The sequence below is a fragment of the Rhinolophus sinicus genome, linkage group LG05 (genome assembly GCF_036562045.2).
Source record: "Rhinolophus sinicus isolate RSC01 linkage group LG05, ASM3656204v1, whole genome shotgun sequence".
Taxonomy (NCBI): Eukaryota; Metazoa; Chordata; class Mammalia; order Chiroptera; family Rhinolophidae; genus Rhinolophus; species Rhinolophus sinicus.
The window spans coordinates 30,768,680-30,906,003 of record NC_133755.1 but is presented as its reverse complement, the minus strand read 5'-3'; the positions used below and the strand labels follow the sequence as shown (position 1 = coordinate 30,906,003).

At 43.6% G+C, this 137,324-nt stretch overlaps 3 long non-coding RNA genes across 6 annotated transcripts; 2 read left to right on the top strand and 1 right to left on the bottom strand.

Moving 5' to 3' along the window:
* Positions 1-20,072: 20,072 nt before the first annotated feature.
* Positions 20,073-27,279, top strand: LOC141571537 (uncharacterized). The gene is made up of 3 exons (XR_012496337.1): positions 20,073-20,947; positions 24,098-25,369; positions 26,095-27,279. It is a non-coding gene; the product is annotated as an uncharacterized LOC141571537 (long non-coding RNA).
* Positions 27,280-28,721: 1,442 nt separating this feature from the next.
* On the top strand, positions 28,722-118,525 carry LOC109456350 (uncharacterized). 4 transcript variants are annotated; one of them, XR_012496335.1, is made up of 11 exons: positions 28,722-29,269; positions 30,057-30,204; positions 42,278-42,333; positions 43,603-43,838; positions 43,996-44,126; positions 71,679-71,752; positions 72,835-73,322; positions 77,633-77,670; positions 79,649-79,813; positions 115,166-115,289; positions 117,446-118,525. It is a non-coding gene; the product is annotated as an uncharacterized LOC109456350 (long non-coding RNA). The 4 variants fall into 4 exon arrangements; XR_012496332.1 differs by lacking the exons at positions 28,722-29,269; positions 30,057-30,204 and adding an exon at positions 37,814-39,873; XR_012496333.1 differs by lacking the exons at positions 28,722-29,269; positions 30,057-30,204; positions 117,446-118,525 and adding exons at positions 37,814-39,873; positions 116,148-117,429.
* Positions 44,027-46,203, bottom strand: LOC141571536 (uncharacterized). Its single transcript, XR_012496336.1, has 3 exons — positions 45,701-46,203; positions 44,742-44,822; positions 44,027-44,157 (listed from the first exon to the last, which is right to left on the bottom strand). It is a non-coding gene; the product is annotated as an uncharacterized LOC141571536 (long non-coding RNA).
* Positions 118,526-137,324: the final 18,799 nt, after the last annotated feature.

Genomic DNA, 137,324 nt, shown 5'->3' with positions numbered 1-137,324 from the left:
TCCATCTCCCAGAGAATGATAACGTTGGTCCAGGGATAGACCTGTGACCCAGTCACAGCCAAGGAACAGATGCAACATCTGCAAGGGCTAGTAGGACAGAGGCAAATTCTCTGTCTCACGGGACTTGAACCGGGGCTTCATTTTGCAATGCAAACCTCGTGCCACAGGAAGTATAGCGTCTGTCTGAGAGTGGCACCGACATGGAAGAAGCAAGGCCAAGAGATGATACCAGGTCCCAAAGACTTCAAGCAAGGCTCTGACTCAAGCCATGCCTGAAGGCCTATCCCTTAGACTTTTCAACTACGTAGTCAGTATATTTTCTTTCTTGCTATATGGGTTAGTTTTCTCGAAACAGAAAACATTTTGTTACAATGGGACCCTGGAACTAGATCTGAGTGGATGGAGGTGAATGAAGAGGGCAATCCAGGCAGACAGTGCTGTATGAACGAGGGTGTGCTGACAGGGTAAGGCTGTGTGGAACCTGACTCAGAGAGAGGGTCTTGATGGAAAGCATACCAGCAAAGTACCCTGCACGAGAACACGTCTTTTCATGTCATTTGGACAAATCTCAGTGGGATTGCTGGGAAGCGGCGTGTAAATGGAAGGACAAAGGGAGAGAGACAGGGAGCTCTGAAACTAAGAGAAAAATGCAGCAAATGTTTCCTGAACACTTACTACATGCCGTGCATGTTTCCCACTTAATCCTTTCCATTACCGTTTCTCCATTTTACAGATGAGGACACTGAGGCACAAAGAATTTGCCCACAGCGACCCCATTAATAAGCACAGAGCTAGGATTTTAACCCGCAAACCACAGCTGTCTGACTCGAGCTTGCATTCTTAACCTGCCTTCTCCTGCTCCTGCAGATGTGGCCGCTGCCTGGGGGCAGCCGAGGGCCAGCACGGTGATGGGGGAGGAAAAAGAGGCAGCAGCTGATGAAAGGGGCCACAGCAGAACACGGAATTCAAGTTATTTTCCCAAAGCTGGCCCTGATTTGACCATGTGTTCATTTTCACTCTTTTTTTTTTTTTTTTTAAGTTGGCTATTGAACAAATACTGAATCTGGCTCCCCTGCCCTCCGTTAGCAACAGTCCTTGCACCCAGCAGATAACTCTCAGTGCCTCTCCTGGTCAGGTCGGACAACCTCCTGGGCTGGCAGAACACACTCAGAGGGGAGCAAGACCCTCTGAACCAAACCCCCTGCTGGCACCGGCTTGCTCCTTCTTCCTCTCCATCTCTTTCCGGCCCTGTATCTCCTTCCTTCAGATTGCCTCAGGAAAAGGAAAGAAATGTTTTTTAAAAAGAAGTTTAATGAAACCAAATACTTGTATTTCAAACTATTGACATTGGATTTGTGCTTCTCCAGCCCAGCCATTTGGGACAAGTCTTTAACTGCCTCTCTTTGCCCAACGGTCTAATGCAAACAGACCATAAAAAAATAAACTTTCCCCCCAAATATTATCTTAGGCCTCATATTATCATGCTTCCTTGTGTTGTCTCTGTAAAAGGGAAGAAAAAAAGAATGTGGCTTTTCGTTTGTGCAGGGCTGGAGAGGGTCCCATCACCCATTCTGCTTGGTCTGCTTCCCAGAGCACTCACTGTCCACCCCATTTCCATGGAGGTCTCACCCAGGCTCCTCTCCTCAATTCTCCTATTTTTGTTAATTCACCTATAAAAAACCACTATTAACCCCTGTCTACAAGGTTGCTGTAGGACAGGTGTGGCAAACACAAGTACCTTTGGGAGTGAGAAAACAGGGCAGGGATAATACAAGAGGGGGTGGTGGGCTTTGATCAAACCAGAGAGAAAATGCCCCCTGCGCAAATGTAGTCTTATTCAGCTTAAAACAAACAAAACAAGGGAAAACATTCTTGCCGGCTAAAACAAAATGTAATCGCAAGCTGGGTTTGGGCTTGGGGCTACCTGTTTTCAACCCCACAAGGATTGTGACAATATTTGAGAGAGGTGGCTTAAAATCCATATAGCTCGAGGATGGGTGATGTTCACAATTTATCTCTTAAGCGGGGAGGAAATGAGGACCTTCCCTTCTGGAAGGTTGGCTCTGATGGGAAGGAAGATGGAGAGAAGAATGGAGGACACACAGGCCTGGGGTGAGCTCTTAGGGGGTCAGAGGCATAGTGGGAGAAGGCAGGGCCAATCAAGGCCATTTTAGCCTTTTTGACAGCTTTGCCCATTTCAGACTTGAGCAACTTACCTGGATTTGACAGAGCTTTGAGCTCCTGGAAACAACAACAAAAATCAAGCATTTGCCCTGATTCTTCTATTTGAACTAAAACACGAGTAACCAAATGATAGAAGAAGGGAAGTTCTGAACTTGGATTTCACCATTCTGAAGCCCCACATAAATTAATGGATCTAGGCTGAATCTTGCAATTGAACACCAGTGGCTGTTCAGAATACGTAAAAAAGAAACGGATTTTATAGGTGAGTACGTATCTTTTGGTAAACAAGTGCACCACCACCCACAGCCATCTTGCCAAAAATAATCAAACCCAAATTTGAGCCACCTATAACTCTGACTAGCAATTTAGAGGAATTGCAGGGTCAGAGGAACACACACACACCACACCACTGGGATGCAAGCCATGAAATCCGTACCATGAGAAACTACAAATGACCCCCTTTTTTTTCACCCTCAAGTTGTATTTTATTTCAAAACAACACAAATTTAGCATTTTATTATTTAAAGATTGTGGTACTGTAGCAGACATGTAAATATTACAATATACATTTAGAAATCAAATATAATAAAATCATCACGACACTATCTAAAAACTCATATGTACACACTCCATGTAAGTCCGAGGTCTAGGCATGTGTACCCATCTGATTTTCCCCTGGAAACGGGTGAATCTTGCTGGGAGATTGTCCACGGGGTACATGACGGAACTGCTTTTCATTATGGGAGGTCCATATAGAAGTCGTCAGTCCCAAGGCCTAGCCAGCTCCAAATGTTTTCAGAAGAATTTCCCAACACAGATCCTAAGGCCTCCCTCAGAGGAAATGAAGGTGAACCTGGATGCATCCTCTGGATGAGGATGCATCACCGTGCATTGGTCAGGATTAAATTCCTCCTCGTTGGTGAAGATGTCTGACACATCGTGAGTATCATAGGTACTGTGGGTAAATAAATTCTTCAGCAAATAAAGTCACAAGGAGAAAGAAGTGGATGGGAAATCTGTCCATTAAAAGAGACTTAAACATATTTTAAAAGTAAAACCAAGCCACAATGTGGAGGGATGTGCGCAGAGGTGATAATGCTCTAAAGAAAGGAAGGGGGTCACTCTGATGAAAGCAGAGTGGGGTCTGTGGTGGAACAGGACACAGGCAGCTTCTGGGCTGCTTGACTGAGTTTTAGCTTTTGATTTGGGTGAAGGTTATAAAAGTGTTTGCCTTTTAATAATGTATTAAACTAGACACCTATTTTCTGTATGTGTGCTTTTTTTTTTTTTTTTTTTTAACCATATAAAGATTTTTTGTTTGTTTTCAGTACCTGCCCCTGATTCTTTCTCTACCCCTTCCCCAACCAGCTTGGAGCCCTTTTGACTATGAGCTGCCAATTTCTAGGTTCTGAATTCTGCCCAGTTCCCTATCCTCCTTTTCCTCGATTCTCTCCTCCGTGTCTATCATCCCAGTCAGAATGGACTGTTGTGCTGCAGAAACAAACAACGCTAAGATCTGGCTTTAAAGCAAAGGTTTACTTCTTGCTTCTGCTACCTGTCTGTGACATCTTAGCAGGGGCCTGTGCTTATCTTAGTTGCTCAGGGACCCAGGCTAACAGGGCAGCCACCTTCTCAGATATCCTCAGGGGCTGTGCCAGTGCTGACTTGCAGTCAAATGCTTTGGCATGGAAGTGATACATGTAACTTCTGCTCACAATTCATTGGCCGGAATTAATCAGATGCAACCACCCAACCACAAGGTGGGTGAAGTACAGTGCTATAAATGTGCTCAGAAATATTTGATAAGTAACATTGATAAACAGTCCTTGCTTTGGGTGGTTCCAATATGCACAAGTTTCAGTTGCCATGATTTAGTTACATAATACCAGTCCCCAACAAAATGATTCAAATTTCAGTCACCACAGTATATGATTGTAATTGCATAAAGTACAAATTTCACTGTCTGCTCTTCAGACCACAGATCACTACATATAAACAACAGAGGCACATCTTGATATGACCAATCACATCACTTCTTTCAAAGTCTGTCTGTGATTGGTCACCGTGCATCTGCTACTCAGTTCGCAAACAGACAGCAAAGTGTGTAGTTGTGTTGCCTCCTCGTCTCCCAGTGATAAACCCATGTGACATGCTACAAAAATGGATAATCTATAGAGGATTATCTAACAAAAATAAAGGTACAACAAAGAAAAAAATGTTGTAATGCTGGAAGAGAAATTGGATATGATTAGAAGATTTGAAAATGGCAATAGCAAAGCAAAGACAGGATGACACATGGAGCCTCTGGAAGCTATGGTGCTCACCATATTGGGAAAGTCCAATGAGTATAAAAAGCAAGGTAAAGTCACTCATCACCTTTCAGTTTAAATGGCACTAAAAAAACAGAAAGCCACTTATGGTTGAAATGGAGTATTTTCTACTTGCGGTTGAAGACTGTAATATTTTCAAATCCCAATTAGTCTGGCTAGCATTCAGGCCAAAGCATTGACGTTAGCTGCTGCACTGGGGGGGAAAGGTAATTACAAGGAGACTGAGGAAGAACCTTTTTCTGCCAATGAAGGCTGGTTTCATCATTTCAGAATTCAGCATGAGTTAATTGGTGTTAAGCTACTATTGACGCTGCTAGCACAGATACGGATGCTGCTATGAAATTGACACCCAGATTCCTAGAAAATGAAGATGTCCCAGAGGAAGTGACACCAGAGAAAAGCTTCACCATAAAGGAATGCTCATAGATATTTCATGGCACTGCAAGAGCAAAGGACAAAATATTGCATGCGGATCCAAACTTAGGAAGAAGTATGACAGTGGTCCGAGGGCTAGAAAAGATGCTCGCTCCGTATCGTGACACAGTGAGAGGAAGGAGGCAAGAACTGTGCAAATTCCTTTTGGTACGATTTTTTACAGAAAAATAAAACACTTTGATTCTCAATGTTTCTAATGTTTTGAATTACAGTGTAATAATAAGTAAATATTAGTTTTACTAATTTTTCACTTCCCAATGCTTTTCTAACCCACAGAAAGAGAGTTTTAAATGTTTTGACAAACATTTGTAAAGGTCAAAGAACAGTTGTAATTTTCCCCATTGATTATCAAGATCACTTTGCAGGGTTTCACCTTACACAGTCATTTTTATGGTCCTGCGCTATCATGCAAAGCGAGGACTGCCTGTATACATGTGTGGTTTGTGTGGAGTTAGATTACAATTCCTGCACATCTGTTTGCGCCAACTCAATTATGTGGAATGTGAGCAAACTTCTGGAAAAAGAACTTGCACCACTACAAGTAGGTAGGTATAGGGGTTCCAGGTATAGTTTGGAGGCCATTATTCAACTCCAACCTGATCCAGCCACCTTGATGGCCTGTGTGTGACCGAGTGGGAAAGAGCTCGTATGAGATGAACTGCACCCATTCAGGGTCCAGGCCACTCCGCTGTGGGATCCAGCTAAGAACAAATGTGGACAAGGCAAAGGGAATGTGTCTCTTCATTCACTTCATGGGAGGGTAGAAGTCTCAAGCTACCACCAAGACAGACTCAAACCCTGGTCAGGGCTCAGCATCCGAGGGGCCTCCTCAGGCCCTCTGGGCCTCCTGGCAATGATGGAACACCCAGGCGTTGTCTGATGCCCAAGAGCAGCAGTGCCAAAGGGAACCACCACTCCCGGGGAGAGTGGAGTGGGCTGTCAGCATGGCGGTGCAAGCAGCATGCTCAGGAGAGGGTTGAGAACAGTCGTGGAGCAACAGTTTGAGCTGATGAGAGCGTGTGGGCTACAGGAGTGTCTCAGGTGTCCTGGGAGGAAGCCGGGAGAATGAATGGGAGGAGCCGTGCAAGGTTCCCAAGTTACCCGGAAGGGGAGCTCTAAGCTAGAGGAATTCAGGCTGTGTGAACACGACCTTGTTTTTCCACACCGGCAGTGAGGCCTGGGGGCATTAGGGTTGTTTCCAAATAGGGTGGCCATATAATTTATCATTTAAACTGGGAGTATTTTTAAAGTGAAAGGGATTGCTATTAATAGTTAAACCTTTTACTAATTAAAGGCACAAACAAATTGTCTCAGGCAAACCACGCCGTACATTGACCTTACTTACAAATGAAATCCAGGTAATTGTAAATTAGAGGTCATATCAGAATTAATGACAATAAATGAATGTGCCCTAACTGGGTGTTGCAGGCTAGGTTCCCTGGAAGTGGACTCTGAAATGGAGATGAGTGTGTAGGACATTTATTAGTGAATGCTCCCCGATCCACACCTGTGAAAGGGAAGGAAGGAAGTAGGATTGGAAAGAGGGGAAACTGGGACTGCAAAGCAGTCTCATCAAAGACCTCAGTTGACCCCACGGGGAGCCCTGGGGCTGGAATGACCTTCAGAGTTGTTGCAAGTTGGGGTGACAGGGACGAACCTCTATTCTCCACACCAACCAGCCCTTGGATGTGGCTGTCCCAGAGGGCTCTATCCAGCGGAGGGCAGATTTCTAGAGAGGCTGAGAGCTGACTGTGCTCCCAGCAGCCCTGAAAAGGGGTCAGGGCAGCAAATCACAGTATCCACTGCCCAAAGGGAGAGGAGTGTTTGAATAAAGATATTATAACAAGATACAGGCTTTAAGTTCAATCATTGGTCAGGTCCTGCCAAGGAACAATCCTGTTACATTTGCTATGAAGAAGAGTTGAGACTCAATTAGCATACCAATTACTTATCTGCAAATGACATTTCTAGAAAGGGGAACTTACTCTCTCAAATTAATAAACTAGCACCAATCTTCTTGGTATTGCTTAGAAAACTTTTTCTCTAAGGTAAATTTCTGCCCAACTCGATTTGGTAATGTTTGTACTTAAGATACTTGCATAGGGCTTCCTGTGTTCCAGGCACCATGTGATGCTCTACTGAAATACTAATGCATTTAATTCTCATAACAAACCTTTAAAGTAGGCACCACCAAAAAGGGAAACAGAGACCCTGAGGTGAAGTAATCGGACTCAAGTGGTGGTGCCAGAATTTAGACCCAAGGATCATGTCTCCAGAGGCTGTACATTGTAAACCATTATGCTATGCTGGCTCTCAAACCCACCACTTAATTTAGTAGATATTATGTCACTGCAAAGAAATTTAACAGGTATTTATTGAGCTCCTGTTGGTTGCCCATGTCTAATTTTTGAAGAAAATAAAAATCTCTGGGGTGATGCCAAGAAGTAACATAATAATAACAACAAGAGCAGCAATATCTAACACGGAGTTGGCTTTCACTATGGGCCTGACACTATCCTAACAGCCTTCTGTGCGTCACGTCCTTCAACTACGGAGGAGACTTAGTGCCTCGTCAGAAGGAGATTCTGATTAATTGGGAAGCGAGACAGGAAATAATTACATAATCACATGCAAGACATGAATAATTAGTAGCCCTGATGTGCAGGACAGACCGTCACTGGGTGACAGGACCAGAGAGGGACAGGCTGAGTTCAGATCTAGGGGACTTAAACCCTGGAAAAATGACAGTGTGCCCCCCCCACCCCAGGTAATTTTAAAAATAAGCAATACCACAAAGAGCAAAAGAAGAGTAAAGAAATACTATAAGAAAATTCATATTTTTCCATTATGATTTTATTTCAATACTTTTAAAAGAAATTTTCTGGTAACAAATTCATTCTGAACAAAGCTTTTCGTGGCCCATGTTTTGCTGGTGCTAAATTTGGTGTGTTCTGCAGTTTGGGTAATCAGTTTTCGAGGAGGAAGGGCTGATGGTGGACCTGTAGAGTCAGCCAGCTTCATGGATCTCAAAGGATGGATAGGAATAAGGAAGGGGAGAGAAGGAGAAAAGATGTGCTTGGATGGAGCAACAGTGAAGAACCGAGAACACTGGCCTTGCTGGAGCAGGTAGATTGGTGCATTGGTATTTTGAAGACCTTGAATTCCTGGTCAAGGGGTTTGTAATATATCCCATAAGCAATGGGGCTCTATGGGAAATAGAAGCAATATTGTTGCTGTCATTGACCCTCCTCCCCTAAGTGGGAATGCCAAGGTACTCAAAGCCCCTTTGAGCAGAAGCCCCAAACAGCGGGAGGGCAGGATCCCTGGTCACCCCAGGGACAGCTTGCCTAGGCTGTGGCTCTGACTCGGAAGTTGCTCTGAACACCCAGGGCCTTCCTTATTGCACAGCTGTCCTTCCAAAGGGACCTGACCAGCTCAAGCTTCTGGGTGGCTGCTTGGAGTGGGGGCTGAGAGTAGGTAGGGGGCCCTGGGCCTCCCTCTGCCCACTACTCAATAGTTCTCTGCTCTTGCACAGAGCGGCCCATCAGGTATAAATGCTCCAGCCATCTTGGTTTCATCTTTCCCTCCTTCTGCCAAACTGTTAAAACACTTTATTCTACAAACAAATCCAATCTTGCAACTGCTCTGGCCTGAAGCCTGCCGCAGGGCAGAAGAATGGCAAGAATGCACAGGGATGGTGTTACTGTGGTACTTTTGGAGAAAGGGCCCAGGGCTTGGCGGTAGCATCAGATAATGGAGGCAGCCTCGGGTTTTTAAAGACCCAAGACAGCAAAGCCCTGTCACCAGCTCTCCTTCTCCTAGTAACAGTGGGATCATAATTGCAGTTCGGGGAAGATGCCTCACTCGGTTTTGCACTCTGTCAAGTAGTTTCAGCAGCTGTCCTGAATTGCTGCCCTATTAAGAATTTCCAGATTATTGGTGGTTGTTTCCTTTTTCTGAGGAAAAATTCAAACATTGTTTTTCCACCTTCATTTTATGCATTCAGGTCAAAGTCTTTGGCTCCTCTCTTTGGCAGAATGAAATATCCCAACCCGGTTGAATTCGGGATGGAAATATTTGTGGAACTTTTGACCCGGCGCTGGTAAGAAGAGCATGTAGTTAGAGCCGCTCTGAAAACCCAGAGGAACTGGGTGCCTACCACCTGCAGGCACAGTTGTGTGTGCCTGTGGCCAGGCTGCAAGTTTTCTTCTTCCGCGGCCTTGATTTACACTCGCTGAATTCACATTATCTTCCTGTCCCTCAAGCCCTGCCCAGCACTTTCCCAAAGCCATCCAGAAGCCCCACCCGGCCAATGTGACCTGTCCCTGCTCGCACAGCAGTCAGGATTGGGTCCGGCACGACCCAGGATTCAGCTATATGCTCTTACTGCTTAGCTGTGAGCTTTTCCTTAAGATGGAAAGCAGGCAGAAGATAAAGACTATGTTTTCTCAGCTCTGAGCTGAGTATAAAAGTGTAAATGAATGAAATACAATTGCACCGATTAAAAGATGGATTGGCCGGGACCTTTCCCAACGATGTGCTCTATTGTAAATAACAAGATGACAACTTACACTCACTGCATTCTTCTCAGAGAGGGAGTGAAAGGCACACAACACATATTTTGTGTCTCACGGGAAAAGCCAAGCAAAGTGTGTCTGGGAGAAATTCTTGGGGACATTCAATAGGTAATTGCAAGTTTGCATAGCGCCAAACTGGTCACGAAGACAGAAGGGAGACTGGGATACTTCTCCCCCCTCATCAGCAAAGCTAGCATGGCCTCCAAATACATGTGCCTAAATGTGTTTTGAAGGGCACCATTCCGCGAGTCTGCCCTAGCCTAACTCACAGTTCACCATCTGGCCTGGTAGCTATGCTACAAACAGTATATTTTTCATCCATTCTTTAAAAAAAAAAATGAATGCATAGAGGGAATTGAAATGAACAAGTCAAGCTTTTCCTCCCTGCAGGACTGTGATATGAAGGCATTGTTCATATTGAACTCTTTCTCTCTTGGTTGAAAGGGAGGAGAGACTGCTTCTGGAGTTCATGTTCTCTAGCGTGGCTGGCCACAGTGGGGGCCATGGACATGTCAGTATCACCTGGAAACTTGTTAGAAATGCAGACTATCAGACCTACTGAATTCAAGTTTGAATTGTAAAGAGATTTGTATGTGGTGCTCTATAGAACGTAGAGAAAATGATCTAATGGTCTCGGTCTCGAGTTTGAAACTATAAGTAAATCCCTAATGTCAATAATGGCATCTACAAACCATCTCTCAAGCATTGAGCCTTCATGGAAATCTACTATGTGCCCAGTCCTGCAGGTACATAGGCTCTGCAGGAAAGAAAGAGGCAGGGGCAGGTCCAGAATGTAAGGGCTTGCACTGGGGGATTTCAACCCCAAACCCTGCCCACCCCTTCCTGTACAAGCTCCTACTAAGGGGCGGGCTCCTGCTGCACTGAATTTTCTACAGCACAGCCCCTGGGGTGACACTAGTCACGTGATCGGCCCTTGTTTTCAGCAGTAACAAGTCATTAAGATTGAGCTAGCAAATCTTCAGAGAAGACAGCCCAGTCCTAACCTCCGTCATAACATTTTTCTTTTGCGATGAAGCATTGCCGGGTTTGTTGAAAGCTCATTCAGTGGGGCTAAATCTCAAGTATTCAGGCCTTCAAGAGGTTTGGGGGATTGAGACTTGTGGGGGTGCGGCCTGGCCTACTGGCCCAGAGGCACAGTTGCACTGAGAAGCCTATACTCCCTGCATTGTGTCTCGCAAACGGAGTTGTTTTAGAATACTGTGCATAAAATTGTAGATTCCGGAGTCAGACTGCCCTGAGTTCATTTCCATGTTCTGCCATTTGCTGGCTGTGTGACCTAGTGCAAGCATCAATTTTCTAGCTCTTAATAAAGTGATACTTTATTTCCTGCTTAATTTGGATGAAATCCAATTTATCCTTTTTTTCTCTTATGGATTGTGTTTTGGATATTGTATCTAAGAAATTTGTCAAGGTCATAAAATTTTTCTCCTATGTTTCCTTCTAGGTGTTTTATAATCTAAGTTTTTATCTTTAGGTCTAAGATCCATTGTTAGTTTTGAATATGCTACAAGATAGGGAAAGTAAAGAGAGGTTCTTTCTTCTCTTTTTTTTTCTTTCTTTGTTTCTTCTCTTCCTTTTTTTTAAATTTCTTGACATTAAATTAAATGGATAGGTAATTGTTCCAGTACCATTTATTGAAAAGACCATTCTTTCGACCTTGAATTGCCCTTGCACTTTTGTAAAAAATCACCAACAATACATTTGTGGTTCTATCTTTGAACCCTCTATTCTGTTTCATTGACCTATATGTCTCTGTTGGCCAATACTTCACTGTCTTGATTTTACTAGCTTTATGGCAAGCCTTGAACCCAGGAAGTAGAAGACTACCAACTTTGTTTTTCTTCATAAAAATACCTTGGCAATCCTAGGTAGGCTGTATTTCCACATAAATTTTATGGTTGCCTTGTTAATTGCTACAAAAATCCTGTTGGAATTTTGCATTGAATCTCCAAATAAATTTGGAGAGAACTAACATCTTAAAACATGGATTCTTCTAATCCATGAACACAGTATATTTTGCCATATATTTATTTCTTTAACTTCTCTAAGCAATATTCTATAGTTTTTAGTGTATAGGTCTTGTATATCTTCTTTTAAATTTATTCCTAAGTATTTTTTGTTACTGTTTTCAATTTCGATTTCTAATTGTTCACTGCAAGTCTATAAAAATTAAGTTTTATATATTAACTTTGTAACATGAAACCTTGATAAATTAACCTATTAATCCCAATAATAGTTTTGTAGATTCTTTAGAACTTTCTACATAAGAAATCATGTCATCTGCAAATAGAGACAGTTTTAATTCTTGCTTTCTGATCTTCAAAACCTTTATTTATTTATTTATTTATTTATTTATTTATTTATTTAGGCTTATTGTAAGACCACAAGTACAATGTTGAATAGAAGTAGTAAAAGAGGACATCCTTGCCATGATTCCAAACTTACTGGTAAAGTGTCCGGTACTTCATCATCAAGAACACCCTTTATCAGATTGACGAAGTTCCTTTCTGTTCCTAGATTGCTGAGAGTTTTTATCATAAATGCATGTTAAATTTTATCAACTGCTTTCTCTGCATCTATAGAAATGATCGTATGGTTTTCTTCCATATTGTTCATGTGGTGAATTACATTGATTTTTAAATATTAAGTCAACCTTGCATTCCTGGGATAAACCTTCAGTCATGATGTATTATTCGTTTTCATATATTGTTGGGCTTAATCTGCTAATATTTTTAAAGAATTTTTACATCTATGTTCATGAGGGATATTGGCCTCTTTTTTTGTATATGTGTTTGTTGGGTTTTGGTATTCGTGTTTTGCTGGTACCATAGATCAAGTCGGGAGGTGTGCCACATCCTCCTCTATTTTTTGAAAGAGTTTGTGCAAGTTTGGTGTTATTTCTGCTTTGAACGTTTGATAGAATTTATCAGTGAAATTACCTGTGCCTAGAATTCAGCTTTTCTGTTTTATCTTGTGTAAATATTTGTGATTTATATTTTTAAAGAATTTTTCCGTTTCACCTATTTTATAGAAATTATTGGTATAAAGTTTTTCACAATATTCTCATATTCTCCTTTTATTATTTTAATGTCTGTAAGATCTGTGGTGATCAACTCTCTCTCATTCCTGATATTGGTAATTCATGTTCTCTATTTTTCTTGAGCAGTCTAACTAACAAAATTTATCAATTTTTGTTGTTGTTTTTGTTCTTTATAAACAACTTTGGGGTTTGCCAAATTTCTTTATTGCTTACCGGTTTTTTAAATTATATTCATTTCTGCTCTTATATTTATTGTGTTATTTGTTCTATTTGGGTTTACTTTGGGATCAAGGTGAAATCTTAAGTCACTGATTTTAGATCTTCTTTTCTAATACAATAATTTTAAGGCATAGAATTTCCTCTAAGTGCTACTTTAGCTGCATCTCACAGATTTTGTTGTATTTTAATTATCATTACGTTTTACATATTTTCAAGTATCTCTGTGATTTCTTCTTTCAATCATGGGTTATTTAGAAATGTGTGTTTAATTTCCTAATATTTGGGGGTTTTGTAGGTATCTTATTGTCATTGATTCCCAATTTAATTGCATTGTAAATAGAGGATACATACTATTATTTCAATCCTTTTTATTTTGTTAGGACTTGTTTTATAGCCGAGAATATGATCTCTCTTGATGAATGTGTGTAGTTGAAAAGGATGTGTGTCCTTCAGTTATTGGGTGTAGTGTTCTATAAATACCAATTAGGTTAAGGGGTTGATAAAGTTGTTTGGAACTTCTATGCCTTTACTGCATTTTTCCTCTGGTGGATCTAACAATTGCAGAGAGGGTGTTAAAATATCCTACCACAGCTGTAAAATTTTTCTGTTTCTTCTTTTATTCTGTCAGTTTTTGCTTCATGTATCTTGAGGCTATAGTCTTCGGCACATGCACATTTATGTTTATTATTATGTCTTCCTTATTAATTGACCCTTTATACTTAAATTTATCTTTTTTTTAATTTATTTTTAATTGTATTGAGGAATAATCAAAAAATATAATTGAATATCATTTAAAGTGTACAATGTGATTATTTGATATACTCGTACATATATACTGTGGAATGATTACTAAGATCAAGAAAATTAACACATCCATTACTTCACATAGTTAGCAAAATTAACTTTGTGTGTTTGTGTGTTGAGAATATTTAAGATCTACTCTTAGCAACTTTCCAGTATATAATACTGTATTATTAACTATAGTCACCATGCTGTCCATTAGATCCTCTGAACTGACTCTTTTTATAACAAAATGTGTACCCTTTGACCCCATTTCCCCCTCTCCCCAGCTGCAGCTCCCTCCATCGATTCTATTCTCTGTTTCTATGAAATCAACTTTTTCCCCCTTATTTTTAGATTCAACATGTGAATGATAACATACTCTATTTGTCTTTCTCTGTCTGGCTTAATGCCCTCCACATTCATCCATGTTATAGCAAATGGCAGAATTTCCTTTTTTATGGCTGAATAGTATTCCATTGTATCTCTAGGCCACATTTTCTTTATCCATTTTTCTGTTGAAGGATATTTAGGTTGTCTCTATATCTTGGTTATTGTGAATAATGCTACAATGCACATAGGTATGAAAGTTTACCTCTTCTAGTCAGCATATAATTGAGTCTTGCTTTTTTTTAAAAAAATAATCTATTCTGGTAAACTATGCCTTTAAACTGAGGTATTTAGTTTATTAACATTTAATGTGGTTTTTGAAATGAGTGTATCTAGGTCTACCATTTCATATTTCTTTTGTGTTGTCTACTTCACTCTGTCCCCCTTCCTGCCTTCTGTTGGATTGTTTGACTATATTTTATAATTTTTATTAGATTTTTAGCTATACCATTTTGCATTATTTCTTTAATTGTTGATCTAGGGATTATAAAAAGCATCCTTAGACTTTCACAGTATACCTGGAGTTAATATTATACTTCTTTACATAAAAATATAAGAAACTTTGAAACAGTCTAAGTCCATTTACCACCCCCACCATCATAAGTCCATAGTCATTCAAACATTGGTCTCTTGTATGAAATATGTCATTTTTCTTTGCCTACTTACAAGATTTCCTCTTTATCTTTAGTTTTCAGCAGCTTAATTATGATATACCCAAATGTGATTTTATTCATAATTATCTTGTTTGGATTTCCCTATACTTTGGATCTGCAGTTTATGTCTTTCAACAAACTTAGGGGGTTTTTTTAGCCAGTTTTTTCTCAAATATATTTTCTTCCCCACTGTGTTTTTTCTCTCCTTCTGGGACTCCAATTAACTGCATACTAACCCATTGGATATTGTCCCATATGTCCCTGAATATTACTCAGTTTTTTTCAATCTTTTTTCTTTGTTTCCTTCTGATTGCATCATTTCTTCTGATTTATCTTCCTGGTCCCTCACTCTCTCTTTTATTAGAAGAGTGGCTTCCTAACCAGGCCTGCTTAATATTTAAACTTGAGACCTCAGCTCGGGTTTTAAAGTATAATAAAAGTCTACAATGCTAAGATTTATTAATATTAACCATGCAACACCATGATTGCATACGCAATGTGGTTCAAATCCTGTCCTCAGGTTTGACAACTTTCTAAAGAAAAGGTTTGAGATTTTGTGCTGAGTTCATAACTTGACTAGGAGCTAGGGGTCTGGTTAGGAGATAGAAACTAAGCAGAGAGTTTACAACATAGTGTGACCAGGTGCTAAAACCCTGATGTGAACAAAGTGCCACGAGAGCACAGAGTTGTACCTGGCTGTCCCTGCCCCAGGGAGTTGGGAAAGACCTTCAGAGAGTTGGTATTTAATTAGGCGTATTAGTTAGAGGAAGAGTCAGGCTTTGTCAAAAAGCTAGAAGAACAGTCTAGTCAGAAGATTCTGAGAAAGGCCTGCTATGGTTTGGGAGGAGAAGGGAAGAGGAAATGGAGTATAATGTCCCCAAGGAGGCCCATAAGAGTAGTCTGTGTCAGGCTGCCTTGAAGATCAAGCTGACGAGTAGTATGTTCTTGTTGCATCATGTAAAGGTGCTACTGGGAAGGACGGAGGGGCTCATCCTTTATCCTACGAAGACTAAAGCAAGCGCTCTGCCCTCAAGGAGCTCTCAGACTGATTGAGAAGCTAAATGAACCCATGTTACACAACAAGAAAGAGAACACCCATGGCCATCATTCTAATCCAGCCACCATCTTCTCTGATCTAGACTGCTGTACCCTCCCAACGAGTTTCTTTCATTTGCACACTTTCAATCCATTTTCCACACTTACAATCATCTTTTAAAAACATAGATTAGAACATATTAATCCATTGCTTAAAACCATTAAATACCTTCCCACAGCACTTAGAATGTTCATACCAATTCCCGTGGCCCAACCTCGCTCTCTTCACTCATCACGCTGTCACAGTGGTCTTCTGGCTGGTCCTTGTCAAGCCAAGCCCTTGTGGGCATCAGGGCTTTCTGTTGCCTGTTGCCTCAGTAACTGTTGCCACTTTCCTCCCAGCTCTCCTGTTAGCTATCTCCTTCTTAGCTTTTAGTTCTAGCATAACTCTCAACTCCTTAGAAAGACCCTGCCAACCTCAAATATCTCTCCGATTCAAACCTCTCACAATGTCCAATTTATCCCATTTAAAGCAATAATAACAATGTATGGCCTTTGGACTTGTTTTCCTGACTTATAACCACCTTCCCCGCTGGGATATGAAGCATGATGCTAAGGATCTTAGTGTCTCGTTGTTCATGAAATCCCCAGCACCCAGTGTGGTGCCCAGCATATGGAAGATACTCAAAAATCTGCGTGGATAAAGGGCTGTAAGTAAATGCTAAGTGTTGCGTTATCAACTCTGTGTCACAATGGGAAGACGAGTGGGGGGTAGAAGATCAGAGGAGGGGAGAGAAAGCTCTATTTGAATGGCGTAGACCCAGTTGCCACTAGCCTATCTGAAAGGAGAGCCCCTCATGATCTTGCTATGGGTTCTACTCCTTAGGGCTCTAGAAGGAGAAGCTTTGCCTGTGAAAATGAAGCTTTGGGTAAGATCCAGTTCTCCTGTTCTCTGGGTCCACTCCACCATGCACACTTCAGGGCTGGGATTTCCACACTCCCCAGAAGGCTATTGTGGAGGTGAGCTCATTTCATTTTTCTCTAATTCTTGCTTCTAAGCCGCAGGATGATATTGATGAGATTGACTGCTCCATCTGCTTTGCCAAGCCAACTTCTAGGAGAGGAAACCTATCCTGTTTCTTAGAAGTTTACTTCTTATTCCTGGAGACGGCAAGAATAAGAGAAAAGAAATCAATGTTGAATAACTTGAGTTGCTTTCTTTTAAAATACCATTGCTGTTTCTAAAACTGGGATATATTTTTGGAACTGCCCTGCCTGAGACCCGAGCATCACGTAATTAGAAATGCACACTGAACAAGAGTTGGAAGCCTACAGGAGCGCCTTCATCCATCCCAAGCACTGGCCAGGGAGAGACATAGCAGAAGCACGTGCTGTTGGCCTGAGCTTTTATTGAGTGAGATGTGATGTTCAGAAAGTCTACAGCACGTATCCCAAGTGGAAATTCTTTCAGGAACAGTGCATTAGTCAATTCAACCCTCTCTTCCCTCCACCCCCACCCCCCTTGCCCCTTGTTCTTTCTTATACACAGTCATGGAATAAGAGCATATCGCCTTGGCTGGGTCAGACGGTGTCACCTTCTTGACCCCCTCGGAGAATATTTGTAGTGTTTTTGCTATTTTCTCTGCTGGGTGCCCTTGTGATAACAGGATGGAGGCCCAAATTGCCCTGGGGCTTCCTTGGTTTACAGGACTCAGTTTAGACCCCAGTTCTCTTAGAAAATTAAAATAGGACACAAACATCCACCCCTCACCTCCAACTTCCTTATCCTGTTTCCGTCTGCCCTCCTTCCTTCTCCCCAAACAAGTGGTTATCTAAAATCTGTTGGTAAAGAGTTTGCTACCAAGAGTCTTAAGTTTTTCCGTTTCAGAATCTTTTTCCTGCCTCAGGCAACCTGGGTGTTTGGCCTGGAGAGCATGTCAAGAACAAAGCAGAGCATCTGGGTCAGAGACAAAGGTACTCTCCAGCCCAGGGAGCAGGTGCAATTTCCAAGTCTGCTGGGCAGCATGGCTGCTCAGGCTTTCCTCCTGGCAGGCCTCAGAGCAGTTTGGACAATGAAGGGCATGCCCCTCCCTGGAAAGCACAGGCAGGGTCCTGCAGGAGGCAACAGGCGTTCGGAGGCCCTTGTGAAACAAGCCAGGACGCCCTCCTTAGGCCTCACCCTGGGAAATAATGACACAGGCAAAATCATCAGTGTGTCAATGTCGCAAGGGTCTGCTACTGTGCGTAAGTTTCGTTAGAAGAGCTAAAACTGAACTTTCAGGAGAAGAGCTCCCTCCGTGTCTATCTGCCTCGTGCTCTCTTGCTCCACCAGACAAATGATACTTCCTTGAAATTTTAGAGATTCATATTCTCACTAAGGAAATTAAAAAAAAAAAAAAAAGACCTTCCTTTTCCAGACTCCTCCTCTGAGTGGACTGCATGAGGAGATGTCTATAAGAAATTGTGGGTAGATATCTCAGACGGCAATTTTTTTTAAAAGCACTTTAAATTGACAAATCAGTCCAAACCACTAAGGTTATAACTCTTTTTTTCCTTTTCCAGCAGAATAGTAAAACAGACGTGTTATTGGCAGCTCATTAGTGCTAAGGAGAGGCTGTCTCCAGCATGACATCAGCCCACCACTAGACCCAAATCTATTAGTATTTCACCAGAGAGCCTTACACGGCTGGCTTTCCAACCATACAGAAGACGCTCATGGGGGAGACGGGGAGAAGGCATAAATAAGACACAGATTGGAGACTTTTTGATGTGTTTAGCACATTTTTGTGACTTCCTTTAATACCACAGACCTTGTATTTCCTCCCCCCCACCCATTCGAACAAAAGACAAGACTGAAATGGGGGTGGAGGGGAGGGAGATCCATTCAATAAAAAGTTCTGTTTGCCTAATTAGCATTTTTAACGCAAACACTGAAAAGGGGAGGTAAAAAAAAAAAAAACTGGGAAGAGAAGAATGAATACCACAGCTGAGTAACTTCAGATATAAAAAGTCCCTTCATTAAATCAGTTGTTTTTAAATTCATAATTGAACTTAAATAAGGAGCGACCTATAGGCAGCTGTTTCTAATATCGAGTCCCCACCACACATGAAAGACGCATTTATTCCTGCAGCCGCCTCCCTACCCTTGGGTGTTATCAGCTGAACATGTTTTGAACCTACCTAATGCATTTGAGGTAGCTTGGGTTTATTTTTCTTTCAATAAAATAAATGGTTTTGTAATTAAATTTCTGCACTGCCTGTGCTTAATGGTTACATTGACAAGTGCTAATGTATGGCAAGAGAATGAGTTTGAAATGAAACATGCTGTTTTTGAATCTGCAAGCAATTTTGCAGTGGGGCAATCAAACCCCTCATGCCAGCGAAACATTTTCATTAATCTGCTCGCTGCACCCCTGCCCACTCGGCCAGCCAGGAGGACACTTCTAGCTCCCTCTTTGCCCACCCCCCACCCTTGCTTTTTGCTCAAACACACACACACATGCGCGCGTGCACACACACGCACAAAACTATCATGAAGCGAGCCGTTGTTTGAAACCATTTTGTGGTCTCTGGCAGGCGGGCCCGTGGAAATTCGCTGACTTTACACCGTGAAATGTTGCAGCTGCTTCTCCGAAGGGACTGGCTGCCTCAACGTTTCAATCCCTGGCAGCCAGTCAACAAGAAAATCTGTCCCTCTGTTTTCCTTTTTTTTTTTTTTTTTTTTTAACTTTTCCCCCTTAGCCAAATTTATTTTTGAATAAATCTTCTCATAGAAAATAGAGAACGGCTATTACATATCTGGACTCGGTCTGCGCAAACCACTTCAAGCCATGGCAAAGGCGGCTGCCTTCCAGCCTTGCGCTTGTCGAGCGTTCATGAATGGAAACCTGGACGGCCAGTTGTGGCCTTGGCTGGCTCCACTTCTGCCCGCTGCCTGGGGAGGGGAGCCTGCAGCTCTCTCTCAGGCCTGCAACAGGTACAGGCAGTGGGCCCTCGACCCCTGACCTGTCCCTTCCCCAAAGGCCTGTGTTTCCTCTGACCACTAGAGGGATGGCTTCCCAAGGCAGTGACTGCTCTGGAGCCTCCTAGACCCTTCATCAAAGGCCAAGGATGTACAAGGCCCACAAGCTGTCAGGCACATGGGGAAATAGAGAGCAATAGGGTCTCTGGCTCAGTGGCTGCCCACAAGGTATGCGACTCAGCATTTTCCCTCCAGGCGGTGGGAGAGGAGCCAGGGGCTGCCCACATGAGTGCTGACTCACCGGCAGGGCAGCCAGAATCACAAGCTGTCCTACCCCAGCACAGCTTTCTCTTCCTGTGTGCTCAGACAGTGTTTAGGGGAAGAGCTTCTGTGTGGTGCCGGCCTCCATGAGTTTGCTGCGGTAGAAGACAGAGGAGATGGCCGCTTGCAGGTTTTCAGGAGCCTGACCAAAGATCTTAACATCTCAGAACTCCCCTGCCCATTTCCTAAAGTCTGAAGAGCGTTTAATAGTGGATGAAGCCTCTCATTTCATAAGAGGCTTGACTGAGGAATTCCTTGGAAGGGAAACATAGGGACTTCTGTCTCCACTATGGAGTCTCTATGGGCAAAGCCCCCTCGTGAAAGGGTGAAAGAAAAAGCATGAGTTAACTAGTATCTGAACAGCAGGGAGAGGGGAACTCTTAGAAGCAGAGAGGGCAGGAAGTGGGGGGACTCATGTCATAGATAAGAGACACCTTCACAGTGGCCCTGTAAAGAAGTAGAAAGTTCCTTGATTAAACGACTGCGCGTAGACTTACAGAAGAAGTAGAGACTTAACCTGATCCAAGGTAAAGGGCAGAGGAGAGGCCCATGTCCCAGCAGGAAGAACGGAAGGATCGTGAGAAAATGAAGCGGGAGTGAGCATTGGCTGAGTCTGAGCTGGGATCCCGATGAAACTGAGATGAAACTGTTGTGAAAGCACAGTCATCTGCCACTCAGCCGCCCACTAAGGTGGTTGTCCTATTGCGCCCGTGCAGCAGGGGAACACATTAGTGATTCACTCACTCATGCACTCAGCGAAGAGTAAGTTCTCATTATGACCAAGTCATGTTGCTGGGGTTTTCAGGGCGCAGGCGTAACAGAGACGCGGGCTTCCCTCTCAAGGATGAAGTAAGTGCTATGATGGAGATACAAACAAAACGCTACGTGACTTCAGAGGAGGGAATGGTGAGCTGTGCCGGAAGGAGTAACAGAAAGCTTCATGGAAGAGACGAGCCTCCAAAGATGAGTAGGATTTCAAAAGAGGAGCGTGATGTTCCAAGGTAAGGAACCAGCATCACAGGGAGGTATGAAAGTAAGAGTTGTGTTTGGAGAATGATGAGTGATCCCAAATGAAAGGAGGATAAGGTAAGTGCCTGTGTAGGGTGTGTGTGTGCGTGTGTGAGTGTGTGTGTGTGTGTGTTGGTGGGGGTGGGAAAGGTGGTGGGAAATGGAACTGAAGTTAAAATGAGGCCATATTGAGATCCATGTATAGAAGCTGTGCTTATTTTGCAAACCACAGCCACCCCTTAAAGGTGTTGGATGGGGGTAAGTGAGGAAGTGGTGATGTAACCCTATGTGAGAGCCATTAAAAAAAAGGGGGAGTGGCCGAGGAGGGACGATAGTGGATACAAGCAGACCAGAGGCTATTTCATAGCCCAGGTCATAGAGGAGGAGGGCCGGCAAGGCACAGGTAGTGTTCCTGGAGAGAAAGGATGGATGCTGTGGGCCCTGCAGGGGCCCAGCGCAACCAGTTGGATGTGGTGGGAAGAAGGGAAGCACCAGCAAATAGTCTGCTGTTTTCAGGGTGCCTGGGAAGATGCTCATGGCCGTGATAGGGACCGGGAACTCTAAAAGAGAAGTCGTTTTGGGGGGTGGGGAGGAAAACACCAGTTCCAATGGGATATGTGGAGTTGGAGTTCCGGGTGGTGACTTTCATGAGACAATATCCAGGAGGAAGAAAGGGACCAGGATAGAAGAAAGGCAGAACTCTGAGGAACATTCATATCGAGAAGTGTCAATGCAGCAGACAAGAGGGAACAGCAGGGGAAGTAGGAGATGAGTCAAGAAGAAAAAGGACGTGAGTTTCAAGAAGAAGAAATGGAACACATTTCTGATGCTTCAAGGAGGCCCCAGAAAGGGAGATGGTGGTTGGGTTCAGCAATCAGACGCTGGTTGTCTCTGGGAGGACAATCCTACGTATAGGGAGGTTGAGTGGGAAGTGAAAAGTAGGGGCAGCAAGAGTGGATTTAAAGAAGTTTCGCAGTGATGAGTGAAAGGAAATTTTTCTTGGGTGATTGGCCCTTGAACAATATTCAACAAGGAACTGGTAAGGAGGGAGAGATTGAAAAGGCACCAGACAGGGGAGTCTCTGGTGAAGCACGACCATGGGAGATGCAGAAAGGGGTGGAGGGATTCGCCTGGGAATGCACCAGGAAGAAGAGGCCATGGGCCAGAGAATGCTGAGATAAAGGCAAGGGGGGGATGAGAGTATTGGCAGCCTCTTGGAGAAGGAACCAATAAAATCATGTGCGGAGAGTAGAGGGCGGGAATGGAAGTGATAGTAAGAGTGGGGTGTCTTGGAAATTTGAGGCAGCCACGAAATGGGATAGAAAGTCAAGCAGGAATGGACGCTAGGGCGTTGAGCAGCACTGAGACCTGAAGATGGAAAGCTGGCTGTGCAGCAGGCTGGTGCGCGTGGCTGTGACGTGTGCTCCAGCTGCTCTTGGCCGTCTGCACACAGGCACAGAAGCACAGAACATGCCGTGGGAATACTTGGGCTAGGGGTGGCATGGCAGCCGCAGTGGGAAGCAGGAGCAAGGACCATGGGGGCCAACCAGGGAGAATTTCACAATAGGACGCCTTTTAGTTGACATGCGAGAGCTTCACCTCCAGGACCAGCACAGCCCTGTCCTGGGCTGAAATTCCAAGACCAAATTTGAAAAGGAAGGATTTTTTGTTGTTTGTGGGGTTTTTTGTTTGTTTTTTGCATTACTTATATATTTGTTTTTATTTTTTATATATATTTGTTTTTATGCTTTGTATTGGAGTACAATATTATGTTAGTTTCAGGTATACAACAAATGATTTGACATTTATATACTTTACAATGTGACCACCATGCTAAGTCAAGTAACCATCTGTCCTTGTAGAAAGTTACTATGATATTATTGACTATATTCCCTGTGCTGTACCTTGCAGCCCTGTGATGTATTTATTTTATAACTGGAAGTTTGTACTTCTTATACCCCTTCGCCATTTATGCCCTCTCTGCCCTCCCCTCTGGCAACCATCGGTTTGTTCTCTGTATCTATGAGTCTGTTTCTGTTTTAAATGTAAAAATAACCACCACTGCCGGAGAGACTTGTAAGCTAGAGGTTTAGAAAACTAACTCCCATTGCAGCTTCTTCCCCTGCTCAGGCTGCCTGTGCTGTGTCATCGAGGCAGAAAACGTCAACGTTTTACATCTTTACTCCAATTCGCCTGCCTCTGGGACACCTTCTGTTGATTTACTAGCTTCCTGGAAGAAAAGGTGCTATTTCAATATAGGTATCCTTGCTCAGAAAGAGGTTTGTGCTACAAAATTCTGTAGTTCTTGCCCTCTGGTTGCAGCAGTAAAACAAACCAAAACAAACGAACAAGCAAAACCAGTTTAGCTGAAACCTCATTGGTCTTATGACTGGTTCTTGATGTTCAGTGGAGTTCTCAAAACCACACAGATACTGAACAAATCCTACCCAGTTCGGTTTTAGGAAGTTAACCCTGTCAGAGTTTGGTCAGGTCTTCACCCTCCAGGATGGAGAATCCTGGAGTCTGCTGGTTACAATCGCCTACAGTGCTGACTCTTCTGACCAAGGCAGCATCTCAGCCTTGACTGGAGTGAAGCAAGGATCAGAAGAGCTGAGGCTCACGGTCCAGGGTCAGGAAACCTTAAGCCGGGGGGACAAGGCAGAGGAGAGACCCTGATGCACCTCGGGTGCTGTGACCTGTCACTGCCCTGACTGGCAAGGGGGAGCGATTCCATGGGGTGTCTTCTTCCTGCACCCCCTTCAAGCATCTCCATGTCCTTCCCCAAAGCCCTAAGGAGACTTTTGAAGCCACTCATTCTCTCCTGTTAATGTTAAGCTCAGTCACTGTGTCGTTAGCAGGCCAGAGGGGGACAAAGCCCTCCCCAGTGTCAGCGCTGGGTTCTGTCCAGCCTAGAATCCCGTGACTGCTGGGACACCCAGACCCAGACTGGGGTGGGAATTACGAGGAGCCTTCTCCACAGCCCTGCAGAGCATGGACTCAGCAGCCAGGGCACAGCTTTCGCGATATGTCCCAATTCTCCTGTGAGCTCTCTGGATTTTTCCATCAGGGCCACACTGAGGCAGAGGGAAGTTCATTAGTTGACTTCCCACTGTCTAAAATGTACACATCTTTCTCTCCCAAAGGAGCCAATTTACCAGCTTGAATTTGATAACCTACCAAAGAGAGGAAGAAGGAACTGGTTACGCCTGGGACTGACAATGTAGCAGACCCTTTGCTAGGTGTTCGTGGCTGCTGAATTGTTTCACAGCACAGCTCCTATTTAGGCGGCATTATGTCCATTTTACAGGTGAGGCGCTGGGTTGGAATCACATCTGGATGAAAGCCTAAGCCTGTGCTCCAGGTTTCATCTTACTGCCACGTCCTCGGTGCCATGATGTGCTGCCTTATAGCTGCCTCTGTCTCTCCACATTACACAGTCCTCGTGTTCTGAAGCTCCATGTTGGTGTCTGTGTGAGAGAGGATTAGACATCTGAACATGTTGGCTGGGAACCAACATATCTTTCATCAAGTATTCATTGAGACCTACAATATGCTCAGCAAGCGAAGAGAGATTTCCCATCTGCAAGGACCCAGCTACCTGCTCTCGAACCCAGAAAACCATGTCCACTTGTCTCATGTTCCCTGCAGTCAGGCCCCAGTGGCATGAGTTGTCATTTCAAGATGCAGGACAAACATCATGAAATAACTCTAAGGACCGGGGAGCCCCAAGAAGCCCCTTACTATGGCATCATGCTGCACCAGTGAGTCCCAGAGCAGCCTTCAGTGGTGGTGAACGTGCCGGGGGGAGGCAAGCATGGTTTGTACCTTGCTTTGCTTCCTTCACGTCTCCACTTGAACCTGGAAGAAGTAACTGACACTGGAAGAGCAAAATGGCAGTGTTCTGGCGACAAGAAGCAAGTTAGCTCAGCATGCTGTAGCAGCTGAAGCTTTCTGTCGTGGAACCAATCCGAGCATCATGATTCCCCCTTCCCTTGGTCCTCAGCCCTGTTAACACTTCCAGGAAGGAAACTACACAAAGGAAGGAAGGGAAAAGGGAGGGAAGCAAGGACAATTCCCATCACGAGAAGACGCCTGGCCTGGGATGGGGGAGGGTGGAACCTAGAGGTGGGCTGCTGAGAGGGGCAGGGAAGGCTGGATGCTTTGGGGCCAACATGCTCGTTATGAGAAATTTCTTAATGACTGTCAGTCCTGAGGGAGGCGTGTGAGCAATGCCTGGCGCCAGCCATGCTTGCACGGGGCCTCCTGTCCAGATGGAAACTGTGTAGGGAGTGAGGGAGGAGAGTGCCAAGGGACCATGTGGCTGCTGAAGGTGACTGATGGCTTTGGGATGGCCAAACGGGCTCCTGGGCAATCAGGTTTTACTGGAAGGAGACACAAAGACAAGAGACTTTCAGGTAAGAAAGAACCCTAGTTCCTGGTTTCTAGAACAAAGTTTTGTGGTTCTTTGAGTTTCATTTGTGTTGTCCACCTGCAGACCTTTCTTCTTTCAGTCCACATGTCCAAACCTACCAGGCCTGCTCAGGCCTTCATGAAGCCGTCCCTGATCGTCTAACCTGGAGCCTCCCTCCCATGACCTGCCATAGGCACAAATGATATTGGTGTGATATGGGTTCAGGGTGAATGCTTGTCTCCTCAGAGCCTCAATGTTACACAGAGACTCTGAGAGAACACATTTATAAGATTCACCCCATTAAAACATTGTCTGGAGTAACCTACAACATTGGCAAGCTTTAAATTGAAGCTGAGACTTCAAAGAAATTTCGTGAAGGCGGAGGGCCACTGTGAGCCATACCCACCTGGATCCCGGCTTGCTCTCCTTTCCACTGGGGAACTTTGGCGGAAGAGTTGGCGAAGTAGCCGGTTTGATGTTAGGAGACATTGGAGGGCCCCCTTCTCTTTATAGAAGCTGGACGGTGATGAGGTGAAGCCTTGCTGACTAAAGGCAAATAGAAATGGTTCCATCACAGTGTGGTTAAAAAACAAACACACAAACAAAAAACAGCCAATGCCATTTATCACGCACTTCTACATGTCAGGCACTGTGCTAGTGGCATTACACATATCACTTCAATCAACCCTCACAGCAGCCAATGAGGTCAATATCACTTTTACTTTACAGCTGACGAGACCAAGCCACTGGAGATAAATTAACTTACCCCAAGTCAAACAGCTCGTAAGCTCCAGGTCCAGGATGTGATCTGAGTCTACGGGACTCTTCCTACTACGCCATGCCGCTTGGGTGCGCTGAGGAAGACACGTGTGGCACATGTCTCCACAATCATCATAGGCCCTCCTGAACATTTTGTGCTTCTTGTGTTGGCCCCACACGTTGACCTACGCTGTTGCAGGTACAGACTCTGGCTCCAGTGGGGCGCTCGGTTTGTTCTTTTGGTGTCTCCCCATCCTGGGGCTCCTGGGCCAGGCCTGTGGGGACCGTAGCCCCTGAACTAATATCTGAAAGGTGTCACAGAACCCCAGCTTGATGTAACTAACCAGCGATAACGTGGCTGATTTTGCCCATCCCTCCACAAGTTGGGGAACCATCTAGCCAGATCTCAGTATCCATAGCTAAGATAAGGAAGAGTTTACAGGACAGCTAGGGGGCTGGTTGTTAGTCCACTCTGCACATGGAGAACTCAGGGAGAAAAATCAAGGCTGGAGCCCCATTGCCCGGACAGCTTGTCTCCAAGAACTTTTCCATCCAGTAAGTGTCCTGCTTGATAGTTTTCATTGTGGTCACAGTGAGGGACCCAGGTTATTTTTAATAACACACACTACAGCCATTGCATTCATTCAATCCTATAGCATGTTATGAAGTGTCTGACCCAGGAATACGTGTGGCTGCTGGGGTGCGGGTCTTCATTTTCTCCCCTTTCAGGCTTCCGTTTCCTTGGCTCTTCCCTGAAGAGGGAGTGGATTTTGACATCCCATGAATACTTTTCCACCATTTGTTCAGATTTGCCCTGTCTCCCAAAAGGCCCTTCTAACTTTACATTGCACAAATTCATGTCCCGGGGACTTGCCAAATCTGTCAAGTCCAAACGTTTTCCTTGGCAAGGACCGCACCGCTCCACTGAAATGGGTCGGGTGATCCATTGGGCCTTGGTGCCGCTTTTCCAGGCGCCGAGCGCAGCCACTGGAGCTTCCTGACGCCCCTCCCAGGCTCCGTGGGCTCTGGCTCACCCTGTGTCCTGCCTGGTCTAAGCCCGCTGGCTCCCTGAAGCATCCGTTGGAGCATTCAGTAACTTCCAGGCTCAGGGCCTGCAGGAACATCGAGATTTAAGCTTTATCTTCCTTACCTCTGCCCAACTCACCCAGCGCCCCTTGCCTTCACTGTCCTCTCCCAGCTGCCTCTGCTGGTGGCTTCAATCTTTCAGGTCAGAGGGGGGGAAGTCCACTCATCCTCTCAGCCAGAATTTGTGCAGAGTATCTATACAGCTCTGTCCGTTGTCCTAAGCACTTAACATGAACAGAGCACTGAACAAAACAGACAAAAAGCCCAGCCTTCGTGGCGCTTACGTTCTAACTCACCTAATAAACTTTTTAAATGAAGCTGTTAGGAACTTAATATGCTCCTCCTTTCAGCATGACTGCTTCTTAAAAGGAAAGTCTGGAGAAGTATAATATAACCCCAAAAGGAATGAAATACCAAGGGAGGAACTTTGGGTATGTGTGGGGACAATATTTGGGATGAGAGACTTCTCTGGTCCTCTGGACAGGGCTTGGCAAGTTATGGCCCATGGGCAGCCCACTGCCTGTTTTATATGGCCCATGAGCTAAGAATGGTGTTTACATCTTTAAATAGTTTAAAAAAAAATCAAAAGAAGAATATTTTGTGACATATAAAGGTTATATGACATTCACATTTCAGTGTTCGAAAGTTTTACTGGCGTACAGCCACGCCCATCCACGTACACATTATCTATGGCTGCCTTTATGCCACAATGGCAGAGTCAAGTTGTTGTGAAGGAGAGTCCACGTCGCCCCCAAAGTCGAAAACATTTACTCTCTGGCCCTTAACAGAAAGTTCACCGACTGCTGCTCTAGAATCATGCGGTGGGGACAGCTATTTATTTCCCGTGTGCGTAGAGCTGGCTCAATCAGGCAAGCAGGAATCTCTTTCTCAATCTGCCTGTAGAAGAGAATCCATAAAGGGGACTTAGTTGGAGGCTGAGAACCTGTCCCTGACATCTGTTTTCTCTTCAGCACACGCGGAGGCAAGCACTTCTGGAGAGTGTCCGACAAATGTAAGATTCTTTCCTGGCAGAATCTTCAGTGTTCTTTGCCGAGTTCAGGAGCAAATTTTCACTGTGGGAGGTTCTGGATTCCTTGGTGGGGATGAGGGTAGGGGGATAGAGGAGACATTCATGCTCTCAAGTATTATTATTAAATCATAATACATGTCTGTGGAAAGAACACAGGGCTAACAGTCAGGGGAAACGGGTTCAAATCCCCACTCTGCCACTTAAATTAGTTGTGTGGTATCGGGTAAATTATTTAACCTGTAGAAGGAAGCCTCAGTTCTCTCATCTGTGAAATGGCCTGCCTTGCCTAATTCAAAAGGCTGTTAAGAGAAACAAATATGATCATACAGATGAAGGTGCTTTGTAAAGTAGACAGCTGCACGCAAACACATCATCTTTTCTCCTTTCATAGGTGGGGAGCAATATTAGCTGAATTCTCTTCCTTCATTCTTCTTTGTCTGTGGAGGCCCAGTCAGGTTGTCAAGATGAGAGAGACCTAGAATGGTGTTCTCCTTAACCTCAGTCAGAATCTCTACCTGTTCTGAGGCCCCACCTCCCACCCCTTCACCCCAGATTCCACCTATTCTCTGGCATCAGTTTTGGGGATTCTCAACCACGTAAAGGGGCGTAGGCCTCACACAACCAAATAAGAGCCATAGCAATACTCCTGTGGTTCTTCCCGTAGGATCGTGTCTCTTGGTTTGAAGGATTCCACAGCTGCCCTCCATCAAACTCCCCCAAACCCCATGCTATGTATGATGGAACTACCAGCTGCAGCCCCTGGACCTATTTGCATATTTCTCTCCCCAGCCTGGAGCCCTCTCAAATTCAGTGAGTTTATTTCCTGCTATGTACCCCTGATTTATCCTAATTTCGACAACTGTCTTTTTCAGGTCATTGGAGAAAGGGTGAAATGTACAGATGAATGATTATTAAAAATTAAAATCTTCCTCCTTCGCTGGACTATAAGTAGCATCTTAGGGGCAGATACTACTTCTGTCCTGCTGCTGTCCATTCTGTCAACAGTGCGAGCATGGAGCCTGGCGCATGGTGAGCACTCAGTAAACATTCTATGAATGAATGAATGAATGAATGAATGAATGAATGAATGAACGAATGAACGAGCGGTATTTTAGGATTTAGTGACAAGACCTTGGGTCCTTCTACTGATAACTTTTATGAGTTTATACATATCCCGTCTCTGAGAAACCCAGCATTCCACACACAGTGGTGCCGAATATATGTCAGTGGATGGTGACAACAAGGAACATGAAGATGCAAAGTCAGCCTCCCAAATCTCAAAGCCAAATGAGTAGCTCGAGTTAGTATCTTGTACTTCATGTTTTGTTCAAGGATTTAGCTGCCATAATGCTAACTTGGAACATTAACATGTGACCTGGGAAGTTTAGGGTGGCTCATTCATTGGTTGCATCTCCTGAGAAAATCCTCACACTAGGGAAAAAGACTCTGACAGTGACACACAGAGGCTGGTACTTATAACTACCATCTTCAGTATTTGGGGGAAGAAGTTTTAATTATGGGCTGAAGAACAAATCCCCAGCCATCCTTCTGCTGTTTGCTGTTTGTTCTGAGTCACCCAGGAGCCTCCATCCCGGCACCAGTTTTCATGAGAAGCATCAGCATGTGGCCAGAAGTTCGTGCCGATGGATGGACTCACCTGAGGTTAACTGGAAGACTGGGCCTCAGGTTTCCGTTGGCTCCAGTCTTCTTTGCTCCTTTGGTCCCTTTGTTCCCCTTCCCCTACATTCCTCCTCCATCACCTTCATCTTCCCCTCCCGAGCTGGATTTTCACAATAAATGTGGCCTCTTATTTCAGTTCTGGCAGCACTGGCTCTTCAGATGCAGAAATGAGGGCTGCAGAAACAGCTCTGCTCAGGATGTCTGTTTGTGTTGTCCATGCCACCTACGAGTGGCAGGAATTCTAAGAAGGGAGAGGACCATCTCCTGGACTGCAGTGGGAAGAGGTGAGTGGCTGCCTCGGTCTTTTCCCTTGGGGACTCAGGAGAGGACCCTTTACTCCAAAGGTCACTGATTTTGCCCACTCACTCCAAAGCTTCCTGGACTCTCCCCAGGTTTTTTTTTTTCTGGCTCAGCCATTTCCACCAGCGAAATGGATCTCTTGTTTCCCTTACTATTTTCAACTAAGCATGGACAATTCTCCCCCTTTAATTAAATCAAGATAACGCTGGGATTTTGCCTGCGAAACTTTACTAGAAACCTAAGGAAAACCCCAAACACTTGTAATAGGGATTCCTAAGCTGGCGGGCTTCATCAGCCAAGACCCCTGGTCTTTCTCATGTTCGTATCTAATTCAGTTCCTAGACCAGCCACACAGATCCCTAACCTGATAGGTACGTGGTTAGTAGACACAGCCGGTCTCCAAAATGGCTATCCCCTTTTTGCACTCCCATCGGTAGTGAATGAGTGTTCCATTGCTCAAGATGCTAGCCCACCTTTGTGACTGCAAGTGTTCTATATTACCTTCATTTTGGTGAGTGTGTATTAGTATCAAGTTGTGATTTTGTTTTCCCTGAAGAATAATGATGTTGAGCACCTTTCCGTGTATTCCTTAGCCATTTGGTTATCCTCTTTTGTAAAGTGCATTTCAAATCGTCTGCGCGTTTTTCACTGGATACAAGCCCTTTGTCAGATATACATCTATTGTCAAAATCTTCTGCCAGTCTATAGCTTACCTCGGAACTCTCTTCATCCTCATGTGGCCCAATGAAATCTTTTTGTAATATAAAACCACAGAGTTAGCAGGATTGTATAGCCGTCTGCTTTTACTTGATTACATTTCCAAATCACTTTTCAGAAAGTCAATAATATTTATAATTCAGCACCACAGAAGGTGCCCTTGTACTCCCTCTCAATCAATATCCCCCCCCCCGCAAAAGTAAATTCTATCTTGAGCTCTGTCACCATAGATTTGTTTTGCCTGTGCTTGTCCTTCTCATAAATGGAATCATACAGAGTGTACTCTTTTGTGTTTCACTTCCTTTGTTTTTCTTTATGCCTGTGAGATTCATCCACTTTGTGTGTAGCAATAGTTTGTTCTTTTTCATTGCTATATGATATTCCACTGTATAAACAAACTGCAATTTGGGTTGTTTCCAGGTTGGTGCTATAATGAATAAAGTTGATATATATTTATATAAATTCTATAATATTTATAAGCATGCAAAATACATAAAGCTTATTCTTGTACATCTTTTGATGGCCAAATGCAATTTTGGGCCTATACCTAGGAATGGAGTTGGTGGATCTTTGGGTTTGAATGGGTCTTTCAATGGATCTTAGGCTTTGTTTTAGTAGATACTGCAAGTTTTCCTAAGTGGTTGTACCAGTGCGCATTCCCACCCACCATGTGTGAGAATTTCAGTTGCTTCATGTCCTCTCCAATACTTGATATTGTCAATGTCTTTCTTTTTCCTTTCTTTTTTTTAAATTTTGGCCCTTCTGCAGTGTGTGTATCTCAGTGAAGTTTTAATTTCATTTTTCTGGTGACTAATGTCATTGAGCACCTTTTCATATGCTTGCTGGCTATTTTGTTTTGTTTTTTTGTTCATTTTGTTTGTTTTTCTTGCTGCCTATTTGGATACTCTCTTTGATGATGTGCCTGCCTATTGAGTCTTTTGTACATTCATAAATTTTGGTTTGTTTGTATTTTTCTTATTGATTTGCAAGAATTCTTTACATGTTCTAGAAATGAATCCTTTGTTGGATATGTGTGCTGTGACTATTTCTCTCACAGTCTGTGGTTTGCCTTTTCATCCTCTTAATGATGTCTTTTGATGAATAGAAGTTCTTAATTTGAATGGAGTTCAAATGATCGATTCTTTGCCTTCAGAAGGACGTTCTGCTTTAGGTTCTGTCTGCTCTGAGTTCCCAGGCTGCAGGCTCTTCTCTACTGATCTGCAGCACCCTCTCCTCCCTTCCTGCAGAGCCCTCTGCTCCGCTGGCTAGCTGTAGATTCCTGCATAGGGGCTGAAGCTGTTACTCCTCTTTGGATAAGCAGAACCCTTCTCTTTTACTGATTCATGCCGGGCCTTGTTTCCTCTGTGGCCACAGGTCTGGAAGGCTGGAACTATGTCTTCCTCCCCAGGGTCTCCCTGCCTGCCATCAGCAGCCAGTAGTCCTTCCCTAGGTCCCTCTGCATTTCACATTCCAGTCTGAGCCCCACCCCAGGCTCATTCACCAAGCAGAGGTGATTCATTCATCCTTATCAAGTCCTTCCTGGCTCTGGTTCTGCCCACTGCTACCTTGACAGGTGATCTTTGACACTTCCCTCAGTGCCCTCTCAGCAAGGGGACACTTCACAAGATCTCCACTCTATTGGATTACAATATAAAGTTACTTTTCACCTCAGGACCAAGACCTAATATCACAGGTTCAGTGCTTAAACTCCAAATGTAGGCCCAGCATAATCCAATCAGAATCAATTCAAATGGCTATAACCATCTCATTATATATCTGTCAAGTACCATAAGAACTGCCCGTCTTCCACCTTTTAAGGGATTCTTTACTGGGAAGTGAAATGATTTGGAAATGCAATCGTGTAAAAACTAAAGTCCATGAACTTGGATGTGAAAAATGCACATCTTCATTTCTACAAACTTCTATTTGAAAATTAGCTTTTCCTTTCATTATGAATGTAGGTAACAAACTACAGCATTGTAGTTTGTTACCAACAGAAATCATAGATGCCTTCATACATTATAGTTTTACACACTTATCACTATTCACTATTCACACTTATCACTATTTCAATACTACAGAAGTTATTAGACCCACCTCTGGATCTTATATTTAATAGGTTAATAAAGAAAGAAATATAAATAGTACTTATAAATTTGTTTCTTAAAAATATTCTGATAACTTATTTCAATATAATTTATGCATTTAAAATCATTATTGTGAGAAGCAGTCCATAGGGTTTACAAAACTGCCAAAAGTGTCCTGGGCATGAAAAAAATTAAACAACTCATGTTGACAAGAGACTCTCTTAAACTCATAGCAACTTTAAGTCACGGGGTGACCTATGCAAATGAATCAGCAGGTATGCTTCGGGTTGGGTGGTAAGGAAAATCTGCTGCATCTTTCTTAAGGGGTTGCTTTGGTGTGAGGGTGGGGACGGGTGTGGGAGTGTCTCAAGGAGCCCAGGCATGTGGCTCCAGTTTCCTCTGGATTCTGGCATTCCAGGGATTCTGAAAGAACAAGACATCTCTGCTTCAGGTCAGAGGAAATGGGTAGCTATCCAGCTAAATAGATTTCATGCTTGACTTCAGGGGAATCGCCCAAATGATGATCTGTTTGGGAGAGTAAATTAAAGAGGTAAGCAGGCATGCTGGTTTTATTTGGTTTAACTTTTGCTGGTTTAGTTGCTCCCCTAAGCATTTCCAAAGAAGAATACAGGTTGTCAGACCTCTTTTTCCAGCGTTACTATCACCCCCACCCCAATTCAAATTCTGGCTAGATCCTGCTTCTCAGACGACACTTGGATTAGCTTGAAGGGAAGGCCTTACCAGGATCTCTTCTCTCTCCAGGCCAATCAAAACGTGACTTTTTTTTTTTCTTACAACTCCAAATACTGAGTCTGATTTCACTCACTCCTCCCACCTCCATTTCTCCTAATCACTAGCTTTCCTTGAATTGCTTAAGGAAATTGCCATTCAGAATGCCTCCCTTTCTAGAAGCAATGCTTCAGTGTTCTTATTTGATGTTGAATACAGTATAAAATGGAAGAGGTTTGGTAACACATATGAGTCCAATACCTTGACTCGTGCCATGAAGAACTTGTGAGGTTCCCAGATCCTAAAATTTGGGGACATATGCTTCATATTCCTATCTAAATATCCTTAAACTGTGTATTTCTCTTTGACCCCACCTCCACCCCCATCTTTCACCCTCCAACTACCCGTGCATCCTAACTTTCCATTTCATCATACAAGCCACTGGGACAGTGAGTTGAGATGTTTATGAACTAGGTAATACACGTCCACTGACACCTTTGTCTTCTGTAAAGAATGGTGTCAGTGTGGCTACAACCACCTTCTCCTCCTTTCTCCCCATTAAAGTCACTTATTTTGAATGTTCGAATGTGTTATTTTCAAAGAAAAGAGACTGAAGCAGATTATGTGCATTCTTCCAAGGTGCTTCAAGTTCTCTATAAAAAGTTAAGCTGTCATTTGTTGTTATCAGGACCACTAGCCAAATTGGTGAAGTTGACAGAGTTTTATTAGTTCTGTTTTTGCAATAGCTTGTCTTACTATGGAGACAAACGGGGAAACTGTCTTCACGCTGGCTTTGTTTTATAGTTCTTAGATGTGTAACACAAATGAATGGTTTTGAGCTGTTTCCAACCTGTAGTGATGGGTGTCAGTTTCTTGGATACATCTCGGAAATCTGTGACTGAGCAGCGTTGTAATGATTCCCAGGCAAGCTGTCCTGGAACAAACATTGGACTCTGAGTCACACTGGGAACTCGGAGATTTTAGTTCTAACTCTTTCTAATGTGTGACCTTGGGTAGGTCCTTTATTGTTTTTCATCCCCAGTTTACTCATCTATAAAAGGAGAGAGGAGGCCTGGATGAGCTCTAGGTGTCTTCCAGCTCTGTCGTTTTATTATTCTAATAAATAAATCACATAAAAAGTCACGAAAACATCCCAATTATAACAATCAAGAAAAATAACTGTGATTCTGTTTTATATGGTGTTAAAGATTCCCTTTTGACTTTTGAGTCTCTTAACTCCATATGTATACCCCTGAAACTCTAAAAGATCCCTGTAAACTATTTTTTTAATTGATTTTGAGCCAGTATGAAATCTTGTGTCTTCTTATCTGAGTCTCAGATTCTGAGTTGTAAGAAGGTCTATTTAAAATGGTATGTTTCTCCTGCAGCAGTTGTTAAGTGCTCAGATTTTATGATGTTTTAACATTCATTGCCATTCATTATCTAAACACTCTTCTATAATGCAGTGAGTGTGTGAGATTAATAAGTAGAATGGAATTCATTCTGGATTTGATTTCATCTGCTGAATCTAATGGAAGGCCTCTCTTTTTATCTGTGCTTTCTTTCTCAACATGGTTAAGGCAAAGGAACTTGGAAAAACTCAGACTCTACTCATGACATTAAATCTCTGTGCCTTTGGGGAAGGAAAAAATGTTTCTCTGTGTCTTCATCCCCAAACTTAACAACTGTAAAATTGTGGTGACATTTCACGTGAAGAGAAATCTATTCATTGGTCACATTTTTTCTGAGTGATTAAAATATTCATCACGTTGATTTCTTTTCAAATTGAGACTTTCCCCACCTGTATAATGCTCATCAGTCCCAATTGTATTTTAATATTTTATTACATTTATTTGATGTTATAATGCTCCAAAAAGGAATAGTAGGGAAAGAGGGCTTCAGAGAGCACAATAACCTTTCACAGTCCGATTGCATCTCAGGCAAAAGGCAGCCCAATTCAAGCTGCTGCTGAATGCTACATTTTGCCTATGTCAGACTATGGGATGCCACAGACAGATTCTTGGAAGGCTGTGTCTTTTAAGTCAAGTCATTCTTCCATTGAATAAGGCTCTTCTCTCCTACCTTCCCATTTCTGGCTCCACAACTACCCTCCCTCCTAAGTACACACTAACACTTGTATTTGGACTGCATTTACCAAAACATATACTTAAGTGTTTCATTTACTGATTGCTTTGCTGCACTCCAAATGTCCCAGCATTTTGCCGATGAAAGAGTGTAAATCATGCCTTACGTGGGATACGGTAGGATGTGATGTTTAGAGGAAGGAAAATATGCTTCCTTATAGGCACTAAACCATCTGGACTGGAGAGAAAAGTTTCAGTCATTCATCCTGATGTTTTGTCTACGTAGTACCAAACATCTGGAACCTGGGTGACAGGCTGAATTTTTCAATTCACATCCAGATGTTTTTGCATTGTGCTGAAACAACTTAGAAGTCAGCTATATTTTTAAGAATTTAAAAAGTAAAAGCATAAAAGTTATATCAATTTAAGTTCTGAGATAGAAAAGATGAATGAAATAGAAGCAAACTTTTGGTTGGTTCTTTAAAAAAAAAAAAAAACATACATTTTGTTACTCAACTATAAGAATTAAAAGAAATACACCCAGAAATACTGTCAATGAAAATATAATGATTTAGACTGATGTTCAACAGTTGAAATGTTCAGATTCTACAAATTCAGGTAAGACTTAGAAAGTTAAAAGAAATCATTCTCAAAAATAGTTGCTTAACTGCTTGAGAAATGAGTTTCAATCCAAGCGACTCTCTGTGAATATATTTATTCCTTGCACACAAACGAGAACACATGATCAATAGATTATCAAGGCTCTAACAGGATTTGCAAGGAGAATTTTCAGACCTTTTTGAAAGATGCATTTTTGAGAAATACTTTTAGATGATTCAAAATGGAAAATATGATTCCATCTACTGGAGCCACCTTGATGCTCCAGAAAGGAATGTTTAAACATTCCGCAACACAACCATTTGAAAAAAAATTCATTGTGTTATTTTGAGAATTGTATTTCTCCTATTAAATGGAATTGGGTCTAACACTTGTGAGAAGGCATGTTCACAACATATTTCTTGTATTAGAAGACATAGCATTTAATCCGGCTCTTAACTGCCGACAGGCTTTGTGGGCATTTCTGTGCCATGAAAATTCCAATGTATTTTTCATTATTTCCACAAAGACATATAGAGTGTGTACATTACACATAGCAGTGTTATTGAACTGAACTGGCCTGGTGCAGTGTTTTTGCTGACTCAGCACATGGTTTCTCTTTTCCAGATTAGTAAAACAACTCTCCTTTAGGGTAAACGCTTCACAGAAAGCAAAGGGGGAACCGAAATACAGAGGGGCCTTATTTTCACCTTCAATTACACCAAGTCCACATAAAATCGGACCCAACTTTTCCAAGTTTATAGAATTGAAAATGTTCCCCCGTGTCTCTCTCCCATTCAAGCACTTGAGGGAGTCCCATTAAGTTGGAACACAGCTGTTCTTCACCCATGAATTTGTATACCAAGCCTCTTGGGGTGCGGTTCCAGTGCAGGTTGCCCATGCCTTCTTTGTGCTTTGTGTACAGTATTTTAAGCAAGGCAGGTCAATCTCATTTTTTACCGACTTGCACCAGCAAACATTTCTTTAAGGGTTGTGCATTAAGGAAGCTGCATATCCCCAACATTGCAAAGATACTTGTAGGGCCTGGGGTGACCTGGGGTCACAGCACTTGTCCACCTTCTTTGCTTGATTTAGCGCTAGAACCTTCAGAGATTTAGAGTTGTGTGTGCACGCTAACCACCACGTACATGCTAAATGGCATGGTGGTTCCTACCTACATAGAACGCTCTTGACGGTTCTCTGTCCCCTGACACACTCAGCAATCTGGTGCGGTAGGAATCGCTGGGCTGCAGGGTAGCTCCTGGAACGGGGTCAGGCAGAATATTGTGAACCTCCGGTCTCCCCAAAGCCTCCCAACTCCCCCGCCTTTGGCCTCCCCCATGACCTGCTCGCTAATCAATGCAAATGTCGTAGGAGGCCAGGCCCGCAATTGGCATTCCAGAGAGCACGGACCACCAGCCGAGCTTTAAATAAGTGCAGATGTGACAGGCAGGAGACCCAGGGAGGGCCGCCTTTCTGCCACGCACCTCCCTCCGGGAGCAGGCCGATGCACACTGCCGCGGGCCCTGGCTGTGTGAGCAGTGCACCCTCGGCGGCAGTGGGAACTATGTCCTGGAGAAATGGGTTGCGCACCGAATAACAGCAGAGGGAATGGAGGCCCCTAAGTTTGAGGGCAGCACGGGGATGGTGTGAGCCCAGTCGCCCATAACTTCCTTGGCCCCGCTGCTTCTTTCCTAAGTGGCCGGAGAATAAACCACCCTCGCCTCCCGCCCCAGCCTCCAGGGTAAATCCCGAACCTGGCTGGCCCGACCGCTAAGGAGGCTTCGCTCTTCCAGGGCAGCACCTGACCCGCCAGCGACATCCACGAGTCTGGAGCTTCTCCCCCACTGCTGCTTACCCCCACCCCACGCGGGAATACACCTCCCCGCCCCAACCCCGGCCTGGAGGCTCAGCACCGACACCAAAGAGCTGTGTTCGAGACATCCCGGCCTGCGGGCCGCAGTGTGCGGTCCTGAGAGTGCGGGCGGAAGTGGAGGGACAGGTCAACTGTGGGTCAGTCCCCAAGCCAGAGTGAAGGCTGAACGGCGCTGCCCCGAGGCGAGATGCGGCGTGGAAGCTTACGGCGAGGGGCAGCCGCATCTCCACAAATCGCCCGCGGCCCCGGCGACCCGCAGACCCCGCGGTAGCCTCGACTGCAAGCTCCAAGTCTGACGGGCTCAGGGAAAAGCAGAGCCTTGCCCATTCTTTGGTGTTTCGTCCGTCCTGAGCCCGATTCCGAATTTATTCACAACCATCCCCTCAACCCCACTATGTCGGGGCGGCTCCACTAACCTCGTCGGGTCTGGGGCTCCCAGCCCGCGCAGCCACCCTCGTCTACTCTCTCGCCCTCCGACCCGGGCCTTTTGGGTCCGAGCGAACCCCCTTTCGCCTACCCCGTCAATCTCCGCGGGTGCCACTCGCGTGGCCCAGAAGGGTTGCAGATGTCGGAGATGCAGGCCACTTGGCGGCGGCCCACCTCCGCCGCCCGACAAGGCGCCCAGGCCAGCCCCCCACCCCGCCCCGCCCTAGAGACCCCCCGGCCCCAAGCATTCCCGTCTTTCCGGGCCCCAACCGCGCCAGCCCCCGGGCCGCGCCGCCGCGGGAGAGGCTCGCTCGGAAACCTGCAGGCCGGAAGGGCCGGCCGCCGCGCCGGGTGCGGGGCCTTCTGTGCGGAACGGCCCTGCCGCCCAGTCCGGCTGCCCCGGGCCATCCCATCGGCCCCCAACGCGTCGGAGACACCCGTCTCGGTGCCTACTCTCCTCCCCACGCCCCAGCGCCTCTGGACACCCCCTGGGCCGCCGGGCATGCTCGGCAGGATCCCGCTCGGAGGCCGCCTGCCGGAGCCCCGGGGCTGCGAGCGTTATCCGCGTCGCCGGCCGGCCCCGGGCGTCCGTCCTTCCGTTCCTGCGGGGCGCGGCGCGAAGGGCAGGGGCCCCAGGCGGGGACCGTGGGTACCAGCGACACCCGACCCTCAGCTCCCCAGCCCCGTAGCGCCGAGAGCCACGTGCGCCGAGCAGGCGCCGCACCCGCCCGGGTCCCAGCTGCCCCCAACGCCGGAAGGAGACGCCGCGCCGCCGCCAGCACGCCGCGCCCGCTGCAGCCTCTGGCCCGCACCTGCACCCTCTCTTGCTTGCCTTTCCATCCGCACGCAGAAATGCCACGAACTTTTTAAAAACAATAATGTTTTCCCCCAGAGACACGCACGAAAGAGACGAGAGGGATACAACAATCCGAGCGCCGAGGCTCAGAAACGCGAACTGGCCCAGAGCGACCTTGCTTAGCGCAGAGACTCACATCGCCGGAGAGGCGGCAGCAATGGGTGTGCGGAAAGGGGAGAGACACTTAAAAGACAGAATGACATACAGCTTCAGATTATATCGAAACACCACCCCAACCCTAAATTCCTGTTTGTGGACCTGGCCTAATTGAAATGCCGATTGTAAGCAAAAACAAAAAACTTGAATTTATTGATGCAAGTCCTGTTAAAAGAGGTCAACGGGAGTAGGATATACATGGCAATTAAGCTAGGTGATGCGACGAATAGACTATATTTTTCAGAGACGTTCTAATGAGTGTTTCTATTATTTTTTAAAGTGCAAAATTTAGCTAAGCAACTTTCTCAACAGCAAACGATCCCAGATAATATGGTTACTTTCCTTATGTAAAAATTCTTGATGATGTATCACCTAAAACAGCATTCACAAGGTTTGTGATTGTGTAACATAAACAGCAGAACATAACCTGGCTAAAGAACTGTTAAGTCCCCTTATATAAATACCTAATTCCATCATTCAAAAATAGTTGTTGGTTTGTGGAGTAAATCTAAATCATAGGGCCAGGCTTGGCCGCCCTTTCATAAATAATATCTCAACTTTCATCCAACCCTGAAGAAGACAAACTGCAATGTCAGTATTTTGTTCTTCAGAGGGAATAAATTGTCCTTTTCAGCTGTCTGAGGTGCTCAGGAATGATATGTGCTAAGCATTCATATGAGGATATTTTGGAAGATGGTGCAGGTGTGGGCTGACTTAAATTACTTGCTTTTGTGTTTTCTTAAAAGGTCAAATGTAGGATTTGGTTTTAGGGAAGGCAGAGAGAATAAGATTTCCTGACATGAGTTAAAATGCCCATGTGCCCAGCCTCAGATGGAGGAGATAATACAAACCTGATAAGGCCTTTAGCTGCGGCGTCCTGAAAAATGATGTGCCTCTCAGCATGCAAGTCATCAATCAAAAATTATTTAATATTTGCATTCAATTAACTAAATGACTCCACCATTTGGAGAATTTTCACAAATAAGCAATTAGTAAAATGATCAGTAAAGTCTTCCACACTCGTTTAATGGTAAATTATTGAGCAATGCTTTAACTTGTAGGAATATTTAATAGCCTGGAAATTAGTGGTGCACTCAAAAATGGAGTGCAAGAATTTCACAGTTTAATTTTCTCAACTAGTAGAAAATACTAACAGCACAACTCAAGAGCTGTTTTAAAAAATCATTTTGGAACAAAGACTAAAGTTAGGAAACAAATCAGAGCAGCCTTAACATCTGAAGACATAATCGAGTTGAGTATATGGTTTCTTGAATGATTTTCCTTATAAAGTAGCTTAATGGCCTTAAAAAAAACTGTGCTTAATTAAACAAAAAAAAAATTGGCTATGTTCATGTATATTTTTTTTGTCTTATGTAACTAGAATTCCTTGCATACCAACATAAGAAACTAACAGCTATGTTGGCTATATTCCCTAAGTATCAGTAATTTAAATTCCCTGAATATAATTGACCTCATTAAGTTGAATCATAGGACATAAAAGCTACTGGGGAAACTCTTTATATACAATTATGCAGATCACTAGTACTTTTTAAGTCACTAATAACTAGACATATAAATTTTCTGGGTTGAAGGAGAGACTGTAAATCTATCTCGTATAATTTCCTAACCTGCTTTTAAAACGAGATAAATTATAGCATATAAACATCTTTGGGATCAGTTTTATTATAAGGAAATAATTTTCTTTGCTGTCAGGGATGCCCATGAGGACAAATTTTTTTTATGTAGTGAGAGCTGTTAAATTTGATGATTAAACACATAATTTCAAACCATTTCTCAGAAAAGTTCTCAGACAATAATATTTTACTTCTGAGAAGTACATTAAAAATGCAAAATTAATGGCATTGATATTGAATTTTCGTAATTAAGAATCTGTACATACAACAGGAAATATGTGCAAATAAAAACTAAAGACTGAGGTCCAGGTGAAGGAGGACATTAAAAATTATGGTTGGCAGAAAAATAATCTATTTTACTAATAATTTGTGCCGTATTTTCTCTCTCAAGATCTGCCCTTTACAGTGATGAAATTGCTCAAGGATCCTTTTACCAACCTCACACAATTGCAGCTGTGTGTATATGTTTGCGTGTGTGTGTGTGTGTGTGTGTGTGTGTGTGTGTGTGTGTGTGTAGTTCAATCTCCATTCGCCTTTGCAGGGCAAAGAAACAAAGGAAGAATGAAAATCTTGAGCTACTCTGACACACACAAGGACTTATAGTTTATTAATCGGAGAATTTAGCTTATCCCCTCTGCTATTCATCTGAAATTAATTAAGTGTGTAGAATTACAAGGTGGGTGTATCCGAGACAGCAGGCCCTGCTCGGACTAATCAAAAGGGCACATGTTGAATGAGCACAATTTAGTTAAGGTTAATCCAGTGAAGATGATACCTCCCTGGTCTTAATTACTCTAGGTGATAGATTGTGGAATGGGAAAGTAGGAAGGAAGAGAAATTTGGTCCTACTGAATACCAGGATTTTCTAATTTAATTTAGCTCTTTATTTTCACAGAAGCAAACAGTTTCCATTCAGAGAGCAGGACCACACTGTCTGGGTTCTTGTTTAAGGTACGTAAAACAACAACCAACGAAAAATAATTGCATGTGTATTTTTAAGAAAAATAAATAGAAAAAAATTATGAAGCTTTCAAAGGTGTTGGTGATAATATGCTTTTCATTACAGACATGTCAGTTCAGAATTTTATCACAGCCCAGTGACGTCTTTGTGATTTATATTGAGGGTGAGCTACTTTTTTGAACTTTCTTCTGAGTGCCGAGACTGATCAATGCGTTGAAATAAATAGACATTTCTGTACCTACAAAACTGCATTAATGAAATGAATGCATGTGTTATTCAAAACAATAGTTTAAAATATTAATAAGCACACAGCTAACCACCACGGATGAGTTGCACAATTTAAATAATGTTGAGCAAAAGAAGCAGACATAAGAATACACACTTTATGCCTCCATTTATATAAAGCTCAAACACAAACAACACAAATCTGTAGGGTTACAAGTCAGCACAGTGATCACCCTCTGAGGCAAAGCCTGCAAACTGGAGCAGTAGGACTGGGGACACTGAGAATGTTCTGTTTCTCAAGCTGGGTGCTGGTTCCACACGTGTGTCCATTTCATGAAAACTCATTGATCTTATGTAGTTGTGAACTTACGATTCGTGCCTTTTTCTGTGTATATTTTATTTCAGTAACGCATTTACTTTACGAAATGAAAATGAATAAGAGAAAAAAACACTAAGACGTAACGGAATGGGATTGTGGGACATTTTTAAAAGACAAGGGTGAGGGCTGAGGGCTGGGGATAGAATTCTGAAAGAGAGAAAATGCATTAAAATAGCTAGAAAAAATATTATTAACAAGTTCTCATGTGTTCACTTTGCCATCTTAATATCTGCACACTCACAAACACTTCGATTAGTCCTTAGTATCCAGACTTCACCAAATATCCGGATCTTTCTTGATTCTTTTGTGTGTTTTAAAGTCCAAGTCTGATTAAGGTGTTTAAGAATCTTATTTTTTGTGGCTGTTTTAAGGTGCAGCCATTCCCACCCACCCACCCCCCAAAAAAAGCTCATTTTCTCCTTGCACATGCATTAGAAAATCATCAGATGATTTCCTTGTTTTCAGTTTTGAGATATATTTTCTGTTCAAGAGGGGGTATCTGTTTCTGATTTATTAGCATTTGATCCCCTAGTTTCCTGCCATTGATCAAGCCTAATACTTGGCTCAGCTGATGAGTTTTATATGAAAACTGATATTTCAGGAAGACGGAAGGTTGAACCCATTTTTAATATTTTCCCCCCTTCATCTCTTTCAGAGTTTGACGTGCACAGGAGACACCTAGCAAAGCCCAAAACTTTATTATTTTTCACCACATCTCCCTGGTATAAAACGTTTTTTGGAAGTCAAACACATATTTATCAATAGAAGAGATGTTTGTCCAGTGTCATTCACATCCTGTCAACTGTATATACATTTACACCCTCTCGCCAAAACATGCCTTCACCCCGCTGCTGACCGGCTGTCCGCCGTTCAATCTCCAGTGAAGTCTTGGTGAGTAAGGTCAACTCCTTGGAAACATCTGTATTTGATCAGTTTGCACAAAACAGGGGCCTTCCTAATACTGGACTTCCCTGAAGTCCGCTGCGACAACAGTTGATTCACCACTGCTGCCCGAGCCTCCCTCAGGAAACCTTTTTTCCCCTCTCAGACGATGCCCAGACTCAATTCCAGTCTAATGAGCCCAAGCCGTTTGCAGTTCCACGCCTTCCGAGCTGGCAGCACACTGGGGGAGAATTTCCCTTCTTCGACTAGAAGAGATCGTTCTAGTTCCTGCTAAAGGTAGGACGATTTGTGGTTCTTTATTTAGGTCCTGGGAAAGAGTAACAAATGGAATCTGATCAGAAAGTCAGCAACATGTTGACAGTATCAACCATTCTAGACCCCGATAGGGTCAGTTCTCTGCTCCCAGGTGCATGTCCGTGGAGGATTAGCATTAGCCTCTGTGTTTTCTTTCCTCTCTCTCTTTTTTCCAACCAAGTTTTTAGCATTGTTCGTCCACACATTGTTCCATCAGAAAATCTAAAGGACAACTCTAGGGCTTCTCTTTCTTTAAAGCAAAAAATAACTTAGGACAGTCTGATAGTATTTTGATAGGCAGAATATATTTTTTTCACCTCAACAGAATGACAGGGGCTGAGGGCAATTTAATACTAAGGAAAATTTCACCAAAAGTCTAGTGTAAAATTTTAAATTAAACATCAACCTGAAGATAGCATGAAAGGAGTTCCATTAAAATTTGAAATATCGTTAAATTCATTCTACTAGTAGAACATTTAGAAAACCCCCATCAAGTGTTTACCAATTTTGTTTACTACATTTTAAAAATATACAAGTGTTACTATCCTTCATTTACAAAGATGGTGAAGCAAGAGGCTGAAAAGACTAATCCATTACCTTTTCGCTGATGGGCTTCTGTATGTAATAGGTGTCAAGTGAGAGGCAAGAGACACACAAGGTAGCCCTCTTCTTCAAGAGCTGTTGGTCCAGTTGAGGGAACAAGACAAAAATACATGAAAATGTAAATAACAGAAAAAAGCGAGAAGTCATAGGCAGTCATAAGTGGCACAGCCACTTACATACATCATCCATCCTTTCCCCCATGTTAAGCACATCAAAACTGGTTCCTGGTTTAAGGCTGATGCCTGTTTGTGGTCCCATCTCAGCTCTCAGTGCTGTTGCTTCCCCATCACCCCATCATCAGCTGTGCTGGGGTCAGACATACCTACATTATAATCCCGGCACTTCTGGGACCTGGGGCAAATTACGGAACCTCTCTGTGCATTAGGGGCCTCACCTGTAAATAATGGCAGTGCCTCATGGGGCAGGTTGGTAAATGAGACAGTGTATGAAACATTCTTAAGCAAGTGAATACAGCACGCTCAGCGCAGCCAGCTGGGACTCGTATTCAGATTCCTGCCGTTCCCCACCCTCCCACATCAGCCAGCCATGTTGTGTTTAATATCTACTGATGCAGTTTGGATAAAAAGGAATTGTCTTGAACTACTTCTGCACACTGCTTTTTTATTTTATTTATTTTTTTAGTAAACTGCTTTTTAAAATACTGCTGAAAAGTCTACTGGCTCTGCCAAGCAACCCAACTCAATAGTGATGGAAATTTAGGGTGACTCACATCACCATATTCTCCCCTAAGTGCAAAATTACACACTGCACAAATAAAGGAACAGATTTTTCTGCCACAAAAGGATTAACTTTTAAAGGTCTTACAATGGGTGTAGAAATCCTTGTTGGCACCAAGGCCAATGCTGGTCCCAAATGTTAATATTCTGGAAAACCCGATCACCTTGCATAATTTTAAATGGCTTTATGCAAGTGATTCAAATGCTTTTTCTTACCTCAGCCTAGTCTCATATGTCGGCAGTTGTTTTTTTTTGTTGGTTTTTTTTTCCACTCATTTATGCTGCTGAATTGCTTCATGGCTGTAGGACCCCATTCCTGTATCTTTTTGGGTCTGCCTCTGGCTCTTCAAGACACTGTGCATCTCTCCCACTGCCTCTGGCCACTTCACCTCAGCAGCTTTCTTCTCCAAGCGGCTCCCTTTTCTTCCCTCTTGGCCATCCAGGTCTCCTGCAGGATTAGTCTCAGTTCCTACTGTCTTTGGAATGAAACCCTGGTTGTCACCTTTAGGGTTGTGAACGTTGGTCCTCTTCAGAGCTCTTCTTTCAAAGTGAAACTTTCCCGAGTTTCTCTTTGCTTTGCTCCCCAAATTAAACTCACTGTACCCTTGACCTTGGCTCTGTCTCCCTTCTCTGGCTTTCCTCACGCATGATACTTGTCTCTCTTTGAGGGAAGGGGCGGTGGCTGCAGGGTGAGGAAGGAGATGCTGGAGTCATGACTCCTAGCCTTCCTTGGTTTATCATGTCTTCCTCCTTCTACTGACCCATGAAGACAGTTCTGGAGCCCGTCATAACCTCCTTCTTCAAAATTACTCTGGAAGATCTGCTTAACCCCACCTACCTGCTCGCTAGCACCATCTAAAAGCACAGTATGTTTCAAGTGAGTGTGTTGACACTGTCCCTTCTCTAGATATGGAAACCCCTTCACTCTTGTGTCCTGTCCTCAGGAATATTTCTTGACAACAGCTGTGCCTAATTCAGTTCTTTATAGAACCAGGCATGTTCCTGTCATTAGATTAAAAGTCCCATTCGATTCTGTTAAATCTAATTAATTTAAAATGTAAAGATGATTTGGGGTTGCCCTGAGCAGTGAAAACAAAAAAAGAATGGATGCCGCATCTCTGCCCCCATGATGGAAAATAAACACATATGAAAGAAATAGAGAGCAAGGCAATACCTGTGTGATTGAGGGAGGTGACCCAGCCTTGGAGGTAGGACTCCCCAGGGAGAAGTCAAGGTTTGTTTGTGTCCAAGGGGTTTTGGGGGGTGGTTAAAAAGTGTTCACAGTGATTCCTACTTAGTTTAGTGTCCAAATTACTAATTTTTAGGCAATTATCATTTTGAAAATACCCACACACTACTAAATAACTAATAACTCAAAAACATCAACTTAAGTAATTAGATTCCCCCTACCATTTGTGCACGCTTAAGCAATTGAAATCTTCACAATTCTAATATATCAGATTCTCCTAATTGCTTTAAACACATTTAAGAAAATAAATCAACAATGATTTGATTATGCAAAACTCGTAAGTTCGCTTACACTGAAGTCTGTTACAAAAGGGCTAACACCACACACTTAAATGTGGTTCTTCTCTTTTGTTTGTTTGTTTTTAGTCTAATTATTAACTTTTTAGTTCTTTGTTCTTCACCTTCGGGTATGATTCTTACTCAACAACACTTAAGAGTCAGACTTACTTTCTAAGCCAAGTTAACGTTGCAAATACAAGCGGATGATCCCGATTCAGGCCAGGGTACAAGTGAAGGACGTGCTTCCCAAGGGCTATGTCTGGCCAGTCAGGCACTTTATTACGTGGAGACTTTGGTTTGTTACATCAGAACTGCCCAAATTATAAGCTCTGACCACACAGATACATTTTTATTGTTTTGATCGTAATCTTCTCCCCCCAATGATGCTGGTTCTGAGTGTCTTACCTTGTCGATGGTACAGCTGCCTCCTCTAAGTATCTCCTCTTCATTTTATAGCAGATATGAGCCTATTTTGCAACTGCTGGTTTTCAGTGGTTCAGTTCCATTTTAACTCAAATGTTTGGTAAATTTAGGTAACCAAAATTATAGAGTTATAGTATTGCTGTTCCACATTCCACTAAACTAACTATAAGATGTTGGCATATCACTTTCCCTGAGCTCCGGGTCCCGGACTTCACCTCTGAAGTTCAGTCAGCCCTAACCATCTGTGATGCTTGGATTCTAAGTGGCAAAATGTACGTGACATACAACCAGTGCTGTGGGCCTTCATGGGAGGGTGTGACCAGTGTGAGCGGGAGTTAGGAAATCCTGCAATGGAGTTGATGGGTCAAGTGGGATCATGAAGGGTGGTAGGATTCGATTGGAAGAGAGAAAGAGAAAGGGCATCTAGAGAAGGGGAAACATAAGCAAAAGCCTGTCAGGAGGAATTTGGTGGTCCCCATAGAAGTGGAATGCAAAATAAAACTATTCAAAAGAAACCACAGTGGTAGCAATTAGTACCAGGAGGGATTTGCATGTTTACTAATAGTGAACGTTGGACATGTCTGTCCTGGAAGCTCTGTTATCTGTTCCTAAACATTTTTCCTACTTGACAACTGTTTATGGGATTTCCTTTGAGGATATAAGTTCAAATCCACATAACACCTTAGCAAAGTTGTGTTTAGTCTATCTGCTCTGTACCCAGACGTTGGAAGAAAAGGGTGTCATCTACCAGACCCAGAGGTGTGTGAGTACAGTCACTCTGCCACCCTTCCCTCTTCTTACCCAGCCCCTGCCCTCCTGTTTCAGTTTTCGATTGCTGTGAAACCAATCACTCCAAAAAATAATGGCTCACGACAGCAGTTTATTATCTCTCATGATTCTGTGGCTTAGCTGGGTTTAGCCAGGCAGTTCTGCTCCACATAGTATCAGCTGAGGTCACTCACTTGGCTGCATTCAGCTGGTAGGTGTAGTGTCCTGGCAGGTCAAGGAAGGTTTCATGCACGTGTCTGGTGCCTCTGTGCTTCTCCATGCGGCCCTTCCTCCTGGTGGCCCTCCTCACAACATGGCGGTTTTAGGATGGCCAAACTTCTTACATGGCCGCGCTATTCCAAGTGGGAAGAAGCAGAAGCTGTCTTAAGAAGGCCTGCATTTGAGAGTTCTAGAATGTCATCTCCATGGCATTCTATTGTTCAAAGCCAGTCACAAGGCCAGTCCAGATGAAATAATCCTCGATGGGAGGAGCAGTCTGTGCAGAAGAGGGCTTGGTGGTAGCCATCTTTGAAAACTATCTTCTCAGTCTCCTCCCCACTGCACAGTGGTGCATGCAGACCGCTAGAGAGATTAAAACAACTATAGCAGCCGGCACATAGACCTCGGAGCCAACAGCAATCCCCCTGCCAGGTGTCAGAAGTTCCCACCTGTGAGCAACTACAATAAATGCTCATGGCTCTGCTCATTTTGACTCTTCATCACACGCCTTTGGTTGCTGCTCTGTTTCTCAAGGGTGAACCTTTCCTCCCTAATTAGACAGCTCCCAGGGGAGGTGACCACCTGATCTTCTTTCATTTGTCTGACTGTACCTTCAGTCGGGCTAATAGGTTCTGAAGAAAGGTGAACTTGTACAAAAGTCCATTCATTCATATCTCATGATCAGTAACTAGAGGTCTAGAGTTATAGCAGTGAGCAAAGTCCCCACACTCATGGAGCTTGCATTATTATTGACTAATAATGATGACGACAGTGATCGTACCTATTATATATTGAGCACCTGTTGTCTCTCTGCCAGACGTTGTAGCTGTTGCTTTATGTGTGTTGTGTCCTTACTCCTCCCAGCAACTCAATGAGCAGAAGTTATTACTGTCCCCTTTCAGAGAAGAAGAAACAGAGGCTTTGAAGAGATTATGTCATTTTCCTCAGTGACAGAGCCAGCATCCAAATCTGAGACTGTGCAGCTCTGAAGTGGGGCCATTACCTCTATTCTGGTACTAGCTAGGTTGTGCAAATGCCTCTTAACAATGTACAGTTTTCAGTTACCCCAAGAACATCATGACATTGCCAAAACAAAAATGTCAGACACGCATGTGCCAATGGGCGTGTGTGTGTGTGCACCTGTGTAAGAGAAGGCAGTTGATGCTGGGAAACTTAACAGCTCTGAAGCAGCAGTTCTCAGTGTCGTCCATGACTCAAAACTATTTTCACTACAATACCAAGACATTCTTTGCCTTTTTCATTTTCATTCTCTCACAAGTGTACCCTGGAGCTTTCCACAGGCTATAGGCTGTGTGATCTCACAGCCGACTGATGCAGAAGCATATATGAGAATCAAACTGACTTCAAATAAATCAAACATTTCAAAATTTTCAAAATTGGAAAACAATGCCAGGTTTCTCACTAGGTTTTTTGTTATTTTTCTGAATATGTAGTTATTTTTCATAAAAGTATTTTGTTACTATACAGAGGGTGCCAAAAAAATGTATACACCTTTTAAGAAATGAAAAAACTGTATTAAAATTGTAATACAATGAATGACACTAGCATTCATTTGATTAACACCATCTTTTGAGCTAACGTCATATTACACATTGCTACTGAAATTCAATTCAACTTCGAAAAGTAATACATAGATAACACGTTCTAAAATGTGTACTTTTTTTTGGCACCCCTGGTATGGGTTTATTATTTTTAAATGGATTAATAAAGTTTTTTTTAATTTTCACAGTTTTAATTGCTAACATGGAAATTATTGATAGAATTCATATAAACAGAAGCTTATTGGAGTCCTCAATAATTTTTAAGTATGAAAAGGAGTCCTGAGACCAAAGAGTTTGAGAACTACTGCTGTTACGTGTTACAACTAGGGGGGGGGGTAAAAGTTGGAAACCTCTGACTCAGTAGGAGAGACTAAAGGTGTAAGTCCTTTGCCTGAGTTTTGGTAAGCATTTTCAAAGATCTAAAGGAGGTAGAATGAGATGCTCTGAGAGGAGAGAGCCCCTTGGAACCATGAAGAACCCACTGAAAGTGAGCGTCAAACAGGATGTTGAATTCTCTCCCACCCTGCAATCCAGAAGCCCCAGCAGAAGTTGAAAGGGTGAGGCATGCTTTGCCCATTGCATGAGGCAGTCATTTGCTACAGAGACTGAAACTCTCGTTTGTACTCAAGCGCCAATGCTTTAAACAACACTGCCCAGGTGGACGAGTGCATGGCCCTGACATCTGAGGACATCGGATCAGGGCTGATCTCCAGATACTCAATATCTACACATAGATTTGTTCAGAAAACAAAATGGGCAAAGCAACATCTGCTCATTAGCCTGGTTCTCCAGAAGCAGCTAATACTGTGCCCTCACCCCCACTTCTGCCCAGATCTCCGAATGAGAACTGGGAGGACAGAGGCTTGGGAGCTGGCTGCTGCAAAGGACAAAGTGCATTGCTTGATCACTGCCGAACTCCCTGTTTTTATCTCCGGCATCCTGCATCTGTGGTCATCTGTCCCACTGAGCAACTTGATCAGACCCAAGTAACACACTTCAGTTCTTTCTAAAACCTCTTTGTTGTGGTGGTGAAGATGCGAAGGACAGTGTGAACAAAAACATCAACATGAGCAGCCTGGTCTACACAGCCCAGCCTCACCATCTGCCCTTCAATTAGAGGAGCAGAACCTTCTGCAGACCGGTAGCCACAGGAACCAGCCCCAGGCTGACCAGGGAGGTTTGCTAAAAGGCTGTCAAGTTATGAAGCAGCTCATCCCTAAAGGTGGGATTCCAGGATCTGGGACAAACTGGAATATAGTGAGTCCAGGGAAAGAGGATTAGAGCCTTAGCCCACGAGGATGAATCACAGTTTCCTGTAGTTGTCTATCCTGTTACCCCACGAGCACCTCTTTCTGCATCTCTCTTCTCCTGTTCTTTACTTAGCTCCTTTGTCTCCCACTCTGCTTTCCAGCACCATTTCTTCTTCATGCACCTTCCCTTCTTTTTCTAGAGTTTGGGCCTTGAATCCATGGGTGTGGTTTTGCTGGAGACCCCACAGAGCAGGAGGTGCTGCAGAGCCCGAACATAGAGAGGGATGGGGAGGAAGGGGAAGGAGGAGTCAACAAAGTGCCTTCAGTTTCAGAAAATAAGAAGCATGTGAGTCTCATTTTGCAATCTGATTAGGATAATGATGCTATCTTTATGCAATCCCAATCACAGAAATGAATGTATCTGAATATTTGGTGTCATAACACCATTTACTGAGTTGCTAACAATGCTTGTCTCAAAGGCTCTTAAAACTACAAAGTAATCCATCTCTAGTGGTGGAATCCCAGGCGCTGAGACAGACTCGTGTGAGTGATATTGGGGTAGAAGAGCTATTCCAGCCTCTCTCCAGTTACAGCAAATGGGCAACCATCTAGTACAGTTATATAAAAGGCAGATGCATCAATTTCCATCTGAATGCATTCTTGTAAACTAAAATGACTTGTGATGAGTTATCTTCTCCAACCAAGAGTTCTAGGGCCTTAAGGTTTATATTAGTGACCCATTCCTTGAAAATTGAGCATCGCTCCAGCAAAAGGTAACCTCTGAAGTCCCTCAGGACCCTCCCATGAGAATGAGTTGTCTGGGTGACTTGGCTCCAAGAGCAGAGGTGCAGCATTCATTCACTGATGCAACAAATAATGGAGGGGACGGAAGAAAGGCAGTGAGGAAAGGGATATGGGGCTCTCCAGGGGACTGGGGGAGAAGTGTTACCAGCTCCGCAGGAGTGAGACTTCTGGCTGGCAGGATCAGCTTTGGAACCACAACCAGAGTCTCTGAGAGAGGCCGCTCAGGCTCAAGGCAAAAATGAACCCCCGGCAATGGGGAAGATGGGAAGGAAGAGGAGAGGCTGTGGGCTCCACACTGTCGGCTTTCCACTTAGAATTGTACCTCCAGCAACATGTCCTCCCCTCCCCGGCTTTGCCTTATAGAATTTGGCAGAAAAGAGCCTGTGGAAGTTTTTCACATGAGCACAACTCATTTCTCTCGTGAGCAGGTCAAGTGGGAGCCATCTACTCTGAGGTCTGTGTGGAAGAGAGTCAGAAAAGCCCTCCCAGGCTCTCTCACTAGCCTCTCTCTGATGCTGGCTTATTCTTCTGGTATAAGCACCCTGGATCCTAAAATACAAACCCTACTGGGGTAAGGAACAGATGGAGTCTTGAGCAGTTGTCAATCCCCAGCAGGGCAGTGGTGAAAAAGCAGCTGCTGGTAAAGGGTACCAGGTATTTGGGATCAAAAGACTTGGATTCAAATCCTGCACTTTTTAGTTGCATGATCTGGTACAGGTCACTTAACCTGTTAGAGAAATATGTATTAAGAAAGAATTTGTTAATATGTTGTTTTGGATATGGAACGCAATGGTATAGGTCATTCTTACCCAGTGTTATCAGATCTTTTTGTGAGTGACAGATCTTCTTGTGTGTGAGCTGGGAGGAAGTTTGTCAGGAGGCCTGAGGAGGAGGAATGGAGAAGGGGAGGGAGAGATCTCCACAGCAGAAAATGGTCTAAGACAGACAGGCCTGGAAACGGAGTAGACACTCGGTGGGGAAGGGGTAGGAGTATGAAAAAAAGCAAGAAAGTTGCCCAAATCAAACAGCCAGTTGGAGATTTGTCTGAGACTTGGGATCAGCTTCTGCTGCTAAAACACAGACTGTGGAAGATCCTTGAGATGTGATGTGTAGAGGCCCACAGACTGCCCTGTGGGGCCAGGGACAGCTCAGGAAAGAGATAAGGAAGTCATGGGACTCTCTATGTAGGGTGACTCTTGGAGAAAGCCTGGGGTTTCCTCACTGCTGTTCTCCAGGCTAGGGTGAGGGTCTGCCCTGTGCCTTGCCATGGGCTGGAGAACCCTCTGGACCCTGCTTTGGTCAGAGGAGGGTTGGGCAGTAGGTGCTCAGCCTAAGACCCTTGGAGTAGGTGCTTCGCCCACTCACTAGGAACATACAGAGTGAGGGGGGGCCACAGGACCCCCATATTTAACTCACAACTGGTTAAGAAACCACTTCTAATAGAGACCAGTCTTCTAATCTGAAACCTTGGGCATCCCAGCTTATCTGGACTTCTGAGGCACTCAAGGTTTTATCCAGGGAAACACGTCCGGTTGCATGGGGAGGAGGGAGGACTCAGGAAAATCACTTTAAATTAACCTGAGACTGCTTCTTAAGGCAGGGGCGCTCCGGGGAGCTCTGTAGGCCCCAGCTATGCTAATGCAGCCTTGAGGTTTGAAGGGCAAATCCCCCCCAAACGCAGCACCACCACCTCCACAGTAACGGCTCTCCCTCTGGCTGCTCGCTCCAGGGCCACGAGGCTCTTACCACATTGTAAACTATACATTTGCAAATCTCACAGCTAATCCACAGTACAGCCTGCCTGCAATCTAATATGGGTCTGAGAGACCGGAGGCACCCTCGTGGCACAGGCAGACCCTGTCTTAAGCCTCACACTGAAAAGTACAACGGGTTAGCCAGACTGCAAAATATGTAACTTGAAGTCCCCTTGCCATGAGAACCACGTCTCTGGAATTTCCTGGCTTCGGGAGGGGTGGCGTTCAATTTCTAACCTTTGCTTTATGTTGGTGGAGCTCTTGCATTTTATTCCTGGGGTTGTTTCTGTATATGGTAGGGAGGTGAGGGGGCAGGGAGAAAGGAATGAAAGAATCTAATAGGAAAACGCGGAGCCCGAGTCTGCCAAGTGGCACTATGGAGCCCCCTCTGGGCCTGGCACAGTGGGCCCAGGGACAAAGCAATGCAGAGCGAGGTCCTAGAAATGCTCCTTCTGCCTTCTCCCCAAGGGCACACTGCTACAGGTTCCCTCACAGCCTGATCATTGTGGTGAAGTGAGAACAGCTATCATATCAGGGCAAGGACGCTGGACTTGGGATCAGAAAACCTCATTTCCAGCCCTGCTTTTACCACTTGCTCCTGTGGGACCTTTGACAAATCTCTTGACCTGTCTGGGTTTCAGCTTCCTCCTTTATCAATGAGGCTAATCTTAATCTCCCAGAGAAAATGGAGGCCATCCATGAACCCATCTAGGGGAGCTCTTTGGAATATCTGGGTTCAGAAAGGTTGCTTCTGCAGCTTAGCCCAGGAACAAATAAAATATCCAGTGAGCAGCTCCTGTGTGCTGGCTACCTTGGTTGACCATGGGCGTGAGGAGAATAAGAAAGGCCACCATGAAGGCACAATCGAGTGTTCAGGACAAGCCACCAACGCCCTCAAAAGATGACTAATGGAACAGGGCACCTTTGGCTAAGAATCAGTAAATGTTGAAAAGAACTCAGAGGAGAGAAGAATGAACATTCAATAATGGACGATAGATTCTTGTAGAGAAAAGAGGCCCTTGGAATGCTTTATCCTTTTCACTTTGGCATCCTGGAGCTGTTTCTTGCCCCTAATCAGTCTAGCCAAATGCATCTGAATTTGGACAGTCACAGGATCCATAATCTAACTCGGCCTAAATAATCTGAGTAAACATTTCTAAATTAAATTGTCTTCAGAGAACATTAGTGTCTTTCACCAGAAATTTTTGTCTTTTGTGTCCCAAGTCTGTAGGCCCCAACACCACGCCGAGTGCCTGCAAATGCATAGTCTCTAAAATTTTATTGTTCTGGATGTGGTCCGTTGGAAAAAAAATTACCAAATGTCATCATATAATTCAATTTCTTGGCTCCTACCTGAAAAAGCCTTAGGTCTCCTCCGAGGGAATGCCTTGTTGATAGCTGAGGCCTTCAGCCTGGGACCACGCCACACATCCCGTCTCCTCTGCAGCCCTGGGGTTCAAGCTGCAGCCGACAGGGAGGATTTGAGTTACAACTAACAGAGTGCAATGACATTTTAAAAATATCCAAGCATTTCTCTTATTGCCTGAAAAACCTCTCCAGGCATGTCCCTGTGTGAATGTTATGCGACAAGGGCCCCGTCCTACAGTGGTCTCTCCAATCTGAGCGATTTCTGAAGGTCACACTGAGGCTGGAGGTTTAGATGAAGTCATATTAACAGTGAGGGAGGAGAGTGCCTATAAGCTGGGAGTGGTATTTCCGTGGAGATCTAGCTTATTAGGTAGTAAAGCAAAACCGGGATCAATAAAAAGACAGACCAGCAGAAGCAAAAGACCATAAGGAAATATAACAACATATTTACGGGGACTAGCTTTGTGAAAATGGTGTGAGAGGTGATGTCCATTTTTCACTTCATGCTTTTTGCAGTAAAAATTGATCATTAGCAATTGATCACTAGAAAAAATTCCCAATAACTATTCATTTAAAAATAAAACAAAAATACAAATGTTCTTTTTGAATCTAAACCACTTGGGAGTTCGGTTTTGTATTATCTAGGGCAAGTTCCTTAACCTTTTTAAGTTTCAGTTTTCTCATCTGTAAATTGAAAACAACAATACTATTGCCAACCTCAACGGGTTGTTATGAGGGTTAAATGAAGTAAACCAAGTAAAGCTTTTAGAGGAGCAGCTGGCACTTGGTACATCTCAGTCAATTTTAGTTGTTCGTGACCATCTGTCATTTCTTAGCATTAATACCTATATCTATATATCTGTATATCTATATATCTATATCTATGTTATCTATATCTAGATAGATTGATAGATTCGATGATAGATTATAGATAGATAGATAGATAGATAGATAGATAGATAGATAGATAGATAGATAGATAGATAGATAGATGATAGATGGATAATGAAGAGTTGGTGCCATCCTTCCTGGATAGCAGAGGGGAGAGTAATTCAAGCAGGCTCAGGAGGGGTAGGAGAGAGCCCAGTGCTCCTTAGCATGGTGATAATAAGGTCTCTTGTTCCTAAACATACCAATGTGAGAAATAGCCTTCCCACCATGTGAGGGTACCTGCAGTGCCTTTAAAAGTTCAAAGTGTTGCCTTGGTAGGTGTGTTTACTTTTTCTAGTATGTTATCTATATTTTAATAAAAATCTTTAAAAAATTAAAACACACACACATACACAAAAGGAAAATAGCCATGTCTTCCTAGTAGGGAGGTCGAACTGAAACTGGAGGGTCCACATTCACCTAATAAGAGCAAAGCACAATCCACCCCTTTAGGTGTGTGTGACAGGGAAAAAGAAAGCCTCTGTGAGCATCTGGCCCAAGTGTTGCAAGGAAAAAGGTATTAAGAGGCAGAGTCTCTTCCCTTTTTTGGGAGGGGGAGCTGTTGAAGGAAGAATAGAGGCACCTGACTTAGAAACTTTAAGAAGATGGTGGCAGAGATTGCTTGTTGGCCCCCAATACCCATCTCTTCTTCTTGCTTTAGTAACAGATCCTTGAATTTTAACTGGGCACATGGGTGCCCAGAATAAAGACACATTCCCCCGCCTCCCAGGTATGTCTGTGTAGCCGTGTCATAGCTTTTGGTCAATAGGATGTGAGCAGAAGTGATATGTGCAACTTCTGGGTCATGCTTCTAGATGAAAGGAACAGTCTCCTCTTCTTCCTTGATCTCCCTTCCCATGGCTAGACTGGAGACATGATGACAGGAGACCTGGAATGGCTCCTAGTTCACAAAGGGAAGCTGCATGTGGAGGATCGCAGAGCAACAGGACAAGAGTCAGTTTCACACACTGTAAAGCTGTCATAATAGCCAGGGACTACTTATGCTCAGATTGTTAGAGAGAGAGAAATAAACTCCCATCTTCTTTAAGCCACTGTACTGCACAAAATGTATCTGATCCCTATAGATTAGAATCATTTGCGTTTATACATTTTATATCACTGAACTTCTACCCCTACAGAGTTGTTAATTAGCCTAGTTAATAGACAAGGATGCATCCCCTTCTGAGACCAATAATTTCTAGAGGGTCCATTAGATAACATGCAGTACTCCACTGAAAGCACTCGCAGTAAAAAACCAACAACCTTTCACTCAGAGTCTATAGTAGGGTGGGACTTCAGGTGACCCTTCTCTGCCTATTCAGCCTGTCCTCCAGCTCTTCGTTAGACCACTGAGGGTCCATTTAGGATCAGCAGGTCCTTTGATCATGGCTCTTGGGGTTGCCCCATGATTGGCCCCTCTCTCTGTCATGAGGAAAGCAAAATCATTACTGTGAATTCTCTCTACTTTAAGCCCTTTTCTCCTAATCCTTGGGTCCTACAGCCTCTCCCCTAGCCTCTGATAAATGTTATCAGCCTTCCTTTCATTTCCATCTCATTCCATTGTGACTGGCTTGGGGCCGTAAGCTCCCAGAGGAGGAACACCTGCGAGACAATCTAAGCATCATTTTGTCAGGAGCTCTAATTATCAAATTCCTTGAGTTGCGTTACCAAATGCCCTTTTCACAGTGTGTGCCAGGTCCCAAGGTGGGGATGGCCAGAATCAGTGTATGGGGAGTAGTAAAACCCCATTCCATCCCAGTAGACTTTCACATAATGACTGTGATTACCTGGCATATCCTGCATGCTCAATACACGGTAATTACTGTTATTATCAGAAGAGAGAGCTCACTGATGGCCGGGACAGTCCTGTAAGAGGTGGGACATGAACTAGGCAGTAAAGATGGCAGAGAGGGGAGCTGTAGAAAGAAAATGGGGGCGGGGGGGTTGCATTCCAGCCAGTGGGAATGTCATGAGCAAAGGCAGGGACACAGGAGTAAACATGTCCACTTCAGAGGACAGAGAGGAGACTAATGAGTGTGAGAGAGAAGTGGGATCAGTGGTGTGGCAGAGGGCCTGGAAAGCTGAGATGAGGAGCTTGCATTTGAGGCAGCACAGATGGGATCTGTGGAAGGTTCTGGAGTTTATGCAGGTCTTGTACAGTTGTATCCCTTGACCACAGTGCAGCAGAAGTACCAACATCCATAAAAGCCCCTCTCATTACTGTCACTTCCTCCTCAGCAGGACAAGGGTCCTCTCAAGTTCTGATATACTTTGGGGTAGAGCTGACCCCCAGCTGTCAGAACCCCTGCAACTTCTCTAGGGGAATTTAGATTGTGGTCTATTTTCATGGTATTTCTGGGAAGATATGTGAAGGCCAACCAACTAGTTTATGTTTCAAATGAGGCTTATTTCACCAAACTTTGAAAGCTTGAGTCAAAGCTGCCACCACAACTACCATACTGCCGTGTAACACAAACCTACAAGTACACTCTGTTACCATCTTCAGAACGTGCCTAATGGATGTGGCTTCCAGGAAAACTGAAAGGCACAAAATAATTATTTTCGGCCATCAAATGGGCATTTGTCTAACAACATTGTCTAACTGCTCAGCTGCAGATAGAGTCTAAAAAAACATAAAGGCGCCTACGAGTTACTCTCCAAATGTCAGGTGAAAATTATTAACCTGATGGTAATAAATTCTTAGAGGCAAATTGCTTGCATATTCCAAATCAGACAGAAGCAGCAGTGTATGTGTTCAACAGGCTGTATAGGTGAGTTCCTATTTCTGAGAAATGTTTTATGTCCCAGTGCTTTCCAAAACAACATCAGAGTATGTGGCTTTCAATAATAGCAATGTCAACTTCCAAGCAGATTCATGAAAGAAAAGGGAGCCATGTTTTATATTTTTCTTTGATTCTCTCCTAACAGTATGACATCTTGTTGAAAACTGATAATATAAGCAAATCTTGCAGGAATTTTTGCAGTTTTTATTTAAACACATTTTCTATTTCTTTTGCATTTCCCACTAATATCTGATACAGGGTTCTTCATTTCTATGTGTATTGTTAATTAGTGAATGCTATTAGTTGGGAGGGATGCTCTCAGAAGCTCATAACAAAATGCAAAAACCAAAAATGGCTTAAACAACCTGGAAACTTATTAGCTTACCCAACAAGAAGTTGAAAGACAGGGCAGAAGCAGATTGGTCAATACAGAGACTCAGCGATGACAGTTGAACCTAGGTTCTTTCCATTTTTCTGCTCCATCATCTTCCACAGGTGGATTTTCTTACTCTCCACACACCACATCCAAATGCAGGAATTGCCATTTCTCTTTGTTCTTCTCTTGAGGAGGAAAATCTTTCCCAGAAGACTCAGGACAACTTCCCCTCAAGTCCCATTAGTCAGGACTGGGTCACATGACCAGGCCTAAGCAGCCGTCTTGATCCTCTATGGAGGGAGATTGCCTCTGTTAAGCAGGAAACAATAGAGGGTTGATATTGGAGAGGCCACCAAGAGTCTGTCACTTTATCTGGGTGTAAAGGATGTCTCTAATGTGAGATGAGTGATAACAGTGGGGGAAAAACAAGTTTCAGAAGTTGTGTGGTGGGGAAATAGGTTGGGAATCAGTGATACCAAGTGCCTAGTTTGAAGAAAGTTCCCAACCCCACCCGGCCTGAACACTTATAAGTACAGAAAGCCACAGAAAGCCAAAGAGTATCAAGTTGGCCCACAGCAAATTCTGTTTACTACTCAGTTTTGTAAATTGGCTAAAACCATTGGAAAAAGTCATGATCATCATAGTACTTTCACCTTTGAGATACTGGCTGCTTACATATGTGTTCCAATACCTGTCCAACTTCATAAGAGCATGAAATAGTTTGCAGCCAGTCTTGCTTGCAAATGAAATGTAGGATAGCCTGCAAAGATACAGAGCAAATAATAATTTGTTCACATATGATGTAATATAATTGTGTCACATTATAAAAAAGCAGAATAGCTAGCTTTCCAATAAAGCCACTGGCTGAAAGAATTAGCCTCTCTTCCGTGGATGTACATGATAACATTAAGTATCTGGACCAATTAAGACAGAAGGATCTGGGAATTTAGAAGTCTGGAAAAAGGAGTCCTAAATTAACTCTAAGTAACTGCAATCAACAGAATATACAACATACATATTGTATGTTATATAATGTAATTGTATTTATTGTAATTCTAATTATATAATAAACAATATGTAACATTAGCATATAACATATATATATATAACATAATCTATAACACATGCATATATATTTCATAGAATAAAATGGTGATATTTTAATTATAGCAAATTAATTTCCTTGTATTTCTCCTTTATGTTAGTTGGATATATCAACTTATGTTACAAAGATTAAAGATAAAACCTGTGCAACCATTCAAATAACGTAGGTTGATAGGTTTGACATATAGAAATCATGCCAGAGGAAACGTATTGCCACCAGCGTAAACAGAATAGAAGTATCTGCATGAAGCAAAAGGGCGTTAGATTTGCTAGCTAGGCTCCTGCAGACAAGAGGCTCATCTTCCTGGTATTATCTGGCTTTTCTGGGACATCACTCTCAAAAGCAGAGTTTTCTTAGGTGTTACACACTCACAACAAGCTAAATCCTTAAGAAAACTCCGGTGCCTCTGTGGGGAACTTCACAAAGCTGTTAAGTGTTCATTGCTCTTAAAATATTTGGCAAAAGTCAACACCTGAATTCCAGTCAGCTGAGTCTGCCTTGAGGAGCTGAGGACGAGCCGACTGTCAGGAACAGCAGACCCTCCTCACCCTTCGGCACACCACCTCTGTCCAACACACCTCACATACAAGAGAGACCTCCTGGCTACCCCTCCGTCCTTCCTCCTTCCATTCTGTAAACTGAGCACCTACATATAGGAACGCAGCTACGGAGGGGGAAGAGATGAAAGAGAAGGTATGGGCACTGTTGTCATCTGAAAGTACTCAGAGAAAACAAAAAACACTCATAAGCTAAATGGTGGTGGGCAAACTGAACTGAGTGTGAGTAGCCTCGTCCCCTCGCCATCCTTGGTCATAGTAAGAGTTTGAAGGTCTTGAGTTTCCCTGGGTCTTCTCCCAGAGGTGATTTACACCCCACTCCACCCAAACCAGAACACTATCAATGGGCAAAAGAAGTTGCTCACGAGAGTGGAGCTCTAGAGAAAACCCGCAGCCATTCTCTGCGTTTAGAGCTCCCCAAGGCAACAGTGAAGTAAATATTGTCATGGCGAGGCTGTGATTCCTCCTGAGCACACCCAGTGTAGAATTGCAGGCAGGCCTTAGTCATGCTACATGACGACCGGGTGAGATAAACACAGAGACTTTGTGTTTAACATTTCCTTCCGTGGGGCCGCTGGGGCCTCTTCTGAGGGCACAACACACTGGTCTTGCCAGCATTCCTTTTTTCCCACCCCTGCTCTCAGCCAGGGAGAAAGGAGCTAAACACTGCTTCCTCTCTTGCCCCTAAATCCCAAGCCCACTGAGAAGTTTAGAGAGACAGGTGGTGAGTTAGTGTACCATGCCCCAGCTGGGCAGAGCTCCTGGATTTGTTGACGGTCCAGCTTCATGGCCATGAGACCTGTGCAGCACAGGCCTCACCCTTAGATGGGCCTGCACTTGGTTTCATGCTCTGCTGTCACAGTCTTAAAATTCTCAATACTTTTTTAACAAGGAGCCTCACATTTTCATTTTGCACTGGGCCTTGCAATTTATGCCGCCAGTCTTATTTGCCATATGGGCTTTAAAGGGATTGGGTCCTTCCCTCCCACTCTCTCCAGAAAGTATAGCACCTCCATTTCCAACTTTCATTTTCATGGAACCATTACATCACCCAAGACATACTCCCAGGCAGACTCTGTGGGAGGTGGAAAACTGTCCTGACTGCCGGTTGTGGGGATAAAAATGAGACAGATGCAGGCTCTGGCTGTACCAGCCTCACCCTCCCCTCCAGGCTGTTCCCAGCCTAGGAACTGCCATCCCACTTCCCTGAGAGGTCCTTCCTCTCAATCAATCAGCATGCACTTGCTGCTTACAGCTATTGAGAGCTCCCTGTGTGAGAGGTGAGACAGGAAAGGATGGTGCTTTACCCTCATGGAGTGTAATAGCTACTTCGGTGGACATCAGTTGGCAAACAAAGTCTTAGTATATGCTGAGTGCCAATCAAGACCAGCTGTAATATAGAGATGGGAGCTGCACAGAGCTCAGCCTGGGCTGGAGTGCTCAGACTCCATGGATGATGCCCTGCTCTTATCTCCGTCTCTTCCCACAGACCAACCCTTCGCCTTAGCCAGCCCTCTCACTAAAACCTGCCACTGACAAGAAGGAGGGGTAAGGAGAGTTAGGAGAGGATCTGAATACCCCCACCTCTAGAAAGTGACACAACTTGTACCCAACGTAGTCCCTGTTGGTGAAGATAGATGAAGGGAGTCTCCTTCTTATAAATCATTAACTCAAAAGTGTCTCGGGCAGAAGAGAACAGTTAATTTTTGTTGAGGAGACGGTGAGAGCCCATAAGATGGGTGAAAGTCTAAAGTTTCCACTGGACCACAGGGGTCTCCTTACCAATAGTTTTCTGCTCATATTGTTATACCAGCAACACAAATTCTCTGTACCAAATAATTTAGGATAGAATTAATTTATTTGGATAATGGTAAAAACCTGATGCTCTGCAGCTTGCTGCATGAATGTGAATCTTATCTTTATTTTTTTCTTTTAACTAATTGTTTTCTAATAAAACAAACATTTTTAGAGCAGTCACTGGATGCCGGAATCTGTGCAAAGGGCTTAACTCAGAACTTGCATCTGTATAAATAGATACCATTTCTTATGGGCTGAATGTTTCTGTCTCCCTCCCAAATTCATATGCTGAAGCCTAACCCCCAATGTGATGGTGTTAGGAAGTGGGGCCTTTTGGGAGGTGATTCGGTCATGAAGGTGAAGCCCTCATGATGGGGATTGTGTCCGTATAAAAAAGCCCCCAGAGAGCTCGCTCATGCCTTTCTGCCATGTGAAGACACAGTGAGAAGACGGCAGTCTACTGGACTAGGAAGCAGGTCTCACCACACACTTGATTTTGGACTTCTCAGCTTCCAGAACGGTGAGAGGTAAATATTTATTAAGTCACCAGTCTGTGGTATTTTTGTTATAACAGCCTGAGCTGAGGAAGACACTGCTATTATCTTTAATTTACAAATGAGGAAACTGAGGCATGGAGAGGATAAGTAACTTGCCCAAAGTCCCTCAGATACTAGTTTATAGACCCAAGATTTGAACCCTGGCAGTTTGGCACAGAGTTTGTCTTCTAAGTTATCTGCAACCCTTACCTACCCATCTCACACACCTTCGTTTTGCCTGGAGCTGAGAATAACATAAGTGCTTTAGATTGATTGGTTCACAAGAGAAATTAGAAACCATTGGAAATTCAGAACCAGTCTATGCTCTGGGCCTTTGACCACCCCCTCCATCCCATCCTGCAGACCTCTTCTCTTGAGAGTTGGGTGGAGTTGTCTTCAGGATCTGAAAGCCACCCAGAAACTTTCTATCTCTTCTAATGTCGGTTAAATAAAATGTGGGGTTTGAAGATTCTACCAAAGGTTGAGCATCTTAGAGGTATCTTAGAAGATAATAGGAGCATTTGCAAATTTCCATGGACCATGTTGCCTATGGTTGCAAATCAGTCCTTTACTTGTTCCACATAGAAAGTTCCCTGGGTGAGGCTTCCCAGCTCAGAACGCTTTCTCCTGTTGGTTATTATATTCCTCAACCAGTGTTCTTACCTGATGAGTGAGTAGAAAAGGCGTGACTTGCTCCTCTGGACCCTGGGCCAATATAATAATAATGGCAACCACCATTTACCAGCATTTCTCCTTATTTGCAGGCAGTCCTCACTTTGCACGATAGTGCAGGACCGTAAAAATGATCGAGAAAGCTGAAAACCCGCAAACCGGCAATGCAAGCTTAATAATTATGGGGGAAAGTTATAATTGTTCTGTGATCTTTAAATTTTTTTGTCAAAACATAGAGAACTCTCTTCCTGTCAGTTATAAATGTTTATTGAAATGAAAAGAATAATGAGGCCAATATTCACTTAGTAGATTGTAATTTAAAACATTGGAAACATTGGCAATTAACGTATTTTGTTTCTTTGTAAAAATCCTGTCAAGAGAAGTGTGAATAGTGCTTGCCTTCTTCTCATCATAACACATATGATATAGAGAAAGCATCTTTTCTGTCCTTGACAAATTGTCGTGCTCCTTTCTAAGTTTGGATCAGCTTCCAATGCTTTATTTTTCGTGTGTGCTTTCAATGTTATGAAGGATCTCTGAGAGTTTCTTTCATGGGAAGTTTTTTGCTGGCGTCACTTCCTCTGGGACATTTTCATTCTTTTTGTCACACCACTCTCCTCAGGCATGTCATTAAGTTTGCTTTCCCCAAGATCTCTAGAAGAGTGACACTGTCACTATTCCCATGGTCAGCCATGCCTTTTTTAACTTCATTTATGTTGGGTTTGGATTTCACTTCCAGCATTATCATTTTTGTTTCTTTGCTGCTCTTTCATCTTTCTTGGCCAACTCCCTCTTTTTGATTCTCACGTGGGTTTATCACGTGATATCACACTTGTCTCTCACGTGGGAGACAAGAAAACAGCTACAGGCATTGCTGTCTGTGCATGAAGTGAGTAACAGATGCATGGTGACCAGTCACCCAAAGACTTTGAAATAAGTGGTGCAGTTGGTCACTGATCATGATGTGCCTGTCATTTACATAGAGATTTGGGGATGGAGGAACTAGCAGAGAAGTTTGTACTTTGTGCAATTACTCACCGTTAATACACGTGGTAACTAAAATTCAAACCATGTTGTTGGGGACTTCTGTTATTGAACTAAACTGTGATAACTGAAATTCATGCTTATTTGAACTCTGCAAAGTGAAGACTGCCTATACATTATTTCATTTCGTTCTCATGACAGCTTTATGAAGGATGAAAGTGATGCCATTATTGTACCCATTTATAGACGAAGAGACTTAGGGAAGCCAATCAACTTGCACCCACAGGCACCCGGCAAGTCAGTGATGGAGCAGGGACTTGGTCATCTGCATGCCGCACCACCGCTCCCCAGGGTCTTAATTTGGAAGGAGAAAGGTAGTTTGTGCTTTCCCTGGAGGTCCCTCGTCACACAAAGGACTTCTCGCGTTTGGCCTACACCGGGTCTTTGGCCTGGGCCTCCTTTAACCTTCCCCAATGATTCTCACACTGCTGACAGGTGGCTTGGCTTATCACCCACGGAGGCAGGGAAAATAAGGATGATCATGTCCATTTGAAACAGGAAGAAATGAAGTCCCAGAGAAAGGAAGGGCCTAGTCCATGCAGCACAACAGGTTGCCAGGGTTCATTTCACAGTGGATACAGCTAGACCCTGAACGGGGGCTGGCCCTGAAATTGGGGTGACTGGGGGCTGAGAAGACAGCTGCTACTCTGCCCCCACCCTCCCCATCCCACACTGGCCACACTGTTGGGGAGCCCCTACCCTGTCCCAAGAGCAGGAAAGCCTGCTCTTACTCAGTTGGCCCAGCCCAGATAGGAAGGATGTTTCTCATTAATAGGATCAGAAAAGGCATCTCTCTAAGAATGAAAGAAAACATAGCTTTTTTGCCAAGGTCGCTCCCCTAGAAAGCCCTCCAGAAAGCATACAAAATTGTTAAATTATGAAAACATTAATTAGATTGTTAAGTAAAATCAACACTAATCCTCAAAGCATATGGGGCAGGCCCTTTGATGGGTCTGGCCTAATGGCTTTCGGGTCTAGCCGGTACTTCCTTTCTAGAAAGTTTCAGTCTTGGAATGAACAGCTGAAAATTCAAGTAAAAAGTAGGTTAATGTATAGAGACACCATCTGCCCCAGCAGAGTCCAACATGGCATGGCAGGCTAGGAACTTGTAGGGACGGAGTCCCAGAGAGTAGTTTCCAGGCTCTCGACCTCACATGGAAAGGTGCTGGCTCGGGTAGCAGATGACCGTCAGCTGTAACTAGCTGGCCATCAGCTGCAACCAGTTAGCCATTGGCCACTGCCATAACTGCCACGGCTACGCTAGCAAGCACAGATGGCAGATGACACGCTTAGCAAGCATGGTTAGCAAGTGTGGATTGCAGCTAGCAAGTGCGATCAGCAAGCGGATTGTGGATTGCAGATTGTGTTGATCCTACTTCCTGTGTCTCACCCGGCCGCCAGCGAGACTGGGGTGCAGGAAGACCCCTCACTGGGGTATTGGCAGATGTTTGCTATTGCGTCTCGACCAGCCGCCGTCGAGAATATAGTGGTATTACTCCCCTATCTATGGTTCCGTTGGTGTTCCTTTTTGGCCTCACCATATCCTGCGTTCTTGTGCGGGGAGCGGGAGCAGAGATCCTACATTACGGTGCTTCTCTGAACATCAATCCAGCCACAGTAGGAGCCTTCCCGCCTCCCTCTCCCCCGGCTCTGAGTGTCTGTATCTTCCATCCTGACATTTGAAACACTTGATCATATCCTGTGACTTCAGCTCACAGATTTATATGCTTGAGTCTGGTCCTTTCAAATATGTTGTAATTGCCTTGAAGGCAGGGACCAGCTATTATATGCTCTGTTCTCAATGGTGCAAACTTTAACATTTGAATTAAAAGTAAACCTTTTATTTCCATTTCATTCTCTCTCTACTCCCTGTCCAACCCAGTAGATGTGAATGGGAACGTGACCGGGAAATCTGCCTCACCTGCCAGTCCATCTCCCAGGACAGCATTCCCAGGTTAGGCCCCAGAATCAAATACATGGCTGCTGCAAGGAATTTCTGTGTTGCAAACATAGATAAGAACACACTGTAAGCCAGGCTATGCAGCTGTGAGTCAAGTGAGAGGAGGGGAAATGAACCTGTTTTCTCTCCGGATCCTCAAATTTCTTCTTTTATTTTTCAGATTAAAACTCCAGGGATTGTTTGGACATGTTGGAATAGAACTGTTGAAATGAAAAACTTCAAAAAAAAAACCTATATTGAGGAATTTGAACAACTAATTTAAAAAATTGCTTATTGGATGCCTATTAAGCATCAGACATTGTGATCGGAGTTTTCTTAAGTCTGAAGAGAAATTCCCATTCTGTAAATGAGGAAACAGGTCCAGAGAAATTATGTAATTTCTCTACCAAGTACACGAAGGAGGATTTGAATTAGTTCTCTCTGATTCATCCCAAGGTCTAGTAGCTGGTAGCTTCATAATTCCCTTTTTAACCCCTCTGCCGAGCATGCATGCAGTCCTCATTATATAGGAGCCCCTTCCCCCTCCTCTGGGTTCTAATTCCGACTCTGCCTTCACTCTCAATTCAAACCCTCCATGCTGATGCACCTCTCTCATCTCGCTTCCCGTGGTTCCCTGGGCTTCATTCTGTGACAGCACTTAGAACATTGGCTTCTAATGGTTCGTAGACGTCATGTGCTCTTTGTGTCCGCACATGGCAGAAAAGGGAGACAGACATCTGGGGGCTGGTGTGAATTCAAGAGGGAGTGCGGAATAGGTATAGCCCTCCCTTGAGAGAAGTTTTGTTATGGGGAACAGAGTAATGGTGTACTCGCTGAAGGAAGTTACAGGGTCAAGAGAGTGTCTTAAAATACAGGAGATACTACAATGTGTTGATATGCTGATATAAGTGGTCCAGTAGAGGGAGGAAAGAAGTAGTGATAATGCTGGATAGAGGATTATTGCAGAAAAGCCCTTGTACAGGCAAAAGGAATGGTATTCGCTATCCAAGTGGAGCGGTTGGTTTTGGATGAGAGCAGGGACAATTCATCCACAGAAGGGGAGAGAAGGCAGGGTAGAGAGGACAGAGGCAGACAAATGGGTGAATATGGCGGCAGGAGTATATGGGAATTCTCTTCTGATTGCGTTCTCACAGAGAAATGGGGAGTGGGCCTCTCACTGGGTATAAACAACAGACTGATATCTGAGAAAGTGAGGGAGTGACTACACTAAGAGTACCAGGCAGAACTAAGCGTCCACTTGAAGTTAATGCTCATGAATGTCAATGTGAACTGTGCATGTTTTACTTCAGCCATATTCAGCTGCATGGTGCAGGCCTGGAAGGTTCCATTTGAAAAGGATTGAGATTTTGCTAGGGATGCAGTGAAGAGAAAAAGGAGCCAGGGAGTTGAGAGGAGGGATTGCACAATCATAGAGTGTGCGATCTAAGATGGGAAAGGAAGGAAGGGGAGGCGGGGCATTGGGAAAATAGTGACAGCAATGAGTTACAGGTCCCAGGGGGACTAAATCAGAGCTGGCACTAGTCTGCAGAGTGTCCTCAGTGAATTAGATAAACACTTCCCCTGTAGGTGATACAGTCTCACAATTGTGCAAAGAAAAGCTCCCTCTTCCCCTGGGTGGATAAAGCCATGAGCTGGAATACACAGTGTCATTTCTGGAGGTTGGGCTGGATTTCGGGGCCCTTTTGTCCCCTTAGCCAATGACTGTTGTGCAGTACACGTACACAAAATGCACAACTGTACATGGGTCAAAGGAATGTCGGGGATGAGTACAGAAGGATGGGCTATGAGGCAGCAGGTGACCCTAGAGTAGGAGGATGAAACTGAGATTGTGAAAGGGTTCCAGTCATTGGTGATGAGGAGGTTATAAGGCATGAGGACCTGTGATAGGGTGGAGGACGAGGTATTGAAGGGGAGATTATCAAGGAGCTGACAGTCCCAGTGTTGGAAGGGTCATCTTCACGAATATTGGAATCATAAAAGTGATAACTGGAGAGTGTGGGAAACAGTGCCGAACGCTGGGGCTCCGAGACTATTGTGTAGGCTGATGGCATGTGCTTCAAAGCAGGTATCTCAGACAGGAGGGCAGAAGAATGGTCCCCAAGCAGCACTGAGGATCAGGGAAGACCCCAACAGTGGCATGAGGGATGGAGGAGAGGAAACTTGAGGGCTGCAGAAGAAGCTGTGTCATGGGTGGGAAGAGCCTTTGATTAGTGCAAGAGGGCAAAGAGCGTTCTGGGAGAAGCAGACGGTGGGGGCATTTTACTGACAATGGAGAATGTGATCCAGATGGCTTGGGGGAGGGGGCAGTGAGAGGCAGATTAAGATTAGGTGCGTCATGAAGCTGTGTGGAGGTGGGAGTTAGGGGACAAAGGATGCTCTGGCAGTGTGGACACCTTGGGGTGATTGACGTACACAGGAATAAAAGGCATGATGGACTAAACCCCCACGGTCTGACAGGTAGACCGTGGTCACGAGGCTGTGGGAGTTGGGATGGGAGTGCTTTGCACACAGAACTCGGGCCTCTCTTTACTCCTGCTGATTGAGGTGACGAGGCCAAGGGAGAGGCTATATTACCCTGGGTCTGCATCTGATTACATTATCAGAAAAATAAATGCCTTCCAATTAGTCCAATTTTGGTGTTCCACAACTCCAGGTGTCTCCATCTTAATGGCAGGTGTTATTCACTCTATCAGACTGAATGTAACAAGTTCATGATGCCCCAGAAGGCCAGGCCTCCCACTTGACTAAACTTCTGGAATCCCCATCTGTGCAGCTGCTCCCAACTCAGAATTCCGACTGGAAAGGCCAGCCCGATGGGCCTTCTGAGGACGCTCATCCTCGCTGCCTCTAATGTACTGGCCCAGACTGTTCTGTAAACTGTTGAAGCCATCTTCAGCTCGCTCTAAACCGGAAGGACTAGATGTGTATCGGGAGAAACCAAAACACTGTTTGATTAATCGCCACCTTGCAAGCTGGTGAGTGATGGCTGGGCACGAAATGTGGTCGTTATCTAAATGGAGTGCCGGCCTGTCCCCGGGATCCCGAACAAATGGACTCCCCTCTATTTATAAACAACCCTGAGGGATGAGCATCTCGGTTTACGTTGGAAAGGGGCCATCATTCATTTTTATCCATCATACCTGCTTTTAGTGATATTACACACACACACTGCTTGGGTTAGAATCTCAACAACCCAAGAGGTTTATGTGCTTTTAACACCAATGTCGAGGGTCTCTGTGTACATTTCATCATGCCGGGGTAACGGTGGGCCTGAAACGCTGTTGTGTGAGCTGATGTCTTCCTCAGGGCTTCATGCAGGGTTCATGATGAAGATGAAATTGAATAAACTACTGTTGGCCCCAAGGGCGTGTTTGTGAGCTGCAGTGATTACTAGAGGTGAGAAGGCATGAGCTTCTGGCAGGTCAGGGGGATGGAGCGGAGCAGGTAGGAAGACTGCCTGTGAGGTGCAGGTAAGCCTAGTGTGGCCCTGGCCTGAAGGAAGCATTTGGCATTTAGCATTTGCTGACTGGATAGAAAGGGAGGGAAGGGAGGAAAGAAAAATCCCTCCACTTTGTGCATATAAATTATTTAATGTTAGAGTAGCACTTGCATTTTTTTAAGCTTTCCTCAGATATTCGTTTTTATTTTTAAAATAGCCCTGAGAGGAGGGCCAGGAATACTTATTTTCACTTTATCGATGAGGAATCTGGAGCCCAGGGCAGTGAGGTGGCTTGTTCAAAGTCGCCTGACTGACTGTAAGGTCAGGGCAAAGTCCCCGTTTTCCGATTCCCAGCTCAGAATCCTTCCACTCAATCCTCAGCGTGTTCCTGTTGTATGCCAGGCGCTACCGAGAATGCCGAAGTCTCATCCTTCCACTTCCACCCACAGGGGAGGAAAGAAAGACGATTTCATGAAACAGAGACCAGGCAAAAATGCTGTCTCTGTGGGAGCTGAGAGGGTAGATCAGGCATCCCTGCAGGTGTGGGGCCAGTGTCCTTACAACACTGCTGCCCGTAGTAATATAACATGAGCCATACATGTCATTTTACATTTTCTAGTAGCTGCACTACAAAAAGCAAAAAGAAACAGGTGAAATTAATTTTAATAATATATTTAACACACAATGTTCAAAATATTATCAACATGTATTCAATGTGTACTCAACATACACATTTACTGAGACATTTTAAATTCTTTTTTTTTGCATTAAAGCGTTGAGATCCCATATGTATTTTATTTTTATTTTGACAGCTTTATTGAAGAATAATGGATCCCCAAAAGCTGCACATATTTAATGTATACAATTTGATGACTTTGGATATAAGCTCATGAAACCATCACCACCCATGTCTATTTTAAATCTCTATTCAAATCCTAAGTTTTCCGCAGAAATATTTGATCCATATTTAAATTTCATAAAATATCTAGTTGAAAATTAGATTCTCATATGCAGGTTGTTCCCAACAGACTTAAAATGTTTTCTAATAACTTAAGCATCCGTTTTTAAATTTAAATGAACCCAAATTAAATATATTTAAAATTCATTTCTTCAGGTATGCTAGCCATTTTCAAGTGCTCAGTAGTCACACATGGCTTCTGGCTACCATATTGGAGAGCTCAGCCATAGAGTAACCATGGCAGCTACAGTTTCAGAAGTTTGCCTTTCTATAGAATCTCAGGCTCTGGGAAGTGGGCCAGGCTTTCTCTTTCCCATCATGCACCTGCCTCGCATCTTCTTTTCACTTGTTATCTCTTTCAGTGTGACTGCTTACAGAGAGGACAGGACCTCAGTCTATGACCCACCCATGAAGGCATGCATAACGTCAGGAGGAGGTAGGCATGGATTTGGCATTCTGCACCGTCTCCTCAAACAAGGAATCCATGGAGGCTGGTGCGATGGTATCATAGCACACCAGTGCCCTCTCAGGCCCACAGGAGGTAATGATCCTTCCCTGTGGCTGTCAACATACACACCACACACTCACACACACACACACCCACACACACACACCTCATACACATGCATAATACACCGCACAACACACTACACACCACAACATACACAACACACCACACCACACTCACACACATCTCACACACATACATAATCGAAGCACACACACAGTACACACACACATCTCATACACCTGCATAATACACCACACCACACACACCACACAACATACAACACACTACACACCACAGCATACAAAACACACCACACACCACACTCACACACACCACATACACATACACAATCGAAGCACACACACAATCCCCACACCACACAGACACACACACAAAACACACACCTCCTACACATGCATAATACACCGCACAACACACTACACACCACAACACACAAAACACACTGCACCACACACCACACACATACATAATCGAAGCACACACACACAATCTGCTCTTCCAAGCTCTATGATAAGAGTGAGGTGTAGGAGCTGTTCGTTCTACATTGTTAACCTTGGAAAATTAATTTTGAATGTAGGGCTTAAGCACTAGACACAGAGTTAGGAGACCTATAATCTATTCTCGGTTCTGCTTCCACTGACCCATGTGTAACCTTGACCATGCCAATTAACTCTGGCTTCCTATAAAATGAGATGTTAGGTACTTCTAAACTCTGATGTTCTAGTCCAGGGTTTGGCAAACTACTGCCCATGGGTCAGATCTGGCCATGCCCATTCATTTGCATATGGTCTGTGGCTGCTTTCACCTACAGCCACAGAAATGAAGAGTTGGGCCAGAGACCATATGGCCCACAAAGCTGAAAATATTTACTCTCATGCCTTTTATGGAAAATATTTGCCTACCCTGTTCTTGTCTGTGGTTCTAGCTCATTTTAATACTCTCTACACATTGATTTTCTTCTTTCTTCACTCAACACATATTCATAGGTCACCATTATTGTGCAAGCCTTATGAAAATTGCTGAAATACAATGGTAACCAATATAATAAACACAGCCATTACCCTCAAGGACTTTAAGAATCTTGCTCAGAGTGAGTTTGCGGATCTCTAATGTGATAGAGACTGCTGTTGTCCCCAGTGGCCATCTACAGTTCTTCCACACTGTGATGATTTAATTATGTGTGAACTTTGCTGGGCCACAGAGTGTCCAGATATTTTGATCAAACATTATTCTGCGTGTTTCTGGATGAGATTAACGTTTAAATCAGTGGACTCTGAGTAAAGCAGATTGCCTTCCATAATGTGGTGGGCCTCATCCAATCAGTTGACGGCCTGAAGAGAACAAAAAGACTGGAAGCAAGAAAGAATTCTCTAGCCTGCTGGCCTCCAAACTGACACTGCAGCTTTGGCTTTCCTGGATCTCTAATCTACCAGCCCACCTTGCAGATTTTGGACTTGCCAGCCTATATATTCGGGTAAGCAAATTCCTTATAATAAATCTCTTTAGATGATGATGATAGATGGATGGATGGATGGATGGATGGATGGATGGATGGATGGATGGATGGATGAATGGATGGATAGATGATAGATGATAGATGATAGATGTTAGATAGATATACATCCTATTGGTTCTGTTTCTTTAGAGAACCCTAACTAATATACATAGTAATAGAAATTTTAGCTGGCAAACAGCCATCTGGAATAAAGATTACATTTGCCAACTTCTCTTGTAGTGAGGGGTGGCCCCGTGACCAATGGGATGTAAGCAGAAGTTCATGTTACAGATTCTAAGGACCTTCCTTAAGAGATGGCCAGTGTGTGCCCTTTGCTACCTCTTTTCCTCTTCCTCCTTCCCGCTGCTTGTAATAAAAATGTGTCAGAGGGACCTCCATCCTGGACCACAGGAGGAGAACCAACCTGTGAAGTAGAGGTCTCCAGAAATGGGGAGAACTCAGAATGCATCTGGGTTCCTGTGTGTTTTGTGGAGAAAAGCCACTATGTTGTTCTGAACTTTTGCTTGAGAGAGAAATGAACTATATGTGTAGTCCCTGCCACAGCCCTACCAAACAGTGCTGTTCAGAATGACTATTGTATTAGAGATGGAAATCACTGCCTACTTTGTCCATGCCCCAACTCATACCCTCTGCTCCTAAGTGTCAGGTTGCTCACCTCTCCGCTGACTGCACTCTGGGTGCCCAACACAAGGGCAGCCAAGACACAGGCTGGCCACAGCACTAGGCCTTGCCCCCTGAAAAGTGATCAAGGCCAGTTAGGCCAGTTCGATTTCTCTTCTGACAAGAGAAACAGCCAGTTAGCATTGGGGACAGATGCCAAAAGTTGTATAGAGAGTTGTCACAAGTGAAGGGAGCAGGCAGTCATGATGAGCCTAATGCAAAGTGAAGTGACAGAAACTGTGAGTAAGCAAAGAGGAAAATGCAAGTGCCACGCAGACAGAACAAGGATTGATGGGAGAGAGCGCCAGTCTCCAGGGCTGCTGTGGGTCCTTCCAGGTTTGCAGTTCCTGATCCATTTCCAGCTCCAGGACACACGTGCCCCTGCAGTGAACCTTCTACAACTGCAGACCTTGAGTCTGTTGACTTGTCTGTCGTTTGCCTATTTGCACTTTGGTGCCTAGTTCTGATGGAGCCAGGCAATCCACGAATGCATCACAGTGGGACTAGCAAATACCAGCTCTTCACCTAGGATTTTTCACTCAAGTATTTCTATGAATGTCAAAGAGAAGAGGAGAAAGAGCAACTTTCTGCAAGGGCGGATGGAAAACTTGAAAAGGAACAAAACCTGCCATCTTGCTGCTTAGAGAGGGCTCTCTAGGAGGTATTTATTATGCACTAGACTTCTTCAGAGTTAAAGGTTGTCTCTGATGGGAAACCCAGGAAAGAGTTGAAGACAAAGAGGAGTTACCTTAAGGCAACTAAAGGTAACCTTAAAAGGTCATCTAAACCTTAAAAGGTGAGGATCATCCTTTGAGTACTCCAAACTTTTCCCATCTCCCTTTGGCTAAGACCAAACCTTGTTGGTTGTCAGAGCTATATAAGGCAGGGCCCCTTTGGACTCCCCCTCGACAACCCCTGCCTCCAGAGGCTATCTCAGGACTGAAAGACCCATAACTGTAAGTCTGTGTGTAGAAGCTAGTTTAGGGTCTCTCCCTGAAACCCAACCCCCAGCCCAACCATGAGGCATGAGCTCATTCTGCCCCAACTGGGAGAATGAGAAAATGGTCTGTGAATTTCTCTTCCACTCTGTCAAAATAAGAACAGAAAAAATACACCTCTGCAAAAGTGTTTTCTTTCCGCTTTTATTTGCACACATTCTGTATAATTATGGTCAGCAAGAGGGCATTTTCCATAGCCACACTGGCAGTATTTTCCACACAAAGGTTTATGCTGGCGGGCAGCCTGCCCTTGAGCTATTTACTTGTGTGGTGGCTAGAAAATCATCGAACCTATGGCCAGTTAGATCCCAGCAAAATGTTCTCATGTGGACCTTTCCTGTAACAGGACATATTATTTTAATTTCCCCTCCACCCTTTGTCCCTCTTCCCTAGGTAAAGTGATTCAGTATGGTACAACCACCTTTGTACAACCAACTCTATAGTATACCTTCCACTTTAACTACTAATGTTCACATTTTAATATGCTTCTCCCTGGCTTTCAAGATCTTAGAAGTTTCTTATCCAGTTTTATTCTTCATGACTCCATCCCATTCCTTCTCTCTCTAGGTAAGACTTTTGCTTCACTGGCTCCTCACACATAAGCCCATTTCCTCCTTTAGGCCATTTCTCATACTGTGACCTGCCGTCCCAGTCCTAAATGCCTGCCTCCTTTCTTCAGCTTCTCTGAATCCTGCCCACCATTCAACACCCAGTTCTAGCCCCCTTCTCAGTGAAGCGCTCACGGACTGCTGAATTCATCCTGATGCCTCTTGCCTTCCGTCTATGTGCCACCCATTTGGTAATTAACAAGTCACTAGACAAGTTGATTAAATGTTACACTGGTTTGTGCATAGAGCCATAGCATAAATCAAATAATTCATTTAGCAAGTATTTATTGAGCACCTCCATTATGCTCAGCCCTGTGAAGAACAAGTCCATGTCAGAAAAGTTGGGATTCATGGGTGAATTAGACCTGTTTCTATCCTTACGGAATTTTCAGGTGCCTTTGAGAAAAAAAGCTATACACATGAAAGAATAATTCGAGAACTGGGGCCCAAGATATGATGTTCTTCAAGGCAACATGAGGTAAACAAGGAGAAGAGGAGCCAATACTATCCACTAAAGTGGGGCTGTGGTTGGGAGGCAATTCCACCTGATCGCAGAGTCAACTTCCTAATGTTCATTAAATGCATAGATAGATGGATGGGTGGGTGTATGCATGCATGGATGGATGGATGGATGGATGGATGGATGGATGGATGGATGGACCAATAGACAGATGGTCCAAAAGGCATCTATCCACCCATCCATTCAAGAGACATTTATTGAACACTTACTATGTGCCAGTTATAGAGGCCACTTAGATGGATAAGATAGCTTTCCAATGAGATTGTAGTCTAGTCTTGTGGCACGGCAATGCAGTCATAAGTCAATCAATGGTGACTTTAAAAGTTTAAAAAGAAGTAATAATAGCTAACATTTTTAAGTGCCTATAGTGTGTTAGGTGGTTTTTCAAACATTATTATTACAGTTCCCAGTCTGGGGTGCTCCAGAAATCTCACAGGGTCACTGTGAGGTATTGTACATTTTGAGGAAAACATAGTGACACTCCCCATCTGTCAGACACTGCAAACTACTAGCTCAAGGTAGTTCACACTTTTAACATGAGATCACACCCCATTCCTTTTGATGATGTCATCTCTGTGGAGCTGGGTCTTTGGTAGCAGCTGCAATAAATAAACAAGAACCATATGTAAATCAGCACAGAACAGGAGATGAGGGCAGCAGGGGCCAATCAGATTGCAAGGCTTAAGAAATTGTACAGTGCCCAAGAGGTGCATACATCTCATTAATAAGTAATGGTTATTACGTGAACAAGAATGAAATAAAATTATTGCTTTCTTTCTTTCAGTATGTATGTATTATTTTATCAGAACAGAAATACTTAGGTTGTTATTAAGAAGTCGGTTCCAATAAATGGGACTCTAAGGTGTTTCTGAAGGCCTAGAGAGACTGTGAAAAAATTACTAAGGTACTAAGGACACCATAAACTGAGAAAGTTTGAGGACTTCTGTGTTGTTGCCAATCCTCCCAGGTTACTAATTTGCCAAGGTCATATAGTTCCAGAGTCAGAATTTTGAACCCAGATCTCTGCTTGTGGTCTCTAAAACCACATTACTTTTGCTTATGGGAGCTCAGGGGGCTCATCAGAAGATGGATAGGCATGGTAAGGCAGAAGTTGGAGAAGTAGGTGGGACCCACAGATCCTGGAACCTAGTAGATTTGAGCAGAGCCTTGAATGGCGCACTGCATAGTCACTCTGCTCTGTCACGCTTTACGCGCTGAATTTCTATGGGACCCAGTCTGGTGGGAGGAAGAAGAAACAACCCCTAAGAGGTACACAGCAGCAAACCCTCTGATTTTCTCAGTATGGTCACAAGAAGGGGAGAGGATAGGGTATGGAGACCATAGTGAAGTACAAGAAATAGGGGCTGAGTCTGCTCACATATTGGGGGTCAAATAACATTTTTGGAGCCTGCTGATTTTTGAAAACTTGAGTGGCTGCTGTCATAGTAATATCCCCAAATGACTGGACTTCTGTCATTTCAGGTGGGCAGATTCCTGCCAAGATTGTGAGGAGAGTGGAGGTAAGTTCCCCTAAGGGAGACACCCTCTGGAATTGGGAAAAATATAGGTCACCATCATTTGAACCTTGACTTCCTGCTCTTTTAACGCCAGGCAGACATTTCTTTGACCTCTAGAAATTCCTCTGCCTCAAGGGAAGACTTCGCCTCCTCTCCTCCCCACCCCCACCCCAGAGGTTTCCAAAGTGGGCTGGGAACAGATTCAAGGCAGGACCCCAGGGAAGCACGAAGAGCCTTGTGAGTGTGGAGAGGCTTCTCAGCAAAGATCTTCAAAGGCAAACCCCAAGGCCCTGAGCCCCCCAGGAGGGCAGGCTCCAAAGAAGAGTGCTGGAGGGAGAGCCTGCATGCTCCTGCCAAGGGGCCTGGACAGAGGGACCCCCTACAGTGGCAGCGAGCCTGCTTGTAGGAACCCTGAGAAGCCTAATTCAATTACCCTTATCAGAATGCCTCTGAACTTAACAAAGCAGATAATCAGTTCCAGAGACAGATACTGTGTGGGGGGCCAAAATTATTTTGTTTCCCAAAATTGGAGGCTGAAATTGGAGATGTTTGGGTAATAGAAAACATAATCCCTCCCTGGGCCTAAACCCCCTCCCAGTACCCACACCTGACACACCCCTACCATCAGAGCTACTAAGGAGACTGGATTTCAACACCTACACCCATCTTCTCCTTAACACACCTGGCCATGAACTTGACCTTGTTCCCCCACCCCCTTTGAGCCATAGCCAAAAGGAAGCTGTGTAGAGGTTGGAAGCAGGAGGGGAAAGGGATTAACATTAATTGAGCCCCTAAATATATCAGATTCATTATATACATTATCTAATTTCAACCACCCACACGCCTTTGGAAGAAAAATATTAGTGCCACCACATTACAGAAGGCAATGGAGATTTGGAAAAGCTAAATTCCTGCCTGGGACCTATCCCTATAAGCAGCATAGGTTAGATTCAAACACAGGTGTATCAGACTTTGCAACCCAGTATGCCACACGGCCTCATCAGACAGCAGATGGAAACTCACTCACTCAAGGATTCATAGCAACCTTCCAAGGTAGGATTGTCTTCTTCATGGGTGGGGAAATAGACTCAGAAAGGCCAAGTAACTTTCCCGAGGTCAAAGAGCTGGTGAGTTTCTCAGTTGGTTTTTGAAGCCAATGAGATTAAGCCAGGAATCTAAACCAGGGCTCTCTCATTACTGTCTCACAGCTGCAATCCAGATTGTTTTCTAGAGACTTCCCATAGCCCTAAGTGCAGGGAGCACATCTTCTCATTTTCCCCAGTGGACCTAATGCAGGGCTGGATGTGGACAGAACCAGCCAGCATGGGTGAATTTCTGGGTGCTGGGTAGCCGGGGATACTGCTGAATGATCAGATGTTTTCCTTCGCCAAAAGAGAGCTCTCAGCTTCTGTTTACTTAGAATTGTAGAGTATACAACATTAGCACAGGGAAGAACCTCTCATATTAGTGGATCATGCCTTTTATTTTATTTACTGATTCATTTATTTATTTATCTATTTATTTATTTGTACTCACCGTTTTGCTTAGGTAACATTAGACATGTACAAAATAATATCTATATAAGTTATAAAGCTTCGTAATCCTAGGACCTGTGAGCCCACCACTCCACCTTAGAACTAGACCATTACAATGGATGCTCCTCCCATTCTTTTCTCCCACCCCCACCCTCCCCACACGAACAGTTTTATGTTTATCATCCTGTTATCATTTTTATAGTTTTGCCAATGATGTCTGCATGGTAGATTGCATTATTGTTTTGAGTTTTAGATACCCTTTGCCACATGACCTTGTAGCTCCTCCCACTAGAGGCGGAATAAATTTCCCTGCCCAATGATGTTTGATTGGCTTTGTCCAATAGAATGTTGTAGGCATTGCCGGATGCCAATTCTGAGCGTAGGTCTTAAGAGGTGTCACATGTTTCCACTTTCTCCTCTTACATTCCTGCCTCTGCCATGAGAAGAACGTGCTCCAGGTCCCACTTGCTGGTCCAAGGAGGCTGAGAGACATGTGGCAAAGAACTGGACCCAATCTGAAATTGGAACCGAACCCAATGGAGCCCAGACTGGATCAGCCAAATCCCAGCCAATCCACAGATACCTGAGTAAGACAGAGTACATAAAGTTTGGTAAGCCACTTTGGAGTAATTTGTTATGTACCATTCTTGTGGCAATCGCTGATAATATACAGTGCCTCTTTGAAGAGCATGTCTGTTTTTGAGCTTTGAAAAATGACAACTAATATTGCACGTCATTGTCTACTATTTACTTTTCTTTTCCACTCAACATTATGTTTCTGAGCTTTATATAATGGAATATAATACAGCAAAGGAACTACAGCCATAGCCCCCCGCCTCCAATTTGGAGATAAGAAAAGAGGAGGGATCTCCACAGGGCTCGTGAATGGCTGAATTGTCTTGGGAACCCGCATCTCATTCCTTCAGCAAATATTTATTGAATGAAAGCAGAGCCCTTTCTTCAGTCCTGGGACTAGAAAGGTGCACTGGACACATAAGATTCTTGCCCCGAAGGGCCTTGTGTTATAGGGGCCACTTCACAGAAAGAGGGCAACGCACATCTGGGCCTCCTATCACTTCACTGCCAGCATTTCCTTATTGCCGCTGCCCTGCCAGCTATTTCCCTTCATTCCATTCACCAGCTCCTGTCCCTGGAGGCAGATAGTGTAATTAAGGCAGCATGTGCGGAGAGCAAGCAGAAACTATGGAGTGGATAACTCTCCTTGGGAGAACTGCTGGCAGACTGCATTCCAGGGGAAAAGGCCAAAGTCATTGGGAAACTGGGGCCCAAGGATTGATCCATTTGGGAGACAGGTTTACATTTCTGCAGGTGGCATGTGTTTACAGGGAACAGGCAGTGAGTTGTCTGGCCAGAGTAAGCCGTGCAGTGAGCGCAGCAGCCGCATGGACTGGGCTCCTGGTGGGACCAACGTGGTCAGCAGCGCATCTTTAGGAGACAAAGAGAGGTGAGAAATGTTTCTCACCCTGGAGGACTTTGCAGCCAAATGAGAGAAGCAGGATACACCAAAAAATGCGAGGTCTCAAACCCCTTCGACAAACACCAAAGGGCATAGATAGAACCAGAGCTGAGCAGAAGTGGCTGAAATGACCAGGACGTGCTGCCATTCCATGGACAGGTTGTCTTTTGTTTCTCCATAACAGCTGAGTAGGTCCCATAAGCGTTGCCTTTCATTCCAGGCTTTGGAAAAGCACAGCGAGAATCACTTCACATTAAAACTAGACTGAACACAACCACATACTCCCTCAATGATTCAGAGAGCATTCCAGGGTGTTGCAGGGCCTCGGGGACATCGTTAGGAAAATCAGTTACTATACGGGATTGGAAGAAATCGCATCCTGATGATATGAGGTTTCACGGTGATTGGGCCCTGGGTAAAGAAGTTATTTTCAGTAATGAAGGATTCGCAACTCCTGCCAGATAGGAAAATGGCAAAACCAAGGACTGTGCTTGGCTGCTTCCACCTCCAGTGCTGGGGGTAGGGAAAGGGCAGCGGGGACACTGCAGCTATGGGGTGATCACTCCTTGAGCTGAGGGTTGTGGACTGGGAAAGCTGGAAGGTCTAAGATCAGAGTGTATTGGCTCCTGCTGGGGGGAGGAGCCCTGGGGCGTGTTTTTACCTGTCTCTCCACCTAGTCCCATTTGAAAAATTCCCATTGCTCTGCTTTGTTATAGTTGTTTTCACTCTAAAATTAATGTTTTCAAAGACAGTGATTTCTGCCCCTATCGTTTTGTGGGAGGGATGCCTCCGGGGAAGGAAAGTAAGGCATGGCCTGCAGTGGAGTAGTGAGGAGCCAGTGGGTCCCCTTCGTGACCCAGATCTTACGTACTGCAGATGACTGCCAAGTCAGAGGGTAGCAGAGTGATTGGAAAAGGCCAGACATCCTGAGGTCAAGTCAGCTCTCCCTTTTCCTAAAGGTTCAATCTTTGCAGTGCAAGGCTTTATACCTCCTTGGGCCTGGGTGTTCCCTCTGTAAACAGGGTCCAAGAGGACAGTTGTTCTAACCATAGACAATTTCCACCTTCAAGAGCCTGTGGTAAAACCAAACTCTTCTTAGAGAGGTGGCAAGAAGAAAGGAAGAAAATGACCACATTTATCTGGGCCGTAGTTGAGAAAATACCAAGTGACTCTTAGCCCATATGGTATATTTTCTTTCTCTCTTGGATTTATTGCTATTGTATGTGTGTTAATGTTATTGCCCCAGTTGGATTACATGTGTCTTGGCAAGAAAAAGTTTCATAGAACTCATTGAATTTCAGAACAAATTGTATTATGAAAATATATTATAAAATTAGTAATTATATAAATCTCCATTTATTAGATTAGAATAAATACCTCTCTATTGATGATATATCATTATAGATGATATCATTTATTTCACATTTTTATAGTGTCTCTGTACCTATTTTACAGACGAATAAACTGAGGGAAAGAGAGGTTAGAAAACTTACTAAAGGTTACATAACTAGTAAATACCAGAACTGGGACTTGAATGCAAGTCCTCAAAACTTAAACTTCTGGACTCCTTAGCAGTCATTTGGATCTCTTCTGTATCTCATGTGACACTCCACACAAATGAAGATGCATAACAGGCCATCAATAAATAATTGTGGGTTGATGGGTACCACACAAGTATAAATTGCCCAGCTGAAAGGCTGGGCAGAATCAAATGGCCTGGAATGATTTTTTTTTCTCACCCAGAAATACCCCTGGGGCCCTCTGAGTGTCCCATGCTGTAGGAACCAAGGCACTGGAGGGTACCCGCCTGGACCTGTTGGCACATACCCCAGTCATGTGGCTGGCCAGGCGCCTGCGGTTCCCCTTTCTCACAGGAGAAGCCAGCAGGCCCAGACCAGGACTGGAAGCCCCCTGTACAAATACATTCCAGTTTGCATTCACCCCTGACCAACAGACAGGGCCCTACAAACCGCCCAGCAACACCAGCCAGGAAAAAGCCCTCAGTTCTGGCCACAGGAACTTCACCAATGCGTCAGCCTGAGTCTGAGGCACCAGCTCTGCCCACAGAGCATCCAGAGGCAGTAACCTCACCCAGGACAGGTCGCATGGACTCACTGAATTTGATTAGCCCATCCAGGGACTGGGACAAAAATCGGAAAGCGAACACCTGGTGCAGTTCAGTTGGTTATCTTAACCTCAAATAAGACTGGATGTACGCGGAGGTCCATCTCATTTGCCCCAACAGCTCAATTTGGGAATACGTTTGTATGCAGCTCACCCAGGGCCAGGTACTTGGTTCTTCTGGTGCCATCAGCTCTGGATTTGGTCACTTTGGCAGCTTGGCCTATTCCCTGGACTGTGCAGAAGTGCTCATTTCCTCCCCCAACTTACCTCCCACCATTCATCATCCTCACTAACGCTTTTGGTGCCTCATGCAGTAGCCCCAATCTCAGATCTGGGGGAGCCCTTGGGCCCACTGACATGGCACAGTCGTCATCTTCTATTCATAAGCCTTCAAAGACTCCCCAACTCTACTACAACCGATTTGGACCTGTTAGAACTCTTAAACTCTTCTAAATGTCTCCACCGGCTCCCACCGATCAGCTCCTGTTTCTCCCAGCACACACCTTCTGTCTTACTCCACCAAAACAACTGGCCCAAAATACAGTAGACCCAATTTGACCTCAGGGCCTCTGTTCACGTTGCTCTCCTCACCTGAAATGCCCTTCTCTATGTCCCATTCTAGCCTGATCTTCCCATCCTCCAAGGCCCCATTCTCAAGGAATCCTTTCTTGGTGGCAGTGATCTCTCTCTCTTCTAAAACTTCACAACACTCCATTGTATCCTGTCTTGAATTGTTATTGAAGTGTTCTACACCAATGACTACTGAATCAATACCCTACATAATACATAACTACCTCTGTTCACCTGGCAACCAGAGCCCCTGCTCGGGCCCTCATTCAGCCCTGCCTTTCCCCATGGGGTGATGAGTCTGTGGGACCAAGTGAACGTGCCCATCTTGAGCTTGCACCCTTTCTATTCCCACCTTTAGACTGTGTTCCTGACACCCAGGACCCCAGACTTCTGTCCCCAAACAGCCCTGAATCTATTTCCAGAGCCTGTGGAAGCCCCTTCCCCAGGTCTGTCTTTCAGGGGACAAGGAGTGGCCAGGGGGAGGCTGTTTGCTGGGAGGTAGTTTTGTGAATGGAGCTTGGACACCTGGGCTGGAGGCCCTTTGGTGGGGGGGGGGCCCTTTGGACGAGGGGGTTGGCCTCTGCAGGCTAGTGTTCCCCAGCTGCCCTTTAGTTCACCTGCTGGAGGGTGAAGCCAAGAAAGAAAAGTAGAGTGATGTTTGGAGAGAGAAAGTTTGAGCAGATATGACATTGTTAAAACTCTGGATCCAGGCTGTGCCGAGACTTTACTTTCCAATTAACTAAACCAAAATATTTTTCTTCTTTGCTTAAATCCATTTGAGATGGGCTTCTGTCTCTTGCAACTAAAACTGATGAATACAATCGTGATGATGAGGATGATGATAATGGTGGTGGTGGTGGTGGTGGTGGTGGTGGTGGTGGTGGTGGTGTTGGTGGTGGTAATGGTAGCTGACATTTATTAGATCATTTCATGTTCGAGGCACTCTGCTTTACCTACTAGCACACTTATTCTTTCACTACCTCATGAGGGAGTTGGTAGTATTATCCCAATTTTCCAGATGAAGAAACAGTTTCAGAAAAGCTAAGTAACTTGCCTGAGGTCACACGGTATTCAAACCCAAGTGTGTCTGACCCCTAAGCCTGTGCTCTTACCTGCTTTGCCTTTTTTAAAATTAAATTTATTGGGGTGACATTGGTTAATAAAATTATATAGGTTTCAAGTGTACAATTCTATAATACATCATCTATACACATTGGGCTTTTTTTATTGCTTGCCCACAGTGCGAGTTGGGCCACATAAAAGGCATGGGACTTAAGTGGTGTGTAGTGAGCCACTGTAGGACAACCAAGGCTCTGACAGAGGAGGAAAAGGCAAGGGTCAAGGGTCAGGATGCACAGGGTGCAACATGCTCAACCCAGCAGTTCTTGTCAATGGTGAGGAAGAGGGGAGAAGATGGTCCTTCTCCAAAATGCATTCCTCTGTACCTCTCCCTCTCGGCCCCAAGCTAAGGCTTCTGCAGCAAAGCTTTGGGAAGAAGGACAAAATCTAGAGTCTGCCAGCATGGCTTTTAATGTCTCTGCAGCGTTCAGTAGGTTATGCTTTTCAGCAAATATACAGAGTAGTTTATGCTGCTATTCAGTTAAATCCTGATAATGAGCAGAATTATAGAATGCATGTTATATATTGCACATATAAAAGAATGCGCATGTTATAGCGCAGATGGTGGAGGGTGGCCAAGTCCAAGTGTTCACCACTACCCAATATTAAATACGAGGTCAGACAATTAAGTTCACTACCTCATCCTAGAAAAAGTGCCCCATACCTCATTGCTGAATATCACTACAGTCACCTTCGAAGTACTCGCCTTGGGAAGCTATGCACCAATGCCAGTGCCTAGTCCACCCTTCAAAGCAATTTTGGGACTCTTTTCCTGGAATGGCCATCAGAGCTGTTGTCATATTATCCTTGATGTCCTGAATGTCATCAACATGTCTTCCTTTCAACATTTCCTTTATCTTTGAGTAAAGAAAGAAGTCACTGGGGGCCAGATCAGGTGAGTAGGGAGGGTGTTCCGATACAGTTATTTGTTTCCTGGCTAAAAACTCCCTCACAGACAGTGCCGTGTGAGCTGGTGCTTTGTCGTGATGCAAGAGCCATGAATTGTTGGTGAAAAGTTCAGGTTGTCTAACTTTTTCATGCAGCCTTTTCAGCACTTCCAGATAGTAAACTTGGTTAGCTGTTTGTCCAGTTGGTACAAATTCATAATGAATAACCCCTCTGGTATCAAAAAAGGTTAGCAACATCATTGCAATAAGTTCACAAACTTAATTGTCAGACTTTGTGTATATAGGCTATCCCAGATATGGTCCATATTGGAGCCCAGCACACACCCAGAGAGTAACTAAAATCATGCAACTTAAGTCTGGCCTCTTCAAGTGAAAGAAAAGTACAAACCCTAAGAGGGCTTTGCTCATGTCTCTTATGACTACATGCATACTTGGAGATCAGTCACCATTTGTCCCGCCCTTAAGGAAAGCAGCTAATAAGACTGAAATTAGCACGAGAAGATGTATGTAGTGTGCAAGATAGCAGGATTGTCATAAAAGGTTTATTGCTGCAAGCATAAGAAAACTGCAAGAGGCAGCCTCTGCTATGCCACATGTGAAAAATGCCCTCATCCTGCTGGCACCACCATAAAATCTTTATAGAAAAGAGCACAAACCTTCCCACTGTCTAGTACTCACCAAACACTCATGAAGCATGCAGAGCCTTCCCATTTTCAGGCGTGGGTTTTTCAAAATCTTCCAGGAAGGTCAGCAGTCATGGCAGAATGATCTCTGTGCTGCCTCTTGGAAGGGTCCAAATCTAAATACATTTTACTCCTTACCTTTCTGTAGTAGGACATATGCATTGTAAGCAAGTGCATTTTCTACTAAGAGCCTCCGTTTCCCATAAGTAACACCCATACATCAGTGAGCCTGAAACCTAGGCCTGACAACATGGAACGGTTAGAATGTTTCCTTCATTTGTTCATATATTCATCAATATTTTTGAACAAAGAGTTTGAGAGGTAAATAGGACAGACTGTTATAGAAGTAACAGTGAAGTGAGGGCACGACGTGAACTTGGCTGCGTGAACTTAGGGCTAAGAGCAACAGGCGAAAATGCAGAGTTTGGGTGGACAGGAATTCAGAGGAAGGATTTGGGGTAGAGATATAATCCTGGGATACGTGGGTACCTCAGTTGCAGTTGAGGCATAGGGATAATAGAGATTGCCTAGAAAGAGTGTAGAAAAGAATAAGATTTAGGACCAAGGCTTGAAACCTATCAACTGTTTTTATTTAAACACATAGCCAACCTTTATTGAGATATAATTCACATACCTAAAATTCAACCTTTTAAAGTGTACAATTCAGTACTTTAATATATTCAGAAAGATGTGCAACCATCACTACTAATTCTAGAATATTTTTGTCACCCCAAAAGGAAACCGACCTTCACCCCCAGCCTCTGGCAACCACTAATCTGCTTTGTGTCTCTACGGATTTGCCTATACTGAACACTTCATATAAATGGGAACATATGATATGTGACCTTTTGTGTCTGGCTTCTTTCATTTAGCACAATGATTTTGAAATCCATCTATGTTGTAGCATGTATCTGTACGTTATTCCTTTTTATGGCTGAATAATATTCCATTGTATAGATATGCCACATTTTGTTTTATCCATTCATCAATTGATGAACATGTGGATTGTTTCAATTTTGGGGCTATTATGAATAAGAATAAGGCTGCTAGGAACAAGTTTTTGTGTGAACATATGTTTTCAATTCTCTTATAGACTTAGGAGTGGAATTACTGGGTCATATGGTAACTCTGTGTTTAATTTTTTGAGGAACTGGCAAACTGTTTTTACAAAGCAGCTGCATGATTTTACATTCCCACCCACAATGTCTGAGAGTTCATTTCCCCGCCTCCTCGTCAGCACTGGTTATTGTCTGTCTTTCTGATTTAGCCTCCCTGGTGGGTGTGAAGGGGCATCACTGGGATTGGTTTGCGTCTCTCTAATGATGATGAGCGTTCTTTCATGTGCTTATTGGCCATTCGTATATTTTCTTTGCCAAAATATCTATTCAAATCTTTTGCCCATTTTTAAGTTGGGTTGTCTTTTTATTATTGAGTTGTAGAGGTTTTTAAATTCTGGATACAAATCCCTCATCAGATATATGATTTACAAAACTTTTCTCCCATTCTGTGTGGGTTGGCTTTTCACTTTATTGATGGCATTCTTTGAAGTATGAAAGTTTTTAATTTTGATGATGTTTACCTATTTTTTCTTTTGTAATTTGTGTTTTTGGTGCCATCTCTAAGAAACCATTGCCTAATCTGGGGTCACAAAGAATTAAGATTAAGCTATATTTTCTTCTAAAAGTTTTATAGGTTTAGCTTTCACATTTAGAGCTCTGATCCATTTTCATTAACTTTTATGTATGTTTCGGAGGCAAGAATCCACATTTATTTCTTTGTATATGTATATATCCAGTGGTTGCAACACCATTTGTTGAAAAGACTATTATCTCCCCATTTAATTGTTTTGACACCATTGTCAAAAATCAATTGACCAGAAATGTAAGGGTTCAGTTCTGGATTCTCCGTTCTATTGTATTGATCTCTAGGTCTATCTTTATGCCAATAGTACACGGTCTTGATGTGTAGTAAGCTCTGAAATTAGAAAGTGTGAGTCCTCCAAGTTTGCTCTTTTTCAAGATTGTTTTGGCTATTCTGGGTCCCTGGAATTTCCACATTAATTTTAAGATAAGCCTATTAATGTCCACAAAGAAGCCAGCTGGGATTTTAATAGGGGTTGCTTTGTCTCTGTATGTTAATTTGGGGAGTATTGCCATCTGAACAATATTAAGTCTTCCAATCCATGAGAAGGCGATATCTTTTTTCTTTTATTTCTTACAGCAGTGTTTGTAGTTTTCAGGATACATGTCTTGCACTTATTTGGTTAAATTTATTACTAAGCATTTTATTCTTTTTGATGCTATTATAAATGGAATTATTTTCGTAATTTTATTTTCTGATTGTTCATTGTCAATGTTATGGAGACATAATTGATTTCTGCATATTGATCTTGTATCCTGTAAACATGCTGAATTTGTTTATTTGTTCTAATATCTTTTTATAGATTCCGTAGGATTTTCTACATACAAAATCTTGTCATGTATGAATAAAGCTAGTTTTACTTTTCCTGTTTCAATCTTGATGCCTTTTATTTCTTTTTCCTGCCTAGTTCCCCTGGCTAGAATCTCCAGTATAATTTTGACTAGAAGTGGAAAGAGCAGACATCCTTGTTTTATTTTTTAACTTAAGTGGAAAGCATTCAGTCTTTCACCAGTAAGTTGATATTAGCTGTGGGTTTTTCATGAATAACTGTAATAGTTATATAACTGCCATAACTAATATTATTATCTCCCAGTTCTGTAGTTTAGAAGCCCAATATGGGCTTCACTGGACTGAAACCAAGGTGTCAGCCTATGTTCCTTTCTGGAGACTGTAGGGGAGTCTTCCTTGCCTTTTCCAGCTTCTAAAGGCCACCCACAGTTCCTGGCTCATGGCCCCTTTCCTCCATTTCAAAGCCTGTAACATGGCATCTCTCTCATGGCATTTCTTCTGTAGTCACATCTTTTTCTTACTGACTATAGCAGACAAAGGTCACAATTTCAAGGATTCAAGTGATTAGGTCCCATCTTAACATTTTTTTTTTTAAGGAGGGCGCAGCTCACAGTGACTCATGTGGAGATCGAATTGGCAACCTTGGTGTTATTAGCAACAATCTCTAACCAACTGAGCTAACTGGCCACCCCCCCTGCCCCCATCTTAACTTTCTTAACCATAGTCACATCTGCAAAGTCCCTTTTCCCACGTAAGTTATCATAGTCACAGATTTCAGGGATTGGAATGTGGATATCTTTGGGGGGGGGCATTATTTTGCCTACCACATTCTACTCTCTGACCCCCAAAGATTCATATCTGTCCCACATGCAAAATACATTTACCCCATCCCAAGATCCCCCAAATTCTCAACTCATTACAGCATCAAGAAGTCTAAAACCTCACCTATATCTCATCAATTCAAAAGTCCCAAATACCATCCCTAAAGCATCAATGTAAGTATGGGTGAGACTCAGTATATCTGTCCCAGAGCACAGTTCCTCTCCATGTGGACCAGTGAAACTGAAGAAACAAGTTATGTGCTCCCAAAATATAAAGGTAAGACAGGCATAGGTATTCTGGCTCAAAAGGGGAGGAAATAGAAAGGGAAAAGAGTCATTGGTCCCCCAAAATGTAGAAATCCAACCAGGCAAACTCCATGGGACTTCAAGCCCTGGCGATAATCTTCTGGGGCCCTCAGTTCCCACTGCTGGGTCCTTGGTTCTACCGTCTGAGCCTGAGGCTCCATCTTCTGAGCCATCCGTTCTCTCTCAGGAAAGGTTACATGTCTTTGCAGCTGGGTAGTTTTACCAGCCTGTTTCCTGCCTGAAGAATTTTGAGGGTCCAACAGCTTGCTTTCATTTGGTTCTCTTTGTCCCTTTTGGTATAAGCTGGCAGTGTTTCTGCTGGTATAAAATTTTCAAGAATCTGTTGTTCTCCCATTAGACAAAAGGTCCCTCCACAGAGTCTCCCTAAATCATCCCATCTCTATTTTTGGCTTCTGATGAGACAGCTGAGGGTGTCTAAGTGTCATACATGTAATCTCTAAGAGCCTTTGGTGAAATTGAATACTCTTCTTTTTTATTTTTCTGAGGTATCGGCAAAAGGTTGTGCAGCTACACTCTCAACTTTTCTCCTCTACTTTCCTGAGAGTGAATCTCTCCTAGAGTCTTTTGCAATCTGCATAAGCTGAGAATTTCCCAAATCATTAAGTCCTGCATCCTTTTTTCTTTTTTTAAGTTCTTGCTTCAATTTTTCTCTTGCATTTTACTATAAGCAACAAGAAAAACTAGGTCACACCTTCAACACTTCACTTGGAAACTTCAGCTGAATGTTGAATTTCATCATTTACTAGTTCTGCTTCCCACATAACTGCAGGACAAAATTCTGCTCAGCTTTCTGCCACTATGTAACAAGAACCCCCTTTCCTCCAGTTTCCAATAACATGTTCCTCATTTCCTTCAGAGCCTTCAACAGCAGCACCTTTAACACCCATATTTCTACCAACAGTCTGTTCCTGATGATTTAGGTATAATCTGAGGCAATTTATGTTTTCTCTACTGTGCTTCTCATTTCCTTCTGAGTCCTCATTAGCAGCGTTTATTAGCATCTGTATTTCTGCTAACGGTCTGTCCAAGGCAACCTAGGCTTTTTCTATCATGTTCCTCCGAATTCTTCCAGCCTCTGCCCATGGCCCCATTCCAAAGCCATTTCTGCATTTCAGGTATTTGTTACAACAGCACCCCACTTCCAGGGACCAAAATCTGTATTAGTTTTCTACTAGCGTTAGTATTCTATCAGGTTGAGGAAGTTCCCTTCTAGTCCTGGTTTGTTGAGTATTTTTAACACGAAAGGGTATTGGATTTTGTCAAGTGCTTTTCTGTGCCTCTTGAGATGATCATGTGATTTTGGGTCCATCCCCTTTTAAAGACTGTATGGAGAGGAAGGAGCCTGCAAAGGAGAGAGTAGTAGCCAGTCATAAAGGGAAACCAAATGGTCGTGGCGATATTGAAGCCAATAGAAGAGAAGGGGGTTAAAGGAGGGAGTGGCCAAGATTATCAACATTGTTGAGAGGTAAGAAAAGATGGGAACTAAAAAAAATGTTCTTTTTTATTGAGGTAAAATTGGTATATAACCTTATATGAGTTTCAGGTGTACAACAATATAAGTTGACATCTGTGTCCCCCACAAGGGGTCACCACGAAAGTCTAGTTGCCATCCACCCTACAGTTGACCCTGGTTCTCCCCTCCTGCCAACCTTCCAATCCCCTTCCACCCTGGTACCCACTGATCTGTTCTCTGCAGCTATGACTTTGTTTTTGTTTTGTTTGTTTGTTCATTTATTTTGTTTTGCTTTTTAGATTCCACATATGAATGAAGTCATACGATATTTGTCATTCTCTGTTTGATTTATTTCACTTCGCATAGGCCCCTCAAAATCTATCCCTGTTGTCAAAAATCGCAAGATTTCATTCTTTTTTATAGCTGAGTAATATTCCTACGTGGTGTGTGTGTGTGTGTGTGTGTGTGTGTGTGTGTGTGTGTGTGTATGTACCACATCTTCTTTATCCATTTGTTCATCAGTGGACATGGGCACTTAGATTGTTTCTGTATCTTGGCTACTGTAAATAATGTTACAATGAACATAGGGATGCATATATCTTTTTGAATTAATGTGTTTGTATTCTTCAGATAAGTATCCAGCAATCAAATAGTTGGATAATATGTTTTTTTTATTCTTAATTTATGAGGAACTATCATACTGTTTTCTATAGCAGCTGTGCCAATTTACATGCCCACTGGCAGTACACAAGGGTTCCCTTCCCTTTTCTCTACAACCTCTCCAACACTACCTGTTTCTTGTCTTTTTGATGATAGCCATTCTAATAGATGTGAAGTATTATCTCATTGTGGTTTTGATTTGCATTTCCCTGAGAGTGAAGTTAACATCTTTTCATGTTCCTATTGGCCATTTGTGTCTTCCTTGGAGAAATGTCTACATATTCAAGTACTCTACCAATTTTTTAATGGAGTTTTTGTTTTTTATTGTTGGAACAATGCTCATTTTGATTTGTTTTGTGGAGGTCATTTATGAGCTTTGTAATAGCTATTGTAGTGGGATGAGAGGAGGCAAAAAAGACCTTTGAGACGGGGATGACGTTCCCTGAATTTCAGGGAGCCGAGGTAAAAGCTAGAGGACAGTGATTACATTGAAGTGGTTAGCAACAGGAGAACATACCGGACTTTCATACAGTGGAGTTTGGATACAATTTGGCTGAAGCAGGGAGGGCTAGAAATGTGTCCTCCGTGTCTGAGATTCTCGAATAAAATTTGTAGCTTTTTCTGGAGTTAAGAATGGACGTTTCCAGGCCTCAATTTTAGGAAGCAGTTCCTACCCTTTGGGAAGACATGGTGGACTCCCACCTGCCACAACCCATGAAGAAAACCAGTGGGGCTGCGATAGGTTGCACCATCTTGACAACATACCCAGGCTCGAGCCCCACAGCTGACGGTGGACTGAAATCCAGATATGGTATCTAGATTTTTGATGACTCTTTAAAATGTGAAGCTTTTCTTGTGGGAAGCGGTGGACTCCTGGCCTCAGGGAGAAGCATTTCAAGGCAGCAGCAGCTGAGATTATCATCCACACTGAGAAAAAGCCAGCTCCACCCGGTCCTCTGGGCCCAGCCTTTTGACTACAGTCTTGGATGGGGCCTCCCACTCAACAGGACCTGGGAGACCCTAGTGTTCTGCTGTAATGCTCATTTCCCTCTACCTGGCAGCCTTGTTTGATTGAACGTTTCCCTGGGATATTTATGTGGAAACCAAAGAAAATACTCCAGGGTCGTTTTTAATAAGTGCCAATCCCTCCTAGGCTATCTGCAGCCATAAACATTTACGTCTAATATCCCAAAGAAAATGTTGATGCAGTCTGATGTGGGGGCGACAGCACACAGATTAGTCTAAACAAAAACATGAGGGTGACAGTTTGCTTTTTTCTGCGTGAAGCTGCGTTCACTCATTTTTGACATAAAAGTGCAATTTGCATATTCTTTCAAGTCTGTTTAGCTGCAAACACATGTGTGTTTGGGGCACAGAAATTTAAAATTTGTAAATTATTCAGAAACTACTGCCAAATTGTAATCAAGTGGTAGGAAAAACATTCTACACTCAATAGTTGTATGTTCAGAGGGGAGCCTTTCTCAGGCTCAGGAAACATTTTTAAATACACTGGTGCTTAATCAACTCGGAAAAAACAGGGGGAGAAATGTTTACTTTGTTAGTAACAATTTAATATAGATGTTGGGATTTCTTTTTCTGTTTATTGAACATTGCAGAAAGGAATGATTTTAGCATTGTGACATTAAATAAATAAGGTGCCTTCCTAGAGAAAACTAAACATTGTGATTAAGCTAAAGTAGGAATTTCTAATGCCTCTCTAAAAACCATTTTAAGCCTAGCACTGTAATTACTAGAAAGCAATTCAGTGCAATTTAATGTATATATACTATGCCTTGTAGATTGCAACATTCGGTATGTATTCAGTGCATCTCACCTTTGATGTCTACCCCCTTCTCATTTCCTCTTTTCTTCTGTGCATCTAGCAAATATTAGTTGGAGGGCCTACTTTTTACGAAGCACTGTACTGAGAGCCCTAGGGTCCAAAGAAGTTATTTATGGAGATGGAGATGTACACAGGGAAACTATTCGTGTGAGAGGTTGAGGCCTGGCTGGCACTGGCAGGAGTGCTGAGTATGAACAAAGAGTGGAAGCGCTTGCCTCAAATTAGATGGAGGGTCAGTGAGGAGAGAACACTTTCACTCCCCTGCCAAAGCCGATGAGAGAGTGAAGCTCACTGATGCTGTGCAATAATCATGACATTGCTTCCATGACATGTCTACACAATGTAACGCACAGATTGATGCAACCAAGTTAAGCTTTTAAAATCAGCCCAATTCAGTCCACCCAACATCTACTTCGCCTAATTTACTGTTTGACTGTTACCAATGGCAACCTTGAGAAGTGGGATGGAAGTGGTGTGGGGAGAGAAATTATTGTGACTATTTTTGAAAACAGTCGACTATGGATGAGAATATTCTTTTAATGGAACTAAGTTGTAAATGGGAAACCAGATTATTTAAATATCAAACAGAAAAATAGCAAATAATTTCAGAGTTTGACAGGGTGGATTATCAAAGATAGCTGAAGATTGGGACAGACTTCTCTCATCCATAATTCCACTGATTCACTCCTTTCATTTAGTCATGCATTCACTCATTCAAGGAACATCAGTGGAACACCGAATTGGCAAAGTCCAGAGTAGACATAGAAGACAGAAACCCTGTTCTTATCTCGTATGTGCTGAAATTATTTTCCGTGGTTTCCACATAAATATCCCAGGGAAATGTTTAATCAAACAAGGCTGCCAGGTGGATGAATACAGGGAAAATTGCTCTCCAAAAGGTCCCAAAAGAGGCAAAGTATGACATAAGCAAAGTTTGTTTTGAGACCTCTGCACTCAAGCTCTTGAGCTTTATATGGTGATTTAACAAAAATTTTTCTTTAGGAAAGATTTTCTTGCATTTTCTACAAAGATGATTCACAATTTGGTTGCTCATGTACATATTTATTATGCATGGGTATTGTATACTTTTTTGTGCATGTAAATACTTAGTATCAATAGGGGCATTCAGTGAGAAATCATATTCACATCATTGCTTCAATTAAATTATCCAATCTTCTTTCCAACTAAGTCCTCCTTCTCCTGATACTTTCTACAGCTCGTTTTACATATGACTTGAATTAGGACCATCATTCTACAGAGAAATTATTTGAAAATCCCTTCAAAAGGCAAAATAAATAAAAGGCCATAAAAAGTGGAAAAGAAGAAGTAAAACTTTTTATTTACAGCTACCATAATTGTACATGTGGAAATTCCAAAAGAATCTGTAACAAACTATTAGAACTAATAAGTGAATTAATACAAAGTCAATTGATAAAATTGTATTTCTATAAAAGACCGACAAAATGGAAAATAAAAAATTAAAAACCCTATAGCATTACAATACCATTAAAAATATATGAAATGTTTAGTGATGTATCTAACAAAATTTGTGTAAGACGTGTACACCGACAGTACAGCAAATTGCTGGGAGAAATTAAAACAGGAGCTAAATAAATGACACAGCCATGACCATGAATTGGATGACTCAATAGTGTTAAGGCATTAATTCTCCCTGAACTTATCTATAAGTTCAATGAAGTAAAAATCCCAGAAAGTTTATAGTTCTGGAAATTGGCAAGTTGATTCTACATTTTACAAGGAAATGCAAAGGACCTAGAATTGCTAAGACGATCGTGAAGAACAAAGTTGGAGAATTTATACTACTAGATTTCAAGTCTTACAAAGATGGAAAGCCATAGTAATTAAGACACAGAGGTATTCACCAATAGGATAAATAGGATAGATAAGTAAGCCAATGTTCCAAAATAAAATGCAGAACTAGACCCGGTGATATGCTCACCTGACTCACAAGGACAGCACCAATGAAATTCAGTCAGGAGGAAAGAATGATCTTGAATAATTGGTGCTGAAACTTGGATGTTCAAAATGGGAAAAGACATATGTGTGAACCCCTATCTCACACACGGCACAGAAATTAATTTGAGATGGATTGTAGATTTTTATATAAAAGGTATACTGTAAAGTTTCTAAAAGCAAACAGAATATTTTCATGACCTTGGGATAAGAAAATATTTCTTAAACAGAACATAAGAAGACAGTAACCCTAAGTGAAAAACAACTGATTAATTGAACTTCACTAACATTAAAGACTTCTGTTCATCAGCAGAAATTATTAAGAGAATAAGAAGTCAAGCCCCAGACAAATATCTCTGAACAGACAGGACAAAGACTCATATCTGAATATATGAAAAATTCCTGCACATGAATACAAAAAAACAATACAATTTAAAAATGTATAAAAATATTAAACTGGCACTTTAAAAAAGAAACTATCCAAATGGTCAATAAGCATATGAAAATGTATTGAACACTATTACTTATCAAGTAAATGCAAATTAAAACCTTAATGAGGTACCACTCCCCATACCCAGAATGACTAAAATTAAAATGACCTACAATACCAAATGTTAGTGAGAATATGAAGCAACTTGAACTCTCAAACATTGATGGTGGGAATGTAAAATAGTATAACCACTTATGAATATTATTTGATAGTGTCTATTAAAGTAAACATGTGCATATCCTACAGCCCAGCCAATCCACACACAATAGAAAGTTGTATACATGTTCACAAAAAGACATGTACAAGAGTGTTTGTAGTAGTTTTATTCATAATAGTAAAACACCAGAAACAACACAAAGACCTGTCAACAGGAGAATGGACAAATAAACTGATAAATTGTGGTATGTTGGTGTGTATACATAAAGATTTATGTGTAAGTGTATGCACACAGACATATACATACACATATACACACACACATACAATGGAATACTACAAAGCAATAAAAATGTACAAGCTACTGATGAGAACAACAAAGTGTATGAACCTCAAGACTGGTATATTGAATTCACAAGCTGGTTAACCTACTTCCTGTTGATAAAAATATGAACAATAGTTACCTCAGGGGTTGGTGTAGATGGAGAGGGAACATGAGGGAATCTTTTGGGGTACTGGAAAGATGCCCAATGCCATATCTTAACCTGGGTATATGTATAATTACGTAAAGATTCATCAAGATGAGCACTTAAGATTATTACACTTACATACTTTATGTATATTATCCCTCAACAAAAATAGTTAACCAGGAAGGAAGGAAAGAAGAAAGGAAGGAAGGAAAGAAGGGAAGGAGCGAGGGAGAACAGGAGGGAGGGAGGGAGGGAAAAAGGAAGGAAGGAAGGAGAAAATTTGACCACAATACCACATTAGTGAGCTTTGTAAAAGAAAAAATTTAATACTTTATTTCATTAAACACAAGGTCAGATCAAGAGAACTATATATGTATGTACATAAATATATATGACAAAAAGATCTCATTCACTATAACAAAACAAGTTACTAAATATGGGTGAAGGAATACCTTTATGACAAAAATGTATAGAATCCATACAAAGAAAATTGCAAAACTTTACTGAGAGATGTTAATATCTTCAATAAATGGAAAAATGCCATATTTCTGTGTGGGAAAATCTAATACCACTTCAATACCAATTCTTACCCTAAATTGCATTACATCTTTAACATTATCTCAAATAAAATCCAAACAAAATGTTTAAACTTGACGAAACTATTCTCTAGTTCATGTAAATAGACTGTATATTTTTAAATGATGGTGATTATATGAGCCTTCACCAACAAGACACTAAAACTGAAATAATGTAAAGCTGAAATAATTTTAAGACTATATTACTGAATATATCTTGCATTTCCTTGTACAGAAACAGACAACCATGGTAGCAGAACAGAAATTTAGTAATGTACACAAATGTATAAAATAATTTAGATTGTGATCAAGGTATCTTCTCAAATCAGTGTAGAAAGGCTAGATTATTTAACAAATAAGGGCAATGGGTTAATAATTTGTGAAATAAAGTTAAAAACTTACTTGTTAGCTTAAAACAAAATTCAGGATGGATTATTTAAACTTTTAAAATAAAGTTGCCAATATGGTAGACCAAACTGCTGAAGAAGCCCCCAGATTTCCTGCTCAATTTCCAAACACATGGAATTTCTGATTTAAATATAATTCATATTCAGCCTACCTCAAAAGTAAGAAAATGAAATTCACAGGTAGCAGAAAATGGAAAAAGAAAGTTAAAAGCAGAGCAGTAAAAAAAGAAAAACCAAATAGCTTATAATGTTATTAGAACCAGATACAGGCCAAGTCACTCAGGTTTCAATAGAGGCACATAGCTTATTTGCATTTATACAATTATTGATAAATAATTATATTAGGTTATGTCTACCACCTTGCTATTTGTTTACCATTTGTCCCCCTGTTTTTGCCCATTTTTCCCTCTTTTCCTGACTTTTTTTAGATTATTTTCTAGTATTCCACTTTATCTCCATCATTGGAGTTTTAGTCATACCTCCTTGTTTTATTTTTGGTTCTTACACTGAGATTACACTATGCAACTTTCACTTTTTACAGACTATAATTCATCAATTTTATGCTATTTCACATGTAGTAAAAAACTGTACAAGAAACTTTCATTTAGCTCCTTCTGTACTCTGCACTGTTATGATCAGATGTTTTACTTTTACATATGTTATAAACCCTATGATATATTATTATTATTCACTTTGCTTTAAACTGTCAACTGAACTCTAAAAACTTAAGGAAAGAGAAAAATGTCTATTTTTATTTACCCACATGCTTCCCATTTCCAGAACTTTTTATTTCTTCCTGTTCCTTCATGTTTCTATGTGGCATTGCTTCCCTTCAGTTTGAAGAACTTCCTTTAGCACTTCTTTTTTTTTTTGGTAAGGAGGATGCAGCTCACAGTGGCCCATGTGGGGATCGAACCAGCAGCCTTGGTGCTACCAGCACCACGCTCTAACCAGCTGATACCAGCACCATGCTCTAACCAGCTGAGCTAACCACCCACCCCTCCCCCTTCCCCCCCCCCCCCCCCCCCCGTTAGCACTTCTTGTAGTGAGGATCTGCTGGCTATAATTCTCTCAACTTTTGCTTATCTGAAAATGTCCTTATTTTGCCTTAATTTTTGAAGTACGTATCATTTCACTGGCTCCAGTATTCAAGACTGAAGTTTCTTTCAGCACTTTAAAGATGTTGCTCCATTGTCTTCTGGCTTGCATTGTTTCTAATTTTTAAAAAAATCATAATTTATATCCATGTTACCTTGTATGCAGTCTTTCTTTTTTGCTCTGTCTTTTAATATTTTCTCTTTATCTTTTTGAGCCATTGGGTCATGATGTGTCTAGGTGTGTATATTTACTTCATATGAAGTTTATTAAATTTTTTGGATCTATATATATTGATGTTTTTCACCAAATTTTAGAAATATATGGCCATTGTTTCTTTAAAATTTTTGTCACATTTGCTCTCTTTTCTATGACTCCAATTACATGTATGTTAGACTCTTTGGTATTATTCCATGTGTCATTAATGGTTTGTTCATTTTTTAAAATATTTTTCCTCACTCTGCTTCAGTTTAATTAATTTATATTGTCACATCTCCAAGTTCGTGGATCTTTCTTTCTGTAATACCCAGTGTCTCATCTTTTCATCCCATCCAGTAAAATGGTGTCAGATAATTTATTTTTCAGTTCTAGAATTTTCATTGGGTTCTATATCAGAGCTTCCGTTTCTTTTCTGAAATACCCTCCACATAATTCTTTACTCATGATATCTATCTTGTCCTATAAATTCTTTAACATAGCTATAATAATTATTCTTTGTCTGATCCCAAATTGAGGGGCATTCTACAAATTGCTGGATAGTACTCTTCAAAAGTGTCAAGATCATGAAAACTGAAGGCTGAGTAACTGTCCCAGATTGGAGAAGACTAAAAAGATGTGACAACTAAATGCAAAGTGTGATCATTCTCCTTTTCCAGTCTCTGCTGTGTACATGCACAGCCTCGGCGGGGAATGTGCTTGCCCCCACCCCACAACCTCAGGCCAGTAGAGCCATGTCTGCCACTGAGAGAGTCACTGCCACCAACAATGCCACTGGGTGTGACTTCACCCACTGCTCCGCCTTCAACTGAGCGGGGAAGCTGCCAGTATCCCTGGCCTGCCCTGCCCTAAGCCCCAGTCTACAGAGCCAAAGATTTCCACTGTCCTTATCCTGGGCCCAGCAGGTTTTCAAGTATAAAAGCTCAGATTGTTGTTATGCCTTTGATCAGTTTCCAGAGTACTGAAATGATTATTTTTGTCAATTTTGTCTGGCTTCATAGTTGTTTTGTGGGAGGAGAGTGTGCCAATCTCTGCATTAGGCCGTAGCCAGAAGTCCTGGCTAAATACTTTTTAAAGAATACTGGTGAAGCAGATATTTTAAAAAATAAATATATTAGCAGTATCATCATAGATGAAGGGAGGAGAGTTAATTTGGAATTCATGTATTTTAAGATCCTAATCTTGCTTAGAAGATAAAAGTTATTAAATAAGCATATTAAAATTTTAAGCGTATTAAGAGCAACTGCTGAAAAACAGAACATATAACTTCAAACTAGTCAAGGAAACCAAGGAAGGAATAAGGAAAACTCAATTAATATTTTAGAGGAATAAAAAGATGGGGAAAGAAAGAAGACAATGAAGTATAATAAATTAAAATATGCAAAATAATACATCAGGGAAAAAATCCATATCAGTAACCACAGTGAATGTAAATAAATTAAGCTTTCCTATTATGGTACAGAGAATATTAGAATGGATAAAAGGCCAAAATCTAGATACGCACTGTTTACAAGAGGCATACCTAAAATAAAGACATAGAAAGGTGAAAATTAAGGGATGGAAAAAAACATATACTATACCAATACTAACCAAAAGAAAACTGGCTTAGCCATATTAATAAGAATTACTTAACAATAAAGGGAATTATCCACCAAGAAAACATAGCTATCATAACTTTCACAGGATTGTAAATTGTTACAAACTTACTGGAAAATAATTTGTTAAATATATATCAAAGGCCTTAAAAAGAACTTTTAAATGATGAAATTCCATTCCTTGCAATTTATCCTAAAAACAATAGTTGTTCAGATGAGCAATGACATATATAAAATGATGTGCCATAGATAGTAGTTGTTGGAACCAGGGGCTCTGGCAGGCAGGTTCAAATGGTGTCTGTACCTTACTTTTCTGGTCTGTAACCCTGGGATAATAACAGTACCTGCTTCATGGGGATGTTATAAATATTAAATGAGAAAATACACTTAATGTGCTTAAAAGAGTAGTTGGCACATAATAGTAAACATGGTATTTAATATTTTCTAAGTGATCTAGATCTATTAACTCACTTGATTCTTTTAGATTCTCTTCTGAAATAGGTGTTATTGTTATTCTCACTTTAGAGATGAGGAAACTGAGGCACAGAGAAGTCAAGTAACTTGTCAAGGTTATACATGTAGTAAATGCTGGGGACAGGATTTGAACCCAGGCAGTTTAGCTCCTAAGTCTGTGCTGTGAACCACTATGCTCTTTATTACTAAACTGTAATGTTGGAAACAACCCAAATTATTTATTTGGATAAATAATTTATTCATAAAAATGAAATATCTTGTTTATCCATTTTAAATGCCAATGTATAAGTAGATAATAAAATAGCTAAATTTTATTAGGTATTTTGCTATGTAAGAAACACTATGATAAGCATTTTACATAGATTATATCAATGAATCCTCATAAAAACTTAAGAAGGCACTATCATTGTTCGCTTCCAGATGAAGAAATGGAGACACTGAGTGTCTCTCATGGCGGAGACAGGACTAGAACCTGGGCAGCTTGAGACTTACCTCAACTCTTAACACTACACCAGAAATACTAACTCTTCATCCAGGCTCCCTCAGCCATCTCTTCCTTGACCTCCTCCATCACCTCACAATTATTCCCAGCCCACAATAATTCCCAGATAAAAACCTGGGAGTCATTCTTAAAATTTGCCTCTTTCTCTTGACTCCCACGTTGGATCTATAATCAAGTCTTATCTAAATCTACATCTAAAATGTATCTTAAATCTGCCCACACGTTTCCATCCTCCCCACACAACTCATTTCTTCTTGCTGTGATGATTGCAAGACCTCTCAAAGGATCTTCCCATTTACCCACGTCTCTGCTCCAGTCCACGTTCACTCAGCTGCCAGGGAGATCCTTTTAAAACGCAAAGAGATTCTAACACATTATTCTATTCCCCTGCTTTACATTATTTAAACTTGTTATATTGCAGTTTGCATAAATTCCACACTCCTTAACCTCCTACCAGGTCCCCCAACCAGCCTCTGCCCTCTTTTGTCCCTTCCTTGTACCACCTCTGCCCAAGGCTGCTATCTGTGTTCACTTCACAAACTCTCTTCCACTTCTGGAGCCGCCCACTGCTGTCTGTCTGGATGGCTTCTCCCCAAACAGTTCACCGAGATGATTTCTTCTGATCCTCCAGGATCAGTGGAAATGTCATCTCCTCTGAGAAACCCTCTCTGCCTACTCAGGCCACAGCAGTCGTCGCTAGCTCCAGTGTCAGGCATTCCCTCATTCTTTTTCTTCCTACTGTTTCATTCTTTCAATCAACAAATATTTACCGAGCGACTACTATGTATCAGACTGTATTCTAGGTGCAAGAAATGCAGCAATGAACAAAACAGGGCTTGCCACCCCTTGCAATTACATTTTAATTCATTTATTTGTGTAGTGGGATAATTCATTTACATATGAATTTTTGCTTTATTCCATGGAAACAGAAACCCCAGGAAGAAAAATGTGATTCCCCACCCCCAGTTCTCAAAGCAGCTTAACCTTTGTGGTCTAATGTCCAGGCTTTTTTGGGAGCGTCGCATCTCCCAGGTATTGGTGGGCTTCTGAGGAGGCAGCTAGCATTGGGCAAGGGAAAGAAGGAATGGAAGCTGGTGTTATGAAAAGAAGGCAGAGGGGGTGGTACTGGGAAACTGAGTAAATTCCCAGGGGCAGAATGCAGTGGGAGTCGTTAAAAACCTGGTACCTCCAACTCAGAAGCAGGTGGGGCTGGTGGGAACTCACATGGGTTTGACGGGAACAGAGGGCTGCAAGCAGAAAAGACGAGATAACAACAGGACTAGGATGTAGGCTGAACATGTGAGAGCTGCCTCCAATTTTCTGGCCACAATAAACCCCAGGATTTTGGTACAATCCATGGGAAAGGAAGTGACTCCAACAACTACTGTTGAACTCAGTGCAGCCTTTGGCATGGGCGGAGCTGAGAGCCAGATTTGATGGGATTTGTGGGGATTCATTCTTTCACGCCCAAGTGTCATCGAGCAATTCCATTCAGCTGCTCTAGTGGCGGTAGAGCCACTGAGTGCCTCCCACTCTGGTCCCTGAGTCGGTTTTGTTTAGTGTTGTATGACCAGTGCCTTAAAGAAGACTTAGCCCCTAAGAGCTCAGTAAATGCTTGTTAAATGAACGACTCTAGAAAATTATTGATAAAAATATTAGCATGACTAACAAGAGAGAAGGGATAATAGGTGATTTAAAACTGAATCTTTAATTTATCAAACTTACAAATGCCCATGTGTTTTGACCTTCCACTTCCACTTCTAAGAGTTTATCCTGCGGATATACGAGCATATGTGAGAAATTATATGTACACGAGGCACTTCTTTGCAGCCTTTTTGTAATAGCCACAGATTGCAAATAATCAGCCGTCTATATGGGGACTAAATAAATTGCGATGAAATACTATACAACTGAAAAAAAAGAATAAGATGTTTATGTAATGAAAAGGAATGGTCTCCAGAATATATTGCTAAATGGAAAAAAAAATAGGGCAGTATGTGAGTATACTACGTAAAAAGGAAAAACTATAGGTGGCTGTTTGTGTTTGAGCAATATACCGCTGGAAAGGTGCACAAAAAATTGATAACACAGGTTGCCTTTGGGAAGGGAAACTGAGCGGCTACAGTGGGGTGAGAGAGGTTTTTGATGATGAATTTTTGTTCTTTCAAAATTTTTAATCACATTATGTGTTTCCTATTTTAAAAAATAATATCAATCAAATCATCTTTATCTTTTGCTTCTTTTTTATTATCTCATAAATGAAGGAAACTTTTTATTTCTTTTTCTGATTACTATTTTTAATATTTAGATTGCGGGCTCCTCTGCACTAGGATTTGGTTTTTGGTTGTCTTTTTTCACAGTGCATTTTGTTTAATTAAATGTATTGGGGTAACATTGGTTAATAACATTTAAATTTCAGGTGTCTGACTTTATAGAACTGTATAGAAAGAGAATTTTTTAAAAGGAAAAAGAGGTAACAGGGGAGCCCCCATTGACAGAAAGTAAGGTCTAATTGAAAAGGAGAAAAATCTACAGCAGTTTTCATCTGGAAATGTGTTTTGAGGTGCCCCTTTGTATTAAGGATGTTAAAGCAAATGTGGTTGAGCCTTTCATCAATAGAACTAGTAATAGGAATCATGTAGGGGGCTATATTTTTTAAAACGTGTCCTGTGAATTCCTCTAAGTAGAAGTGATTTAAAAATCCACTTATATTGCAGTCTTCTCTTTAGACTTTATTGTCATCAACATCTGTTTTTTAAAAGAAAACAGCTTTCATCCTGGGAATACTGCTGAGCTCTGTCAAAGCTACTTACAGGAACCAAAAGTGTCTGTAGTCTGGGAGAGTGAGCTGCAGCCCACGTGCACACCAGGGGCTGGGCCGGGGCGGGTGCAGGGACCTCGGTGAAGGGCTCGGCCACGGGGCCCGTATGAAATAAGCTCAGAGTGTTGGCAGTGGATGGGAAACCAGGGCCTGTAAGAACTTGGTACTTTTAAGATGGCATTCATTGACTAGCCGAACAAAAGAACTCCCCAGACTGACTGTGATAGCCAAGCATCCTCAAAACTCACCTCCCTGTAATTCTCTTATGCCACCTGCCCTGGTGGGCTTTCTATTCTTCTAATTGTCCCCACCATTGTTGGGTTATACAGTGTATCACTATTTGTTGCCTCTTTTGATCATCGGTGGGTAATACCTTCTTTAATGATGTCCCCACCATAGAAAGTTTGAGCTGGAAGGGACCTTAGAGGCCTTCGCCATTTTTTCCATTTCACAAATAGAGAAACAGAGTCCTCGAGTGTTGTAGGTAGTTTGTCTAAGGTCACCCATCAAGTTAGTGGCAGAATGCTGTGCTCTTGGAACAGCACCTCCCTTTATTACTTGTCTTTGTTGTTATTGTATGGACTGCATCTTTAAGAGGCAGAGGAACAGGCTGACGTCTGTCAAGCCCAGGTGGCACTACTGATTAGCTGGGGGACCTTGGACAAGTTCCTGAAACTCTAGTCTCAGCTTCCTCATCCAAAAATTAAAATGAAAAAAATTCAAGCTCGCAGTCGGATGAAATGACCTTAAAAAATGCCTGGAAAGTAGATGTTCAGCAAATACTGAGTTTCCCATCCCTGCTCTTCGTTCCTTTCACAGATGGACTGTCTTTGTTTGCAAAGTGGAGAAAGTGGAGATGGTCCCTAAGGTCCCTCCCCCCACAAATATTCTGTGAAAAGCCTTTGTACATAGAAGGTGCTGGAAAATGTTTATTGATTTTGATTGACTGATTGCTTGATTAGCATTATTTACCCAAATTGGTTTCCAGGCATTTTGTTAGCTCAGAGACATCAGGTTGCTTCCAGCTTGACCCCTAAGATGTCTTTGGGACTTGCCAGCTGTCACTGTTATACTGTTCTCCTTCGCTGCCGCTCTGCAAAGTGAGCAGGGTTTCGGTCAAGGGTTTTTATTTGCCAAAGGAAGGCTGTGGGCAGGAGACTAGGATCCTGTCCCTACAAGAAGGATGCCAAAGGCATTTTCAGTTCATGGTGAGAGCCTCGGGGCTTGATAATGTAGGTGGCAACCAGGAAAGAATATTCTGTTGTCCTCCTGCCCTCGGACTTGGCTGGTCAGGCTGCAGCCATGAGCCAGGAAGTAGAGGGACCCCAGCCCATCAATGCTTCCCCTCTCTGGACCCTGGGCTCTCCAGGCCCCTTCCCTATCTACCTGGCACCTGTCTCAACAGTGAATCCTAAATATTCCCAGTTTCTTTCTCCCCTGGGAGACGACAGAAGAGAAAACTTCGAGAGGAAGAAGGAGACAGAAAAACAGATACACAGAGAGGCAGATAATTTAAAGCCCACTGACCATTTCAGAAATGGCTGAGCCCGTGATGCACAGCCATTATCCTACCCCACAGTCTTGTGCTGAGGGATAAAGCAAATGAAATAAGACAATGCATGTAAAACGCCTGGTACCGTGTCTGGCATATCGTATGGGCTCAATAAAGGGCAATTGTTACTATTACTGGCAAGTGGAATTATAGTCAGGAGACTTAAAGCTGGAAGATTGTGGAAAGAAATTTAAAAAGCTATGCATACACCTATCAAGCTAAAGTAAAAGAATAGCGACGCCACCAAATGTTGGCAAGGATCCAAAATCCTTCATCCATTGCTGATGGGAATATGAAATGGTACAGCCATTCTGGAAAAGTTTGGCAGGTTCCATGAAACTAAACATGTAACTACCATACAGTTCAACAATTAATTTTACCGTTGTGTATTTTTCCCCAGAGAAATGGAACTTAACTTTACACAAAAACCTGTACAGGAGTGTTCATAGCAACTTTATTCCTAGTTGCCAACCACTGGAAACAACCTGGATATCTTTAAACAAATGGTGGTACATCCACACCATTGTCTGCTACTCACAAACTATTGATATACGAGGTCTGACGATTAAGGTCGCGAACTTGTTGCACAATGTTGCTAATTCTTTTTTGATATCAGAGGAATTATCATTATGAATTTGTACCAGCTGGAGAGTTAACCAAGTTTACTATTTGGAAGTGCTGAAAAGGCTGCATGAAAAAGTTAGACGACCTGAACTTTTCGCCAACAATTCATGGCTCTTGCATCACGACAATGCACCAGCTCACACAGCACTGTCTAAGAGGGAGTTTTTAGCCAGTAAACAAATAACTGTATTGGAACACTTTCCCTACTCACCTAATCTGGCCCCCAATGACTTCTTTCTTTACCCGAAGATGAAGGAAATATTGAAAGGAAGACATTTTGATGACATTCAGGACATCAAGGGTAATATGACCATCTCTGGTGGCCATTCCAGAAAGTGTTCCAAAATTGCTTTGAAGGGTGGACAAGGCGCTGGCATCAGCGCATAGCTTCCCAAGGGGAGGACTTCGAAGGTGACTGTAGTGATATTCAGCAATGAGGTATGGAGCACTTTTTCTAGGATGAGTTCATGAACTTAACTGTCAGACCTCGTATGCAGCAATCTGGATACATCTCAAGAGGAAAATGCTGATTTTAAAAAGTCAATTCCAAAAGGCATCATACACTGCATGATATGATTCCATGAATATAATATTTTGAAATGACAAAAGTATAGAGAATAAGAACAGATTGCCAAAAGTGGCCAGGTTGCCAGAGATTAGAGACTGAGTGAGGGTAGGACAGAGGCCGTGGGCCCGGAGGAAGGTGGGCATGGTTATAAAAGGTCGGAGGAGGGATCCTTGTGGTACTGGAACTGTTCTGTATCTTGACTCTGGTGGTGGATACACAAGGCTACACAGATGATAAAATTTCATAGAACTAAACACACACACACACACACACACATACACACACCTGTGTAAAACGTGAAATCCGAATTACGTGAGCAGATTGCATGAATGTTAATTTCCTCCTTCTGCTATTGTGCTCTAGTTTTGCACCCAGGTAGGGGAAACTGGGTGAAGGGTACCCGGGATCTCTCTGTATTATTTCCTACAACTGAGTATAATCTGTAATTATCTCAAAATGAAATGTTTAATTTTTTTTAAGTGCTTTCTAAATGGTAAGGAGTGTGTGCATGTAATATTATTTCTAGAGTAAGAATTCTAGGAGCACATTTGTTGCCTAAATATCAAATTATTTATTATAGTACTGCTTGTAATAGCACAAGACTGGGAACAACTTAAATACTTAAATATCCATCAGTAGGGTAGTAGTTAAATTAATTGTAGTGCATCTGCAAAATGAATACTATACAACTTTAAAATAAAATGAGTAAACTCTTTATGTACTAATAGAGAAAGACTCTAAAAGTCTGTTGTTAAGTGGGGAAAAAAACAAAGTGAAGGGCAGTGTGTATAGAATGATAAAATTGGTATTTAAAGAATCTTATTTGGAAACATATTTAGAAATCTCTGGAAGTGTGTCCAAAAAAAGTAATAACAGTGGTACCAGGTTTGTTTTTGTTTTTGTGGGGAGGAGCATAAATATGCAGAGGGACCAGGTGGGAGCCTAACGTCACTTATGTCTTTGTATATTTTTTTGGTTTTTGAACCATTTGACTAAATTGCCTACTCAGTATATTAACTTAATGTGATCATTTTACAGATGAGAATTGAGCTGTAGATTGCTCTTCTATGTTTAACAAAATTTGCCTCAACCTTTGACAGTGTGCTAGTGAACGTGGACATTTTAACAAGTCTTTCTGGCCGCCTAAAGCGCAAAAGACTACCTAGGATATATAGTCTGAAGGTGGGGCACTGGGAGATGGAATGGCTTGGGGCATTACACAGTGTCCTGGAGAAGTTGGCAACTAAGCTGAAAGCTGATAATTCAAAGAAGACATATAAGACCAAAAAAAGTGGGGGAGAGGTACAGAGAGAAAAGGCTGCTTACTCAGAGACACAGGGTCAGGGAGATGCCCCGTGGCGCCCAAACTCAGCTCCCTAAGACCAACCCCTCTCCTGTAGCTGCTTTGCAAAATCTGGCCTCTAACTTTTTCTGAGTATAACCATTTTCCAGTGAGTACTCAAGAAACATTTATTGAGATGAATTTCTTCTCCTAAAGAAGAATGTGTGTGTGTCTTTCTCATTCACTTGACACCATCACGCTCTACGACAAGTATCTCCACTGTTTCCCTGAACTTTTAATTGGCATTGCATCAAAGGAGCTGGCGATTGGCTCCTTTGCCACCTCCCCATGGCTCTCCTCTGTCTGCCTCCTGTAGTCATTGCACCTGTGCCTGAGGGGTGCAAGGACAGTCCTCTTCATTACTCCGTAGGGTTTCCATCCCAGGCCCTTAGGCAAACTGCTACCTGTTTAGCCGCACTGGACTCCTGTGAGGCTTCAGCTGTCCCCCTGCCTGGAAGGAGCCCCACCTGTATTACAGCACAGCTCCCCATGGTTTAGAAGAGGCTCAACCAATTGACTCCCCCAGTGGCTGCCCTCTCTCGCACCGCTGGGCCTTTGCACATGCTCTTTTCTCTGCCTGGAGCATAATTTAGAGCTCACTTTCCATGCATTCCATAAATATTTATGAAGCACCTACTCTATGTCAGGTACAAGCATGAGTTCTAGTACACAGTGGTGAACAAAACACCAAAAAAAAAAAGACCATGTTCTCACCAAGTTTACAGCTGTTTTAGGTGGAACTTCTATTTCAAGAAAACTTTCCTGACTTCTCAAACAGTGGTGATGCCCCTCTTATGTAACCGCTGAGACCTGGTCCTTACCACCAGGGCAGCAGCCTTCCCTTCTGGCACAATACTCCATGGATGGATCCATCGGGGTAGCCCTCTCCGACCTAGAATGGACCATCCTCCCCAACTATTAGACCAGCTGGCAGCTCCTCCTAGGCCCCTCCCTGCCCAGGAGATAAATTCATTTCACAGAATTACTTGGAAGATTGAGTGAGATAATTGGTTGCTGACTGTCCAGCACCGGGCCTGGGCGAAGAAGATGAATCAATTCGTGTTTATTGTAGTGTAGTGACTACAAGCAAGGATGATGAGGTCAAACTGGGTTTAAACCTTAATGCATCTCTTACGAACTCTGTGACATAGAGCAACCTACTTAATTGCTCTCTGTAATTCAGTTTCCCCATCATCTATAAACTGGGGACGAATGGTAACAACAGCCCAAATATTTTGAAAATGTAGAACATGTGTTTCTAAGCACATTGTATACATCATCTCTCCAATCCTCACAAGAATTGAAAGTTATCATCCCTACCTTACAGCCAGGTTAACCTACATGCCCCCAAATCGTACAGCTGGCAGTTGTGAGCCAGACTGCCCTTTACCAGCATCGGTTCTTGAGCCTTCCACTCACGTCAGGCTTCCTAGTGGCATCTACCCCAGTGGGTCATTGTAGGAATGAAATGAAATTATCCACCTAAAGCCCTTGACACAGTGTCTGGCAAATGTTATCCATAAAGGGATCCATAGATGTTAGTGACGCTTCCTACTATCATTGCTATTACCATTAACTAGCTCAACAGCAAAATGGCTCCATAGGTGAATAAAGAATTAAGGGAGTAGAGCCTCTGGTTTTCTCCAGTCTTTCTACTGAGAAAGAGCAGTGCAGTGTCAGAGAAGTCAATGAAGGCTGGATGCAGGGCAATTCATTTTCCCACAAGTGTTTCAACTGTGGCCTGGGTTATATAAGACGTAACAGTGGACAAAGCAGGTCCTTGGTGTGTACCTTGTTGCCCCGGGCAGAACGGATGGGCTCCCGAGCTTTATAACACAGGCTGGTCTCCTGGCCAGGATACCAGGCATCAGCAGGTATTTCCTGAGCGCCTGCTCTGTGTCCAAGTGCTGGAGAGAAGCAGGGAGCCGAGGCCGCAATGGGAGCAAGTGCAGGACTCACAGAAGCATGAGTGGCGGTTCAGTTCTTTCACTGTGAGACAAAGCATGAACATGAGACGTTAAATAATGCTGCCTGCTGTGCATGCAGCTCCAAGCTAACCACCAGCAGCGGGGTATAGACAGCAAGAGCTGTGAATGCAGGGAAAAGGAGATCCCACGGGCTGGAAGGCTGCCTGGAGGAGGAGAACCTTGACAGCAGGTAGGATCTGAACAGGTAAGGTGGAATACAAATAGGAGGGTCATTCAAGAAAGGGAAAATGAAATTGGCAAAGATCCAGAGCCAAAATAGATCACAAGGCTAATAATGTTGAGGATAGTGAAGAGGTGTGGTGGGGTGGGGGGTAGGGGTAGGGTTGCGTAGGGGACAAGGGAAAGCCAGGGTGCAGTGGGGCAGGGGGAAGCCACAGGTTCCTGACACAGCCAGGGACAATGGGGACTTGGAAGTTCTAATCAGACAAATGATGCTGGTCACCCCATTAACCCATTAAGCTGCATCCCAGCTAAGAGCTTGGGGCCTGGCCCACAGTAGTCACTTACCAGCCATCTTATCAAAATGGGCATCACTCGGATTATTGTGCCAGGCTGGTGTCAGGGCAGGGCTGGGGGCTGGGGTCACATTTCAGAGTCCACCGCTCCCTGGAAGTTATAGGAGGCTAAAGACTGGAAGATGGCAGGTAGGTTTTAACCCCATTTCAGCCCAGAGCCCTAACTCTCACTGCATCTCTGGAACCAAGGGCAGCGCCTGGTAGATGACGGGCACTGGTATGCATCGGTTCTCAAAGGAATAAAGAGAATTCCCAGTTCACCCCTATCTCCACACCACCCTACCCACCTCCCAACACCACTAGGAACAAGCTCAGGATGTTACAGAGTTTCTGTTCTGGTAAATTCCTTATGCCTGTGATGCCTGCAGCCAGATACAGTTTCTGCAACTTACCTGTTCCCCACAGCAACTTCTAGATCTTCGTTATCCAATGCAGGAGCCACAAGGGGCTACTGGGCACGTGAAATGTGACCCGTGCATCTGAAAAATTGAATATTTATTTCATTTTCATTTAAAAACTGATACTGGATTCGGTTATTGGAAAGCCGAACCAAGTTGTTTGGAACCACTTGGGTACGTGGAGCTACTTTTCAACTGTCAGTTTGATGAGGTCTAGAAACGATCAAGTATTCCAGATGACAATCTATTGCCTGAATTGAGATGTGCTGTAAGTGAAAAATATATACTAGATTCGTATGAAAAAAAAGTAAAATAGCTCCTTCACAATTCTTTGTATTGATTACATGATGAAAGGATAATAGTTCAGATGTATTGGGTTAAATGATATATATGAGTAAAATTAATTTTAATTGTTAGTGTGGCTTCTAGAAATTTTTAAACTTCATGTATTTTGCATTATATTTCTATTGGACAGTGGTGGCCTAGACCCTTCTTTTTTCCAAAATAACTTAAGGGGGAGTGGCGTAGGGTGGAGGATTTCAGAAATTAGGGAAAGGAACATTAGAGGAAAGAAAGATCCAAAGCCTCTAGGAAGGACACCACGTTGACCTTTATTCAATTATAACCACAGCTAGTGTCTGCTATGTGCCAAGTACTGTCCCAGGAACTCACTTAATCATCATAACAATCCCAGATGGGAAGTACTTTATTATTTCCACTTTACAGTGAGGAAGCTGAGGGCACAGAGAGGTTAAGTTACTTGTCCAAGGTTACTCAGCTGTTAAGTGGCAAATTCAGTTTTTCACCCAGTCTGTCTCTAGAGCCTGAGCTCTAAACTCCCATGACAGACTGCTTCTAATTTTAGATTATTGCTATCAATCCAATCCTCCTGTGTATCAGTGTCAGATTGAATTCCACTCTCCCCCTTGTCTAAATATTCATGACTTCACTTCCCTCTCGCCCTGTCGCCTGCGTGTCTCACATTCCTCACCTCAGTCCCCAAGTTCTCCAGCCCCCCCCCCACCCCTCCACCTCCCTGGCCTGGCCTGGGGAGACGGCAGCAGAGTGCTCACTTCATCCAGGAAGAACCTTCTGAATGGAGGCAACAGGATTTTTTTCTGAAACCCTCACAGTGAAACGTCATTTTAAAAAGTGTACAGCCAAGTACATGGTGGCTGGATGCGGGGTGCAAGGGGAGGTCAGGGGGACAGGGGAGAGAAGTTCTTTATCTTACTGAATGTTACAGACTCGGGGCTTTCGACCTTGTCCATTTAACAGGGGCAAGTGACAGAGGCGGACTCTCTGAGCTCGATGCCTGGGGGATTCCAGACGAGAGACTGGGTGGGGTCATTTGGTGAAATGGAGCCGATGCCAGGACACAACTCATTCAGGCTTATCACTTGCCAGGAGAGGCAGTCACCCTGTCTCTGCTCACCCAAATATCTGTTCCTAGGCATCTGGATACCAGTGCCTCCTGCCAAGGCCCCACACCCAAGTTTTGCCACCTGTGTCCCCAGAGAACAAAACAGGCACACATGATATCTCCCTCCATGGGAGAGTCAGATAAGGCCGAAGGATTGCTCACCAGTGGGTAGTTTGTGACAATGTCTAACTGGATGGGCGAGAAGCTGTTTGAGGTCCCTTCTTAGTCAGGTGCTCCATCCCCTGCCGAGGGCAGAGGAGGGCGCTGCCTAACAGGTGCACACCAGCATGGCCAAGTCACCAGAAGGGGCCAGGGGGAGAGGCTTGGCTCAGACACACCCTCTAAACAGCACTCAGCCTGCTTGGGACCAGCTCAGGCCTTCAACAGGAAGGTTCCAGTTTGGAGAAAGTTAAGCCAGATGAGCGACACCCTGGTCAGAAGAGTGTCTTAGAGCTGATCTAGAGCGATTACTGGTTGCTTTCCCAGTATTCCTGAGTGTTGGCTAAGCTACAAGGTCCTGAACCCTTTGCCCACCCAGGGACAGCTAGCAGTGACAATTATGAGGACAACAGAAGGCCAGATGAACTTCCCAGCTGGCAGTCAGTGGAGCCCAAGACCAAAGAGCAGGGTTGGAAGAAGAAATTCAATTGAACGAACACAGGTTGAGCACTCACTATGGGCCAAGCCCTGTGACTGGGAGCAAGATGTCCCATCACAGAAAGCAGCGCCTGGACCACGCTGTTATACAAGGCACAATATGGGGAAGGAGAGCCTGTGGCTAAGCAACTGGGACACCCATGTGGTGAGGTGGCATTTGAGCTGGGTCTGGAGGAACCAAGAGGATTGTTCTAACAGGTGGACATGGGGAGGTCATTCCAGACAGAGAGGACAGCAAAGCCAACACAGAGGATGGGACAATCATAGAGGACGTTCATAAAACAGTTGGCAGAGATGAATTCCCAGGAGGCAGAGCTGCAATGGGAGAAACCTTGGAGGGCCCTGCACGTCTGATTAAAATTTGGGATTTTTGTCTGTAGGGAACACGGAGCATCAAAGGTGCAGAGGCAGGGGGACAGTGTGTTTAAGAAGGTGGCCAGTGACCATGATAAGAAAGGTAGGTGGGTAATAGGTGAAGAAGGAAAGAAGGGGAACGATGCCCCCACCAACTTTCATGGCCATTATCCCTCTGTCAATAGCTACGTGGAATTAAGCCTTAGTTTTTAAAATGAAAAGGTGTGTTATTTGGTGTTCTCTGTGATGGACTTCTCTAAAGATTCAGGATTTTGTACAGCTGGGGCACCTGGGCAGGGTTTGGGGGCTCTGATAGGAAAGCTACAATGGACTTCATCCTGAAACAGGACCTGTCTCGTGGGCAGCAGCAGATGACCATTAGCACTAACCATTCATACCCATTGCTTCTCTACCAGCGGCATCTACTTCCCCCTATGCCCCACGCTGCCAGGTGGAGCCCAAATATGACCTATTTCATATGAGGAACAAAAACAAATAAAACCACACATGACCAAAGAGTAAACCGGTAATGTGAGGTCTTTAGCTGGTTTCGTAATATTCAACAAGGGCAAAACCATTCATTCCAAAGAAGGAATCCAAGATTTCATGGTTTTATTTTATTCATTCGTGTATTTATTTTAGGAAACCCAAGGTGAGTTAAATGCCATCTTCCCTCAACTCTTCAGTCGGTGGCTTTAGGAATACTTAAGAGTTTTCAGATTCTTTGAGGGCAAACAAATAATTCTGTTATTTGCAATTTGGTTGAGTTAAAACTTCCCTAAGAGGGTCATTTTCATCCTGTCCCCTCCCTCCACTTTCTGAGGCCAGCAGCAGGTCTGGGAGAGGAACTCGAAGCATTTGGGCATCTCTTCACCACCAGCAGCCAGGGTCCCCAGTGCCCCCCTTTCTGTTCCGTTCACCGTGAATGGCAGATTCCTCTGTCCGGGTCAGGTTTCCAATCACCATAGAAACAAACTCGAGGCAGTTTCATTAATCATTTAGAGCACGAGAAGTCTAGGTCAGTCTGATTGCAGCATATAGTGTATCATCTCCGGGCCACATGGGACTCAGTCGATTTGAATTAAAAAAGATTAAGCTGCCCTGGGCTGCCTGGCCCCATCAGTTTAAGTTCTCATGTAACAGTGGTCTCTGGAGCCATATGGATTAGTGAGTGAAGCTATGCATTTATGTGGCAGGATTCAGTGAAACATTAGATGGCTGCAGGTGTCTGAGGGGAAGAGGACAGGGATCACATACAGTTTTTTTTTTCCTTGTTTTTTTTTTTTTTTTTTTTTTATACTTGTTGCTGTTCTTTTGAAACTGGAAACAATAACTCAATTTTATTTCTCCAGTGACAGTTACCACTCTTGCTGACCATGAAATGGAACATTTGTTACCCGGGGTTTATGGTTCACGACGAAATGGTCTGCAAGGAAGCGGGAATGGCCGAGTCCCATGCCTACGCCAGGGTGGCGGGTGAGAATGCTGGCATTTCTTTCCTTCCTTTCCTATGGAGTGGTAAGAAATGCATCGAATAAATATCGATGACATTTTAGTTTTGCTCGAATCGAGATTTATGAGCCCCAGGAAATTGACTTAGAGGCAGCTACAAATCAATGTGACTCTGAAAGAGTTGTATGGGGATCCCTCAAAATGAACGCCCCCTTCCAAAGGACCTGCCTTATTTATGGGCCTCTCCAGGACTTCAAAGAAGTGCGGTAACTTAGGCCAGACCGTTTTATTGCTTCACGGAGCTAAGATGTTTCAGGGGGAAGATGCAGGTTAGAGTGTGTTAGGAACCTCTCTTGGGCGGTGGGCAAAAGCTCTCTGCAGATTGAACTATTGATCTAAAGCTTATTACACAGTGACTTCTTACGGAACCACTTCTAAATCTCAGCCGATTTGGCATTGTCTGCAGTCCCAGGTGCTAATCTCCAAACAGAAAGAACTTCTGTACTGTCTTCTCCCTACCCACTTTCCTGAAGCAACCACCTTGGACGAGCAAGGAGGCAGCTGGGCTGGTAGAAATCAGCGATAGAGTTCCACAGGGTGTTTCCATGGGCCTGTTCTTCCTAATCTGGTGTTTCATTTCTGTTCATTGTGACACTGACAGTCCTGAGTGCTTTGCTGAAAATGCCAGAAGGCAGGGACCAGCCTGAAATCTTCATTCAGTCCTTCTGCCGTCACATAGCAGGGGTAGCTTGGGATGGTCGAGGAACCAGCTTCTCAGTCCAGCTACTGCTACCTGGCTGTGTCACCTCGGGCAGGGCGTGCTGCCTTCTGGGGTTCTGTTTTCTCATTTCTGAGCTAAGAAATGCAACTGTCTTCCTCCAGGTCTATGGTTGTAAAATCCCCTCCTACTTCCTGAGCACCTGATGGGTTCCAAAAAATCCCTGCGTCCGGGACGTTGTGATGGGTACAGAGAGTAGAGGAAGAATGAATACAGGTCTTCTGATCCAGCCTGTGTTGGCCTTTCCTTCCTCTGAATGTGACAGCACTGACAGACAGGACTCCCAGGGCACCACTCTGTGCCACTCTGATCGGCCACAATCGCCAGTGCCTCCACAGGGGAGCCTTGGCTCTCCAAGCAGCCTGTAACTCTGCTGAGGCACGATTCTGTCTTCAGAATCCCATTCCACCTGGCAGAGAACTGAGCCCCTAGGAGACTTTATCAACAAAGCACTGCTTTGATTGACTCAATATAGTTCAACCAAAGGAGTATGAACTGACAGAGCTTGTTCCGAGAGAAGACAGAACATGATACATAGGAAACATGGAGGTAGAGTTTCCAGGAGAAGGCACCAGCAGAGATCCGAAGGAGGCAAGACAGCAAATTGATTTGGAATGTAGATGAGGGTGCCTGAATGGTGGGCATTTCCTTCTAGCTCTGACTTTGAACAAACCATTTAACTGCAAAGCCCCGCTGCTGGAGTCAGAAGTCCTGGTACTCGTCCCATCTCTGTCACTTGCTACTTAGTGCAAGCTTAGTCAAGTGAATTTATGTGGCGCACTGATCCCTCCAGGATCCTGCTTCAAGAAGGAAAGACTTACGCTTGCAGGCACTGGGAGTGCTGCCAGTAGGGAGCCCTCAGCTGTCAGCCTCCTCGGGGATTGCCTCAACTAAAGAGAGTGATTTGCTCAAAGTCAGGCCCTGTTCCTGGGGCAGCCTGCATTCAGTGAGTGACCAGCCTAAGGATCTAAAGGCTTGTCCCCCCAGTGAGGACTTGGAACCGCTCTGCGGGGCTATCCCAGCTCCAGAGTTCCATGGGGAGCCAGCTGAGACCTTTATTGGAACCGCATCTCAGCCCAACTTTTCCTTCTGCCCAATCCTGCTTCCAACCCCTCCCTCGCTTCCACAGGCTTAAGCTCCAAAAGCACTCTCTGATGCATGTTCTCTGCCCACTAAGTGCTATGCTCCGTCTCGGGGTTTGTTTCCCAGGAAACATAAACTGTGATATTGCGCAGCTCTCGGAGCCACATTTCCGCATCTCAAACCCTGAGGCAGTGACAGTGCTTAGCCCCCAGGGCCATGGTGCGAGGTAAATGAGATGACCCATGTAAAGCTTTTAGCTCACTGCTGCCTGTGGACCAGCTATGTATCTCACCAGTAACACAGACTCCTTATTTTGCAGATGAACTTGACTCGATCTTGAAGAATGAAATATGGATCCACGGAGAAGAAATGAAGGAAACAGTAGAGATGCTAGTTCTCCCTAAATATTCTTCTCTCCTTCTTCGATGATGATAGAACCCTGAGTTTCAGCTGGGCACAGGACCATCCAGAATACAAAACACATTTGCCAGTTTCTCCAGATGATAGGTGTGTCCATGTAATTAAGTTCTGGCCGATGGGATACATAAAAAGGTGGCATATGCAACTCTCAGAGAGTGTCTTTAAAGACAGGAAGCCTGCTCTCTCTCTTTTCTTCCTCCTTGCTGAAATGTGGATGTGTGCTGGAGCTCCAGCAGCTATTTTGGGTCATAAGGTGACCTTGGAAATGGCTACCAGGCACAGCAGAGCAACAAAATGGAAAGATCCTAAGTCTCCCACACAGCCCTGGAATGCCTGCAGACTATTACATGAGAGAGAGACACATACAACTGCTGCCTTGGGTTTTCTGTTACTTGTATTCCAATCTAATCTTCACTAACACAGGGGGTCTTGCAAGTGGGCAAAGAGACCACGAGCAAAGACTCAGAGGCACAAATGGGTATGGGGCATTCACAGGACAGTAAAGAGACCGGCGAGTCAAAAATAAGAAGAATACTTTATATGCACACTGTGCTTTACAGTTTACAAAGCACTTTCCAATAATCTGCCATTCCTTCTTCACAACTTTGTAAGCTAAAGCACATTTGTCACCTCCATTTACAGGTGAGGGAACTGAGGCTGAGAGAGAAATGACTTTCACAGCTTCACAAAAACTAGGAAGCAGCAGAGTCAAAGCCAGAATCCATGACTTTTGAGGCCAAAGGCTGGGTTCTCCCCCCCTCCCCCTATTGTACTAGATGTATATGCCGTTGACAGTTCACTCAGATCATTTTAGTTAACAATGCTCTTGCCGAAAACTTGTATCCAGCAGATTTACAGCGGCTTGTACCTGGTTTCAGCTGCTTTCACGACATCTTGCATTCTCTCGTTTTCTTTGCTAACATTAATTGACCACCTACAATGTAATAAACACCATGCCTTATCATGCCAGGTGCTTTTACATGTTCTCATGCTTTCTGTTCCCACTCAAATTAGCTCTTTATCCTCCATCTCCAATTTCTGTTCTCTATCAGGCCTCCGCCTGCACAAAGCCTTCTCTGGGGGCCACAAGAATGAGCTGTTCACTCACCCACTGGCCTCTATCACCACCTGAGGCAGCTCCCAGGTAGACGCATGCAATCGCCTCTTAACCAGACCTGAGCCGACTCCAGAGAGAAGGATTCTGAGAGTGGGTTCTGAAGGAGCCTGCTGGTTTTAGGCCAGGGGGGAAAAAAAAAAGGCATTCTGGCTTGAAGTGATGTGTAAGAAACTATTATTTTCCTAGGGCTGCCATAACAAGTGACCACAAAGTGGGTGGCTTAAAACAACAGGAATTTATTTCCTTACAGTTGAGGGCGAATGTGTTCCATGTCTCTCCCCCAATATCCTTGACTTTCCTTGGCTTGTGGCAGCATCACTCTAATCTCCGCCTCATCTTCACATGGCTTTCTCCCTGTCTCTCTCTGCCTAAATTTTCTCTTCTTATAAGGACCCCAGTGATTGGATAAGGGCTCACCCTAATCCAGTATGATCTCAGCTTAACTTGATTACATCTGCAAACACGCTTTTTTCCAAATAGGTTACCTTCACAGGTACCAAAGGGTTAGGACTTCAATATTTCTTTGAGAGAGACACAATTCAATCCAAAACAAAACCCAAGCCAGGGTTCTGGAACCAGAGAGACTAGTTTCTAACCCAGCTCAGCCTCGCCACTGGTGAGACCATGGGCATCTGAGGCAACTCTCACTCTTTTGTGAGAAAGAGAAGCACCATGTAAGAGAGATCTTGAGAGGCTTACATGAGAAAAAGAATAAATAAATGGAAAATACCCAGCTCATTGTCTTCCCCTCTCTTCTCCAGATGGATACAAAAAGGGCAGGGAAGAAAGGAAGCACTAAAGATAGTTCATGACCTTGAGAAGACATAAGATGGCAGCTGCTACCTTAGTCAGCAAGATTGAAGTCATGGCCAAGAATTAGAGTCAGCCTCACAGGAGAGGGACCACTTAAAAGAGAGGGGCTGAGCTGCCTGGAAGACAGTGTAGAATCTGGAACTGACTGGTAGAACAGCTAATAGTGACTGGTGAATTCAAAGGAGGCACTAGCAAAGCCCAATGGGCCCACCAAGAAGTTAACACCTCCTCCTGGGCCTGAAGCTCCCAAGGAAAGGACAAGGTCAGGACAAGGGAATAAACTTTGGGTCCAAGAATCCAAGAAGGACAGGCCACGTCAGGGGAGATGAGCAAATTGGTGCTGCTCAGCCCTGGGTCACATCCTGGGTCAGAGGAGCCTTCAAAGTCAGCTCTGCTCAGGCAGGGGCATTCCAGATGGGCCCTCCTCACACCTGGGGGCAATGTCCAGCTGAGAAAGTGAAAGGACCACTGCCAGGTCAGGCTGCAGAGCCGCACTCTGCTTTCAGTACAGCCTGGGTAGACATCCTGAGCACATTGGCCTTCTGGATGCTTCCCATGGAGCCCAGTAGTAAACACCCAGAGAAGTCCAGAGGAGGAGGTCAGATTTCTGGGAAGGGTGGGGGAAGGAAGAGCAGAGAATGAGTTGGATGTCAGGCCGCACGCCCACCTGGCCAGGCTGTGTAGGGTCAGTGAGGAAGGCCAAGTATTCCAGGGGCCAGAACAGTGCTTTTTATTACCACCTTCCTCTGTCAGAAGTTCTCTTACGTCAGGTTGGGCAAACACTGACCCACCTTCATCCCAAATCATCCCTTGTCGTCTCCTCTGTCCTCACTCTCCTTACCTCTGCTCTCAGCACCCATGGCCATCCTCGACTGTCCCTCTCCTCGAGGCTCCGCAGTGTCACACATGAGCTCCATGAGGATAAAGACCAAGTCTCACTCACTCACCTCTCATCCCCTGCGCAGTCCCAGCACCAAGACCGTCTCATATGAGGTATTTAAGACCTGTCCATGCCACCCCACATCCCCCCAGAATGAAAATCAATGCTGTGTACAGGGCAGAATAAGACGAGTGTTTTCCACACAGGTTTAAATTGAGGGGAGTGGGGAGAAAAAAGTAGAGAAAAGGAGGGGGCATGGAGGAAGGACTCAGCTGGAGGAGATGGTCAATTTGCCCAGGGTTCAAGCTTGTGTCTGTCTTCATATCAAATCCTTCCACATCTGCGAACACTCAATGACTTCTTTTGTAACACAGAGTAAAATGGCATTTCACCAAGTATAAAAGCTGGAGGACGACCTGGGGCTTTTTCAGACAGTGGGCACATACTGCTTCATGTTCAACTCTTGCAGGCAGACAAGCAACTCTTGTCTCCCCGGACTCATAACAGAGCATTGTCCAGTTTTAGGTTTACTGTGAACGGTTTCCTCCTGGGTCCGTCTTATACCCAGAGCAAGGCTATGCCTTCTTTTCATGCCTTACCCCCTCAAACACACACATGAACATGTATGTGTGTATCCACATACAAGTGTGTACACGCACATGCAAGGCTGGATACACGATTACCAGGCAATAAAGAAAGGTTGATTGATTGATTATCAAACACCATCACCCACACGTCGGGCCCTGTGAGATAACAGAATGATGTCAGCTTGAATTTATAATCCCAATGTTCTTTTTCAAAGCCCAGTTCACTGCCTAGAAAACTGTCAGTGGACTCTGAACACCTCAGGTGACGTGTCCCCACCCTGACCCAGCATACACACACCTCTCAGACCTCCAAGACCCAGGTTAGCCAGACTGACACTACATCTCAGGAAGACACAGCAGGCAAGAAAAGACTCAGTGTCCCTATCCCCAGCCTTTCTCAGCAGGATAAACTGTTACCCAGCTAGTGTGACCTTTCTCCTGAATGTTCAGTTTCACTGCCAAGCTTGCCCTGGTACCCCAGTGTAGGAAAGGTTGAAAAACTTGGTCTTGAGCTCCAGGGCCTTTAGCACATGGAACACATGTGTGTTTGAGAGACAGAGAGGGCTGGAAGGAGTGGCCGTGGTCTGTACGCTCTTAGGGAAATCTGGAGGCGTGCCCAGATAGGGCACCCATCTCCCAGCTCTTAGTCAGCTCCGGCTGTTATAACAAAGTACCAGAGAAGGGGGCTTAAACACAGAAATGTATTTCTCACAGTTCTGGAGGCTAGAAGTCCAAGATGAGGTTGCCAGCCAGCATGGTGGGGTTCTCAGTGAGGGCCCTCTTCTGGAAGCAGATAGTTGTTTTCTCGTATCCTCACAAGGCAGAGAGGGTGAGAGAGGAAGCAAGCTCTCTGGTGACTTTTATGAGGGCACTAATCCCGTTGGTAAGCGCCCCACCCTCATGACCTCATATAATTCAAATCATCTTCCAAAAGCCACATCTCCTAATACTGTTACATTGTGGGGTAGCATTTCAACATACGTTCTGGGGGGACCCAAACATTCAGTCCATAACTGGAGTGAAGCAGCGGCTCCTGAGACCCTGGATTCTTTGTGCAAGCACCTGGCCAGGGAAAGCCCTAGATTTCATTCCCAGGCTGGCACTCCTCATAGGCTATGAGGATTAGAAGTCCTCAGAGATCATCCCTGTGTGAAATCATTTCTCATCACCTCCAGGGAGGCAGGCCTCCATCTCAGCAGCAATTAGGAACTCATTCTTCCTCCTCGTCAGCCACAGTCTGCCCCTTGTCCCCAATCTGGGGACAAAGCTGACCCATCTTGCACATGACACACCTCTAAAATCTCTCCATAGAACATGGCGTTAGACAGTTTTGACCTGATTCCCCTGTGTGTGGGCCTTCCAGGCAGCATATGAAACTCAGAGCTTTAAAGTTGGGAGAGTTACTTCATTTCTGTGCCTCAGTTTCCACATATATAAAATAGGGATATGTACAATGAGCTGGAACCTAGCTCCTAGGATTGATAAGGAGACTGCATGAGATGACACACAGGAAGCCCATACATAGCACAAGACAGGGCATGTCGTAAGGACCCAATACACGCCAGCTGCCATTATCCCATATGTATGTTTGGACAACAATTTTTATTGGAATCGTATCATAAATTATTTTTTAAGTTGGTTTTTTTTCCTACTCATGTAGTATATATTTCCCTATACCATTAAATATTCTTCAGAGCATTTTTAATGGCTGTCATATTTCATCTCAGGAGTGATTGTCATTTATTTAATCACTCTCAGAGCAATTTCTTCTGTAAACTTCTTTTGTTAACCCAGGCTCCCAGCTCAGAGCCACCAGGGTCGAGGGGTAGGGGCTCTTTCAGAGCTACTGACCCTCCTGCCCCCACCCTCCCGGCATCCATTACCCTTAGCCTGCCCTGCCTCCCTCCTTCCTCAGCTGGAATCAATCGCCCTCCCTTCCGGCCCATTCCTCCTGCCCCATATCATCAATCAACCAACAAGCCACCAGTGTGCCCAGCCCAGTGCCAGCAGCACAAGGGGCGCCTGGGAGAAGAGGAATGGACCCGCCTTCCAGCACCCTGTTTTCTGTCTGGGAAGGTGAACTGCACGCAGTGAGAACTGGGGACGTGGTGCGCCGAGAGACGAGAGACGGAGTTCTCAGAAAAGCAGAGGCGGGAACTGCTGTTCCCTGGGAGCATGGGGAACAGGGACGGGAGGACACTCTAAGGGGTGTGTCAGCCAGAGCAAGGTACATCACGACTGGCTGGGCACAGGGAGTCCGGGAGGGCGTGGGACGGGACTGTTTAGAGTTTTGGCAGGAGCACAGCTCTGAGCCCTTGTGGGGTCATGGTCGGGCTGGGGTCTGAGCTGATGGAGCCCGTCCTCTGCTCCACAGCTTGCCTTGGGCCAGGTTGGGGGCCCCCAGCTCGGAACTGATGCCCCTGGGGGCTAGGGGCAATCATTTCGAAATGAAGGTAATGATCCAATTAGTGGTTATCCATCAAGTTCAGTTATCTTTCCTTGGGCTGCGGAGAGCAGAGAAGCTGAGTAAACACGTGCCTTGGACTGTGACATAAAACCAGACCTCCTCGTGCTGGAAAATGAGTTCAAGATGCGTCTGAGCCTCCTCCCCAGGCCTACAGGTTAGGGTCTCGGTGGCCCAAAGAGGCAGGGGAGCCATCGAGCTTGCAAGGAGTAGGCTCTCTGAGGCCACAGCTCCTGACCTGGGCTCCTGTCCCTGCTGTGAGCATGGGGAGAGGCCTTGTCAGCTGTGGCTCTGAGAAAGACTGCCACCACCACAGCCAGCGTCTGACCTTCATCCCAACCAGAAGCTTCAGTTTGCTCAGCCTTGGCCGCCCGCCCCCAGCTCTGAGCTTCCCTCCCAGCCCACCCCCTCCTCTCCACATTCACGGTCTAGGCAACACGTGTTCACTCGTGTGTTCTGTCTGAGCCTCCTTATTGCGACGCTAAGTCGTTGAAGACAAAAGCTTTCTGTGTCTTTTCACGAAGGCCACAATGTGTAGTTGCCAGGCACACTGGGCCGTCAGCTAATCCAAGTATCTCATTTAAAAATGAAACTATGGCCCAGGAATGGGAAGTGATTGAGAGGACACCCTAACTGTGAGAACCCTTACTCACTGAGTGTCCTCTCAGGACTCTTTCACTGAGAGGTAAGCCCATTTACCCTCAGCTTCCCCGGAAAAGGGCACCAGCCATCACTTCCAAAAACCATTCCGAAACCGGCAAGCCATTTGTGCGTCTTCCCCTCACTCGGCCCCCTCGCCCTGAAATTCTGTTAACATCAGGTTACCAATTTCTTTACTCCCTCCTGTTGGTGACCCCAGACCTGCTCAGGTTATTGGGAGAGAGCCTTAGGGGTTCTTCCCACTCAGAATCTCAGATTGCCATTTGTCCCCAACACCCCCCCCAACCCCCACCTGATGTTTATAGCTGCCTCAGGAAATTATTTTGCAGACTACAAACACATTATTTTCCAAGTGTCCATCTGGACACCTGCCCATCCGATCACTGTCCATCCGCCAAGCTCTCCCGAGGAGATAGCACACAAGCCCAGCGTTCAGGTCTGCCCCCTTCCATAATAAGAGTGCGGGAATAAGGCACAGGGCTCCCCAACCTGCAGAAGTTTCCTAGTGGATTCATTCTTCTTCCCCTTGGCCTGGGTGAGTGTTAAATGACCTTAGGCAGCTTTCTGCTCTGGGATACACCGGTCTGCTTTGAAATGGCCCAGCTTTCCTTGTGTGCTCGTCTTACACGGATCTCAGTATGCATGGACCATCTGCATGGGCCATGCTTGGACGTTAACTGCAATATGTTTTAAACAGTCATCCAGTTTCCTTTTCCTGGGGCCTCGTCAGTCTCCTGCCCTCTATTTCCATCTATGGAAATTCTACCCACTGTGGGCTTCAAAGGTAAATCCCAACTCTGCCACTTATATGCTGTGTGATTTATGGTGGGCAAATGATTTAACTCCTCTGCATCTCAGTTTCCTTATCTGGAAGATGAGAAAAATAACAAATATCTCAAAGTATTATTGTGAGGATTGGTAAGCTCTAGGGCAGATGCTATGCCTGTCATATAGCCGGTCCTCTGCTCCATGGTAGTGGTTATCAGTGTTGTAGTTTTAATAATATTTCAAGTGCTACTTCCTCCATGGGGCTGCTCCTGTTGCTTCATCCAAACATCATTTTAGCCATTGCATTTTGTATTTTTCTTATGGAGCAGCCCTCATGATAATGGTCACTGAGGGAGCTAAGGGGAGAGAGAAGGTAGGAAAATACATTTTTTAAGTAGGAAAAAATGGTTACTCAACAGTAGTTTGATGATTGAATGCTTCATCTCGGGTGGTAACATGATTTGGGAAGGGATTGTTTGAAGCACAGGAGAAAAGTGTTGTGATTAATTAGTGGTGTCTGCTATGAGTGGTGAGCCCTCTGTGACGTATTGCCAACGATGGAATAAACTATAGATGGACAGGATATCATTAACTGGATGTGACTGCCAGAGACATTTGGTGAAAACTCCTCATTTTGTAGGTGAGGAAATTGCAGTGTATCCTAAGATGTACAGTTGTGTGCATTTTTTTTCTTCCTTTCTTTATCATTTGACTATTTCCTTAAATACATATAGCTGTGTACCATAGGGATTAGGATATAATAAGTTATGTATTCTCAACTACAGTTTATTTCTGTACCTAGCTGTTTCTTTCTCAAGTGAGACCCTAGAACATTCTGAAACCTAAAAGGAAGAAATACATTGCTCCAGGATTCAATGAGTGCCTACACTACACTCAAGAAAGACAAGTTAATATAGAAAACCATAAAATGAGCAAAGCACGTGTATTACTCCTATAGAAGAGGGATGAGAGGAGAGGTTATAAGGGAGAAGGGATCCCTGATCCATAAGAATCTAAAGGCTGCCAGCATGTTGGCAGAAGTCTAATGTCTGGGTATTTCAAGGAGAGAGCTTAGTCAGTACCCATGATGACCATTGGTCAAAGGGCGGGGGATGCAGGATATTAATAGGTGGCTCTAGTGTCCTGAGATTTGGTTCCCTTGAGAGTTCAACAGCCTCCAGAAGAGGGTGTGCTACAAGTGAGGTCATCCACACATTGCCTCCCAGGTGGGAGCTACCGCCTATGCAATACTCAGAGATTACCAAGCACTTTACCTACATTGGCATTTGGTCACCTTAACAACCTTCTGAGGTAGGAAATATTATTTCTATTTCACCTGTAAAAAATGAGGTTTCATTAACTGAATTGCCCGGGACAACAAAGATGGTGGCAGAGCCAAGGCTTACACACAGGGCTTCTGACTCCAAATTCTTACACTATTCCATACTGTTTGCTGGTCTAGGCCCCTCCATACATGGTGTGGAGTAGTTTGAACAAAGTCCTGCTTCAACTCTGAGCATAGAGTCATTGTCCTCTTAAACTCTGACCATCTTTGATCCTGCTGGGGGGTTGTTTCCACAGTTGCTTGGCCAGGTCTCTGAGAAGACTACCCCTACTGTGACAGCTCCTGATTATGACACTTTAGAGGTCTCTGCTTCCTGAAGGAGATGCCCCTGAGGAAGATGAAAAATCTGAGGCCCCATTTTTGGCAGGCCTTCCATGGCCCCGGGCAGCTGGCTGTCCATGAGGAGTGAGCATTGTGGTGCCGCCAGCCAGGCAGCCCTCACTTGTTGAGTGTCTGCTCGTATGCATCCTCTGTGGGATCTAGCCATATTAAATTGCTTCAAGCAGCCTATAAAATAAAGACAATTGCAGTGCCATAAGGAATACCATATCCCCAACCATAAATAAATTAGGGCTCTAATTCCATCAAGGCATGTGGGTGACATCACACACCGTGAGAGCCGAGCTTGGAAGGGCTGTTCACAACACCACAAATCTGAGATGGAATTACCATCTTAATTTATTTACATCTTCTGGTGGCTAGGTTGCTGTGACAGATTATTTCTGAAAAGTCTGGTCCCTCCAGATTATGACCTCATGGTCCCCTCTTCCCATCCGCCTCCCCCACCTTCCCCTCCCCTACTCCTGTCTCCCACTCCCTTTCCTTTCTTGTTTCTCTCTCACACTCCTAGGCGTGCATTTCCTTCACTATGTTTTATTTTCTCTGTGGTCTTGGTAAAGTATGAAAGGAGGGAAGCACCTAGTTCTGGGAAGAGATGGCAAATTCCAGATGCAGAGGAAAGGCCCCTGAAAAGTGGGGGAGCACAGGAAGAATGAATCTCTCATACAGCCATGATTTGTTGCATTACCCCACGGCCATTTATCCACCATCTCTCTGGGGACATATAGCCTTTCCTTGCTTAAAATTTCAATTTAATTAAATCCACTAGGTGTGTTCTTGGATGTCAACCATGTCCTAGGCAATGTAGGGCAGTCAGAACCATATGGAACCAAGGAATTTAAGAGGCAGACAGGCTTTCAGCAGTCTCTGAGTTAGTTCAACTCCTCATTTTACAAATGAGGGACCCAAGGCACAGAGAAGTAAAGTGATTTTTCTAAGATCATGTGGCTAATTAATGGCAGAGCCAAGTCTAGACTGCAGAAAAAAATGGGAAACCTTAGCAACGTCCGCCAGGGCCTTACAGCCTAGTTGAAGAAAAAAGACAGACATCTTTCAAAGAGTTAGCTAATACCATGACAGAGGACATAAGCAGAATTCAGGAGGGAGGAAGCAATACTAGCTGGAAAGTTTGGGGCAGATTTCACAGAGGAAGCAGCAGTTGAGCTGGATGCTGAAGGGTCGAAGGGATCTTGCTGGCAGAGATCAGGAGGGAGGGCATTACAGGCAGAGAAACAGCTCAAGCAATGGCCTGAGAGCTGGAATAAGCATTTCCTGGACACAGAACTCAGTGGGACCCCAGGGGGAGAAAGGGGTCAGTGTCTAAGCATCAGTACTGATGGAGCTGGAAGACTCTGGACTTAACCCTGAGGTCAGCTGAGGGTACTGGATGTTTGTGAACAAGAGGCAATAAATGAAAGCATGCTTTAGGGTTTAACTATACAAAATATGGTCTGGGGACTACCAGTATCAGCTTTACCCCACCTGGGAGCTTTTTAAGAAAAGCCCAACCTCAGTACCCAAACCAGCCCTACTGAATCAGAAGTGCATTTGAACTAGACCCCCAGGTGACTCACAGGCACATGAGCATTCGAGAAGCCCTTCTTTAGGAAACCTAGCGTGGTGTGAATGTCACTTCTCGGTTGTTCCAGAGTTGTACTGCTAGTGTTTGTTTTTTTCCCCCTGACCAGAGATGATTTAGCAAATACTGTCCTACTCAGAAATTCTTGCTAAGTGAGAGAAGGTAACACACTGTTTTCAAATAGAATGAAGTGTTTGTTCATATTAATTTTAACGATGAATGAAGATGACATTATTAGGTGTCCTGATCACATTCATTTCTGTTGTGCAGTTCTCTTTTTTGTGCTTTGGAATCCATGGCCTTAATTCCAATGATCAGACATTTCCTGAGCCCTTGAAAAGCTCTTGCACTTTAGTATGTCATGGATAAATCAGGCCATGGTGGGTCTTGAAGGAGCAGGGACACCCACATAACAGGGCAGGTTCCTGGGGAGGGAGGTGGTAAGACCTCAGCAGAGAAGACTGAGAGAGTCCCTGCCCCATGCAAGACCCCCGCGCCCCCATGCCACCAGACTTCAAAGGAACACTCAGGCCTGGATTTTGACTCATGAAGGGTTGGAGGCACTTACCCTTCTCCAGGCACCACATAAACCCAGATACCGGTGCTGCCTGGAGCCAGGTGGTAGGTGGAGCCAGCAACAACTGAATTTCCCACCCGCCCACTGGATGAGAGCTTAGAGTTGGAATTGAGTTCATGTCAAGAAAATATATAAAGGGATATTTGTGTGTGTGTACCTGAGTTTGTAAACCAAGATGAATACTTACTATATTTTCTTTATTTAAAAAAAAAAAATTCTTCTCCCAAGGCCTCCTCCGAAGGGAGGAAAGTGTGTGCAAGTGCTTGAGGTAAGCCACCAGGCAAAGTGAAAAGAGTCAGGGAGTCTGTCAACTCTTCAACTTTAGACTGACATTGACATGGAGCACCGTACCCCACCAATCCCACCAAACCACAAAATATGCGCCAAGTCTGGGTCATAGCTTCCTCTCCCAATGACCATCTTGAAGTGGTTGGGGCATGCTTTCAAAGGCAAAAATTCCAGCTGGGTCCCCTCGGCAGTAGCTGACATTGCTTTGGTCTTCTGGGGACTATTGCCCAGTGAGGAATGGGCCCGGGGGCCTGTCTGCCTCTCTGTCCGCAGGCTGTTTGTGCTGGGGGCCTGCCTGTGACACTACTCCTCAGAGGGGCCCAGTCAGGCCCCACAGTGGGTGACAATCTTTGAAACTCTGGGTCCCTATGGCTTAGCCTCCACTCAGAGAGAATTCCACAATGAGGAAATCTTCCATAGCAGTGGGAAACCTGCAGGAAGCCTCCTCTCTTAACTTTCTCTTTTAAATTGAGATTTAATTTACATATTATAAAACCCACCCTTTTAAGTATACTAGTCAATAGTTTGTAGAAAATTCACAGGACTTTGCAACGATCACCAATATCAAATTCCAGAATATTTTCATCACCCCGAAAAGAAACCCATACCTATTGGCAGTCACACCCCAATCCCTTCAGTTCCTGAAAACCACTAATCTGTTTTCTGTCTCTATAAACTTGCCTATTCTGAACATTTTATGTAAATGGAATTATACATATGTGGCCTTTCATATCTGGCATTTTTCCCTTCTTACCTTGCCACAAGCAGACTTACCTCGGTAATTTCTTATGAAGGTCTAGAAGTTGCTAGTCTGAGAAAAATGACAAAAGTCCTAGAGCAAATTCTCCTTCGAAAAGCCATTGGACTTCCTCGTTTTGAGCTCCTCCAGACCACACATCCTTGTTGGGCCTCAGCTTCATTGAAAGGACAGGTCAACGCAATTGAACACATTTCAGTAAAGAACTGTGGATTCAGCCCTGTGCTTCCAATACAGAGCAAGGGCTCACCATTGCCACAGAGACTGGCTTTGCTCAAATATGTCCCACCTAGCCATGGCCACTTCATATCAAATATTTGAATGGCTCTTCATAGTATTTAATAATTGCCTCCTTGGGTGATCATAACTATGGAGAGAAAGGGTAACAAACTTGCCCAAGGTCATGCAGGTAAAGAGTGGTAATGACAGGATTGAAATTCAGGTCTTCTGACCCAGTGCTTGCCCCAGGAGCGGCTCCCGTGTTAATGACTTGGACTGCACTTGTGGTAGATTAACCCTCCAGTTCTTCACCCCTCAAACGTTTCCCTCCAGAAAACCATCCTGGGGGAAAGAGGGTCAGCTGGGAGCTGACAAGCAGACTCTTCCTACTGAGCTTCTCTCTTTCCACATCCTGCAATTGCCCGAGTGGTCCACCAACATTGCTAGTGGTCTTACTAGCACTGAGGCCAATTGCTTTGTTTTCCAACTTCTGATGGTGATCTTGAGAAAATTATTAAACCACTTGTGCCTCAGTTTCTTCATTTTACTTTTTACAAGTGAGGATAATATTAGTACATACCTTTTAAGGCTGTTGAGAGGACTGACGTGTGTAAAGAGCTTAGAACAGTACCTGACACATGATAAGCATTTGATAAATGATAGACTTTTGTATTGCATGTTTGTATTTCTCATGCTGTTGAGTAAGAAACTATGTGTACATATTATACCTTATACAAAAGAAATGTTCATAAATATTGGAGGAAAGAAGGAAGGAAGGAAAGAAGGAGGGAAGGAAAGAAGGAAGGAAGGAAGGAGAGGAAGGAAGAGGAGGAAAGAAGGGAAGGAGGAAAGGAGGGGGTAAGGAAGAATTTTACAGTAGCTTCTAAATAGAGAACAAAGATTGATCTATAGCTAGGTTTTCTTCTAAAATATTTTCATATACACACCAAGAGAAATTCTTGCAGTGCGGAACAAACAAATCCATTGGCAATTTATGAAATTCACTTGAAGTTGCAAATAGAGAGGCTAGGATGTGTCCTCTTTGTTGGTCAACCCTATACTAGCATTGGAGAATCAACACTCAATTCTTTTAAATTCATTCTCACATCTCAACCTACAGTTAGTCTTGATTACATCAATTGCCATTTCATTAGATTCTCATTTCAGCATCCTGACAACCTGGCTCATTTCATCCTCTGAATTGTCTGGGTATCAAGTTCTCTGTTGAGTCTGTCTACTTTTTCTCTTCTTGTGATCTTCTGGTGAAGATCAATGTTCTCCCTTGTAAAATTCACAGCATTTGCTTATGTTGGTATGAGGACTGCTTTGTTTGCTGATTTCTTTCTAGCTTGTCAACCCTCATACATCTCATGTCAGGAAATGCTCTCACTGTCAGTGAGAGGCTGTACTGAGGGAAGGTGGAGGCAATATTGTGAGAGGACTGAGATTTCAGACAACTAGGAAGTTCTTTATCTTAACCATACCTATATTTATTCTGGTTCCTGGTTCCAAATGCAATAGCTAGAGACAGCACTGAATGACATTCCTAAACTGGACAGACCCAGCCTCAGACTTGCCATACCCTCAGTGTTGTTCTAACAGAGACACCTGTGTTATGGGTAGTCTTTAAGTTGCCATGTTTGGGCCTTAATGACCCACCATTACCACTTCTCTAGCACTAGAAGAGCTGACTGAACAAGTGTCAGACATGTGGATCAAGGGCAGCCAGTTCGAAAGATGAGCTGTGCCCATCAGTTTCTCTTTCTAAGGTACTTGAACCAAGAATGCCAAGTGAAGGATATAATTAGCAATAAGGCTACAACAAAGTTTGTGATTTAAGAAAAACCAGAGAAACCATGATAATGTAATATAAACCACAGTTACGTGGGAACAGAAACTATAAGTAACAGAAACCAGACTCAAAGGGTTATCAGGAGGGGAATGGAGAAGACACATCAAAAGATGGAGAAACACAGTGAGACAGTGACCAGGCTATTCATAGCAGAGAACCCTGTGCTAGCTCCTTCAGTTCTTGACCACATTCTGGTCCAAGGCATGAGTATCCTTAAGAAAAATCTTCTTCTCTCCTGAAGTAACTTGAGTAAGTCTCTGTTTCTTACAACCACCAGAACCTAAACAGCACCTTTCTGTTCCTTAGGCCTCTCCTGAGAGTGGGAGCCAAGTCTAATGGGGTCCTCCAGACCACAAGCAGTATCAGGGACCAGTTCAATCAAGTCAATGCACTGCACTTGGAGTCTGGGGCCCAAAGTCATCCAAGAAGAGTATAATCGGAACACCTACCAGTGTGAAATCCTGTGCAAGATTTGCAGAGGTAGAGGTAAGTGAGAAAGCCCTTGACTTCAAGGAGATTGTGATCTAAATAAGGTAGGAGGGTGTGAGAAATGCACAGAACTAAGTCAAGACACAGCAGAACAGATACGTGTGTCAGAGAAGGAAAAACGCTTTAGAGTTTGGGGGAAGTTGTACTCATATTAGGATGTGGGGTTCAGGAAAGGCTGCTCAACTTTACTAGGAATACAAAGGAGAGATATAAGAAATATCATGCAGGTTGCTCTTTTTCTCAGATGATTTTTCAAGTTAAATTTACCTAGGTAACATTGATTAATAATATTATATAAGTTTCAGGTGTACAACTTTATAATACAACATCCATATACCCTATTGTGTGCTCACCACCCAAAGTCTAGTCTCCTTTCATCACCTTGTATTTGACCCCCCTTACCCATTTCATCCTCCCTCCACCCCCTTTCCTCTCTGGTAACAACCATTTTGTTGTCTGTATCCATGAGTTTGTTTTCCCATTTGTTTGGTTAATTGGTTGGTTGATTTGTTCATTTGTTGTTTTTTGTTTCATATCCTACATACGAATGAAATCATTCTTGTCCTTTTCCATCTGACTTATTTCACTCAGCATCATAACACTCTCAAGATCCATCCATGTTCACAAATGGCAACGTTTCATCTTTTTTATGACTGAGTAGTATTCCATTGTATATATGTACCACATCTTCTTTATCCAGTCATCTGTCAAAGGACATTTGGGTTGTGCCTACCTCTTGGCTATTATAAGTAATGCATGCATGTTACTCGTTCCAGAGCTTGGCAACTGATTGGATATGAGGCGTGAGAAAGATAGAGGATGATACTGAGATTGCCAGTGACATTGTCAATATAAGAGGGAAGATGTTGATGATGGAGTTCAGGACACATTACCCCAAATTATGGCATGTTGCAATATTGATTGAGGATCTTAAGCTGAAGGAAGTTGAAAAAAATGGCAGAAGCAGAAAGGTCACTCTGACTTACCCACTTGTCCTTCTTCCCTAAAGCAGGTCATAAAACTCCCATCCTTGTACGAGGGGAAAGGAAGACATTCTTATCACCAGAGACAGGAATTTGGGGCCAAGAAGTCTGTAAAAACAAACCTTGTTAAACTAAACCTCATCTTCCTAGTTACTTCTTTACCATTTACTACCCACAGCCCAAACCCCTCTGTCTTGTCAATTCTTCACAAATTTATTATTTCTTTGTCTAAAAGGTATAAATGCTTCCTGCTCTGGTCACTTTCTTGGGTCTTCATTCTTTTGTGAAGGCTCCCATGTACATGTAAAAATTTAATAAAATATGTCATAGTTTTTAAAAATGTAATAACATTTCTCCTATTAATCTGTCTGTCAGTTTAATTTTCAGACCCAGCCAGGGCCCCTAGGAGGGTCGAGGAAAACTTTTTCCTCCCCTACATTGGGAAGTGGGAAGAAGCTGATGCTGGGAAGAAACGGGAAGGAGGTATGTTGACTTCGGGACGCTAGCTAGCAGAGGACGTCACAGAGGAGACATCCAGTAAACCATTGGAAATGTGAGTCTAGGATTTAGGAAATAGGGCAGATTCAGAACCTGGAGGAAGGAGACATCTGCAGAGAAATGAAACCGAGGAAGAAAATGGGAATGCTATGCAGCTGAAGAGAACTACCAGGGAGGAGAGAAGAGGGGAAAATGAGGGAGGAGGGAGAGCCACGGAGCTGGCAGGAGAATGTGCGTGTGAACTGAGTGAAGTGGAGTGGAGAGGAACCAGGGGAGAGAGCATCTCAATGAGAAGGGGTGAACAGAGTGCCAGCTGCTGGTTAGGAGCCGGCCATTGGAATGGTGGGAAGTGAAAGAAGAGAAAAGGGCAGTTGTTTGAGGAAGACTTGAGCAGAGGGAGTTGGAAGGAGGGAAAACACAAGATGGCCCATGTGTAGTGAAGGTCAAACAACTGAACCACAGGAGCTAGAAAGCAGGTACCTATCAACCTCATTTTCCACCATAAGGTTTGGAGCAGAGTGGGAGCAATGGGGTGATGAAGAGGAGAGGATGAGACCCAGAGACGAAACTCTTGAGCAGTGAGAGAGGATCATGGGTAATAGTCTCCCATCAAGACTCATACGCTCTCTAAACTCATTGCATAGTAGCCCTAGTAGGATTTCATTTTAAAACTATTTGTGGATTTTCTAATTTCATAAATAAAACAGTTCCCTTGTCATTTTTTAAAGGATTTAAAGATGTCAAAAGTCTATGAAGTAAAAAGTGAAAATGTGCCATAAGCCCTCCTTCCCTAAAAATAAATACTGTACTTTTTTTTTTTTCCAGAATGGTCTATGCACACAAAAACTTTTTCAAGACAAAAAGATCAAAGTATACACACTGATGAACAACTTGTTTTTTAATTGAGTATATTGTGGACTCTTTCCCAGATGGGTACATTTGGATCAACGTCATCTTTTTTTCAATAGTCATACAGTGTTCTGTAGTGTGGATTACCAGGTTATGGTATGAGTGGCTTATTTAACTAATTCCTTGTTGATGGACAGTTAGGGGGTTTTCAACGTTATGCTACTACAAATAATGTGGTGAGTATATCTATTTCTTCCACAATGTGTATTTCCATAGGACAAATTCCTATACCTAGAAATTCTGGTTCAAAGGATATAGACATTCTAATTTTTACTGACAATGCCAATTGTTCTCCAGAAATGTTGTGTCAATTTACTCTTTCATCCCCTGCATGGAAGTGTCTATTTTTGCCACAGCTTTGCCAAACTGGGTATTAGCAGTAGTTGTCATCTTTCTACTCCAGTAGGAAATTTTAAAAACTGCCATTGTTTTAATTTGCCTTATTATTAGAGAGACTGAGTATCTTTACATATGATTTGAACATTTGTAATTTACTTTCTATTACTTCTGTGAATTTCTGTCAATGTGCTTTTCCCATTTTCTAATGAGTTGATAGATTATCTTTTCCCACTCACAAGAGGACAATATTTTAAAAGAAGTGTACAGAGGTCTGTGTTACAAAACATTTCTAAAGTGCTTAGAGTACCCAGAGAGTCATGCCATTTCTAAAGTGCTTACAGTTCCCAGAGGGTTATGTGCTCCATGGATCCTCATGGTGGCAAGGTGGATAGCTCATGCAACAGAAACACAATACTGTTGTTTTTTTGTTTTTTAAGATTTTATTGGGGAAGGGGAACAGGACTTTATTGGGGAACAGTATGTACTTCCAGGACTTTTTTCAAGTCAAGTTGTTGTGTTTTCAATCGTAGTTGTGGAAAGCGCAGCTCAGCTCCAGGTCCAGTTGCCGTTGTTAGTTGCAGGGGGCTTAGCCCACCATCCCTTGCAGGAGTCGACGAACTGAGAGTCGAGGAATGAACTGGCAACCTTGTGGTTGAGAGCCCACTGGCCCATGTGGGAATCAAACCAGCAGCCTTCGGCATTAGGAGCATGGAACTCCAACCGCCTGAGCCACCGGGCCGGCCCCCACAATACTGTTTTAAAGACTGAACTTGAACATTAGAGACATCAACAATAAGAAAGTTTTGCAATAGTATTTTACCTCAGATTCAAAGAAGAAGCAGTTCAACATGGACACCAGCTTGTGACACAGAAACAAATTGGATGATGACACAACCGGGACAGAATGCTGTCTTGGACACCCCCTCTTAGGATGATACCAGCACTGCGCTTGGAGAAGGCAGTGGTAACCCTCAGAGCAGGGCTACTCTCAGGCATGTCCACGATATGTAATTTACTCTTCCTATTGATGTGTTTGGGTTAGCAGTTTAACAAAATGTGTATTTAATAAACTGTGAGTTTGGGTCTTCTCAATTAATCTTTTGCTGTTCTTATAAAGTCCCAAGAATCCTAACATGTTTTATTAAGGGGTTATACTTGGACCAGGACAAAAATATGTGTGTGAATTAAGAGGCAGGGGTGAGGCAGGTATAGAGATGACCAACCAACAGTGGTTGTCACCATGCTGATGCCTAAAGAGGACAGAAAAGATGACTCAGATGGTTCCAGAGCAGCACCTATTCCCCTGGGAGTGCACCACCATTTATACCAGCAAGAAGAGCGGTCGTGTTCTCAGCCTCTTGGGTGCCCAGGACTACGCACTCCATACTTGCTAATTAAATCAAAATGTCGATGGGGCAAGTTCCCCAACGATCATGAAGGAATAAAAATTTAAAACTAGACCTAAAACTTGAATTGCTAAGCCAAGCGTAGACAAGTGCATTTTTACTTTGTTCTTAGACAACGTTTCTCTCCAGGGGACATTTTTTTTTCCTTCTCCCGATTTTCCTTTTCTTCCTCATCCAATGTAGGCTTGCTTCTCTCCCTCCTAAGGGTTGTATGAAACCAAAGGTATTCCCTGCCACTGCTCAGTTTTGCTGGGGCTAACAGTTCCATCCCCGTGAAGCACCAGCTGGTTGGGGGTCTCTCTCTGGCAACTGATTAGTCCACAAGCCCTTCTTGGCCGCTTCTGCAGCTTTCTCCAATGCAAATGACTGAAAACATGCCTTTCCCAATGAGGAAAATATGTAAGATTTGGTTCCCAAGTTATGTTTCATGTTTACAACGGTCTTCTCATCATCGTTAGTTGGATTAAATTTAGTGATTACAAAGATTTTTGTTTTTATCAATAATACCCTTGATCTTGAAAAACAAGAGCAATTTAAACAGACCCAGATGCTCTAAACTCCACCACATGCTTGTTGTACTTTTTTAAATCGCATTGTATTTGAGGCTGTCATTTAAATGAATTAAATATGAACATTATTCCTATGGCCACTTTTCCCTGGCTTCTCACTCTAAACCTTCACTGTTTCTAGTTATTCAATTGCAGAACCTTCGAAGAAAAATGTTTAATGTTAATTGTTATGTTATCCCCACATGCTTCTGAAACAGGTATATCCCTTTACCGTTGCCCACACAGGAACCAAAATGCAATCCCAGGGAAAAATGACCCTCGCCCTACAAGTCATTGGATTTTAAGTCACTGGTCTGTTTATCCCCTTTCAGCAAGTTTTTCTCCCCTTCAAAATGGATCG